This window comes from Coturnix japonica, chromosome Z, assembly GCF_054131305.1.
Source record: "Coturnix japonica strain WE chromosome Z, WE-NBRP24, whole genome shotgun sequence".
Lineage (NCBI taxonomy): Eukaryota > Metazoa > Chordata > Aves > Galliformes > Phasianidae > Coturnix > Coturnix japonica.
Genome location: NC_140702.1, coordinates 47587392 through 47729361, shown reverse-complemented (window position 1 = coordinate 47729361; position 141970 = coordinate 47587392). Strand labels below are relative to the sequence as shown.

Sequence of the window (141970 nt, the reverse complement as noted above, 5' to 3'; positions counted from 1 at the left end):
TACGGGGCACGGGTGCCCAGGTGCTGTTCCGGGACGCTGACGGTGGACTCCGAAAGGAAACCAGGACTGCCACAAGGCAGATGCAGTCGATTTGGTCTGGCTGCGGTGGCACTGCCACCGGGCAATGCTGAGCACAGCGCGCCAGCTGGAGGTGCCTTGGGGCGTGAATCCAGAGGGGAGGAGGAAGAGGAGAGCAGAAGCTGTCCGGCAGTGGGGAGAGAGGAAGGAAAAGTGCGAGATACAGCCCTGCTGAGACCAAGTGGAGCTGGAGGTGGACCGGGAGGAGTTTCCGAAGGAGGAGCAAGGGGATTGGCAAGAGGAGGGGCAGGCTGAGATGGGAAAAAGATGAGGAACGGGAGGAGGAGGAGACAGAGCGGGAGGAGCGGGAGGAGGTAGAGGTGCTCCAGAAGCAGGAGCAGAGCTTCCCCTGCAGCACAAGGTGGAGAGCATGCCAGAGTAGCTTGATGTGTCCCAAGGGAAGCAGCAGCCTGCCGTTTGCCCGCGAGGGAGCAGGGGAGCAGTGCTAGGAGGAAGGATCATCAGGGAGGAGCTGTGACGGACCGCCTGTGATGGCTGTGGGTCTCTAGGCATGTGTGGGGGGGTGAGGTCCGGGAGCTGAGTATCAAGGAGAGAAAGTGAGCCTGGGAAGTAGCCGCAGCGGGAGACTTGGGAAAATGATTATGTTCGGCGCTGTCCACAGCAGTTTGCAACTGGCAGTCGAGTAAAGCCACTCACTGCACGCTGAGATTGTTTTGCCTCTGAAGGTGACTGGTAAGCACGCTCCCTGTCTCAGCGTTATCGCTGCAGGTTTCCCATCTTATTCCCCACCCTATTCTGCTGAGGACAGAGAGTGAGAGAAGGGCTGTGCGGGGAACGGGCTGCAAGACAAGGTCGGGCCATAAAGCAGAAGTCACCCTCGTCAACGTCTAGAGAGCGCACAGGATACGTGCCAGTAAATCTCTTTCCTTTCCTTATAAGTAGGTGCTGCAGAGACTGTACGACACTCTGTCTGCAGTACTGCAGTACTGGTGTGATTGGGCCTGGCATAGAGTTCCTTGGCCTTGCAGAGTGTCACGGGTGCTGGTCATTGGAAGCTGTTCCTGAAAACAGGGGTGCTAACGCAGGCATGTTTTGAGCTGTTGCAGAGCATTGCTTGCACCGAGACAGGGACTCTTCTGCCTCGTCTGCCGTTCACCCAGTGAGGAGGCAGGGGACCGACCAGAAGCTGGGAGCAGCCCCAGCCAGGAGACAGAGCCACCGCGCCGGCCCAAACAAGCCGGGACGTCACGCTCAGCAATGAAAGCTGGTGTCAAGCATGTCAAGGAATGGGTGATGGTGGCATGGATGCTGTTGCCTTCCCAAGAGGCTGATTGTTAGCAGCAATGAGCTCACTGTTTCTGGATGTGGTTGAGCACCGGCCTGCCGACAGGAAGCAGCGAATGCGTTCCCTGTGTTCCCTGGCGAGTGGGCCTGCCTTTTGCTTTCCCTAGTGAAGTGTCTTGTCCTCAGCACCACGCTTTCTCGCACTGTTACCCTGCCTCCTTTGTCCCCCTTCCTGGACTGTGGCCTGCGGCCTGCGGCCTGCGGCCTGAGAGAGAGGGGTGTTTATCAGTCTTCCAGGTTGAAGCACCACAGTGCTAGGGAACAGACATACGCGTCTGACGGCAACAACACTGGATACTTGTACGTACTCCTAAAAGCGTGGACGTCAAAGGGGCAGTCCGTTCTTTCCAGACAAGCTTTTATGGAACTGCGTGAATTTGGTAAAGTAAGTAGGCACACGCAGCAAAGACGGCTTTGTTTGGAGGAGCTCCTGAGCAGCAGAACGCGCTGCCCCAGGTTACGTCTGCCCCAGCCTTTGTGCCGAATGCTCGGCTGACACCCGGCGTGTGCTTACAGCAAGCCGAGGGATTGCTGAAGGCCATCACTAAGCAGCCTGTGGACGGGATGAACACATGAGTGTTCAACCAGCTGAATTTGCTTTTGCAACAGCTGTGTTTTCTTGCCCGCTGTGTGACTTGGAAGGCAGAGCAAAGAAAACACCTGGACACAAGCACCACCGCAGTTCAAATCGCACAAACACAGGCAGGGTGCTCTGCTCACTTGTTCTCTCGCCTTGCCGGTGAAGAGCAGGAACGGCCCAGCCGGCCACCCAGAAAGGGGCCACCAACCACCTCCCCAGACACGCTGCTAGCCGTGGTCCCGCTCACCGACTTGACAGTTTCAGGCTCACCTGACTAGACACAAGGGGCAGCGCAGTGCCCTCTACCGCTTGGCCGGCAAGATGCCGAGCAGTGTGGAGCACGCAGCTGCTGCTGCTGGAGGTGGCGCTCTGCTGAGCGGCATCTCCGTCCTGCAGCTCTTCCCAGCTACCAGCTGGGGGCGCTGCGCAGAGTGCATGCCAGGGCACGGAATGTTTTGGGGCGTGGAGGGGAGGTCGCAGCGCTCCTGGGCCTGCCCAAAGGGAGGAGTGGCCAGGACAGGAAATCCCTCCCCTTTACCTACATAGGGGGGTGCCATTTTGTTTCAGTCTCCATTTCACAGTCAGCTGCCGCCATTTTGTGAAACTTCAGAGGCGCCATTTTCTTTCAGTCCACATTCCAGAGAGAGGAGCCTCCATTTTGTGACACTTTGTAAGCCACACGTTTTCGGAGTGCGCAGTGATTGGCTTAGCGGCCTTTGTTTTAGCAGCTGTCATTTGCTCCGATCTCTCTGGGACCGCTTGGCTGCTCCCTTTGGAGCAGGAGGTGCTCAGATCAGTGACAAGACACGTGTTCCTATAGATGTGTACGGGGCACGGGTGCCCAGGTGCTGTTCCGGGACGCTGACGGTGGACTCCGAAAGGAAACCAGGACTGCCACAAGGCAGATGAAGTCGATTTGGTCTGGCTGCGGTGGCACTGCCACCGGGCAATGCTGAGCACAGCGCGCCAGCTGGAGGTGCCTTGGGGCGTGAATCCAGAGGGGAGGAGGAAGAGGAGAGCAGAAGCTGTCCGGCAGTGGGGAGAGAGGAAGGAAAAGTGCGAGATACAGCCCTGCTGAGACCAAGTGGAGCTGGAGGTGGACCGGGAGGAGTTTCCGAAGGAGGAGCAAGGGGATTGGCAAGAGGAGGGGCAGGCTGAGATGGGAAAAAGATGAGGAACGGGAGGAGGAGGAGACAGAGCGGGAGGAGCGGGAGGAGGTAGAGGTGCTCCAGAAGCAGGAGCAGAGCTTCCCCTGCAGCACAAGGTGGAGAGCATGCCAGAGTAGCTTGATGTGTCCCAAGGGAAGCAGCAGCCTGCCGTTTGCCCGCGAGGGAGCAGGGGAGCAGTGCTAGGAGGAAGGATCATCAGGGAGGAGCTGTGACGGACCGCCTGTGATGGCTGTGGGTCTCTAGGCATGTGTGGGGGGATGAGGTCCGGGAGCTGAGTATCAAGGAGAGAAAGTGAGCCTGGGAAGTAGCCGCAGCGGGAGACTTGGGAAAATGATTATGTTCGGCGCTGTCCACAGCAGTTTGCAACTGGCAGTCGAGTAAAGCCACTCACTGCACGCTGAGATTGTTTTGCCTCTGAAGGTGACTGGTAAGCACGCTCCCTGTCTCAGCGTTATCGCTGCAGGTTTCCCATCTTATTCCCCACCCTATTCTGCTGAGGACAGAGAGTGAGAGAAGGGCTGTGCTGGGAACGGGCTGCAAGACAAGGTCGGGCCCATAAAGCAGAAGTCACCCTCGTCAACGTCTAGAGAGCGCACAGGTTACGTGCCAGTAAATCTCTTTCCTTTCCTTATAAGTAGGTGCTGCAGAGACTGTACGACACTCTGTCTGCAGTACTGCAGTACTGGTGTGATTGGGCCTGGCATAGAGTTCCTTGGCCTTGCAGAGTGTCACGGGTGCTGGTCATTGGAAGCTGTTCCTGAAAACAGGGGTGCTAACGCAGGCATGTTTTGAGCTGTTGCAGAGCATTGCTTGCACCGAGACAGGGACTCTTCTGCCTCGTCTGCCGTTCACCCAGTGAGGAGGCAGGGGACCGACCAGAAGCTGGGAGCAGCCCCAGCCAGGAGACAGAGCCACCGCACCGGCCCAAACAAGCCGGGACGTCACGCTCAGCAATGAAAGCTGGTGTCAAGCATGTCAAGGAATGGGTGATGGTGGCATGGATGCTGTTGCCTTCCCAAGAGGCTGATTGTTAGCAGCAATGAGCTCGCTGTTTCTGGATGTGGTTGAGCACCGGCCTGCCGACGGGAAGCAGCGAATGCGTTCCCTGTGTTCCCTGGCGTGTGGGCCTGCCTTTTGCTTTCCCTAGTGAAGTGTCTTGCCCTCAGCACCACGCTTTCTCGCACTGTTACCCTGCCTCCTTTGTCCCCCTTCCTGGACTGTGGCCTGTGGCCTGCGGCCTGCGGCCTGAGAGAGAGGGATGTTTATCAGTCTTCCAGGTTCAAGCACCACAGTGCTAGGGAACAGACATACGCGTCTGACGGCAACAACACTGGAGACTTGTACGTACTCCTAAAAGCGTGGACGTCAAAGGGGCAGTCCGTTCTTTCCAGACAAGCTTTTGTGGAACTGTGTGAATTTGGTAAAGTAAGTAGGCACACGCAGCAAAGACGGCTTTGTTTGGAGGAGCTCCTGAGCAGCAGAACGCGCTGCCCCAGGTTACGACTGCCCCAGCCTTTGTGCCGAATGCTCGGCTGACACCCGGCGTGTGCTTACAGCAAGCCGAGGGATTGCTGAAGGCCATCACTAAGCAGCCTGTGGACGGGATGAACACATGAGTGTTCAACCAGCTGAATTTGCTTTTGCAACAGCTGTGTTTTCTTGCCCGCTGTGTGACTTGGAAGGCAGAGCAAAGAAAACACCTGGACACAAGCACCACCGCAGTTCAAATCGCACAAACACAGGCAGGGTGCTCTGCTCACTTGTTCTCTCGCCTTGCCGGTGAAGAGCAGGAACGGCCCAGCCGGCCACCCAGAAAGGGGCCACCAACCACCTCCCCAGACACGCTGCTAGCCGTGGTCCCGCTCACCGACTTGACAGTTTCAGGCTCACCTGACTAGACACAAGGGGCAGCGCAGTGCCCTCTACCGCTTGGCCGGCAAGATGCCGAGCAGTGTGGAGCACGCAGCTGCTGCTGCTGGAGGTGGCGCTCTGCTGAGCGGCATCTCCGTCCTGCAGCTCTTCCCAGCTACCAGCTGGGGGCGCTGCGCAGAGTGCATGCCAGGGCACGGAATGTTTTGGGGCGTGGAGGGGAGGTCGCAGCGCTCCTGGGCCTGCCCAAAGGGAGGAGTGGCCAGGACAGGAAATCCCTCCCCTTTACCTACATAGGGGGGCGCCATTTTGTTTCAGTCTCCATTTCACAGTCAGCTGCCGCCATTTTGTGAAACTTCAGAGGCGCCATTTTCTTTCAGTCCACATTCCAGAGAGAGGAGCCTCCATTTTGTGACACCTTGTAAGCCACGCGTTTTCGGAGTGCGCAGTGATTGGCTTAGCGGCCTTTGTTTTAGCAGCTGTCATTTGCTCCGATCTCTCTGGGACCGCTTGGCTGCTCCCTTTGGAGCAGGAGGTGCTCAGATCAGTGACAAGACACGTGTTCCTATAGATGTGTACGGGGCACGGGTGCCCAGGTGCTGTTCCGGGACGCTGACGGTGGACTCCGAAAGGAAACCAGGACTGCCACAAGGCAGATGAAGTCGATTTGGTCTGGCTGCGGTGGCACTGCACCGGGCAATGCTGAGCACAGCGCGCCAGCTGGAGGTGCCTTGGGGCGTGAATCCAGAGGGGAGGAGGAAGAGGAGAGCAGAAGCTGTCCGGCAGTGGGGAGAGAGGAAGGAAAAGTGCGAGATACAGCCCTGCTGAGACCAAGTGGAGCAGGAGGTGGACCGGGAGGAGTTTCCGAAGGAGGAGCAAGGGGATTGGCAAGAGGAGGGGCAGGCTGAGATGGGAAAAAGATGAGGAACGGGAGGAGGAGGAGACAGAGCGGGAGGAGCGGGAGGAGGTAGAGGTGCTCCAGAAGCAGGAGCAGAGCTTCCCCTGCAGCACAAGGTGGAGAGCATGCCAGAGTAGCTTGATGTGTCCCAAGCGAAGCAGCAGCCTGCCGTTTGCCCGCGAGGGAGCAGGGGAGCAGTGCTAGGAGGAAGGATCATCAGGGAGGAGCTGTGACGGACCGCCTGTGATGGCTGTGGGTCTCTAGGCATGTGTGGGGGGGTGAGGTCCGGGAGCTGAGTATCAAGGAGAGAAAGTGAGCCTGGGAAGTAGCCGCAGCGGGAGACTTGGGAAAATGATTATGTTCGGCGCTGTCCACAGCAGTTTGCAACTGGCAGTCGAGTAAAGCCACTCACTGCACGCTGAGATTGTTTTGCCTCTGAAGGTGACTGGTAAGCACGCTCCCTGTCTCAGCGTTATCGCTGCAGGTTTCCCATCTTATTCCCCACCCTATTCTGCTGAGGACAGAGAGTGAGAGAAGGGCTGTGCGGGGAACGGGCTGCAAGACAAGGTCGGGCCCATAAAGCAGAAGTCACCCTCGTCAACGTCTAGAGAGCGCACAGGATACGTGCCAGTAAATCTCTTTCCTTTCCTTATAAGTAGGTGCTGCAGAGACTGTACGACACTCTGTCTGCAGTACTGCAGTACTGGTGTGATTGGGCCTGGCATAGAGTTCCTTGGCCTTGCAGAGTGTCACGGGTGCTGGTCATTGGAAGCTGTTCCTGAAAACAGGGGTGCTAACGCAGGCATGTTTTGAGCTGTTGCAGAGCATTGCTTGCACCGAGACGGGGACTCTTCTGCCTCGTCTGCCGTTCACCCAGTGAGGAGGCAGGGGACCGACCAGAAGCTGGGAGCAGCCCCAGCCAGGAGACAGAGCCACCGCGCCGGCCCAAACAAGCCGGGACGTCACACTCAGCAATGAAAGCTGGTGTCAAGCATGTCAAGGAATGGGTGATGGTGGCATGGATGCTGTTGCCTTCCCAAGAGGCTGATTGTTAGCAGCAATGAGCTCGCTGTTTCTGGATGTGGTTGAGCACCGGCCTGCCGACGGGAAGCAGCGAATCCGTTCCCTGTGTTCCCTGGCGTGTTGGCCTGCCTTTTGCTTTCCCTAGTGAAGTGTCTTGCCCTCAGCACCACGCTTTCTCGCACTGTTACCCTGCCTCCTTTGTCCCCCTTCCTGGACTGTGGCCCCCTTCCTGGACTGTGGCCTGCGGCCTGAGAGAGAGGGATGTTTATCAGTCTTCCAGGTTGAAGCACCACAGTGCTAGGGAACAGACATACGCGTCTGACGGCAACAACACTGGATACTTGTACGTACTCCTAAAAGCGTGGACGTCAAAGGGGCAGTCCGTTCTTTCCAGACAAGCTTTTGTGGAACTGCGTGAATTTGGTAAAGTAAGTAGGCACACGCAGCAAAGACGGCTTTGTTTGGAGGAGCTCCTGAGCAGCAGAACGCGCTGCCCCAGGTTACGTCTGCCCCAGCCTTTGTGCCGAATGCTCGGCTGACACCCGGCGTGTGCTTACAGCAAGCCGAGGGATTGCTGAAGGCCATCACTAAGCAGCCTGTGGACGGGATGAACACATGAGTGTTCAACCAGCTGAATTTGCTTTTGCAACAGCTGTGTTTTCTTGCCCGCTGTGTGACTTGGAAGGCAGAGCAAAGAAAACACCTGGACACAAGCACCACCGCAGTTCAAATCGCACAAACACAGGCAGGGTGCTCTGCTCACTTGTTCTCTCGCCTTGCCGGTGAAGAGCAGGAACGGCCCAGCCGGCCACCCAGAAAGGGGCCACCAACCACCTCCCCAGACACGCTGCTAGCCGTGGTCCTGCTCACCGACTTGACAGTTTCAGGCTCATCTGACTAGACACAAGGGGCAGCGCAGTGCCCTCTACCGCTTGGCCGGCAAGATGCCGAGCAGTGTGGAGCACGCAGCTGCTGCTGCTGGAGGTGGCGCTCTGCTGAGCGGCATCTCCGTCCTGCAGCTCTTCCCAGCTACCAGCTGGGGGCGCTGCGCAGAGTGCATGCCAGGGCACGGAATGTTTTGGGGCGTGGAGGGGAGGTCGCAGCGCTCCTGGGCCTGCCCAAAGGGAGGAGTGGCCAGGACAGGAAATCCCTCCCCTTTACCTACATAGGGGGGCGCCATTTTGTTTCAGTCTCCATTTCACAGTCAGCTGCCGCCATTTTGTGAAACTTCAGAGGCGCCATTTTCTTTCAGTCCACATTCCAGAGGGAGGAGCCTCCATTTTGTGACACTTTGTAAGCCACGCATTTTCGGAGTGCGCAGTGATTGGCTTAGCGGCCTTTGTTTTAGCAGCTGTCATTTGCTCCGATCTCTCTGGGACCGCTTGGCTGCTCCCTTTGGAGCAGGAGGTGCTCAGATCAGTGACAAGACACGTGTTCCTATAGATGTGTACGGGGCACGGGTGCCCAGGTGCTGTTCCGGGACGCTGACGGTGGACTCCGAAAGGAAACCAGGACTGCCACAAGGCAGATGCAGTCGATTTGGTCTGGCTGCGGTGGCACTGCCACCGGGCAATGCTGAGCACAGCGCGCCAGCTGGAGGTGCCTTGGGGCGTGAATCCAGAGGGGAGGAGGAAGAGGAGAGCAGAAGCTGTCCGGCAGTGGGGAGAGAGGAAGGAAAAGTGCGAGATACAGCCCTGCTGAGACCAAGTGGAGCAGGAGGTGGACCGGGAGGAGTTTCCGAAGGAGGAGCAAGGGGATTGGCAAGAGGAGGGGCAGGCTGAGATGGGAAAAAGATGAGGAACGGGAGGAGGAGGAGACAGAGCGGGAGGAGCGGGAGGAGGTAGAGGTGCTCCAGAAGCAGGAGCAGAGCTTCCCCTGCAGCACAAGGTGGAGAGCATGCCAGAGTAGCTTGATGTGTCCCAAGGGAAGCAGCAGCCTGCCGTTTGCCCGCGAGGGAGCAGGGGAGCAGTGCTAGGAGGAAGGATCATCAGGGAGGAGCTGTGACGGACCGCCTGTGATGGCTGTGGGTCTCTAGGCATGTGTGGGGGGGTGAGGTCCGGGAGCTGAGTATCAAGGAGAGAAAGTGAGCCTGGGAAGTAGCCGCAGCGGGAGACTTGGGAAAATGATTATGTTCGGCGCTGTCCACAGCAGTTTGCAACTGGCAGTCGAGTAAAGCCACTCACTGCACGCTGAGATTGTTTTGCCTCTGAAGGTGACTGGTAAGCACGCTCCCTGTCTCAGCGTTATCGCTGCAGGTTTCCCATCTTATTCCCCACCCTATTCTGCTGAGGACAGAGAGTGAGAGAAGGGCTGTGCGGGGAACGGGCTGCAAGACAAGGTCAGGCCATAAAGCAGAAGTCACCCTCGTCAACGTCTAGAGAGCGCACAGGATACGTGCCAGTAAATCTCTTTCCTTTCTTTATAAGTAGGTGCTGCAGAGACTGTACGACACTCTGTCTGCAGTACTGCAGTACTGGTGTGATTGGGCCTGGCATAGAGTTCCTTGGCCTTGCAGAGTGTCACGGGTGCTGGTCATTGGAAGCTGTTCCTGAAAACAGGGGTGCTAACGCAGGCATGTTTTGAGCTGTTGCAGAGCATTGCTTGCACCGAGACGGGGACTCTTCTGCCTCGTCTGCCGTTCACCCAGTGAGGAGGCAGGGGACCGACCAGAAGCTGGGAGCAGCCCCAGCCAGGAGACAGAGCCACCGCGCTGGCCCAAACAAGCCGGGACGTCACACTCAGCAATGAAAGCTGGTGTCAAGCATGTCAAGGAATGGGTGATGGTGGCATGGATGCTGTTGCCTTCCCAAGAGGCTGATTGTTAGCAGCAATGAGCTCGCTGTTTCTGGATGTGGTTGAGCACCGGCCTGCCGACGGGAAGCAGCGAATCCGTTCCCTGTGTTCCCTGGCGTGTTGGCCTGCCTTTTGCTTTCCCTAGTGAAGTGTCTTGCCCTCAGCACCACGCTTTCTCGCACTGTTACCCTGCCTCCTTTGTCCCCCTTCCTGGACTGTGGCCCCCTTCCTGGACTGTGGCCTGCGGCCTGCGGCCTGCGGCCTGAGAGAGAGGGGTGTTTATCAGTCTTCCAGGTTCAAGCACCACAGTGCTAGGGAACAGACATACGCGTCTGACGGCAACAACACTGGATACTTGTACGTACTCCTAAAAGCGTGGACGTCAAAGGGGCAGTCCGTTCTTTCCAGACAAGCTTTTGTGGAACTGCGTGAATTTGGTAAAGTAAGTAGGCACACGCAGCAAAGACGGCTTTGTTTGGAGGAGCTCCTGAGCAGCAGAACGCGCTGCCCCAGGTTACGTCTGCCCCAGCCTTTGTGCCGAATGCTCGGCTGACACCCGGCGTGTGCTTACAGCAAGCCGAGGGATTGCTGAAGGCCATCACTAAGCAGCCTGTGGACGGGATGAACACATGAGTGTTCAACCAGCTGAATTTGCTTTTGCAACAGCTGTGTTTTCTTGCCCGCTGTGTGACTTGGAAGGCAGAGCAAAGAAAACACCTGGACACAAGCACCACCGCAGTTCAAATCGCACAAACACAGGCAGGGTGCTCTGCTCACTTGTTCTCTCGCCTTGCCGGTGAAGAGCAGGAACGGCCCAGCCGGCCACCCAGAAAGGGGCCACCAACCACCTCCCCAGACACGCTGCTAGCCGTGGTCCCGCTCACCGACTTGACAGTTTCAGGCTCACCTGACTAGACACAAGGGGCAGCGCAGTGCCCTCTACCGCTTGGCCGGCAAGATGCCGAGCAGTGTGGAGCACGCAGCTGCTGCTGCTGGAGGTGGCGCTCTGCTGAGCGGCATCTCCGTCCTGCAGCTCTTCCCAGCTACCAGTTGGGGGCGCTGCGCAGAGTGCATGCCAGGGCACGGAATGTTTTGGGGCGTGGAGGGGAGGTCGCAGCGCTCCTGGGCCTGCCCAAAGGGAGGAGTGGCCAGGACAGGAAATCCCTCCCCTTTACCTACATAGGGGGGCGCCATTTTGTTTCAGTCTCCATTTCACAGTCAGCTGCCGCCATTTTGTGAAACTTCAGAGGCGCCATTTTCTTTCAGTCCACATTCCAGAGGGAGGAGCCTCCATTTTGTGACACTTTGTAAGCCACGCATTTTCGGAGTGCGCAGTGATTGGCTTAGCGGCCTTTGTTTTAGCAGCTGTCATTTGCTCCGATCTCTCTGGGACCCCTTGGCTGCTCCCTTTGGAGCAGGAGGTGCTCAGATCAGTGACAAGACACGTGTTCCTATAGATGTGTACGGGGCACGGGTGCCCAGGTGCTGTTCCGGGACGCTGACGGTGGACTCCAAAAGGAAACCAGGACTGCCACAAGGCAGATGCAGTCGATTTGGTCTGGCTGCGGTGGCACTGCCACCGGGCAATGCTGAGCACAGCGTGCCAGCTGGAGGTGCCTTGGGGCGTGAATCCAGAGGGGAGGAAGAAGAGGAGAGCAGAAGCTGTCCGGCAGTGGGGAGAGAGGAAGGAAAAGTGCGAGATACAGCCCTGCTGAGACCAAGTGGAGCAGGAGGTGGACCGGGAGGAGTTTCCGAAGGAGGAGCAAGGGGATTGGCAAGAGGAGGGGCAGGCTGAGATGGGAAAAAGATGAGGAACGGGAGGAGGAGGAGACAGAGCGGGAGGAGCGGGAGGAGGTAGAGGTGCTCCAGAAGCAGGAGCAGAGCTTCCCCTGCAGCACAAGGTGGAGAGCATGCCAGAGTAGCTTGATGTGTCCCAAGGGAAGCAGCAGCCTGCCGTTTGCCCGCGAGGGAGCAGGGGAGCAGTGCTAGGAGGAAGGATCATCAGGGAGGAGCTGTGACGGACCGCCTGTGATGGCTGTGGGTCTCTAGGCATGTGTGGGGGGGTGAGGTCCGGGAGCTGAGTATCAAGGAGAGAAAGTGAGTCTGGGAAGTAGCCGCAGCAGGAGACTTGGGAAAATGATTATGTTCGGCGCTGTCCACAGCAGTTTGCAACTGGCAGTCGAGTAAAGCCACTCACTGCACGCTGAGATTGTTTTGCCTCTGAAGGTGACTGGTAAGCACGCTCCCTGTCTCAGCGTTATCGCTGCAGGTTTCCCATCTTATTCCCCACCCTATTCTGCTGAGGACAGAGAGTGAGAGAAGGGCTGTGCGGGGAACGGGCTGCAAGACAAGGTCGGGCCATAAAGCAGAAGTCACCCTCGTCAACGTCTAGAGAGCGCACAGGATACGTGCCAGTAAATCTCTTTCCTTTCCTTATAAGTAGGTGCTGCAGAGACTGTACGACACTCTGTCTGCAGTACTGCAGTACTGGTGTGATTGGGCCTGGCATAGAGTTCCTTGGCCTTGCAGAGTGTCACGGGTGCTGGTCATTGGAAGCTGTTCCTGAAAACAGGGGTGCTAACGCAGGCATGTTTTGAGCTGTTGCAGAGCATTGCTTGCACCGAGACGGGGACTCTTCTGCCTCGTCTGCCGTTCACCCAGTGAGGAGGCAGGGGACCGACCAGAAGCTGGGAGCAGCCCCAGCCAGGAGACAGAGCCACCGCGCTGGCCCAAACAAGCCGGGACGTCACACTCAGCAATGAAAGCTGGTGTCAAGCATGTCAAGGAATGGGTGATGGTGGCATGGATGCTGTTGCCTTCCCAAGAGGCTGATTGTTAGCAGCAATGAGCTCGCTGTTTCTGGATGTGGTTGAGCACCGGCCTGCCGACGGGAAGCAGCGAATGCGTTCCCTGTGTTCCCTGGCGTGTTGGCCTGCCTTTTGCTTTCCCTAGTGAAGTGTCTTGCCCTCAGCACCACGCTATCTCGCACTGTTACCCTGCCTCCTTTGTCCCCCTTCCTGGACTGTGGCCCCCTTCCTGGACTGTGGCCTGCGGCCTGAGAGAGAGGGATGTTTATCAGTCTTCCAGGTTCAAGCACCACAGTGCTAGGGAACAGACATACGCGTCTGACGGCAACAACACTGGATACTTGTACATACTCCTAAAAGCGTGGACGTCAAAGGGGCAGTCCGTTCTTTCCAGACAAGCTTTTGTGGAACTGCGTGAATTTGGTAAAGTAAGTAGGCACACGCAGCAAAGACGGCTTTGTTTGGAGGAGCTCCTGAGCAGCAGAACGCGCTGCCCCAGGTTACGTCTGCCCCAGCCTTTGTGCCGAATGCTCGGCTGACACCCGGCGTGTGCTTACAGCAAGCCGAGGGATTGCTGAAGGCCATCACTAAGCAGCCTGTGGACGGGATGAACACATGAGTGTTCAACCAGCTGAATTTGCTTTTGCAACAGCTGTGTTTTCTTGCCCGCTGTGTGACTTGGAAGGCAGAGCAAAGAAAACACCTGGACACAAGCACCACCGCAGTTCAAATCGCACAAACACAGGCAGGGTGCTCTGCTCACTTGTTCTCTCGCCTTGCCGGTGAAGAGCAGGAACGGCCCAGCCGGCCACCCAGAAAGGGGCCACCAACCACCTCCCCAGACACGCTGCTAGCCGTGGTCCCGCTCACCGACTTGACAGTTTCAGGCTCACCTGACTAGACACAAGGGGCAGCGCAGTGCCCTCTACCGCTTGGCCGGCAAGATGCCGAGCAGTGTGGAGCACGCAGCTGCTGCTGCTGGAGGTGGCGCTCTGCTGAGCGGCATCTCCGTCCTGCAGCTCTTCCCAGCTACCAGTTGGGGGCGCTGCGCAGAGTGCATGCCAGGGCACGGAATGTTTTGGGGCGTGGAGGGGAGGTCGCAGCGCTCCTGGGCCTGCCCAAAGGGAGGAGTGGCCAGGACAGGAAATCCCTCCCCTTTACCTACATAGGGGGGCGCCATTTTGTTTCAGTCTCCATTTCACAGTCAGCTGCCACCATTTTGTGAAACTTCAGAGGCGCCATTTTCTTTCAGTCCACATTCCAGAGGGAGGAGCCTCCATTTTGTGACACTTTGTAAGCCACGCATTTTCGGAGTGCGCAGTGATTGGCTTAGCGGCCTTTGTTTTAGCAGCTGTCATTTGCTCCGATCTCTCTGGGACCCCTTGGCTGCTCCCTTTGGAGCAGGAGGTGCTCAGATCAGTGACAAGACACGTGTTCCTATAGATGTGTACGGGGCACGGGTGCCCAGGTGCTGTTCCGGGACGCTGACGGTGGACTCCAAAAGGAAACCAGGACTGCCACAAGGCAGATGCAGTCGATTTGGTCTGGCTGCGGTGGCACTGCCACCGGGCAATGCTGAGCACAGCGTGCCAGCTGGAGGTGCCTTGGGGCGTGAATCCAGAGGGGAGGAAGAAGAGGAGAGCAGAAGCTGTCCGGCAGTGGGGAGAGAGGAAGGAAAAGTGCGAGATACAGCCCTGCTGAGACCAAGTGGAGCAGGAGGTGGACCGGGAGGAGTTTCCGAAGGAGGAGCAAGGGGATTGGCAAGAGGAGGGGCAGGCTGAGATGGGAAAAAGATGAGGAACGGGAGGAGGAGGAGACAGAGCGGGAGGAGCGGGAGGAGGTAGAGGTGCTCCAGAAGCAGGAGCAGAGCTTCCCCTGCAGCACAAGGTGGAGAGCATGCCAGAGTAGCTTGATGTGTCCCAAGGGAAGCAGCAGCCTGCCGTTTGCCCGCGAGGGAGCAGGGGAGCAGTGCTAGGAGGAAGGATCATCAGGGAGGAGCTGTGACGGACCGCCTGTGATGGCTGTGGGTCTCTAGGCATGTGTGGGGGGGTGAGGTCCGGGAGCTGAGTATCAAGGAGAGAAAGTGAGTCTGGGAAGTAGCCGCAGCAGGAGACTTGGGAAAATGATTATGTTCGGCGCTGTCCACAGCAGTTTGCAACTGGCAGTCGAGTAAAGCCACTCACTGCACGCTGAGATTGTTTTGCCTCTGAAGGTGACTGGTAAGCACGCTCCCTGTCTCAGCGTTATCGCTGCAGGTTTCCCATCTTATTCCCCACCCTATTCTGCTGAGGACAGAGAGTGAGAGAAGGGCTGTGCGGGGAACGGGCTGCAAGACAAGGTCGGGCCATAAAGCAGAAGTCACCCTCGTCAACGTCTAGAGAGCGCACAGGATACGTGCCAGTAAATCTCTTTCCTTTCCTTATAAGTAGGTGCTGCAGAGACTGTACGACACTCTGTCTGCAGTACTGCAGTACTGGTGTGATTGGGCCTGGCATAGAGTTCCTTGGCCTTGCAGAGTGTCACGGGTGCTGGTCATTGGAAGCTGTTCCTGAAAACAGGGGTGCTAACGCAGGCATGTTTTGAGCTGTTGCAGAGCATTGCTTGCACCGAGACGGGGACTCTTCTGCCTCGTCTGCCGTTCACCCAGTGAGGAGGCAGGGGACCGACCAGAAGCTGGGAGCAGCCCCAGCCAGGAGACAGAGCCACCGCGCTGGCCCAAACAAGCCGGGACGTCACACTCAGCAATGAAAGCTGGTGTCAAGCATGTCAAGGAATGGGTGATGGTGGCATGGATGCTGTTGCCTTCCCAAGAGGCTGATTGTTAGCAGCAATGAGCTCGCTGTTTCTGGATGTGGTTGAGCACCGGCCTGCCGACGGGAAGCAGCGAATGCGTTCCCTGTGTTCCCTGGCGTGTTGGCCTGCCTTTTGCTTTCCCTAGTGAAGTGTCTTGCCCTCAGCACCACGCTATCTCGCACTGTTACCCTGCCTCCTTTGTCCCCCTTCCTGGACTGTGGCCCCCTTCCTGGACTGTGGCCTGCGGCCTGAGAGAGAGGGATGTTTATCAGTCTTCCAGGTTCAAGCACCACAGTGCTAGGGAACAGACATACGCGTCTGACGGCAACAACACTGGATACTTGTACGTACTCCTAAAAGCGTGGACGTCAAAGGGGCAGTCCGTTCTTTCCAGACAAGCTTTTGTGGAACTGCGTGAATTTGGTAAAGTAAGTAGGCACACGCAGCAAAGACGGCTTTGTTTGGAGGAGCTCCTGAGCAGCAGAACGCGCTGCCCCAGGTTACGTCTGCCCCAGCCTTTGTGCCGAATGCTCGGCTGACACCCGGCGTGTGCTTACAGCAAGCCGAGGGATTGCTGAAGGCCATCACTAAGCAGCCTGTGGACGGGATGAACACATGAGTGTTCAACCAGCTGAATTTGCTTTTGCAACAGCTGTGTTTTCTTGCCCGCTGTGTGACTTGGAAGGCAGAGCAAAGAAAACACCTGGACACAAGCACCACCGCAGTTCAAATCGCACAAACACAGGCAGGGTGCTCTGCTCACTTGTTCTCTCGCCTTGCCGGTGAAGAGCAGGAACGGCCCAGCCGGCCACCCAGAAAGGGGCCACCAACCACCTCCCCAGACACGCTGCTAGCCGTGGTCCCGCTCACCGACTTGACAGTTTCAGGCTCACCTGACTAGACACAAGGGGCAGCGCAGTGCCCTCTACCGCTTGGCCGGCAAGATGCCGAGCAGTGTGGAGCACGCAGCTGCTGCTGCTGGAGGTGGCGCTCTGCTGAGCGGCATCTCCGTCCTGCAGCTCTTCCCAGCTACCAGTTGGGGGCGCTGCGCAGAGTGCATGCCAGGGCACGGAATGTTTTGGGGCGTGGAGGGGAGGTCGCAGCGCTCCTGGGCCTGCCCAAAGGGAGGAGTGGCCAGGACAGGAAATCCCTCCCCTTTACCTACATAGGGGGGCGCCATTTTGTTTCAGTCTCCATTTCACAGTCAGCTGCCACCATTTTGTGAAACTTCAGAGGCGCCATTTTCTTTCAGTCCACATTCCAGAGGGAGGAGCCTCCATTTTGTGACACTTTGTAAGCCACGCATTTTCGGAGTGCGCAGTGATTGGCTTAGCGGCCTTTGTTTTAGCAGCTGTCATTTGCTCCGATCTCTCTGGGACCCCTTGGCTGCTCCCTTTGGAGCAGGAGGTGCTCAGATCAGTGACAAGACACGTGTTCCTATAGATGTGTACGGGGCACGGGTGCCCAGGTGCTGTTCCGGGACGCTGACGGTGGACTCCAAAAGGAAACCAGGACTGCCACAAGGCAGATGCAGTCGATTTGGTCTGGCTGCGGTGGCACTGCCACCGGGCAATGCTGAGCACAGCGTGCCAGCTGGAGGTGCCTTGGGGCGTGAATCCAGAGGGGAGGAAGAAGAGGAGAGCAGAAGCTGTCCGGCAGTGGGGAGAGAGGAAGGAAAAGTGCGAGATACAGCCCTGCTGAGACCAAGTGGAGCAGGAGGTGGACCGGGAGGAGTTTCCGAAGGAGGAGCAAGGGGATTGGCAAGAGGAGGGGCAGGCTGAGATGGGAAAAAGATGAGGAACGGGAGGAGGAGGAGACAGAGCGGGAGGAGCGGGAGGAGGTAGAGGTGCTCCAGAAGCAGGAGCAGAGCTTCCCCTGCAGCACAAGGTGGAGAGCATGCCAGAGTAGCTTGATGTGTCCCAAGGGAAGCAGCAGCCTGCCGTTTGCCCGCGAGGGAGCAGGGGAGCAGTGCTAGGAGGAAGGATCATCAGGGAGGAGCTGTGACGGACCGCCTGTGATGGCTGTGGGTCTCTAGGCATGTGTGGGGGGGTGAGGTCCGGGAGCTGAGTATCAAGGAGAGAAAGTGAGTCTGGGAAGTAGCCGCAGCAGGAGACTTGGGAAAATGATTATGTTCGGCGCTGTCCACAGCAGTTTGCAACTGGCAGTCGAGTAAAGCCACTCACTGCACGCTGAGATTGTTTTGCCTCTGAAGGTGACTGGTAAGCACGCTCCCTGTCTCAGCGTTATCGCTGCAGGTTTCCCATCTTATTCCCCACCCTATTCTGCTGAGGACAGAGAGTGAGAGAAGGGCTGTGCGGGGAACGGGCTGCAAGACAAGGTCGGGCCATAAAGCAGAAGTCACCCTCGTCAACGTCTAGAGAGCGCACAGGATACGTGCCAGTAAATCTCTTTCCTTTCCTTATAAGTAGGTGCTGCAGAGACTGTACGACACTCTGTCTGCAGTACTGCAGTACTGGTGTGATTGGGCCTGGCATAGAGTTCCTTGGCCTTGCAGAGTGTCACGGGTGCTGGTCATTGGAAGCTGTTCCTGAAAACAGGGGTGCTAACGCAGGCATGTTTTGAGCTGTTGCAGAGCATTGCTTGCACCGAGACGGGGACTCTTCTGCCTCGTCTGCCGTTCACCCAGTGAGGAGGCAGGGGACCGACCAGAAGCTGGGAGCAGCCCCAGCCAGGAGACAGAGCCACCGCGCTGGCCCAAACAAGCCGGGACGTCACACTCAGCAATGAAAGCTGGTGTCAAGCATGTCAAGGAATGGGTGATGGTGGCATGGATGCTGTTGCCTTCCCAAGAGGCTGATTGTTAGCAGCAATGAGCTCGCTGTTTCTGGATGTGGTTGAGCACCGGCCTGCCGACGGGAAGCAGCGAATGCGTTCCCTGTGTTCCCTGGCGTGTGGGCCTGCCTTTTGCTTTCCCTAGTGAAGTGTCTTGCCCTCAGCACCACGCTATCTCGCACTGTTACCCTGCCTCCTTTGTCCCCCTTCCTGGACTGTGGCCCCCTTCCTGGACTGTGGCCTGCGGCCTGAGAGAGAGGGATGTTTATCAGTCTTCCAGGTTCAAGCACCACAGTGCTAGGGAACAGACATACGCGTCTGACGGCAACAACACTGGATACTTGTACGTACTCCTAAAAGCGTGGACGTCAAAGGGGCAGTCCGTTCTTTCCAGACAAGCTTTTGTGGAACTGCGTGAATTTGGTAAAGTAAGTAGGCACACGCAGCAAAGACGGCTTTGTTTGGAGGAGCTCCTGAGCAGCAGAACGCGCTGCCCCAGGTTACGTCTGCCCCAGCCTTTGTGCCGAATGCTCGGCTGACACCCGGCGTGTGCTTACAGCAAGCCGAGGGATTGCTGAAGGCCATCACTAAGCAGCCTGTGGACGGGATGAACACATGAGTGTTCAACCAGCTGAATTTGCTTTTGCAACAGCTGTGTTTTCTTGCCCGCTGTGTGACTTGGAAGGCAGAGCAAAGAAAACACCTGGACACAAGCACCACCGCAGTTCAAATCACACAAACACAGGCAGGGTGCTCTGCTCACTTGTTCTCTCGCCTTGCCGGTGAAGAGCAGGAACGGCCCAGCCGGCCACCCAGAAAGGGGCCACCAACCACCTCCCCAGACACGCTGCTAGCCGTGGTCCCGCTCACCGACTTGACAGTTTCAGGCTCATCTGACTAGACACAAGGGGCAGCGCAGTGCCCTCTACCGCTTGGCCGGCAAGATGCCGAGCAGTGTGGAGCACGCAGCTGCTGCTGCTGGAGGTGGCGCTCTGCTGAGCGGCATCTCCGTCCTGCAGCTCTTCCCAGCTACCAGCTGGGGGCGCTGCGCAGAGTGCATGCCAGGGCACGGAATGTTTTGGGGCGTGGAGGGGAGGTCGCAGCGCTCCTGGGCCTGCCCAAAGGGAGGAGTGGCCAGGACAGGAAATCCCTCCCCTTTACCTACATAGGGGGGCGCCATTTTGTTTCAGTCTCCATTTCACAGTCAGCTGCCACCATTTTGTGAAACTTCAGAGGCGCCATTTTCTTTCAGTCCACATTCCAGAGGGAGGAGCCTCCATTTTGTGACACTTTGTAAGCCACGCATTTTCGGAGTGTGCAGTGATTGGCTTAGCGGCCTTTGTTTTAGCAGCTGTCATTTGCTCCGATCTCTCTGGGACCCCTTGGCTGCTCCCTTTGGAGCAGGAGGTGCTCAGATCAGTGACAAGACACGTGTTCCTATAGATGTGTACGGGGCACGGGTGCCCAGGTGCTGTTCCGGGACGCTGACGGTGGACTCCGAAAGGAAACCAGGACTGCCACAAGGCAGATGCAGTCGATTTGGTCTGGCTGCGGTGGCACTGCCACCGGGCAATGCTGAGCACAGCGTGCCAGCTGGAGGTGCCTTGGGGCGTGAATCCAGAGGGGAGGATGAAGAGGAGAGCAGAAGCTGTCCGGCAGTGGGGAGAGAGGAAGGAAAAGTGCGAGATACAGCCCTGCTGAGACCAAGTGGAGCAGGAGGTGGACCGGGAGGAGTTTCCGAAGGAGGAGCAAGGGGATTGGCAAGAGGAGGGGCAGGCTGAGATGGGAAAAAGATGAGGAACGGGAGGAGGAGGAGACAGAGCGGGAGGAGCGGGAGGAGGTAGAGGTGCTCCAGAAGCAGGAGCAGAGCTTCCCCTGCAGCACAAGGTGGAGAGCATGCCAGAGTAGCTTGATGTGTCCCAAGGGAAGCAGCAGCCTGCCGTTTGCCCGCGAGGGAGCAGGGGAGCAGTGCTAGGAGGAAGGATCATCAGGGAGGAGCTGTGACGGACCGCCTGTGATGGCTGTGGGTCTCTAGGCATGTGTGGGGGGGTGAGGTCCGGGAGCTGAGTATCAAGGAGAGAAAGTGAGCCTGGGAAGTAGCCGCAGCGGGAGACTTGGGAAAATGATTATGTTCGGCGCTGTCCACAGCAGTTTGCAACTGGCAGTCGAGTAAAGCCACTCACTGCACGCTGAGATTGTTTTGCCTCTGAAGGTGACTGGTAAGCACGCTCCCTGTCTCAGCGTTATCGCTGCAGGTTTCCCATCTTATTCCCCACCCTATTCTGCTGAGGACAGAGAGTGAGAGAAGGGCTGTGCGGGGAACGGGCTGCAAGACAAGGTCGGGCCATAAAGCAGAAGTCACCCTCGTCAACGTCTAGAGAGCGCACAGGATACGTGCCAGTAAATCTCTTTCCTTTCCTTATAAGTAGGTGCTGCAGAGACTGTACGACACTCTGTCTGCAGTACTGCAGTACTGGTGTGATTGGGCCTGGCATAGAGTTCCTTGGCCTTGCAGAGTGTCACGGGTGCTGGTCATTGGAAGCTGTTCCTGAAAACAGGGGTGCTAACGCAGGCATGTTTTGAACTGTTGCAGAGCATTGCTTGCACCAAGACGGGGACTCTTCTGCCTCGTCTGCCGTTCACCCAGTGAGGAGGCAGGGGACCGACCAGAAGCTGGGAGCAGCCCCAGCCAGGAGACAGAGCCACCGCGCCGGCCCAAACAAGCCGGGACGTCACACTCAGCAATGAAAGCTGGTGTCAAGCATGTCAAGGAATGGGTGATGGTGGCATGGATGCTGTTGCCTTCCCAAGAGGCTGATTGTTAGCAGCAATGAGCTCGCTGTTTCTGGATGTGGTTGAGCACCGGCCTGCCGACGGGAAGCAGCGAATGCGTTCCCTGTGTTCCCTGGCGTGTTGGCCTGCCTTTTGCTTTCCCTAGTGAAGTGTCTTGCCCTCAGCACCACGCTTTCTCGCACTGTTACCCTGCCTCCTTTGTCCCCCTTCCTGGACTGTGGCCCCCTTCCTGGACTGTGGCCTGCGGCCTGAGAGAGAGGGATGTTTATCAGTCTTCCAGGTTCAAGCACCACAGTGCTAGGGAACAGACATACGCGTCTGACGGCAACAACACTGGATACTTGTACGTACTCCTAAAAGCGTGGACGTCAAAGGGGCAGTCCGTTCTTTTCAGACAAGCTTTTGTGGAACTGCGTGAATTTGGTAAAGTAAGTAGGCACACGCAGCAAAGACGGCTTTGTTTGGAGGAGCTCCTGAGCAGCAGAACGCGCTGCCCCAGGTTACGTCTGCCCCAGCCTTTGTGCCGAATGCTCGGCTGACACCCGGCGTGTGCTTACAGCAAGCCGAGGGATTGCTGAAGGCCATCACTAAGCAGCCTGTGGACGGGATGAACACATGAGTGTTCAACCAGCTGAATTTGCTTTTGCAACAGCTGTGTTTTCTTGCCCGCTGTGTGACTTGGAAGGCAGAGCAAAGAAAACACCTGGACACAAGCACCACCGCAGTTCAAATTGCACAAACACAGGCAGGGTGCTCTGCTCACTTGTTCTCTCGCCTTGCTGGTGAAGAGCAGGAACGGCCCAGCCGGCCACCCAGAAAGGGGCCACCAACCACCTCCCCAGACACGCTGCTAGCCGTGGTCCCGCTCACCGACTTGACAGTTTCAGGATCACCTGACTAGACACAAGGGGCAGCGCAGTGCCCTCTACCGCTTGGCCGGCAAGATGCCGTGCAGTGTGGAGCACGCAGCTGCTGCTGCTGGAGGTGGCGCTCTGCTGAGCGGCATCTCCGTCCTGCATCTCTTCCCAGCTACCAGCTGGGGGCGCTGCGCAGAGTGCATGCCAGGGCACGGAATGTTTTGGGGCGTGGAGGGGAGGTCGCAGCGCTCCTGGGCCTGCCCAAAGGGAGGAGTGGCCAGGACAGGAAATCCCTCCCCTTTACCTACATAGGGGGGCGCCATTTTGTTTCAGTCTCCATTTCACAGTCAGCTGCCGCCATTTTGTGAAACTTCAGAGGCGCCATTTTCTTTCAGTCCACATTCCAGAGGGAGGAGCCTCCATTTTGTGACACTTTGTAAGCCACGCGTTTTCGGAGTGCGCAGTGATTGGCTTAGCGGCCTTTGTTTTAGCAGCTGTCATTTGCTCCGATCTCTCTGGGACCCCTTGGCTGCTCCCTTTGGAGCAGGAGGTGCTCAGATCAGTGACAAGACACGTGTTCCTATAGATGTGTACGGGGCACGGGTGCCCAGGTGCTGTTCCGGGACGCTGACGGTGGACTCCGAAAGGAAACCAGGACTGCCACAAGGCAGATGCAGTCGATTTGGTCTGGCTGCGGTGGCACTGCCACCGGGCAATGCTGAGCACAGCGTGCCAGCTGGAGGTGCCTTGGGGCGTGAATCCAGAGGGGAGGAAGAAGAGGAGAGCAGAAGCTGTCCGGCAGTGGGGAGAGAGGAAGGAAAAGTGCGAGATACAGCCCTGCTGAGACCAAGTGGAGCAGGAGGTGGACCGGGAGGAGTTTCCGAAGGAGGAGCAAGGGGATTGGCAAGAGGAGGGGCAGGCTGAGATGGGAAAAAGATGAGGAACGGGAGGAGGAGGAGACAGAGCGGGAGGAGCGGGAGGAGGTAGAGGTGCTCCAGAAGCAGGAGCAGAGCTTCCCCTGCAGCACAAGGTGGAGAGCATGCCAGAGTAGCTTGATGTGTCCCAAGGGAAGCAGCAGCCTGCCGTTTGCCCGCGAGGGAGCAGGGGAGCAGTGCTAGGAGGAAGGATCATCAGGGAGGAGCTGTGACGGACCGCCTGTGATGGCTGTGGGTCTCTAGGCATGTGTGGGGGGGTGAGGTCCGGGAGCTGAGTATCAAGGAGAGAAAGTGAGCCTGGGAAGTAGCCGCAGCGGGAGACTTGGGAAAATGATTATGTTCGGCGCTGTCCACAGCAGTTTGCAACTGGCAGTCGAGTAAAGCCACTCACTGCACGCTGAGATTGTTTTGCCTCTGAAGGTGACTGGTAAGCACGCTCCCTGTCTCAGCGTTATCGCTGCAGGTTTCCCATCTTATTCCCCACCCTATTCTGCTGAGGACAGAGAGTGAGAGAAGGGCTGTGCGGGGAACGGGCTGCAAGACAAGGTCGGGCCATAAAGCAGAAGTCACCCTCGTCAACGTCTAGAGAGCGCACAGGATACGTGCCAGTAAATCTCTTTCCTTTCCTTATAAGTAGGTGCTGCAGAGACTGTACGACACTCTGTCTGCAGTACTGCAGTACTGGTGTGATTGGGCCTGGCATAGAGTTCCTTGGCCTTGCAGAGTGTCACGGGTGCTGGTCATTGGAAGCTGTTCCTGAAAACAGGGGTGCTAACGCAGGCATGTTTTGAGCTGTTGCAGAGCATTGCTTGCACCGAGACAGGGACTCTTCTGCCTCGTCTGCCGTTCACCCAGTGAGGAGGCAGGGGACCGACCAGAAGCTGGGAGCAGCCCCAGCCAGGAGACAGAGCCACCGCGCCGGCCCAAACAAGCCGGGACGTCACGCTCAGCAATGAAAGCTGGTGTCAAGCATGTCAAGGAATGGGTGATGGTGGCATGGATGCTGTTGCCTTCCCAAGAGGCTGATTGTTAGCAGCAATGAGCTCGCTGTTTCTGGATGTGGATGAGCACCGGCCTGCCGACGGGAAGCAGCGAATGCGTTCCCTGTGTTCCCTGGCGTGTGGGCCTGCCTTTTGCTTTCCCTAGTGAAGTGTCTTGCCCTCAGCACCACGCTTTCTCGCACTGTTACCCTGCCTCCTTTGTCCCCCTTCCTGGCCTGTGGCCCCCTTCCTGGACTGTGGCCTGCGGCCTGAGAGAGAGGGATGTTTATCAGTCTTCCAGGTTGAAGCACCACAGTGCTAGGGAACAGACATACGCGTCTGACGGCAACAACACTGGATACTTGTACGTACTCCTAAAAGCGTGGACGTCAAAGGGGCAGTCCGTTCTTTCCAGACAAGCTTTTGTGGAACTGCGTGAATTTGGTAAAGTAAGTAGGCACACGCAGCAAAGACGGCTTTGTTTGGAGGAGCTCCTGAGCAGCAGAACGCGCTGCCCCAGGTTACGTCTGCCCCAGCCTTTGTGCCGAATGCTCGGCTGACACCCGGCGTGTGCTTACAGCAAGCCGAGGGATTGCTGAAGGCCATCACTAAGCAGCCTGTGGACGGGATGAACACATGAGTGTTCAACCAGCTGAATTTGCTTTTGCAACAGCTGTGTTTTCTTGCCCGCTGTGTGACTTGGAAGGCAGAGCAAAGAAAACACCTGGACACAAACACCACCGCAGTTCAAATCGCACAAACACAGGCAGGGTGCTCTGCTCACTTGTTCTCTCGCCTTGCCGGTGAAGAGCAGGAACGGCCCAGCCGGCCACCCAGAAAGGGGCCACCAACCACCTCCCCAGACACGCTGCTAGCCGTGGTCCCGCTCACCGACTTGACTGTTTCAGGCTCATCTGACTAGACACAAGGGGCAGCGCAGTGCCCTCTACCGCTTGGCCGGCAAGATGCCGAGCAGTGTGGAGCACGCAGCTGCTGCTGCTGGAGGTGGCGCTCTGCTGAGCGGCATCTCCGTCCTGCAGCTCTTCCCAGCTACCAGCTGGGGGCGCTGCGCAGAGTGCATGCCAGGGCACGGAATGTTTTGGGGCGTGGAGGGGAGGTCGCAGCGCTCCTGGGCCTGCCCAAAGGGAGGAGTGGCCAGGACAGGAAATCCCTCCCCTTTACCTACATAGGGGGGCGCCATTTTGTTTCAGTCTCCATTTCACAGTCAGCTGCCGCCATTTTGTGAAACTTCAGAGGCGCCATTTTCTTTCAGTCCACATTCCAGAGGGAGGAGCCTCCATTTTGTGACACTTTGTAAGCCACGCATTTTCGGAGTGCGCAGTGATTGGCTTAGCGGCCTTTGTTTTAGCAGCTGTCATTTGCTCCAATCTCTCTGGGACCCCTTGGCTGCTCCCTTTGGAGCAGGAGGTGCTCAGATCAGTGACAAGACACGTGTTCCTATAGATGTGTACGGGGCACGGGTGCCCAGGTGCTGTTCCGGGACGCTGACGGTGGACTCCGAAAGGAAACCAGGACTGCCACAAGGCAGATGCAGTCGATTTGGTCTGGCTGCGGTGGCACTGCCACCGGGCAATGCTGAGCACAGCGTGCCAGCTGGAGGTTCCTTGGGGCGTGAATCCAGAGGGGAGGAAGAAGAGGAGAGCAGAAGCTGTCTGGCAGTGGGGAGAGAGGAAGGAAAAGTGCGAGATACAGCCCTGCTGAGACCAAGTGGAGCAGGAGGTGGACCGGGAGGAGTTTCCAAAGGAGGAGCAAGGGGATTGGCAAGAGGAGGGGCAGGCTGAGATGGGAAAAAGATGAGGAACGGGAGGAGGAGGAGACAGAGCGGGAGGAGCGGGAGGAGGTAGAGGTGCTCCAGAAGCAGGAGCAGAGCTTCCCCTGCAGCACAAGGTGGAGAGCATGCCAGAGTAGCTTGATGTGTCCCAAGGGAAGCAGCAGCCTGCCGTTTGCCCGCGAGGGAGCAGGGGAGCAGTGCTAGGAGGAAGGATCATCAGGGAGGAGCTGTGACGGACCGCCTGTGATGGCTGTGGGTCTCTAGGCATGTGTGGGGGGGTGAGGTCCGGGAGCTGAGTATCAAGGAGAGAAAGTGAGCCTGGGAAGTAGCCGCAGCGGGAGACTTGGGAAAATGATTATGTTCGGCGCTGTCCACAGCAGTTTGCAACTGGCAGTTGAGTAAAGCCACTCACTGCACGCTGAGATTGTTTTGCCTCTGAAGGTGACTGGTAAGCACGCTCCCTGTCTCAGCGTTATCGCTGCAGGTTTCCCATCTTATTCCCCACCCTATTCTGCTGAGGACAGAGAGTGAGAGAAGGGCTGTGCGGGGAACGGGCTGCAAGACAAGGTCGGGCCCATAAAGCAGAAGTCACCCTCGTCAACGTCTAGAGAGCGCACAGGATACGTGCCAGTAAATCTCTTTCCTTTCCTTATAAGTAGGTGCTGCAGAGACTGTACGACACTCTGTCTGCAGTACTGCAGTACTGGTGTGATTGGGCCTGGCATAGAGTTCCTTGGCCTTGCAGAGTGTCACGGGTGCTGGTCATTGGAAGCTGTTCCTGAAAACAGGGGTGCTAACGCAGGCATGTTTTGAGCTGTTGCAGAGCATTGCTTGCACCGAGACAGGGACTCTTCTGCCTCGTCTGCCGTTCACCCAGTGAGGAGGCAGGGGACCGACCAGAAGCTGGGAGCAGCCCCAGCCAGGAGACAGAGCCACCGCGCCGGCCCAAACAAGCCGGGACGTCACGCTCAGCAATGAAAGCTGGTGTCAAGCATGTCAAGGAATGGGTGATGGTGGCATGGATGCTGTTGCCTTCCCAAGAGGCTGATTGTTAGCAGCAATGAGCTCGCTGTTTCTGGATGTGGTTGAGCACCGGCCTGCCGACGGGAAGCAGCGAATGCGTTCCCTGTGTTCCCTGGCGAGTGGGCCTGCCTTTTGCTTTCCCTAGTGAAGTGTCTTGCCCTCAGCACCACGCTTTCTCGCACTGTTACCCTGCCTCCTTTGTCCCCCTTCCTGGACTGTGGCCTGCGGCCTGCGGCCTGCGGCCTGAGAGAGAGGGATCTTTATCAGTCTTCCAGGTTCAAGCACCACAGTGCTAGGGAACAGACATACGCGTCTGACGGCAACAACACTGGAGACTTGTACGTACTCCTAAAAGCGTGGACGTCAAAGGGGCAGTCCGTTCTTTCCAGACAAGCTTTTGTGGAACTGCGTGAATTTGGTAAAGTAAGTAGGCACACGCAGCAAAGACGGCTTTGTTTGGAGGAGCTCCTGAGCAGCAGAACGCGCTGCCCCAGGTTACGTCTGCCCCAGCCTTTGTGCCGAATGCTCGGCTGACACCCGGCGTGTGCTTACAGCAAGCCGAGGGATTGCTGAAGGCCATCACTAAGCAGCCTGTGGACGGGATGAACACATGAGTGTTCAACCAGCTGAATTTGCTTTTGCAACAGCTGTGTTTTCTTGCCCGCTGTGTGACTTGGAAGGCAGAGCAAAGAAAACACCTGGACACAAGCACCACCGCAGTTCAAATCGCACAAACACAGGCAGGGTGCTCTGCTCACTTGTTCTCTCGCCTTGCCGGTGAAGAGCAGGAACGGCCCAGCCGGCCACCCAGAAAGGGGCCACCAACCACCTCCCCAGACACGCTGCTAGCCGTGGTCCCGCTCACCGACTTGACAGTTTCAGGCTCATCTGACTAGACACAAGGGGCAGCGCAGTGCCCTCTACCGCTTGGCCGGCAAGATGCCGAGCAGTGTGGAGCACGCAGCTGCTGCTGCTGGAGGTGGCGCTCTGCTGAGCGGCATCTCCGTCCTGCAGCTCTTCCCAGCTACCAGCTGGGGGCGCTGCGCAGAGTGCATGCCAGGGCACGGAATGTTTTGGGGCGTGGAGGGGAGGTCGCAGCGCTCCTGGGCCTGCCCAAAGGGAGGAGTGGCCAGGACAGGAAATCCCTCCCCTTTACCTACATAGGGGGGCGCCATTTTGTTTCAGTCTCCATTTCACAGTCAGCTGCCACCATTTTGTGAAACTTCAGAGGCGCCATTTTCTTTCAGTCCACATTCCAGAGGGAGGAGCCTCCATTTTGTGACACTTTGTAAGCCACGCATTTTCGGAGTGCGCAGTGATTGGCTTAGCGGCCTTTGTTTTAGCAGCTGTCATTTGCTCCGATCTCTCTGGGACCCCTTGGCTGCTCCCTTTGGAGCAGGAGGTGCTCAGATCAGTGACAAGACACGTGTTCCTATAGATGTGTACGGGGCACGGGTGCCCAGGTGCTGTTCCGGGACGCTGACGGTGGACTCCGAAAGGAAACCAGGACTGCCACAAGGCAGATGCAGTCGATTTGGTCTGGCTGCGGTGGCACTGCCACCGGGCAATGCTGAGCACAGCGTGCCAGCTGGAGGTGCCTTGGGGCGTGAATCCAGAGGGGAGGAAGAAGAGGAGAGCAGAAGCTGTCCGGCAGTGGGGAGAGAGGAAGGAAAAGTGCGAGATACAGCCCTGCTGAGACCAAGTGGAGCAGGAGGTGGACCGGGAGGAGTTTCCGAAGGAGGAGCAAGGGGATTGGCAAGAGGAGGGGCAGGCTGAGATGGGAAAAAGATGAGGAACGGGAGGAGGAGGAGACAGAGCGGGAGGAGCGGGAGGAGGTAGAGGTGCTCCAGAAGCAGGAGCAGAGCTTCCCCTGCAGCACAAGGTGGAGAGCATGCCAGAGTAGCTTGATGTGTCCCAAGGGAAGCAGCAGCCTGCCGTTTGCCCGCGAGGGAGCAGGGGAGCAGTGCTAGGAGGAAGGATCATCAGGGAGGAGCTGTGACGGACCGCCTGTGATGGCTGTGGGTCTCTAGGCATGTGTGGGGTGGTGAGGTCCGGGAGCTGAGTATCAAGGAGAGAAAGTGAGCCTGGGAAGTAGCCGCAGCGGGAGACTTGGGAAAATGATTATGTTCGGCGCTGTCCACAGCAGTTTGCAACTGGCAGTCGAGTAAAGCCACTCACTGCACGCTGAGATTGTTTTGCCTCTGAAGGTGACTGGTAAGCACGCTCCCTGTCTCAGCGTTATCGCTGCAGGTTTCCCATCTTATTCCCCACCCTATTCTGCTGAGGACAGAGAGTGAGAGAAGGGCTGTGCGGGGAACGGGCTGCAAGACAAGGTCGGGCCCATAAAGCAGAAGTCACCCTCGTCAACGTCTAGAGAGCGCACAGGATACGTGCCAGTAAATCTCTTTCCTTTCCTTATAAGTAGGTGCTGCAGAGACTGTACGACACTCTGTCTGCAGTACTGCAGTACTGGTGTGATTGGGCCTGGCATAGAGTTCCTTGGCCTTGCAGAGTGTCACGGGTGCTGGTCATTGGAAGCTGTTCCTGAAAACAGGGGTGCTAACGCAGGCATGTTTTGAGCTGTTGCAGAGCATTGCTTGCACCGAGACAGGGACTCTTCTGCCTCGTCTGCCGTTCACCCAGTGAGGAGGCAGGGGACCGACCAGAAGCTGGGAGCAGCCCCAGCCAGGAGACAGAGCCACCGCGCCGGCCCAAACAAGCCGGGACGTCACGCTCAGCAATGAAAGCTGGTGTCAAGCATGTCAAGGAATGGGTGATGGTGGCATGGATGCTGTTGCCTTCCCAAGAGGCTGATTGTTAGCAGCAATGAGCTCGCTGTTTCTGGATGTGGTTGAGCACCGGCCTGCCGACGGGAAGCAGCAAATGCGTTCCCTGTGTTCCCTGGCGAGTGGGCCTGCCTTTTGCTTTCCCTAGTGAAGTGTCTTGCCCTCAGCACCACGCTTTCTCGCACTGTTACCCTGCCTCCTTTGTCCCCCTTCCTGGACTGTGGCCTGCGGCCTGCGGCCTGCGGCCTGAGAGAGAGGGATCTTTATCAGTCTTCCAGGTTCAAGCACCACAGTGCTAGGGAACAGACATACGCGTCTGACGGCAACAACACTGGAGACTTGTACGTACTCCTAAAAGCGTGGACGTCAAAGGGGCAGTCCGTTCTTTCCAGAGAAGCTTTTGTGGAACTGCGTGAATTTGGTAAAGTAAGTAGGCACACGCAGCAAAGACGGCTTTGTTTGGAGGAGCTCCTGAGCAGCAGAACGCGCTGCCCCAGGTTACGTCTGCCCCAGCCTTTGTGCCGAATGCTCGGCTGACACCCGGCGTGTGCTTACAGCAAGCCGAGGGATTGCTGAAGGCCATCACTAAGCAGCCTGTGGACGGGATGAACACATGAGTGTTCAACCAGCTGAATTTGCTTTTGCAACAGCTGTGTTTTCTTGCCCGCTGTGTGACTTGGAAGGCAGAGCAAAGAAAACACCTGGACACAAGCACCACCGCAGTTCAAATCGCACAAACACAGGCAGGGTGCTCTGCTCACTTGTTCTCTCGCCTTGCCGGTGAAGAGCAGGAACGGCCCAGCCGGCCACCCAGAAAGGGGCCACCAACCACCTCCCCAGACACGCTGCTAGCCGTGGTCCCGCTCACCGACTTGACAGTTTCAGGCTCATCTGACTAGACACAAGGGGCAGCGCAGTGCCCTCTACCGCTTGGCCGGCAAGATGCCGAGCAGTGTGGAGCACGCAGCTGCTGCTGCTGGAGGTGGCGCTCTGCTGAGCGGCATCTCCGTCCTGCAGCTCTTCCCAGCTACCAGCTGGGGGCGCTGCGCAGAGTGCATGCCAGGGCACGGAATGTTTTGGGGCGTGGAGGGGAGGTCGCAGCGCTCCTGGGCCTGCCCAAAGGGAGGAGTGGCCAGGACAGGAAATCCCTCCCCTTTACCTACATAGGGGGGCGCCATTTTGTTTCAGTCTCCATTTCACAGTCAGCTGCCACCATTTTGTGAAACTTCAGAGGCGCCATTTTCTTTCAGTCCACATTCCAGAGGGAGGAGCCTCCATTTTGTGACACTTTGTAAGCCACGCATTTTCGGAGTGCGCAGTGATTGGCTTAGCGGCCTTTGTTTTAGCAGCTGTCATTTGCTCCGATCTCTCTGGGACCCCTTGGCTGCTCCCTTTGGAGCAGGAGGTGCTCAGATCAGTGACAAGACACGTGTTCCTATAGATGTGTACGGGGCACGGGTGCCCAGGTGCTGTTCCGGGACGCTGACGGTGGACTCCGAAAGGAAACCAGGACTGCCACAAGGCAGATGCAGTCGATTTGGTCTGGCTGCGGTGGCACTGCCACCGGGCAATGCTGAGCACAGCGTGCCAGCTGGAGGTGCCTTGGGGCGTGAATCCAGAGGGGAGGAAGAAGAGGAGAGCAGAAGCTGTCCGGCAGTGGGGAGAGAGGAAGGAAAAGTGCGAGATACAGCCCTGCTGAGACCAAGTGGAGCAGGAGGTGGACCGGGAGGAGTTTCCGAAGGAGGAGCAAGGGGATTGGCAAGAGGAGGGGCAGGCTGAGATGGGAAAAAGATGAGGAACGGGAGGAGGAGGAGACAGAGCGGGAGGAGCGGGAGGAGGTAGAGGTGCTCCAGAAGCAGGAGCAGAGCTTCCCCTGCAGCACAAGGTGGAGAGCATGCCAGAGTAGCTTGATGTGTCCCAAGGGAAGCAGCAGCCTGCCGTTTGCCCGCGAGGGAGCAGGGGAGCAGTGCTAGGAGGAAGGATCATCAGGGAGGAGCTGTGACGGACCGCCTGTGATGGCTGTGGGTCTCTAGGCATGTGTGGGGGGGTGAGGTCCGGGAGCTGAGTATCAAGGAGAGAAAGTGAGCCTGGGAAGTAGCCGCAGCGGGAGACTTGGGAAAATGATTATGTTCGGCGCTGTCCACAGCAGTTTGCAACTGGCAGTCGAGTAAAGCCACTCACTGCACGCTGAGATTGTTTTGCCTCTGAAGGTGACTGGTAAGCACGCTCCCTGTCTCAGCGTTATCGCTGCAGGTTTCCCATCTTATTCCCCACCCTATTCTGCTGAGGACAGAGAGTGAGAGAAGGGCTGTGCGGGGAACGGGCTGCAAGACAAGGTCGGGCCATAAAGCAGAAGTCACCCTCGTCAACGTCTAGAGAGCGCACAGGATACGTGCCAGTAAATCTCTTTCCTTTCCTTATAAGTAGGTGCTGCAGAGACTGTACGACACTCTGTCTGCAGTACTGCAGTACTGGTGTGATTGGGCCTGGCATAGAGTTCCTTGGCCTTGCAGAGTGTCACGGGTGCTGGTCATTGGAAGCTGTTCCTGAAAACAGGGGTGCTAACGCAGGCATGTTTTGAGCTGTTGCAGAGCATTGCTTGCACCGAGACAGGGACTCTTCTGCCTCGTCTGCCGTTCACCCAGTGAGGAGGCAGGGGACCGACCAGAAGCTGGGAGCAGCCCCAGCCAGGAGACAGAGCCACCGCGCCGGCCCAAACAAGCCGGGACGTCACGCTCAGCAATGAAAGCTGGTGTCAAGCATGTCAAGGAATGGGTGATGGTGGCATGGATGCTGTTGCCTTCCCAAGAGGCTGATTGTTAGCAGCAATGAGCTCGCTGTTTCTGGATGTGGATGAGCACCGGCCTGCCGACGGGAAGCAGCGAATGCGTTCCCTGTGTTCCCTGGCGTGTGGGCCTGCCTTTTGCTTTCCCTAGTGAAGTGTCTTGCCCTCAGCACCACGCTTTCTCGCACTGTTACCCTGCCTCCTTTGTCCCCCTTCCTGGCCTGTGGCCCCCTTCCTGGACTGTGGCCTGCGGCCTGAGAGAGAGGGATGTTTATCAGTCTTCCAGGTTGAAGCACCACAGTGCTAGGGAACAGACATACGCGTCTGACGGCAACAACACTGGAGACTTGTACGTACTCCTAAAAGCGTGGACGTCAAAGGGGCAGTCCGTTCTTTCCAGACAAGCTTTTGTGGAACTGCGTGAATTTGGTAAAGTAAGTAGGCACGCGCAGCAAAGACGGCTTTGTTTGGAGGAGCTCCTGAGCAGCAGAACGCGCTGCCCCAGGTTACGTCTGCCCCAGCCTTTGTGCCGAATGCTCGGCTGACACCCGGCATGTGCTTACAGCAAGCCGAGGGATTGCTGAAGGCCATCACTAAGCAGCCTGTGGACGGGATGAACACATGAGTGTTCAACCAGCTGAATTTGCTTTTGCAACAGCTGTGTTTTCTTGCCCGCTGTGTGACTTGGAAGGCAGAGCAAAGAAAACACCTGGACACAAACACCACCGCAGTTCAAATCGCACAAACACAGGCAGGGTGCTCTGCTCACTTGTTCTCTCGCCTTGCCGGTGAAGAGCAGGAACGGCCCAGCCGGCCACCCAGAAAGGGGCCACCAACCACCTCCCCAGACACGCTGCTAGCCGTGGTCCCGCTCACCGACTTGACAGTTTCAGGCTCATCTGACTAGACACAAGGGGCAGCGCAGTGCCCTCTACCGCTTGGCCGGCAAGATGCCGAGCAGTGTGGAGCACGCAGCTGCTGCTGCTGGAGGTGGCGCTCTGCTGAGCGGCATCTCCGTCCTGCAGCTCTTCCCAGCTACCAGCTGGGGGCGCTGCGCAGAGTGCATGCCAGGGCACGGAATGTTTTGGGGCGTGGAGGGGAGGTCGCAGCGCTCCTGGGCCTGCCCAAAGGGAGGAGTGGCCAGGACAGGAAATCCCTCCCCTTTACCTACATAGGGGGGCGCCATTTTGTTTCAGTCTCCATTTCACAGTCAGCTGCCACCATTTTGTGAAACTTCAGAGGCGCCATTTTCTTTCAGTCCACATTCCAGAGGGAGGAGCCTCCATTTTGTGACACTTTGTAAGCCACGCATTTTCGGAGTGCGCAGTGATTGGCTTAGCGGCCTTTGTTTTAGCAGCTGTCATTTGCTCCAATCTCTCTGGGACCCCTTGGCTGCTCCCTTTGGAGCAGGAGGTGCTCAGATCAGTGACAAGACACGTGTTCCTATAGATGTGTACGGGGCACGGGTGCCCAGGTGCTGTTCCGGGACGCTGACGGTGGACTCCGAAAGGAAACCAGGACTGCCACAAGGCAGATGCAGTCGATTTGGTCTGGCTGCGGTGGCACTGCCACCGGGCAATGCTGAGCACAGCGTGCCAGCTGGAGGTGCCTTGGGGCGTGAATCCAGAGGGGAGGAAGAAGAGGAGAGCAGAAGCTGTCTGGCAGTGGGGAGAGAGGAAGGAAAAGTGCGAGATACAGCCCTGCTGAGACCAAGTGGAGCAGGAGGTGGACCGGGAGGAGTTTCCAAAGGAGGAGCAAGGGGATTGGCAAGAGGAGGGGCAGGCTGAGATGGGAAAAAGATGAGGAACGGGAGGAGGAGGAGACAGAGCGGGAGGAGCGGGAGGAGGTAGAGGTGCTCCAGAAGCAGGAGCAGAGCTTCCCCTGCAGCACAAGGTGGAGAGCATGCCAGAGTAGCTTGATGTGTCCCAAGGGAAGCAGCAGCCTGCCGTTTGCCCGCGAGGGAGCAGGGGAGCAGTGCTAGGAGGAAGGATCATCAGGGAGGAGCTGTGACGGACCGCCTGTGATGGCTGTGGGTCTCTAGGCATGTGTGGGGGGGTGAGGTCCGGGAGCTGAGTATCAAGGAGAGAAAGTGAGCCTGGGAAGTAGCCGCAGCGGGAGACTTGGGAAAATGATTATGTTCGGCGCTGTCCACAGCAGTTTGCAACTGGCAGTCGAGTAAAGCCACTCACTGCACGCTGAGATTGTTTTGCCTCTGAAGGTGACTGGTAAGCACGCTCCCTGTCTCAGCGTTATCGCTGCAGGTTTCCCATCTTATTCCCCACCCTATTCTGCTGAGGACAGAGAGTGAGAGAAGGGCTGTGCGGGGAACGGGCTGCAAGACAAGGTCGGGCCCATAAAGCAGAAGTCACCCTCGTCAACGTCTAGAGAGCGCACAGGATACGTGCCAGTAAATCTCTTTCCTTTCCTTATAAGTAGGTGCTGCAGAGACTGTACGACACTCTGTCTGCAGTACTGCAGTACTGGTGTGATTGGGCCTGGCATAGAGTTCCTTGGCCTTGCAGAGTGTCACGGGTGCTGGTCATTGGAAGCTGTTCCTGAAAACAGGGGTGCTAACGCAGGCATGTTTTGAGCTGTTGCAGAGCATTGCTTGCACCGAGACAGGGACTCTTCTGCCTCGTCTGCCGTTCACCCAGTGAGGAGGCAGGGGACCGACCAGAAGCTGGGAGCAGCCCCAGCCAGGAGACAGAGCCACCGCGCCGGCCCAAACAAGCCGGGACGTCACGCTCAGCAATGAAAGCTGGTGTCAAGCATGTCAAGGAATGGGTGATGGTGGCATGGATGCTGTTGCCTTCCCAAGAAGCTGATTGTTTACAGCAATGAGCTCGCTGTTACTGGATGTGGTTGAGCACCGGCCTGCCGACGGGAAGCAGCGAATGCGTTCCCTGTGTTCCCTGGCGAGTGGGCCTGCCTTTTGCTTTCCCTAGTGAAGTGTCTTGCCCTCAGCACCACGCTTTCTCGCACTGTTACCCTGCCTCCTTTGTCCCCCTTCCTGGACTGTGGCCTGCGGCCTGCGGCCTGCGGCCTGAGAGAGAGGGATCTTTATCAGTCTTCCAGGTTCAAGCACCACAGTGCTAGGGAACAGACATACGCGTCTGACGGCAACAACACTGGAGACTTGTACGTACTCCTAAAAGCGTGGACGTCAAAGGGGCAGTCCGTTCTTTCCAGACAAGCTTTTGTGGAACTGCGTGAATTTGGTAAAGTAAGTAGGCACACGCAGCAAAGACGGCTTTGTTTGGAGGAGCTCCTGAGCAGCAGAACGCGCTGCCCCAGGTTACGTCTGCCCCAGCCTTTGTGCCGAATGCTCGGCTGACACCCGGCGTGTGCTTACAGCAAGCCGAGGGATTGCTGAAGGCCATCACTAAGCAGCCTGTGGACGGGATGAACACATGAGTGTTCAACCAGCTGAATTTGCTTTTGCAACAGCTGTGTTTTCTTGCCCGCTGTGTGACTTGGAAGGCAGAGCAAAGAAAACACCTGGACACATGCACCACCGCAGTTCAAATCGCACAAACACAGGCAGGGTGCTCTGCTCACTTGTTCTCTCGCCTTGCCGGTGAAGAGCAGGAACGGCCCAGCCGGCCACCCAGAAAGGGGCCACCAACCACCTCCCCAGACACGCTGCTAGCCGTGGTCCCGCTCACCGACTTGACAGTTTCAGGCTCACCTGACTAGACACAAGGGGCAGCGCAGTGCCCTCTACCGCTTGGCCGGCAAGATGCCGAGCAGTGTGGAGCACGCAGCTGCTGCTGCTGGAGGTGGCGCTCTGCTGAGCGGCATCTCCGTCCTGCAGCTCTTCCCAGCTACCAGCTGGGGGCGCTGCGCAGAGTGCATGCCAGGGCACGGAATGTTTTGGGGCGTGGAGGGGAGGTCGCAGCGCTCCTGGGCCTGCCCAAAGGGAGGAGTGGCCAGGACAGGAAATCCCTCCCCTTTACCTACATAGAGGGGCGCCATTTTGTTTCAGTCTCCATTTCACAGTCAGCTGCCGCCATTTTGTGAAACTTCAGAGGCGCCATTTTCTTTCAGTCCACATTCCAGAGGGAGGAGCCTCCATTTTGTGACACTTTGTAAGCCACGCATTTTCGGAGTGCGCAGTGATTGGCTTAGCGGCCTTTGTTTTAGCAGCTGTCATTTGCTCCGATCTCTCTGGGACCGCTTGGCTGCTCCCTTTGGAGCAGGAGGTGCTCAGATCAGTGACAAGACACGTGTTCCTATAGATGTGTACGGGGCACGGGTGCCCAGGTGCTGTTCCGGGACGCTGACGGTGGACTCCGAAAGGAAACCAGGACTGCCACAAGGCAGATGCAGTCGATTTGGTCTGGCTGCGGTGGCACTGCACCGGGCAATGCTGAGCACAGCGCGCCAGCTGGAGGTGCCTTGGGGCGTGAATCCAGAGGGGAGGAGGAAGAGGAGAGCAGAAGCTGTCCGGCAGTGGGGAGAGAGGAAGGAAAAGTGCGAGATACAGCCCTGCTGAGAACAAGTGGAGCAGGAGGTGGACCGGGAGGCGTTTCCGAAGGAGGAGCAAGGGGATTGGCAAGAGGAGGGGCAGGCTGAGATGGGAAAAAGATGAGGAACGGGAGGAGGAGGAGACAGAGCGGGAGGAGCGGGAGGAGGTAGAGGTGCTCCAGAAGCAGGAGCAGAGCTTCCCATGCAGCACAAGGTGCAGAGCATGCCAGAGTAGCTTGATGTGTTCCAAGGGATGCAGCAGCCTGCCGTTTGCCTGCGAGGGAGCAGGGGAGCAGTGCTAGGAGGAAGGATCATCAGGGAGGAGCTGTGACGGACCGCCTGTGATGGCTGTGGGTCTCTAGGCATGTGTGGGGGGGTGAGGTCCGGGAGCTGAGTATCAAGGAGAGAAAGTGAGCCTGGGAAGTAGCCGCAGCGGGAGACTTGGGAAAATGATTATGTTCGGCGCTGTCCACAGCAGTTTGCAACTGGCAGTCGAGTAAAGCCACTCACTGCACGCTGAGATTGTTTTGCCTCTGAAGGTGACTGGTAAGCACGCTCCCTGTCTCAGCGTTATCGCTGCAGGTTTCCCATCTTATTCCCCACCCTATTCTGCTGAGGACAGAGAGTGAGAGAAGGGCTGTGCGGGAAACGGGCTGCAAGACAAGGTCGGGCCCATAAAGCAGAAGTCACCCTCGTCAACGTCTAGAGAGCGCACAGGATACGTGCCAGTAAATCTCTTTCCTTTCCTTATAAGTAGGTGCTGCAGAGACTATACGACACTCTGTCTGCAGTACTGCAGTACTGGTGTGATTGGGCCTGGCATAGAGTTCCTTGGCCTTGCAGAGTGTCACGGGTGCTGGTCATTGGAAGCTGTTCCTGAAAACAGGGGTGCTAACGCAGGCATGTTTTGAGCTGTTGCAGAGCATTGCTTGCACCGAGACAGGGACTCTTCTGCCTCGTCTGCCGTTCACCCAGTGAGGAGGCAGGGGACCGACCAGAAGCTGGGAGCAGCCCCTGCCAGGAGACAGAGCCACCGCGCCGGCCCAAACAAGCCGGGACGTCACGCTCAGCAATGAAAGCTGGTGTCAAGCATGTCAAGGAATGGGTGATGGTGGCATGGATGCTGTTGCCTTCCCAAGAGGCTGATTGTTAGCAGCAATGAGCTCGCTGTTTCTGGATGTGGTTGAGCACCAGCCTGCCGACGGGAAGCAGCGAATGCGTTCCCTGTGTTCCCTGGCGTGTGGGCCTGCCTTTTGCTTTCCCTAGTGAAGTGTCTTGCCCTCAGCACCACGCTTTCTCGCACTGTTACCCTGCCTCCTTTGTCCCCCTTCCTGGACTGTGGCCTGCGGCCTGCGGCCTGCGGCCTGAGATAGAGGGATCTTTATCAGTCTTCCAGGTTCAAGCACCACAGTGCTAGGGAACAGACATACGCGTCTGACGGCAACAACACTGGAGACTTGTACGTACTCCTAAAAGCGTGGACGTCAAAGGGGCAGTCCGTTCTTTCCAGACAAGCTTTTGTGGAACTGCGTGAATTTGGTAAACTAAGTAGGCACACGCAGCAAAGACGGCTTTGTTTGGAGGAGCTCCTGAGCAGCAGAACGCGCTGCCCCAGGTTACGTCTGCCCCAGCCTTTGTGCCGAATGCTCGGCTGACACCCGGCGTGTGCTTACAGCAAGCCGAGGGATTGCTGAAGGCCATCACTAAGCAGCCTGTGGACGGGATGAACACATGAGTGTTCAACCAGCTGAATTTGCTTTTGCAACAGCTGTGTTTTCTTGCCCGCTGTGTGACTTGGAAGGCAGAGCAAAGAAAACACCTGGACACAAGCACCACCGCAGTTCAAATTGCACAAACACAGGCAGGGTGCTCTGCTCACTTGTTCTCTCGCCTTGCCGGTGAAGAGCAGGAAAGGCCCAGCCGGCCACCCAGAAAGGGGCCACCAACCACCTCCCCAGACACGCTGCTAGCCGTGGTCCCGCTCACCGACTTGACAGTTTCAGGCTCATCTGACTAGACACAAGGGGCAGCGCAGTGCCCTCTACCGCTTGGCCGGCAAGATGCCGAGCAGTGTGGAGCATGCAGCTGCTGCTGCTGGAGGTGGCGCTCTGCTGAGCGGCGTCTCCGTCCTGCAGCTCTTCCCAGCTACCAGCTGGGGGTGCTGCGCAGAGTGCATGCCAGGGCACGGAATGTTTTGGGGCGTGGAGGGGAGGTCGCAGCGCTCCTGGGCCTGCCCAAAGGGAGGAGTGGCCAGGACAGGAAATCCCTCCCCTTTACCTACATAGGGGGGCGCCATTTTGTTTCAGTCTCCATTTCATAGTCAGCTGCCGCCATTTTGTGAAACTTCAGAGGCGCCATTTTCGTTCAGTCCACATTCCAGAGGGAGGAGCCTCCATTTTGTGACACTTTGTAAGCCACGCGTTTTCGGAGTGCGCAGTGATTGGCTTAGCGGCCTTTGTTTTAGCAGCTGTCATTTGCTCCGATCTCTCTGGGACCGCTTGGCTGCTCCCTTTGGAGCAGGAGGTGCTCAGATCAGTGACAAGACACATGTTCCTATAGATGTGTACGGGGCACGGGTGCCCAGGTGCTGTTCCGGGACGCTGACGGTGGACTCCGAAAGGAAACCAGGACTGCCACAAGGCAGATGCAGTCGATTTGGTCTGGCTGCGGTGGCACTGCCACCGGGCAATGCTGAGCACAGCGCGCCAGCTGGAGGTGCCTTGGGGCCTGAATCCAGAGGGGAGGAGGAAGAGGAGAGCAGAAGCTGTCCGGCAGTGGGGAGAGAGGAAGGAAAAGTGCGAGATACAGCCCTGCTGAGACCAAGTGGAGCAGGAGGTGGACCGGGAGGAGTTTCCGAAGGAGGAGCAAGGGGATTGGCAAGAGGAGGGGCAGGCTGAGATGGGAAAAAGATGAGGAACGGGAGGAGGAAGAGACAGAGCGGGAGGAGCGGGAGGAGGTAGAGGTGCTCCAGAAGCAGGAGCAGAGCTTCCCCTGCAGCACAAGGTGGAGAGCATGCCAGAGTAGCTTGATGTGTCCCAAGGGAAGCAGCAGCCTGCCGTTTGCCTGCGGGGGAGCAGGGGAGCAGTGCTAGGAGGAAGGATCATCAGGGAGGAGCTGTGACGGACCGCCTGTGATGGCTGTGGGTCTCTAGGCATGTGTGGGGGGGTGAGGTCCGGGAGCTGAGTATCAAGGAGAGAAAGTGAGCCTGGGAAGTAGCCGCAGCAGGAGACTTGGGAAAATGATTATGTTCGGCGCTGTCCACAGCAGTTTGCAACTGGCAGTCGAGTAAAGCCACTCACTGCACGCTGAGATTGTTTTGCCTCTGAAGGTGACTGGTAAGCACGCTCCCTGTCTCAGCGTTATCGCTGCAGGTTTCCCATCTTATTCCCCACCCTATTCTGCTGAGGACAGAGAGTGAGAGAAGGGCTGTGCGGGGAACGGGCTGCAAGACAAGGTCGGGCCATAAAGCAGAAGTCACCCTCGTCAACGTCTAGAGAGCGCACAGGATACGTGCCAGTAAATCTCTTTCCTTTCCTTATAAGTAGGTGCTGCAGAGACTGTACGACACTCTGTCTGCAGTACTGCAGTACTGGTGTGATTGGGCCTGGCATAGAGTTCCTTGGCCTTGCAGAGTGTCACGGGTGCTGGTCATTGGAAGCTGTTCCTGAAAACAGGGGTGCTAACGCAGGCATGTTTTGAGCTGTTGCAGAGCATTGCTTGCACCGAGACAGGGACTCTTCTGCCTCGTCTGCCGTTCACCCAGTGAGGAGGCAGGGGACCGACCAGAAGCTGGGAGCAGCCCCAGCCAGGAGACAGAGCCACCGCGCCGGCCCAAACAAGCCGGGACGTCACACTCAGCAATGAAAGCTGGTGTCAAGCATGTCAAGGAATGGGTGACGGTGGCATGGATGCTGTTGCCTTCCCAAGAGGCTGATTGTTAGCAGCAATGAGCTCGCTGTTTCTGGATGTGGTTGAGCACCGGCCTGCCGACGGGAAGCAGTGAATGCGTTCCCTGTGTTCCCTGACGTGTGGGCCTGCCTTTTGCTTTCCCTAGTATCACAGAATCACAGAATTACCCAGGTTGGAAGGGACCACAAGGATCATGTTGTTCCAGCCTCCCTGCCTAGCAGGGCCACCAAACATACACCTGTGCATGTGTATGTGGCCAGGACAGGAAATCCCTCCCCTTTACCTACATAGGGGGGCGCCATTTTGTTTCAGTCTCCATTTCACAGTCAGCTGCCGCCATTTTGTGAAACTTCAGAGGTGCCATTTTCTTTCAGTCCACATTCCAGAGGGAGGAGCCTCCATTTTGTGACACTTTGTAAGCCTCGCGTTTTCGAAGTGCGCAGTGATTGGCTTAGCGGCCTTTGTTTTAGCAGCTGTCATTTTCTCCGATCTCGCACCTGCTACTGCAATAGCTGCTTCATCTGGTTTTGCACTCTTCTTCCATTTTCTTTACAGAGTAGCCCCTGAACAGATGCCCCTTTTGTTAGTCTACAGGATGGCTCTAATTTACATACACATGAGTTTATAACCAACCTTTCAGGCCACATGTTACTACTGATTTTAGGATGCATTTTCCTATTCGGTATTCTGAGTAGCTACATAGCTGTGGTATTTTGAAAGCACCTGCCAGGTTAAACCACAGCAGTGCAGAAGATGATGAGGGTAGGAGGAAATTTAGGGAGTAGGATCCCATTGAAGAGAGTTCAGTGTGTTAATTGCAAATTAAAAATATCTTAAAATTCAAGGAAAACCTCCTCCTGGGGAGAAGAAAAGAAGTTTCATGCATGGGAAATACTGGCAAATTGAATTTTTCTAAATTAACTCACGGTAATTAATATATATATATGTTAGCAATTGTTGATACTTTTTCTGGTTGGCGTGAAACTTATACATGTCAAAGCATCATGGCAAGAGAAGTAATTAAGATTTTGTTAAGAGAAATTATACTAAGATTTGAGAATACCAGGAGATAGAAGATGTTCAGAAAGAAAACCTCATTTCATTCCAGAAACAGCAAAGAAATGTCAAGATTTTTAAAAATTATGTACAATACAGGCTATGGTCTAGGGGAGATTAAGAAAAACAAGTGGGTAGAGGTTTTGCCTGAAGCTTTATTAAGAGTTAGAATAATATCTTAGTGTTAGAGAAGGAAATTGCTCATTTAAAATTTTGCATAGGAAACTTTACACTGTAAATATATCAGGAAAGGAAACAAATGCATCTTAAGGAATACCAGATTTTCAGTGATTACCTGGCATCTTTGCAGAGAATTCTTGCATGTCTCCAATGGTACATTCAACTGAAAGCTATTCAGCCTTTGATTACACTCATATCTCCAGTTAAGCCAGCAGGTCAGGTAGATCCTCCTGGGAAGAAAAGTTGCCGACATAAAGGTGGAAGGGAATTTACATTGTACTAATTAAAACAAACAAGGATTTCATATGACATCCAAAATGATTATACACCTCTGAAATTTGAAGAGACATGGAAATGACTGAGAATCTGATCCCCTCATTTAAGATTATACAAGGTCATAGCAGTTCCATTTCTAGTAAAATCAGCCATTGCCATTCTGAGAGTTACATTGCAGGGTTTATCTAAGTGTTGACCCAGGCTAACTAAAATTCAGAGAAAATGAGACTGATCAAAACATTTATAAAAGAGAAGCGTCCAGGTGAGAAAATGTGGGGGGAAAAAAAAAAAAAAAAAAAAAACTAAGATAAAAAAGTAGATAAAATAACATTAAAAAAACAAAACAAACAAACAAACAAACAAAGTACGAGCAACCTTAGCTGAACTCACCCCATAATAACACAAAAAAGCATGACCACGGCTCAAAAAAAATTTGAAAGTGTGAAGACATTGCCCCTAACATTACCAAGGGCACACCCTGCCAGAGGGCTCCACTCATCTCCATCCTAGCGTCTCATACAGCCATGCAAAAAGCACCCGTCACATTCGGGAGCTATCAGCACACCGCCCGTGACAGCAGAGCGCTGCAAGAACAAGGGCCTCCGTGATACTCAGCACCTTGTCATGCATAAGCAACTTCCAGGCTCTTGGGCACCGCTACTGAGCTAGGCACTCCTCAGCTTGAACAAAAAACTCACAGGATGCATATACAGCAGGCACTTCTGCTGCACCCCTCTGCTTCTCCGCCCATCCCAAGTCATCTCTTAACAAAGACCACAAGCTGTGCAGCAGACTTCAGGGCCTACAAAGGGCTCCCTACAAAACGCTCCTGGGCTTGAGCACGGCCCGTTGTTCCCTGCTCTCTTCACAGGCCTGCAGCGTGACTTACACCTTGACACAGCCCGTGCAATTCCTGCTTTGGGGGAAGCATTCCACCTTTCTTCTAGTACACGCAAAATGAAACTCTGCTCTCTCATTCCTGCTTCCACAGTGTGCTTTCTGGATGTTCCACAAATACCCAGCATCTGCACTGGCAAATAAAAACAACTGCAACTCACCATTTCTAAAGGGACTGAGCGCACCGACAGTAAGCGCTGGTTCAGAGCAACAGTGATCGTCCTGGCTGATGAGGCCCAGAGAAAGATCTCACTCCATATTGCTGCCAGTCATGCACAGCAAGAAAAGATGGCCTTAAAGAAGGAGCTGTTCACATCGGGAGTGATGGCAGCACATCATTTGCCCAGCAAGCTGTTACGCATGATAAGCCCTGCTTCCCCAGAGCAGCCAAGTGTCTATCTGCCTGCCCAGGGAGAGCAGCAAAAGAATTCCTTGCTTTGCACTGCTTAGGCATGCGGATTTTGCTTTACCTCCCCGAACGCTTTTATCTCACCATGCCACTTCTCTCCCGTAACCCACAAGGGCAGGCTAAGCATGCAGCTGCCTGCTCTTTAGCTGTCTGCCTGGTGAAATCGCAGCAGGGACACGTTTGTCAAGGTGCGGACATGAGACACGTGCGTACCCTCCTAAAAGCACACGCACGGAAGGGATAAGACATTCCCTAACTATACCCTTTGGGGCCCTTCAGACACCTTCTTAGATTGCTGGCTCCGCATTTCAGTGGCTGCAGAAAGCGCAGCAGGAGTGAACCCTGCATTTTCCGTTGCCGCTTTCAGACGTGGAAGGCAAGGTTAGAAACTCACGTGTCCCTGCTGAAACACCTGGGCACTTGTCCTTCACTCCAAATGCTGAAAACTGACTGAAGCAAGCGCCAGAGCCCATAAACACAGTCTCCCCGTACAGGTCACTTGTTCTCTATGCTTTTCTGCTGAGAGCGGAAAGCAACCGCCATGGGATTTCCGAGGGAGCAAAGAACTACCTACCAGATCTCTCCTTCTGTCTCTTTCCCGCTCCCTGAATTTACTCCTTCAAGCCCTTTGACTAAGCGTGCTGCGCAGCACAGCACTTCTGACCAACTGACCGCTCAAATGCTGATAACTCTGGCATGCAGATCTGACGCTGCTGCTACGGCTGCAGCTCCTCCGCAGACCTGCACCTCTGGCCAGCCGCTCTGTATGGGCACCAGCTGGTAGCACTGCATGGAATGCGTGCCGGGATGGAAAAAGTGCCACGGCAGAAGGAGAAGGACAAGGACCCGCTTCCAATTGGCTACCGCCTTGAAGTGGGTGGGGTCAGAACCGGAACTCCCTCCCACCTACCTACATAGGGAGGCGCCATTTTGTTGTACTCCACATTCCACTCTCAGGAGCCACCATTTCATGTTACTTCCGTACCTCCCACGTGGTTTTCTACTGCTTAGGGCTTGGCTCCCTGGCTTCTTCTTTAACTCTTTCATACTCTCACGCCTCCCTCTGAATACGTGCCCAATTCCCTTGGTGAGAGAAGCGCTCACAGGAAAAACACATTCACTCCTACACAACCGCACCGGGCAAACGTGTCCCGGTGCTGGCGCTGCGGGCTGCGTCTCTCATACGGGGGTTTCTGGAGACCAGCTCTACTACGTGCACTTTGGTCCCAGCTAACAGTTCTGCCCGCTCCGCTTCTCATTTGGCTGTTGCGACCCACTCGTCCCTCAAACATAAGCATCTGATGGGAAATCCCTCGCCCTTTAAGTGCGCCGCCTCTTGCCGTGTGCCGAGACACAGATGACCAAGGGCAGTCCCCGCCAGAGGGCTCCACTGATCTCCATCCTAGCGTTTCATACAGCCATGAAAAAAGCACCCGTCACATTTGGGAGCTATCAGCACGCCGCCCGTGACAGCAGAGTGCTGCAAGAACAAGGGCCTCCTTGATACTCAGCACCTTGTCATGCATAAGCAACTTCCAGGCTCTTGGGCACCGCTACTGAGCTAGGCACTCCTCTGCTTGAACAAACAATTCACAGGAGGCATAAGCAGGCTCTTCTGCTGCGCCCCTCTGCCTCTCCGCCCATCCCAAGTCGTCTCTTCACAGAGACCACAAGCTGTGCAGCAGACTTCAGGGCCTGCAAAGGGCTCCCTACAAAACGCTCCTGGGCTACTGAGCACGGCCCTTTGTTCCCTGCTCTCTTCACAGGCCGGCAGCGTGACTTACACCTTGACACAGCCCGTGAATTTCCTGCTTTGGGGAAAGGCACTCCGCCTTTCTTCTAGCACACGCAAAATGAAACTCTGCTCTCTCATTCCTGCTTCCACAGCGCGCTTTCTGGATGTTCCACAAATACCCAGCATCTGCACTGGCAAATAAAAACAACTGCAACTCACAATTTCTAAAGGGAATGAGCACACCGACAGTAAGCGCCGGTTCAGAGCAACTGTGATTGTCCTGGCTGATGACTTTAGTACGGCCAGAGAAAGATCCCACTCCATATTGCTGCCAGTCATGCACAGCAAGAAAAGATGGCCTTAAAGAAGGAGCTGTTCACATCGGGAGTGACGGCAGTACCTTCTCAGCAAGTTGTTACGCATGATAAGCCCTGCTTCCCCAGAGCAGCCGAGTGTCTATCTGCCTGCCCAGGGAGAGCAGCAAAAGAATTCCTTGCTTTGCACTGCTTAGGCATGCGGACTTTGCTTTACCTCCCCGAACGCCTTTATTTCACCACGGCACTTCTCTCCCGTAACCCACAAGGGCAGGCTGAGCATGCAGCTGCCTGCTCTTTAGCTGTCTGCCTGGTGAAATCGCAGCAGGGACACGTTTGTCAAGGTGCGGACATGAGACACGTGCGTACCCTCCTAAAAGCACACGCACGGAAGGGATAAGACATTCCCTAACTATACCCTTTGGGGCCCTTCAGACACCTTCTTAGATTGCTGGCTCCGCAATTTGGTGGCTGCAGAAGGCGCGGTTGGAGTGAACCCTGCATTTTCCGTTGCCGCTTTGAGACGTGGAAGGCAAGGTTAGAAACTCACGTGTCCCTGCTGAAACACCTGGGCACTTGTCCTTCACTCCAAATGCTGAAAACTGACAGAAGCACACGCCAGAGCCCATAAACACAGTCTCCCCGTGCAGTGTTCTCTATTCTTATTTTCTATGCTCCCCTGCTGAGAGCGGAAAGCACCCGCCGTGGGGTCTCCAATGGAGCAAAGAACTACACTCCAAAACTCTCTATCTGCCTCTTTCCCGCTCCCTGAATTTACTCCTTCATGCCCTTTGACTAAGCGTACTGCGCAGCACAGCGCTTCTGACCAACTGACCACTCAAATGCTGACAACTCTGGCATGCAGATCTGACGCTGCTGCTACGGCTGCAGCTCCTCCGCAGACCTGCACCTCTGGCCAGCCGCTCTGTATGGGCACCAGCTGGTAGCACTGCATGGAATGCGTGCCGGGATGGAAAAAGTGCCGCGGCAGAAGGAGAAGGACAAGGACCCGCTTCCAATTGGCTACCGCCCGGAAGTGGGTGTGGCCAGAACCGGAACTCCCTCCCACCTACCTACATAGGGAGGCGCCATTTTGTTGTACTCCACATTCCACTCTCAGGAGCCGCCATTTCATGTTACTTCCGTACCTCCCACGTGGTTTTCTACTGCTTAGGGCTTGGCTCCCTGGCTTCTTCTTTAACTCTTTCATACTCTCACGCCTCCCTCTGAATACGTGCCCAATTCCCTTGGTGAGAGAAGCGCTCACAGGAAAAACACATCCACTCCTACACAACCGCACCGGGCAAACGTGTCCCGGTGCTGGCGCTGCGGGCTGCGTCTCTCATACGGGGGTTTCTGGAGACCAGCTCTACTACGTGCACTTTGGTCCCAGCTAACAATTCTGCCCGCTCCGCTTCTCATTTGGCTGTTGCGACCCACTCGTCCCTCAAACATAAGCATCTGATGGGAAATCCCTCGCCCTTTAAGTGCGCCGCCTCTTGCCGTGTGCCGAGACACAGATGACCAAGGGCAGTCCCCGCCAGAGGGCTCCACTGATCTCCATCCTAGCGTTTCATACAGCCATGAAAAAAGCACCCGTCACATTTGGGAGCTATCAGCACGCCGCCCGTGACAGCAGAGTGCTGCAAGAACAAGGGCCTCCTTGATACTCAGCACCTTGTCATGCATAAGCAACTTCCAGGCTCTTGGGCACCGCTACTGAGCTAGGCACTCCTCTGCTTGAACAAACAATTCACAGGAGGCATAAGCAGGCTCTTCTGCTGCGCCCCTCTGCCTCTCCGCCCATCCCAAGTCGTCTCTTCACAGAGACCACAAGCTGTGCAGCAGACTTCAGGGCCTGCAAAGGGCTCCCTACAAAACGCTCCTGGGCTATTGAGCACGGCCCTTTGTTCCCTGCTCTCTTCACAGGCCGGCAGCGTGACTTACACCTTGACACAGCCCGTGAATTTCCTGCTTTGGGGAAAGGCACTCCGCCTTTCTTCTAGCACACGCAAAATGAAACTCTGCTCTCTCATTCCTGCTTCCACAGCGCGCTTTCTGGATGTTCCACAAATACCCAGCATCTGCACTGGCAAATAAAAACAACTGCAACTCACAATTTCTAAAGGGAATGAGCACACCGACAGTAAGCGCCGGTTCAGAGCAACTGTGATTGTCCTGGCTGATGACTTTAGTACGGCCAGAGAAAGATCCCACTCCATATTGCTGCCAGTCATGCACAGCAAGAAAAGATGGCCTTAAAGAAGGAGCTGTTCACATCGGGAGTGACGGCAGTACCTTCTCAGCAAGTTGTTACGCATGATAAGCCCTGCTTCCCCAGAGCAGCCGAGTGTCTATCTGCCTGCCCAGGGAGAGCAGCAAAAGAATTCCTTGCTTTGCACTGCTTAGGCATGCGGACTTTGCTTTACCTCCCCGAACGCCTTTATTTCACCACGGCACTTCTCTCCCGTAACCCACAAGGGCAGGCTGAGCATGCAGCTGCCTGCTCTTTAGCTGTCTGCCTGGTGAAATCGCAGCAGGGACACGTTTGTCAAGGTGCGGACATGAGACACGTGCGTACCCTCCTAAAAGCACACGCACGGAAGGGATAAGACATTCCCTAACTATACCCTTTGGGGCCCTTCAGACACCTTCTTAGATTGCTGGCTCCGCAATTTGGTGGCTGCAGAAGGCGCGGTTGGAGTGAACCCTGCATTTTCCGTTGCCGCTTTGAGACGTGGAAGGCAAGGTTAGAAACTCACGTGTCCCTGCTGAAACACCTGGGCACTTGTCCTTCACTCCAAATGCTGAAAACTGACAGAAGCACACGCCAGAGCCCATAAACACAGTCTCCCCGTGCAGTGTTCTCTATTCTTATTTTCTATGCTCCCCTGCTGAGAGCGGAAAGCACCCGCCGTGGGGTCTCCAATGGAGCAAAGAACTACACTCCAAAACTCTCTATCTGCCTCTTTCCCGCTCCCTGAATTTACTCCTTCATGCCCTTTGACTAAGCGTACTGCGCAGCACAGCGCTTCTGACCAACTGACCACTCAAATGCTGACAACTCTGGCATGCAGATCTGACGCTGCTGCTACGGCTGCAGCTCCTCCGCAGACCTGCACCTCTGGCCAGCCGCTCTGTATGGGCACCAGCTGGTAGCACTGCATGGAATGCGTGCCGGGATGGAAAAAGTGCCGCGGCAGAAGGAGAAGGACAAGGACCCGCTTCCAATTGGCTACCGCCCGGAAGTGGGTGTGGCCAGAACCGGAACTCCCTCCCACCTACCTACATAGGGAGGCGCCATTTTGTTGTACTCCACATTCCACTCTCAGGAGCCGCCATTTCATGTTACTTCCGTACCTCCCACGTGGTTTTCTACTGCTTAGGGCTTGGCTCCCTGGCTTCTTCTTTAACTCTTTCATACTCTCACGCCTCCCTCTGAATACGTGCCCAATTCCCTTGGTGAGAGAAGCGCTCACAGGAAAAACACATCCACTCCTACACAACCGCACCGGGCAAACGTGTCCCGGTGCTGGCGCTGCGGGCTGCGTCTCTCATACGGGGGTTTCTGGAGACCAGCTCTACTACGTGCACTTTGGTCCCAGCTAACAATTCTGCCCGCTCCGCTTCTCATTTGGCTGTTGCGACCCACTCGTCCCTCAAACATAAGCATCTGATGGGAAATCCCTCGCCCTTTAAGTGCGCCGCCTCTTGCCGTGTGCCGAGACACAGATGACCAAGGGCAGTCCCCGCCAGAGGGCTCCACTGATCTCCATCCTAGCGTTTCATACAGCCATGAAAAAAGCACCCGTCACATTCGGGAGCTATCAGCACGTTGCCCGTGACAGCAGAGTGCTGCAAGAACAAGGGCCTCCTTGATACTCAGCACCTTGTCATGCATAAGCAACTTCCAGGCTCTTGGGCACCGCTACTGAGCTAGGCACTCCTCTGCTTGAACAAACAATTCACAGGAGGCATAAGCAGGCTCTTCTGCTGCGCCCCTCTGCCTCTCCGCCCATCCCAAGTCGTCTCTTCACAGAGACCACAAGCTGTGCAGCATACTTCAGGGCCTGCAAAGGGCTCCCTACAAAACGCTCCTGGGCTATTGAGCACGGCCCTTTGTTCCCTGCTCTCTTCACAGGCCGGCAGCGTGACTTACACCTTGACACAGCCCGTGAATTTCCTGCTTTGGGGAAAGGCACTCCGCCTTTCTTCTAGCACACGCAAAATGAAACTCTGCTCTCTCATTCCTGCTTCCACAGCGCGCTTTCTGGATGTTCCACAAATACCCAGCATCTGCACTGGCAAATAAAAACAACTGCAACTCACAATTTCTAAAGGGAATGAGCACACCGACAGTAAGCGCCGGTTCAGAGCAACTGTGATTGTCCTGGCTGATGACTTTAGTACGGCCAGAGAAAGATCCCACTCCATATTGCTGCCAGTCATGCACAGCAAGAAAAGATGGCCTTAAAGAAGGAGCTGTTCACATCGGGAGTGACGGCAGTACCTTCCCAGCAAGTTGTTACGCATGATAAGCCCTGCTTCCCCAGAGCAGCCGAGTGTCTATCTGCCTGCCCAGGGAGAGCAGCAAAAGAATTCCTTGCTTTGCACTGCTTAGGCATGCGGACTTTGCTTTACCTCCCCGAACGCCTTTATTTCACCACGGCACTTCTCTCCCGTAACCCACAAGGGCAGGCTGAGCATGCAGCTGCCTGCTCTTTAGCTGTCTGCCTGGTGAAATTGCAACAGGGACACGTTTGTCAAGGTGCGGACTTGAGACACGTGCGTATCCTCCTAAAAGCACACGCACGGAAGGGATAAGACATTCCCTAACTATACCCTTTGGGGCCCTTCAGACACCTTCTTAGATTGCTGGCTCCGCAATTCGGTGGCTGCAGAAGGCGCGGTTGGAGTGAACCCTGCATTTTCCGTTGCCGCTTTGAGACGTGGAAGGCAAGGTTAGAAACTCACGTGTCCCTGCTGAAACACCTGGGCACTTGTCCTTCACTCCAAATGCTGAAAACTGACAGAAGCACACGCCAGAGCCCATAAACACAGTCTCCCCGTGCACTGTTTTCTATTCTTATTTTCTATGCTCCCCTGCTGAGAGCGGAAAGCACCCGCCGTGGGGTCTCCAAGGGAGCAAGGAACTACACTCCAAAACTCTCTATCTGCCTCTTTCCCGCTCCCTGAATTTACTCCTTCATGCCCTTTGACTAAGCGTACTGCGCAGCACAGCGCTTCTGACCAACTGACTGCTCAAATGCTGACAACTCTGGCATGCAGATCTGACGCTGCTGCTACGGCTGCAGCTCCTCCGCAGACCTGCACCTCTGGCCAGCCGCTCTGTATGGGCACCAGCTTTTAGCACTGCATGGAATGCGTGCCGGGATGGAAAAAGTGCCGCGGCAGAAGGAGAAGGACAAGGACCCGCTTCCAATTGGCTACCGCCCGGAAGTGGGTGTGGCCAGAACCGGAACTCCCTCCCACCTACCTACATAGGGAGGCGCCATTTTGTTGTACTCCACATTCCACTCTCAGGAGCCGCCATTTCATGTTACTTCCGTACCTCCCACGTGGTTTTCTACTGCTTAGGGCTTGGCTCCCTGGCTTCTTCTTTAACTCTTTCATACTCTCACGCCTCCCTCTGAATACGTGCCCAATTCCCTTGGTGCGAGAAGCGCTCACAGGAAAAACACATCCACTCCTACACAAGCGCACCGGGCAAAGGCGTCCCGGTGCTAGCGCTGCAGGCTGCGTCTCTTACACAGGGGTTTCTGGAGACCATCTCTACTACGTGCACTTTGGTCCCAGCTAACAGTTCTGCCCGCTCCGCTTCTCATTTGGTTGTTGCAACCCACTCATCCCTTACACATAAGCATCTGATGGGAAATCCCTCGCCCTTTAAGTGCGCCGCCTCTTGCCGTGTGCTGAGACACAGATGACCAAGGGCAGTCCCCACCAGAGGGCTCCACTCATTTCCATCCTAGCGTTTCATACAGCCATGGAAAAAGCACCCGTCACATTCGGGAGCTATCAGCACGCCGCCCGTGACAGCAGAGCGCTGCAAGAACAAGGGCCTCCTTGATACTCAACACCTTGTCATGCATAAGCAACTTCCAGGCTCTTGGGCACCACTACTGAGCTAGGCACTCCTCTGCTTGAACAAACAACTCACAGGAGGCATAAGCAGGCTCTTCTGCTGCGCCCCTCTGCCGCTCCGCCCATCCCAAGTCGTCTCTTCACAAAGACCACCAGCTGTGCAGCAGACTTCAGGGCCTGCAAAGAGCTCCCTACAAAACGCTCCTGCGCTATTGAGCACGGCCCTGCTCTCTTCACAGGCCGGCAGCGTGACTTACACCTTGACACAGCCCGTGAATTTCCTGCTTTGAGGGAGGCACTCCGCCTTTCTTCTAGTACACACAAAATGAAAGTCTGCTCTCTCATTCCTGCTTCTACAGCGCGCTTTCTGGATGTTCCACAAATACCCAGCATCTGCACTGGCAAATAAAAACAACCACACCTCAACATTGCTGAAGGGACTGAGTGCACCAACAGGAAGCACCAGTTCAGAGCAACTGTGATTGTCCTGGCTGATGACTTTAGTACGGCTTGAGAAAGATCCCACTCCATATTGCTGCCTGTCATGCACAGCAAGGAAAGATGGCCTTAAAGAAGGAGCTGTTCACGTCGGGAGTGACGGCACCACCTTCCCAGCAAGCCGTTACACATGATAAGCCTTGCTTCCCCAGAGCAGCCGAGTGTCTATCTGCCTGCCTAGGGAGAGCAGCAAAAGAATTCCTTGCTTTGCGCTGCTTAGGCGTGCGGATTTTGTTTTACCTCCCCGAACATCTTGATATTTATTGAATCCTCCAGTAACAGTGATTTATTCACCTTCCTTGGCAGCCTGTTCCAATGCCTGACCTCTCTTTTCATGCACCTCTATGAGTTACATGTATCACTTTGAACTATTCTATAACTTAAACAATTATTTCACACAAACCTGTTATAGCTGTACCTAAAAAAGTTGTTATAACGAGTAATTCAGTGTAACAGAATCCACCCTGTGATATTTTAAAACTACTTTGGCAAAATTTTGTGCTTAGGAAAACATTGTACAGAGATAATGCAATTGTAACAGAAATAAAATATTACTAATGTTAAGGACTGCTCTTCTTCCAGTTAGTATACATATTTCTGATTGCTCCAACCCAAGTGCAGAATTTTTCTAATTTTGCCTGACTGTATCACAGGTCAAGCAAGTCAGTGGTTGGTATAGATTTTTGATAACTTGTATATTGCATCTGGGAAGACTGCAGATTTTCACCCGTTTTCAGAAGAGTGGTTTTCAAAGACAAGCTGCATTAGACAGAGGTACAGCAGACAGAAACATATTTTGGTTTTCATAATAAAATAGAGAAGAGTATCATACTTGTTGGCTATTCTGCAGATGGATCTAATTAGGGCAGGCATGGAGTAACAACGCATTACCTCAGATAGATGCAGTATTTAAAGGGCAGTTTTGTTTCCCTCAATATACTAGACATGACGGGAACACATATTTCCACCCACAACCACATGCACCTCTATTCGAATACTTATACAGACACAACAAAATATTTTTTCCATTATGTAAGGCTTTTTTTTTTTTTTTTTTTTTTTAAAAATTGTTACTCCTTGAGACTTCTCTCCAGCACTGAAACATAGGAAAACTGAATTTCTATATGGTAAAACTACACTAAGACTCAGGGGACTCATTTCAGGAAGTGCTTAGTGAACTTCACAGTAGTAGATCCTTGATCAAGGATGATCATTAGAAATTAGGGCTGATGTGGAAATTAGTAGAGTGACAGCTTATCTAGATGGGGCTGTCTTTTCTGACTTAGTGAAATCTCTCTTCAGCATCAGCAGGTATAATTTTCATGCTAATTTTATATACATACCTATTCTTTTATAAAAGAAAATCTAGAGGAATAATTAAGATGGTCTTTTTTTTTTCTTTCTGAATAGGGGAGCTTTTTTGTTTTAAGAGTGATGCTGAAAGAAAGAGAGAAAGAAAGAGAGAAAGAAAGAGAGAAAGAAAGAGAGGAAGAAAGAGAGAAAGAGCGAAAGAAAGAGCGAAAGAAAGAGCGAAAGAAAGAGCGAAAGAGCGAAAGAGCGAAAGAAAGAAAGAGCGAAAGAGCGAAAGAAAGAGCGAAAGAAAGAGCGAAAGAAAGAGCGAAAGAGCGAAAGAAAGAAAGAAAGAAAGAAAGAAAGAAAGAAAGAAAGAAAGAAAGAAAGAAAGAAAGAAAGAAAGAAAGAAAGAAAAGGAAGAAAGAAAGAAAACAGAACAAAAAGCAGAAGCACTGTGGCTACACAAACATATTTTATCCAGGTTGATTTAATACAGAAATTGTCTTTTTCAGGTGTCAGTAAATAAATTCTTCTGCCTTTCCACAGACTGATTTCTAATCCTCAATAAATTCATTCTATTTCTCTCAATTGCATGCACGCTATTGCTAGACTGCAAGATGATGCTAGTATCAGAGCAGAACTGGAAGTACATATTACTCATAAGGGACCAATACCTGTTCTGCATACAATATGCTAGTTTAGCACTTTGCAGATTTGCTTTGGTAATATGAAGATCCAAGGCCACAGTGAGTGAGGAATTGCTCAGAAGCAACAGCAGTGGATGCAGAAATAAGGAAAAGAAGCTGCTTACCTCCAGAAGGTCTGTGAAGTTTTCAGATAGGCAGGGATCTCCAAATGATATATCTTTGCCTTTGCTGGCAACCTTTGAATGAGGTCTGGGAAAGAAAGGATTCCTGGCTCAACCACTTCTAGTAACACAGGTGCCTTTACACATGCCTGAGCTCCCCTGGGTTGGCTCTGCCTTCCTAGCAGGTGCTCAATCATTGCTTCAAGCCATAGCCTAGCATTTCCACTACAGCTCTGTAGGACTGTCTTCTGTCACAGGCATTCAAAAACACTGATTTTTTTTTTCCACACAGTGAAATCTGGTGAGAGGAAAATCATTCATCTTTCTCTCAGCTAGGTATTTAGGCAAAGCAAGCAGGAAAGCAGGTGAGGGATTCAGGTGCTAAACACAATACTTAAATGCATTTTGAGGTGCTCTGGGTTATCCTGTAAGGGTTGCTGCTGCATTTTCACAAAAACATGGGTCTACTGCTGGTCTAAACCCTGACCTTGCCTGTTTATATTGATTCTCATGACAGTTAAAGTCTTAGGCAGCCTTTATGTCCAGACTGCACAGAAGCTATGGCAGTAGTACTATATATGCTTTGAGTTGTCTAGCAAACATGTCTGTCTTGTCTTTATACAAAGGTACAGATGCTGCAGTTTGTTTAAGAGGGTAGGACTGCTGGAGTGGAAGGCCTGTATTTTTCCCATCTGACTCTTGCTTTGAGCAAGGGATGTTAGTAGGAAAAGTGAAGATGGAAAGAGAGTGTCAAAGGAGAGAGAAGAAGCCAAGACAGCAGGGTGAGGGAGAACCTTCAATGAATTCTATGTGGGGAAACTGAATATTGGAAGAAAGAAGATGGTAAAGAAGAATCAGTGTACAGGGAAGTGAGCACTAAATTGAGAGAAAGGGTTTTGAGGGCGGTGGTGGAAAAGGAGCTGAAAATTAAGAATGAGATGCTCTGTTGAGAGTATAAAACTTAAAGAAAATGCTAAGAGAAAATAAGAAGCTAGAAGGAGATAAGAGCAAAAGAAAATTCAAGGCAGCTGACATAAGGTGGCTGAAGGGATATTCCATACCAAATGACATCATGCAGGAGCTTTGAAGGGGGTGGGAGTTAATCTCAAGCTAGATGGGCTTCAGTCAGGAGGTGATAAGTAATTTCTTGTGCATCACTTGTTATATACATTCATACATGTATATGTATTGTCATAACCATTATCCATTTCCTTTTCTCTGTTTTAGTAAATACATTTATCTCAACCCATGAGTTATACTGTTTTTTCCCAATTCTCTTCTCTCACCCCACTGGGAAATGGGAGAGAGAATATGGTGCTTAGCCACCTACTTGGTTAAATTGCAGCAATACCCAGGGCTGCTCTTTCCCAGATGTAGAATCCAGCACTTCCTCTTGCTAAACTTTGTGTAGCTGGCACCTATTCAGCTCTCCAATTTGTCTAGATCCCTCTTCAAAGACTTTCCAATTTTGATGAAGACAACAACTCCTTCCAACTTAGTATCATCAGCAAACTTGCTCAAAGCAGACAGATCATTTATGAAAACATTAAAAAGAGCTGCCCCTAAAATGGAGCCCTGGAGAACCCCTTTAGTGACTGGCTAGAAGCCTCATGTAACCTCATTATTATAAACCTAGCTCACCCACAACATGATGTTTTATCTAGTTGTATGCTGGACACGTTGTCCAAAATAATATTGTGAGAAATAGTATCAAAATATTCCTGAAATCCAAAAAGATAACAACTGGGTTTCCTTGATTAACTAGATGAATGACCTTGTCATAAAAGGAAATCATCAGTTAAGCAGGACCTTTCCCTCATGAACCCATGTTGGATGTGACCAATTACCTCATTGTCTTTTAGGTGTTTTCCACTAATTTCAGCATAATTTGCTCCATAATTTTACCAGGCAGTAAATTTAGACTGACAGGTGTGTCATTACTAGGGACTTCTTTCTTGCCATTCTTGGAACAATTGGAACAACATTTGCCAGCTTCCAGTCAACTGAGACCTCCTCAGATTCCCAAGACTATTGAAAAATAATTGAGAAAGACCCTGCAAAAACATCATCCAGCTCCCCAAGTACCCTGGGATGAATCCCATCAGGTTCTATGGACTTACATGCATCCAGGTAGAGCAAAAAATCCTGCATAATTTCAGGTTTGGCTGGGAATTGATGGTTACCTCAGTCACATTCATTCAACTCAGTGCACCTGAAGTGCCACTACTCATCATCAGTGTTGAAGACACAGACAAGGAAGCATTAAAAGTCCCTGTTTTGCCTATGTCCCACTTTATAAGAAGACCATTCTCATCAAGTCTGATGTTCTCTCTGGTCCTCCTTTTATTTTTAACATATTATAAAAAGCCCTTTATGTTTCTCCCCACAACATCAGACAGGTTCAGCTGAGTGTTGGCTGTATGAATTTTCTCTGTACAGAGGTGAACAGCATCCCTGTAATCTTCCCATGTCACCTGACCTTGCTTTCAGTGGCCATACATTTTTTTTTCCACCTAAACTCAAGGAGATCCCTGCTCGGTTAAGCTGGCCTTCAGCTCCACCTAGTGACTTCCCACATTTTGAAACTGCATGATCCTGTGCTCTCAAGAGGTGATACTTTAAAAGTGACCAGCACTGATGGACACCAACATGTTCAAAAACAGTTTCTCAGGGGACCTTACTGTTTCATTCATTGAACAGCCTAGAATCTGCTCTCCCCATAATCAGAATTAAGGCTTTGGTAGCAGTTTTCCTCCTCTTACCAAAGATTTTAAATTCAATTACTTTAAGGTCACTATGGCCATAATGTTCACCAATTGCCACTTTACTCACAAGACCTTCTCTGTTCACAACAAACAGGTCAACGAGGTCACCTTTCTTTGTTGGTTTCCTCAGTACCTGTGCCAAGAAGTTGTCCTTGAGGTGTCTTAGGAATCTTCTGGACCTGGTTGTATATGTGGTGTTCCCTGTTAATGTCTGGCAAGTCGATGTCCCCATAAGGTCAAAGGCGTTTGATCTAGATGTCTCCCTTAGTTTCTTAAAGGATAATTCATTGGTGTCATCATCCTGGTCAGGTGGTCAATAGTAGACCCCAAAGTGATAACCCCTTTATTTGCTTCTCCCTAAATCCTTACATAGAGGTTCTCAACTGCTTTGTGTATACTGTCCAGCTGCTCCATTACATGCAATGCTACTCCCTGCCTCTCCTGCTCAGCCTGTCTCTTCTGAAAAGACTGTAGCCATTCAACAGAACACACTAGTTACAGGATCCTACCCATCAGGTTTCACTTATACCAATGATGTTGTAGCTCTGGGACTAAGCCAAAGATTTCAGATCTTCTTGCCTGTATGTTATGCTGCATGCACTGCTGTATAAGTATTTCAGATGTGACTCATTGTGCTCAGCACCTCACAGAGCAGACTGGAAGATCTTGCTCTCACAAAGCCCCTTGGATTGTGGCATGCCATCCGACAGTTTGTCACCAACAATGTAGGTGCACTTCAGCTGGCCTATCAGTCTTACTTCCAGCCTAAAGTAATAATAGTTGGTATAAGAAGACAGTGCCTTTCCCTACAATGCATGTGTTTTGTTTTCTGTTTTCCAGAAAAGCTACTGTTTAACAGAGACATATAGAGGACTGTTTCTATCTGTCCCTGACTTCTATTTCAGTGACAGCAATTCCAAGACAGAATTATTTATTTCATATTCAAGGAAGGTGTATAAATCCAATACATTGAAACTTGAGATATTCATTTCACACTAAAGGAAAAGCTACAGTTCAATTCACTGACAGTCCCTTTTTTCCCATAAAAGCTATGAAAAGGAATTGTTCACCTCAGATGGCAAAGAATGACACAATTCAAAGAATCAAAAAATCATAAAATCCTCGGAGTTGAAAGGAGCCTCTAAAGGTCATGTAGTCCAACTCCCCTGCAATGAACAGAGATACACACACAACTAGGTAAGGTTCCTCAGAGCATGGTCCAGCCTGGCCTTGTAAGCCTCTAAGGACAGAGCATCACCAAATCTCTGGGCACCCTGTTCCAGTGCCTCACCACTCTCACTGTAAAATACTTTTTCCACATATCCAAAATAAATCTGCCCTCTTTTAGCTTGAAACCATTTGCCCTTGTCCTGTCACCACTGATCCTACTAAAGATTCTGTTCCTTTCTTTCCCGTGGCTCCCCTTTACTGAAAGGCCACTATAAGGCCACCTCAGAGCCTTCTCTTCTTCAGGCTGAACAGCCCCAGCTTTCTAAGCCTGTCCTCATAGGAGAGATGTTCCATCCCTTGAATCATCTCTGTAGACCTCCAGTGGACAAGCTCCAACAGGTCCATGTCTCTTCTGCACTGATCACTCCTGGAAGCAGTACCCCTGGTGAGGCATCATCGGCACAGAGTCTAGAGGCAGGATGACCTCTCTCAACCTGCTGGCCGCGCTTCTTTTAATGCAGCCCATGATACAGTTGGCTTTCATCCAGAAGGGTGCCCCTTGCTGGCTCATGTTCAGTATGCCATTCACCAGTACGCCCAGGTAATTTTGGCAGGGCTCAATCCTTTCATTCCCCAGTTTGTACTGATAATGGAGGTGGCATCAATCTAGGTGCAAGACCTTGCACTTGGCTTTGTTGAATTTCATGAAGTTCTCTGTCAGTGGTTTATGGGCTGGTTTGGCCCAGATCAGTGACTCGTGGAGCAGAGGGATTCACAAATCTGCTCCTCCAGAAAGGGGAAGCAGGGGACCTTGAATAATTAAAAACAGCAGCACTGACCTGGGGAGAAACTAATTTACTAAATATGATATCAGAATGCAAGATAACACACTATAATACAATATAATTGGAATTGAAGCTAATAAATCAAATATAATGAGAGAAAGAGCATCCAAAAACTGAAAGGCCTCACACTAATGCTGAGGTGATGTGCGCAGTTGGGACAAGCAGCAGGGAAGAAAACCAAAAAAGGGAAAAGAGCATGCCAGGTGACCTACCAAGGCCTTATATCTGTTCCCCCTGAGCAGAAATGATAACAGAACAACAAACAGTCTTCTGGGGAATGTAGTAGTAATTCTCTTCTGGGACAGGTTCCCAGACCTGGAGCATTAACTCTTTAACTCCAAGTGCACTACATTATGTTATGATGTGGAATACTGATTACCAAAAATCATAAAACAATGACATTCTCCTGGGCCTTCTGCTCAAGCCTGCTTAGGTCCCTCTGGATGGCATTCAACCCCTTGAGTGGAGAGCTGGGCAGGGAGAAAGCTAACAAAACATAACAAGGGCAATTGTAGAGTCTTGCATCTGGGCAAGAACAACTCCAGGTACCAGCACAAGCTGGGGACTAACCTGCTGGGGAGCAGCACAGGGGCAGGAGAACTAGGGGTCCTGGTGGACACAGCAGGATGACCATAAGCCAGCACTTTGTCTTTGTGGTCAAGAAGGTCAATGGCATTCTGGGGTGTATTAGAAGGGGTGTGGTAAGCAGGTTGAAAGAGGCTCTCCTCCCTCTCTACTCTGCCCCTGTAAGATTGCGTCTGGAATATAGAGTCCATTTCTGGGCTCCCGAGTTCAATAAAGACAGGGAACTGCTTGAGAAAGTCCAGCACAGAGCTACAATGATGATTAAGGGAGTGTTACATCTCCATTATGAGGAAAGGCTGAGGGAGCTGGGTCTCTTTAGCTTGGAGGAGACTGAGGCATGACTTTATTAATACTTTTAAATATACAAAGAGTGAGTGCCAGGAAAATGGAGCCAGGCTCTTCTCAGTGACATCAAATGAGAGGACTAGGGGCAATAAGCGCAAGCTGGCACATAGGAGGTTCCACATAAATAGGGTAATAAAATTCTTCACAGAAAAGATAATAGAACACTGAAACAGGAGACTGCCCAGAAAGGCTGTGGGGTCTCCTTCTCTGCAGACATTCAAAACCAGCCTGGACATGTTGCTGTGTGATCTAATCTAGGTGTTCCTGCTCTGGCAGGGGAATTGGAGTAGACGGTCTTTCAACGTCCCTTCCAATTTCTGACATTCTGTGATTCTATGATGCTGTAGTTCTGTGAGTGTATTGATCACCACACAGCTTGGTCCATGAATTTTCTGAGAATGTACTCAACTGTAATATCAATGTAATTGGTGAAGATATTAAAGGGTACCAGTCCCAGCATTGTCCCATGAGGGACACCACTTGTCACTGATCTCCATTCAGACTTGAAGCCATTGACCATTACTCTGTTGATCTGATCCTGCAGATTCTTCATCTATCGAACAGTCCACCCATCAAATTCATCAAATTCATATTTTTCCAATTTGTAGAGAAAGATGTTATGGTGTCAAAGGCCTTAATGAAGTCCAGATAGATGACATCATAGAATCATAGAATATCCTGAGTTGGAAGGGACCACAAGGATCATCAAGTCCAACTGCTGGCTCTACAAAGGACCACCCAAATTTAAACCCTGTGTCTGAGAGCGGTGTCCCCAGTGCTCCTTGAGCTGCAGCATCTTGGGGCTGTGCCCACTACCATGGGCAGCCTCCTCTATGCCCACTGCCCTCTGGTGCATACCCTTTCCTTAACCCCCACCTGACCCTCCCTTGACACCAGCAGTTCTTCTCCCTTATCCATTGATGCAGTTACTCCATCATGGAAGGCCACTAGGTTGGTCAAGCAGGACTTGCCACTGGTAAAGCCACGCTGCTTCTCCTCTATCACCTCCCTGTCTTCTGTGTTCTTCCAGGAGGGCCTGCCCATGATCCTTTCCAGTACAGATGTGACACTAACACATTGGTCACCCTTTCTACTCCTTGTAAAAATTGGATGTTGCTTTTTTTTCCAGTTAGCAGGGACTTCATCTGACTGCCATGACTTTTCAAATATCATTGAGAATAATTTGGTGACGACATAGTTTGGTGCCTTCATTTTCCTGACCTTGTGCCTACGCAACCTAGCAGCCTCCTTATTCTCTTCCCATGGTAACTGTCCCTATTTCCACTGCCTGTGCATTTTCTTCTTGCTCTCAAGTTTGACCAGTAGCTCCCAGTTCACCTATGTCAGTCCCTTGCCTTCCTTTCCTGACCTGCTACACCTGGGGATGGAGAGCTCTTGAACCCTGAGGAAAGCCTCCTTGAAGATCTGCCAGCTCTGCTCTGCAGCCTTGCCCATGAGGACAGTTTCTTAGGGTGTTTTGTAGACTAACCCTTTGAAGAACTGGAAATAAACTTCCCTATAATTTTGCACCCTAATTTTACTCTTTGACTGTCTCACATCTCTCAGGATTGTGAACACCACCACAGCATAGTAATAAAGACAGACAAATAATTAATGCATTCTATTTATCCTCTAAAATCACCACTAGGTTAAAAAAGAAAAAGAAACAAAGAAAAAAAAAAAAAAGCGAAACCCTCATGTCACCAATCGTGGCCTAAAAACACTGAAGAACAACAATTAGCTGTTATATAGAAAAGCCCACAAAATGCAAAGTAACCATTCAGCTTCATATTGAAACTAACTTCACATTTCATAGACGCTGAGAATATATTTACATTAATCCATAAATTTCAAAAGCAAATCCAGAGAAGCAGTAAAAATTGTCTTAGTTGTTTATGGAGTGGCGCAGTTTTTTTGTGTGTAATGTTTTTTATTTAAAAAAAAAAATAAATACAAGCACAGTTTTTAAGTGAATTTTATCTATAAACGACTTTTCTTATAGTTTAAAGCAAATAAATTCTTTTCCACAAATGGATTTTTATTCCTCATTAAACACATTTTGTTGCTGTTGCAACTATTATAGCTCACTCTCTCCTTCTTCCACACTGGCTATGAATGTGAATTACCCAGGCAGCAGAAGTGACAAAATTGATTTATTTTCCAACATCTCTTATTGCGGGACAACATAAATGAGAATAATCTAATGGCTAATAATTCTCTAGGATTTAGTTACCAAGAGTCAGGCTTTCAGAATGAGAGCCCTCATTTCACTGAGAATTTCAATTTACTCGGCTAATTGGTAGCATCTCTTCATTGTTCGGAATTACACAAACATCTGGAGTCTCGGTTAACCTAACAGATCCAAGCAAACAAATAAAGGAAACATATAAAAGGGAATAAATGAATTACTGTTGCTAGCCCAGGACAAGACAAAGAATTCAAATTAGACTCTTATTTGACTCTCTAGTTCTAGATTGTCTTATTCAATACACCTGACAGTTGCTGTATAAAGGCAGGTTGCTCACTGCCCCCTATTGCTTAAAAGTTTAAAGTGCTGACAAGAGTAAGTTCAGATGCTTCAGCTAGGTCCATTTACATCACCAGAAAACTCGCCGTCAGATGACATTTCCCACTAGATTTGCCTGTGTTAATCTGATATTTACCACTAAATCTATCTGCAACAGGTTAGAACTAAATGATCTGTAAAGTCTTTTTCAATCCTAACCATTCTTTGACTCTACGATTATTTCTTGTTGTGTGTGAAATTTGAGCACATAATAATCACTTGATTTGTTGGCATTTCACTGTCTCCTTTCTTGCTGATAATGGTTTGTCTACTTTTTACAAACTTCTGCTTGGTGAATTCATGCTTCCTTCATTTACCACTGCATCCTTTGATCCAGACTGTATTAACCAGTTAGCTCTCCCAGCAGAAAGTGCTTTGTGTACATTCTTTATTGATTATCTAATAGGTTATTTATTAGATAACATTGCACAGGGACAAAATTCTATCCTTTCCACTTGAACAAAGCAATAACAGGAAGTAGAATACTTTTCCTTGAGGAACACCTGCTGAATGTGATTTCCATAATTCGTCTCTTGATCTGAGATACTTAGAGAGTATAGCTTAATGGCCTCCCTGTGCAACCCATGGTAGAGAACCTGCTTGAGAAGAAGAGCTGGACTCGATGATCTCTAGAGGTCCTTTCCAACCCCAACAATTCTGTGATTATGTAATTCCATGGGACCCCATTCTGACTCCTTTCCATTCCTTTATTTTATCAGATTCCAGCACAGCATGACACATTCCTCCTGGTTTTTTTTTGGGGGGGGTTTTTTTTTCCTTTTTTTTTTTTTTCCTTTTTTTTTTAATGTCTGAAATTTCAAATTCTGGTGGTTTTTTGGTCAATTACTACTGAACTAGTTTCTGTTTAGTGCTTAGTCTTCTTTGCAGAGGGCTGCAAATGGCCTCTACCTGATCTTATTTAAGTATTAGTACAATCATAAATTTCTTTGTCAGAGTGAAAACAGAAAAGCAATCAAAGATCTGCACTGTTTCATCAACATGAAGAAGCAGATCACAATGTAAGACATCAGAGAAGAGGGACAAAAGCTACAAATGCATACAAGCTTGTTAAAATCATCAGCTTATTCACCAAACACTAGAGATCACTTCAGTAAAATTTGTGGTGAAAATAAGTAGCTTTCCAGACCAAGCATGGGTTCTGCTGAGTCCAAATCAGAAAATAAGAGCAGATCACCACTTCTAGTTAGACATGTATGTGCCCTTGTCCTGTTCTTACATTGTACATCCCCATTCCAGCATCCATGTCTTTTACTAGTCCTGTATTTGAAAGTCATACTTAAGTCATATATATTTTAAATGTTTCCACAAATACTTTATTTTAACCTGCGACACGTAACATTTTTTAGAATCCAGCCTTGCATGAGAATCATAAAGTCATTCAGCTTAAACATCTGGAGGTGGTCTAGTCCAATCCTCACTCAAAGCAGGTGCAATTAAATTTCTTAAGACCATGTGTGTTAAGCTGTGAATATTTTCAAGTACAGAGATTTCATAGTGTCTCAGTGCTGACTGTCATCATAGTAAAAGACATATTCTTTTTACCTAATTAGAACTTAATAATGTGGGGTTCTTTTGCCTTCTCAGTAGGCAACTTTGAGAAGAGGTCTGCTCAATCTTCTTTGCCTCTTCCCATTATATAGAGACACATTAATATCTTAGAATCGCAGAATCATTTCGTTAGAAGGCACTTCTTGAGATTACATTCTCCCTGCTAAAGTAGGATCACCTAGAGCAGGTTGCCTGGATCATGTCCTGTTGAATGCAGAATATCTGCATGGATGGAGACTCCCATGTATCATTTGGCAACCTCTTTGATCAACGTCACAGTAAAATGACATTTTCTTGTTTTCAGACAGATTTTTTTTTCTTTGTTTTTTCTCTAAGTACCACTGATGCTAAACTGTTAGTTCTTGTCACTTTGTCCAGCAGGACCATATCTTTCTCTGCAGTGCTGTTTGCCAGACAGTTGGGTGGCAATATGTTCTGGTGCCTGGCATTATTATTTCTACATCTCCTTGTTGATGTTCATGTGTGTTTTCTTGGATGAATTCTCCAGTCTGTCAAAGTTCCTCTGACTGAAGATACAACCATCTAATAAAACTAATGTGTTTTGTCTCTGTACTTGATGAGGTTGCACTTTGTGGCACTGATGAAGATGTAAACAATATTAGACTCAGTATTGATCCCTGGGCTACGCCACTAGTGATCTGCCTTTAACTGATATTTGTGCCAAGCTGTTCAGTGTCTTTCATTTCACTCCTCTTTACGCAAGCCTGCACTTTGTCAGCTATTCTATAAAGATATTACAAGAGACAGTGTCAAAAGCCTTGCTAAAGTCAAGGCAAACAATATCCATTGTTTTTAACTCATCCACCAAATTCATAAATCCATGCTCACTACTTCTGAACAACATCTTATCCTTCATGTATTTGCTATCCAAGAGTAGTTGCTCTGTCACACTCTCGGGGATTGTGGTGAAGCTTAATATCTTGCAGCTCCTTGGATTTTTCTTCTTTTTCTTGGCAGTAGGAGAAAAAAATATTTTCTTCCAGTTTCCAGGATCCTCTCCCATTTTTGGTGGAGAATGCGGGCAACAGCTTCTGCTTTTTAGCTTTTAGAACAAATCTCTCTTTGCACTTAGAGAGCTCTGTTAGCTTCATAAGTGGAGTGTTATCTTTTCGTAGCTGCTCACTGAGAACGTGACTTTGAAAGTCCAGGTGGACTGTCAACATTCAGGGGTAGCTGTAAACTCTGACCATTGTTATCTTGCTTTTGTAAAGAAAACAAAGGGATTTCTTTCTCGGACTCTCGGAGAGTGGGAAGCATCCCAGCCGTGTCACCTAGAGCTCACAGTAGGCCTCTCGGTTTTTGGGGACTCTCTCTCTCTGTTTTGTTCAATTTATTAGCCTCTTGCAAAGACATCAGCCATCTCCCTCAGTACTTGCAGGGACAATCTCTCAGACCCCATGAATTAGATATTTTCAGTTTGTCTGTATTCTCTCTAATCTGGTCTTTCTCCATGGAAAGTAAGTCTTCTTTGTTCCCGTCTTTCCCTTTGGTTCCTTGGCCCTTGGATTTCTGAAGTTCAGTTTTGCTGGTGAAAACCAACACAAAGAAGGTATTGAGTATTTCAACCATTTCCATGTCCTTTGTTACCAGTGCCTTGCTCCATTTTGCAAGGCTCACATTTTTTGCAGTCTTTTTTCTGCTATTTATGTATTTTTAGAGTCCTTTCTTGTTACACTTTACATCCAGAAATCTTGGAAGTAAACTCCAAGTGAGCCTTGGCTTTTCAAATCATATCCCTGCAAGACTGGAAAAAATTCTACACCTCTCCCAAGTAACTTGTTCCAGATTCTACCCCTTACATACTTTTCTATGTTCAAGTACAGTTAGGAACTCATTGCTCACTTACAGAGGATTTCTAATGCCTTTTCCTGCTTCTTGAGATGGGCCTTCCTCAGTCTTGGTATGATCCCTGAATTGATCCAGCTCTCACCAATTCTCTCCAGGTCTATATTCCTGTTTCTTTTTCTTTTTTCTTTTCTTTTTTTTTTTTCTTTTTTTTTCCCCCCCCCAAGCAGATTGCTGAAGAGAAAATATCTGCTCCTGAAATTCAGGCCTTTGGTCTTTGTTTTTGCTTGGATCCCTACTCTTCAGTCTCAGAACATACTTTCAGAATCCCTTCATATTGCCCTTCTCACCACTTGCTCATTTTAGAGATTTGGGTTTTCTGATGCCATTCTTGCAAGTCCAAGAAATATTGTTGTCTTCTTTCCAGTTGACCAATCACTGCTTCCACTGTCTATGCATCAACCATTCATGTTTATCTCAGTTAAGGGCTCCCTGTTTTTCCATGCTAATGACCCAAACATGTCAGCATTCCATGTCCTTGATGAAATATTCACACAATATTTAGTAACAAAACAATCTCATAATCTCACTGACATGCACTTTTTTTTCACATTCTTTGCCACTGTACTGCCAAGTATGTTAAACAATGAGAACTGCTGAAGTCACATGCAAGCTTGTTATGGTTTAAACAACATCTACTTGCGTCCGTGACAGGGGGCTGTGGACCCCGCAGGGACCCTAGGCCAAAAGGAAAAGTTAAGTAGGGAAAGAAAACAGCGGCAACAATCTAAGGAGACACACTTATTTACTAAATACTATATTGAAATACAGGATAACACAATATAATATAATACAGTTGAAATTAAGCTAACGAATCAAGCAAAACAGGAGAGAGAATGAGTCCCGAAACCGAGAGGCCTACTGTGAATCTAGGCGAAACGGTGAAGGCTCCCACACACTCCCCTGAACGCCAGAACTCGAAAGACGTCAGTCTAGCCTGTGACAGAGATAATATAGTGTCCAGGTCCCATGACCCATCGCTGACCGTGTTGTTCTCTGGGAGATGTAGTCTTCTTCTGTAAGTTGCAGATTCAGTAAAATTATTCATGCTTTATATGATGTTATGATGTGGAATACTGATAGTAAAATTACAAAATTATTAAACCATGACAAAGCTCCAGCCTGCATCTGGCATTCAGTAACCCCACTAATAACTTGAGGGTGTACACATCTGAGCATTTAAAACAATGAAAATAGTAAATGACTATCAGAACTATTGATCTTGCATTCAGTGTTTGGAGTAGGGAAATAAGACTTCTCCCTCCAAAGGAGTAGGTATCAAGTCAACAGAAATTATAAGCCAAGGATATATTTGTCCAAAAAAGAAAGAACATATACCTCACCATAACAGTTCTGATTGTTTCTTTTATAGCAGCATTTCTACTTCATAGTGTGCCACTTTATGTCCTAAAATCTGTGTATATTTCTTTCTGCACATTTTGCCCTGAAACTTTCTGTTTTGAGGGAAGTATCTACTTATGAAGTTAAACTCAAAAAGCAGGGGAAATTACTCTTAGAGGATGTGATTTTACAAAAACAAATATTTGCATTATGCTATGTAAATACTACTACACTTCGAGGGAAAAAGAAAAATGGAACTACAAGTGGGAAAACGAGTGAATTTATTATCATTTGTGAAGAAAATGCTTTTCACTCAGTCAGGTCCTTGTGTGTTAAGAACTGCACCTTCCTATTACTTCTTTGTTTTCAGGTGGACAGATCAAAATCATTCAGTGAAATAATCTCACCAATACTTCACCACAATGCAAAATTAAGCATGAGATTGAGAACATATTCTCCTAAATTCTGTGTGAAATGAGGCATTTACAATCTACTGCTTAGAATTAAGCTAATGCCACTGTTGATATTACCACCTGTCTCAAATAAATCCTTTTTAAAATATATGCAAATTTTTTTAATTATTATTATTTTATTTTTCCAGTTCAGATGAACTGTTTACAAAAGAAAGTACTGTTCAGGACAGACAAGTAGCAATACCTGGCTAAAAGTGGTAGAACATATGTTCCAACTTATAGCTCATGGATCACATACAGATGCAGACAGCGATTAATTCAGACCCACAAGTTCATAAACTTTTAACATTATTGTGTAATTGTTAATGACATTTTTGATAAGCTGATTGCACCCAGCTAGAGCACAAACTATGTAGGCAACAGCAGAATGCTGTGGAGGGAAGGGCACAGTACAGTCCTAGCTCTGCCTCCTGCACCTGCCACGCACTGTCAGTCAAATCAAAACCAGCATTTATTGCGCATTACATGCGCTTGTACCACTTGGAGAGTAAAATGCTGTGATTGCCAATAATAACATTTCATCCTGCCAACACATGCTTGTGCCTGTGAAGAACTGAAACAGGCTGCCTAAAGAAACTGTGGATGCTCCATCCCTGAAAATGCTCAAGGCCAGGTTCAATGAAAAGCAGAGAAATGAGCTCTCCATCTGTGGGGAAAGAAGGTGTCAACATATTATTAGAGAATCAGGTGATTTGGAGGCAGCATCAGACTGGCCTGGAGCCAGCTATAATAATTAGCTGATGCTGTCATTTCTCTGGCTGGATCCAAGCTATTCTGAAGTTCTAAATCACCTTACCTTTACCATTACATCCTGACCTTCTTTCCCTTCAGACAGCTTTTAAGGATCAAATTTTAAAAATCTCACAATGTAATATCTGATTAACCAGAACACATATTTCTAGATTTCTGTTCTAAATGCATTTGAAGAATTTTTGTATTAGGCAAAAATGTCTAACAGTTAATTTGTCTTAAATCTCATACTTTTTAACTTGCATTTTATGAAGAAAATAGTAACAACACCACAAAAAAATTAGTTCTTTATTTGAAATAATGACAACCCTAATTTGTAGGGTAATTACAAGAACTTTCTGAATATAAATGAATGCAAAATTGAATCTGCAAAAAGGACACTCATCTCTGTCCAGGTCTGTTCCAAAATGCACTGCACTCAGATTAAAAAAAATACACAAAACAAGTCAGTTTCATTGCTTCTTTTGCATAATAACGCAGTGAGACGGATGTAAATACAGTCATTATTAGACTGCAATTGCAGATTTGGGAAACCATGAGCCCTAGCAAGAACAGACACTAGAAGAATTTATAAAGATATGAAAATGAAACAGATGAGTGAGAACACAAGGACTGTATATGAAAAGACAAAAACGGACAGCTGTTATCCTTGAATACTTGACTGAAAATTTTACAATCACCTGATCTTTTCAAATGTTCTGAAACAAAGGTATATAAATGAGCATGAAATATTGATACTAGGTTTACTATTCTGCATATTATACTTACTGTGACTTACAGATGTAGTTGTTATGACAGCATATAACCATGCATTCTCTGAAGCATTTCCATTTTCGAAAGAACAGATGAACATCTACATCTACTCAAAAAGCCCAAAGGTAAAACTCGAGTCCCAATAAAGTTTCAGGTAAGTAGCTGAATTCCTTCCTAATTTAGACACAATAGATATCACTTGCAGGCAACACATGGGAAATTAGGAGACTTTTACATCTGTAATTCACTGTTCACACCAGAGTATGCAGGAGTCATCTTGCTCTCTGGGAACATAAATTTTAGTATATTTTCTTCATAACACACAAGGTCATTTCCTGCTAAAAATAATAGGGAAAAAAAAATCAAAAAGGAGAAAGGAAAAGCCATACAGAATTTTCATGAAGAATCAGTTATGCAATAATAACTAAAACATCCGTGTCCTTGACAGAATTCTGTTAATCTTGTTCATAAAAAACACTGTCCGTAATAGGTAATTGCTGAGACATTAGTGAGCCTATGAAGAGGGGTACAAGAATGGTTCATATGTTAGTACAATCTGAAATTATTCAGTGTTTAGAGTACTTAAGACATTAGCCCTCTTTTAGCCTGCTGTTCTCCTCTGTATCATGAAACCTTTCAGTTTGCATTCTTGATGGGCATTCCAAGCAAGACTACTTAATCAGAACACACACACACACACACACACTTATTTCTGTAATTATATTATTAAAAAAAAAAAAAAAAGATATAGAAACATCAGATTTTTTGGTCTCCAACACTTTGACTGCTTCTAATTATGCTGTCCTTTGAACTCGAGGAAGCAAAAGGATGAGAAACCACATATGTATTTATTAGTTTTGAAAGACCTGGCTTAGCAGAACTGGAGTCTGATGTTGCCATTAACTTTCCAACTGCTACATGTGTCCCAGAATATTTTGAGGATGAAGACAACTGCAAGGCTTAAATGCAGATTACTTAGTTAAATCAAAGAAAGATTCCAAAGCTGTGACAGGTTATGGCAGGCATGTCCAGCCTGCAGCCCATGGGACACATGCAGCTCAGTACAGCTCACAAAGCTGCCCACCCCTTCCAAGCAATTTAATTCAGCACCTCTTCCCCACAGAGCAGTAAGGGGGACACTCCCATCACTTTGCAACACCCAAATTGTCAGCGTGCTATTAACACTGTGTTACCTGAAAGCAGGGCACAGGGATGGCAGTGTTGATGACTCAGTTGATGGCAAATAACTATATGCATTTTGACACACTGGCTAAACACAGGGCCATGATCCAGTGCAAGACCTTGAACTTTGCTTTGTTGAACATCACGAGTTTCTCCTGGGCCCACTGCTTCAAAATTGTGTAGGCCCCTATGGATGGTATCCTGTCTTTTGGGCATGTTGACCACACCTCACGGTCTGGGGTTTCAAGACTGACAAAAAAATCCTTTTTTCAGTTGATATGAATACATGACTGGTAAATTTTCAAATGGAATGCATAGAGTTTTAATCAGATATTCAACCCAAAAAATCTGATCATGTCTCCCTGTCAGATTTTCATAATCCATGTGGTCAAATATCCCACTAGCTTTATATCTTTATGCCTTTCTTTTTTAATGTTTTAAGAAAAATATTTAAAATTAAAATCTTTTGTTACTTATATATTAACAAGAGTGTATATTTAGTAAGGGCTGCTCTGAAAGTAATGCCTCCTGTTTTATTTTGTTGGCCCATAGCATCAAAAGTGTATAGTGGTGTTATGACAACAGTAGCTGAACCTTTCCACCAATTTCTGTTATATTTTGTTGCTGAGTGACAGATAGCAGTAGAGTGGTGTCTGACTTGGAAGTGTATGTGAAGTAAACAAGCATCATCAAATTCCTCTACATGGAACCCACTGACATTCACCAATGCATACCAAATGTTTATGGAAACCAAACAGTGAATGTATAGTCTCCACAGTGCACAGTGAGGTGGTAGGTGATGTGTTTCAGTTGTGGTGACAGTGGGTCACTTCCTCTAGTGCAGATTTTTACAGGTGCAGAATGCAGGCAATCATTCGCTGCGGGTGAAAATGCATAGCTAATGGTAGTGCCTACATTGAAAGATGTTTTGTAGATGTAATCTGCTCTATCAAAATATTATTGTGCTTTTAGCATCAATTGTAGTTTCTATGGAAAAAAATAAATAAATAGGAGGCATTACTTTTGGAGCACCCAATGTATGGCCAAAGACCATTTCTATTCACTAAATGCAGCCCAGGTGAGTGGGTAAAAGGAAAATTCAGAAATATAAATAAATAAATAAATAATAATGACAATTAATACTTTTGATCCTTCATATAGTTTGACCTTTTCTAGGCATATCACATTTAAGTACTGTTTTTCTAGATGGTCCCAGCTTGGTAATGATCAGGAAAAAAAATATTTTGTGAGCTTCTGACACTACATGTCTTTTTTTCCCAGATGCTTCTGATGTAATTAGGCACTGGTTCTTCTAATGAGGAATGTATTTACTTTTGCTGAATATTTTTTTTTAATTTAGAAAGTAGAAAGAGGAAAACACATGCCCACAGTACAAAACAAAACAAAACAACAACACACACACACACACAAAAAAAAAAACAAACAAAAAAAAACACCTCGAAGAAGCATGTTTTTGCAGAGCCAAGAAATCAACAATAGTAAAAGGGAAAATGTCTGAGTCATTCTATGTTGAGTTGTATTGTGTCTCATCATCTTTGACTTGAAGTCATGAAAAGAACTTGGGTATTATGCAGAATAAAGAAGTGTTCTATTGGGGAAGATAATTCTAAGAAGACTATTAAATCTTTGTCAACAGTTTATGGGCTGGTATGGCCCAGTTCTGTGACTAGTGGGGCAAGAGGATCCATGGACCTGCACCCCCTGAAAAGGGAAAAGGGGAAAAAGGGGGAAAGGGTAGAGAGAAACAAAACAGTGGCAATGATTTGAAGAGAAACAACCTGATTTTCTAAGTAAGATATCAGAATGCAAGATAATGCACTATAATACAATATAATATAATTAGAATTGAAAGACCTTACTCTAATGCCAAGGCAAGACAACCAACGGAGCACACACGTTGCCAAGATCAAAAGTGGCAGATCAAGAGATGTGAATAACTTATATCTTCTCCCTCTAAGCAGAAATGGTAACAGAACAGCAAACAGTCCTCTGGGGGATGTACTTCTTCTTCTCGTCAGGGACAGGTATCAGAAACTGGAGCATTAACTCTTTAACTCCCAGTGTTAACTATGAACATGATGTTATGATGTGGAATACCAATAATCAAAAATCATGAAACCATGACAATCATTTAGTCCTTTTTCACAGAATCATAGAATTGCTCAGGTTGGAAAAGACCTTAAAGATCAAGTCCAACTGCATCCCAGTCATACTACCCTAACTCTAACAACCTTCTGCTAAATCATGTCCCTGAGCATCACATCCAAACAGTTTTTAAACACATTCTGGGATGGTGATTCAACCACCTCCCTGGAGATCCTATTCCAGTGCTTAACAACTCTTTATGTAAAATTCTTCCTGGTATCTAACCTAAACCTCCCATGGTGCAACTTGAGGCCATTTCTTCTTGTCCTGTCACCTGTCACCAGTGAGAAACACAGTCCTGAAACAGTCTTCTGCCTTTCAGAACTATTGCTGAACAAACTTTCTGTACTAATGTGTACAGTCTGCTATGCACAAGGGACAGCTAAGCACATTATGTACCCAGACACACGAGAGCACGGTTTCAACAAATATTGCATGGAGAAATGAACAGTCACCAAACTAAGACAGATTAGACTTTTTTTCTGAGCTTTCTTAGACTTTTGTATAGAGATCTACTCAAGTATTTTTAAAACTATACTTTCAAGCACCTCAATTCCCACATCAGAATCTATTGCACATTCACATATCTTCAGGAGAACTGCATAAAATAAACAAATTAACTATAACACCAATCAGTTCAACAATGTAGCATTTACAGGAACACACTATGCCTTTCCAGAATAGTTCCCCTATTCTTAGTCATGCTGCCATTAAGCAAAATCAAACTTAATACTGTATATTGATGTATCTATGTATTTATCTGTATACATTTGTAAATTGTCATTTACAAAGTTATTTTATATTTTTGGGGGAGGTGGGTGAGGAATATCTGAAATTACACATTAATCAGTGTCTGCATCAACTTCAGAATGGTCTGCACTCTGTAGGAAAAAATCCCATGTTTGTAGTACCATACATGTAATTCTACAAGCTGTTAAACAGCAGAAGCATAGATACAACTAGGAAACATATCTTTGGAAGACGTTTGAATTCCTGGCCAATTCTACAGAACACATTCCAAAATGAAAAAATAAAAGCCCTATCTGCAATCTTCTTAAAGTACTGGTTATCTCCTATAGGGACTATGGACAAATGAGAATGTGTGAGGAAGTCTTCCTATACATTACTATGCATTATGTAAAGATTGTCCAAGTACATTAGAAAAGCAATGAAATAAGATTCCAAGTATGAAATAAACATAAAAAAACATAAATGCTTTTTCCTCTATTTACTCCTTGCCTATTCAGCTACAGCAAATTGTTGCTTATTCAGTTTGTAAGAACGATGTCCAGCAGTGCACCTCTCCTCATTGGCTCCCCCATGACCTGCATCAGAAAGTTATCTTCAGTGTACTGCAGGAACCTTCTGGACTGTCTGTGCCTAGCGGTGTTGCTTTCACAGCTAATACCAGAGCTAGTAAACACCCAAAGTTGTGTCAAATATATTAGGCTGCCCCTAAATTCTCACTTCTTCATTCATTCATCATTTATCCATTGGTGGAGATGGAAACATTCCTGTTGCTTTTTTGTAAGAAGAGCAACTCTACCACTTCATCTTGCTGGCCTTTCTTTCCTAAAAAGAGCACACATATCCATGACAGCATTCCAGTCATGCAAGCCAGGTCTCCATGATCTCAATAAGATTATGGCCCTATAACAGCACACAGATCTCCAGCCCTTCCTGTTTATTCCCTACACTGCATGCACTGGTATAGAGGTATTTTAAAGAAGAAAAGGCTGCATAGAATGCAGGTTTCCCTAGAGAGAGGCAAGACGATTGCCCATAGCTATACTTACATACCCTTGAGATGACTGGCTTTCTGATTCATGTCATGGGAGGCAGCTATAGAACATCTGTCACTGTTCTGCTTGGCCTGGCTTATTCCCCAGGCACTTGCAATGGCATGAGCATTGCCATTTTGGACACTACATTAGAAGTCCTTCAATTTAAAACCAACCTAAGTTAGCCAGCCTGCTGCCTAGAGATAGTTCTGCCTCTTCTAGACAGGAAGATCTCATCTGGCCACAATAGATTGCAATCCTTATAGAAAGTCCAGTTGTCATAAAAAAACCTGCCTTTTAATGGAGAGACATTCACTATAAAGTATTGGCATTTCTTTTTATGGCATTCACTGCAAACTGCCAGTATGTTTTCTACTTGCAGATCTTGGTCATGAGTGTCTATATCTGCAAGAGCTTCATATCTGCTCTTGGTAGTAAAGCAGGAAGGTGAGGACTGAAGTGAAGCCTTGCTTTTGTGCCCTGCCAGGAAATAAAGTGTCTCCTTCTCAGTATTATCCACTACTGGAGTATGATTGTTAAACATGCTATCTTTCTCTCTCTCTCAGTACCTCTAACACTATGCAGCCTTTTAACTTCTTCCTTCAACTCAGCCACTTGTCACAAAATATCATCTACCTGTGCACACCTTGGGCATGTACTTACCTTAACACTAGAATAAGGTTCAAAGCACTCAGTACAAACAACCACCTGAACCAAATTCTCCTTTCTCACCAACTCTGGCTGGATGGATGTATTTGACATAGAATGATAGAATGATAGAATCACAGGACGAGGGGAAATGGCCTCAAGTTGCGCCATGGTAAGTTTAGGTTGGACGTTAGGAAACACTTCATACAGAAGGGGTAGTTAAACACTAGAATAGGCTCCCCAGGGAGGTGGTTGAGTCACTGTCCCTGGATGCGTTTAAGAGCTGTTTGGATGTGTTGCTCAGAGATACTATTTAGCAGAAGATTATTAGAGTTAGGGTACTATGGTTAGGCTGTGGTTGGACTTGATGATCTTTGAGATCTTTTCCAACCTGGGTATGATTCAGAGAATCATAGAATCATAGAATGATAGAATCAATGAATCATAGAATTGTAGAATCACGGAATCACAGAACAGCTTGGGTTGGAAGGAACCTCAAGCATCATCAAGTTCCAATACCCCTGCAGGCAGGGTTAACAACTGTTATGTCAAGTACAAGATCAGAATGCCCAGAGCCCCATCCAACCTGCGCAAACACCTCACTGGGCAGCCAGTGCCAGCACCTCACCACTCTCTTAGTAAAAAACTCCCCTCTGACATCTAATCTAAACCTCCTCTCCTTAATTTTAAACCATTTCCCCTTCTCCTATCAGTATCTACCACGTAAAAAAGTTGATTTCTCTCATGTTTATAAACTCCCTTTAAATACTTGAAGACCACTATGAGGTCTCCCCCGTAGCCTTACTCTCTTCCAGTTTGACCAAACACAGTTTCTTCAGCCTGTTTTAACAGGAGAGATGCTCCAGCCCTTGGATCATCTTCATGGCCCTCCCCTGGACTCTCCCCAAAAGCTCCACATCTTTCCAGTGTTAGGGCCCCAGACCTGGACACAATAATCCAGCTGGGGTCTCACAAGGGTAGAAGAGAGGTGGACAATCATCTCCTTCATCCTGCTGGCCACCCATCTTCTGCTGGAACCCAGAATAGCAATGGCTTTCTGGGCTACAAGTGCACACTGTTGGCTCATGATAAGCTTTTCATCAACTAGCACCCCAAAGTCCTTCTGGGCAGGATGACTCTCAAGTATTTCTTCTCCCAGTTTGTATACACATCTGGGATTACCTCAACCCAAGTGAACCTCTTTGAAGATTTTCCTGTAGGGGCAGTGGTTTTAGCCCTCAGGAGAGTGCCCACCTCAGTAACAACAGAGATCAGGAATGCTTCACTAGTTATGAACCTGCAAGCAAGATACAGAGCCCTGTTGGCACAAAGTGCTGCAAAAAAACTGCTGCCTTGTGGTCTCACTGCCATGCCATGCCCTGTTTGCCTGTCCTGGTCGCTCATGCTCCCTAGGGGCTGCCTGTGTATGAGTGCAGGTGGCCACTGCTGGTCCTGGCCCTGCCCACGCCTTGTCAGCTGCTCTCTCTTGTGAGGGCAGGGGGCTTCTGGCAGCTCTGGGTGGCTCTTCTCACCTTGGGGTCTCCATAATTTCAGGACCCCCCTCACACACCACTATGCGCTACTCTGCTGCAAAACACACCTGCACAGAGCTCATCTCAGAGCTGATCGCTGCCTGGAACTGGTTGTCCTCATATAAGCTGATGCTTCTTCTGAGACTATGTAAGAACTGTGCACATGAGAGATGATGTGTTATAACCATTACCATCACAGCTTCAGATCACAAAATCTTCTGTAAATGTTTAAATCTATTCTTTTCCAGGAAAGAGCCTAACACTTAATTGTACCTTAGTGAAACACACACCAAACAAGAATTGCCTATCAGTTGTAAGCAAAAATAGGTTTATCCATGAATTACATCTAATTCAAGGCTTGAGACATGAGACCAGGCTTGTCTAATTCACAGCCCACAGGCCACATGCAGCCCAGCCCAACGTGCCTCCCTAATGCCTTCAAAAAAGGAATGTTCATTTAAAAACAGACAGGTTAATACTTTTTCTTTTTTTTTTTTTTTTTTTGGTCATGATAAATATTATAGTACTACTCCTAGCTTGTAAAAAAAAAAAAAAAGAAAAAAGTCAGTTTTCAGAAATTACAATTTGAAAAGATATCATGTACAAAAATATGTTGCCAATGTTGATGCATCCTAAAGAAAGTTTTGTAAAGACAAATAGTAGAACTGAAAAAAAATCTGTCACTTCAACCATTTTTTTAGTTGTTTTAAAGTAAAAATGTGGACTCTGTTATAAAAGCTAGTCATGTGTTACCAAATCTGATCGCACAAAAAAAAAAAAAAAATTAAAAATAAAATAAAATATAATAAAATAAAATAAAATAAAATAAAATAAAATAAAATAAAATAAAATAAAATTCACTGATGGTTTTGCACTGACAGTGAAGCAGTGGATAGAAAGTACGGCAGATACAACTTGTCCTGATAAAAATAATGGATTTCTCTAAAATCAGTTTGTCTCACCAGACTATAGCCAGATGCACTGAAGAAACAGGAAAATCCATCAGAAGAAATCTGGAGAGTAAAAATGCTAGTTTCAAATTTTACGCTATGGCAGCTGATGAAATGATGCTACAGATATAGCTTACCTAGCCACTGTTATTACAAATACTGCTAATTAATTAACTGTCACTGAAGAAATAGCTATGAAAAGACAGAACCAAATATCTTGATTTGTATGAAGTGGTAAAATTACATTAAAGTGTTTTTCTTTAACCTGTCAACATATCTGGTATAGCTACTGAAGGCATCCCAGAGATGGCTGGTAAAAAGAAGGTACTTATAAAAGTAACAGAAGATGTGTATGCAATTTGCTGCTGGCAGTTCTCATTAGATGAAATATCATGGCATTATGCATCAAGAAAACCTACATGTAAAAGCTTTAAAAACTGATCTTTTTGTGCAATTCATCACCAAAGCTGTGAATTTCATGAAGTCCCAAGGGCTGAATCATCACCAATTCCAAGAATTCTTTAAAAATATGGGTGTTGATTATGGGGGCATTACTTACTTTACTAAATTAAGGTGGCTAAGTCAGGGTAAAATGGTAAAAATATTTATGGTTTGCCAAATATTAATAATACCACCCGGATTCAATGTGAGAACCAAGTTGTTATAAAACAGAGAGCTTCCCAGGAGCTCCAAGAACTGCACAAGCACCACTGATGTCAGCGCACGTCATTAATACATATAGGCATATGTCTACAATGGCTTCTCTGAAAGTAATGCAACCTATTTTATTATGTTGGCCCAAGATGTGAGAGGTGGATGCCGGCAGTATGGCAGCAGAGGTTGAGCCCTTCTGCCAATTATTCCTTTAACATTTTGCTGATGTGCAACAGATGGCAGCAGAGGGGCAGAATGACAGAATCACAGAATTGTAGGGGTTGGAAGGGACCTCTAGAGATCATCGAGTCCAACCCCATGCCAAAGCAGGCTCCCTACACCATGTCACACAGGTAGGCATCCAGGCGGGTCTTGAATATCTCCAGAGAAGGAGACTCCAAGAATGGTGTTGCCTGTTGTGGAAGAGTGTATGAAGTTGAAAAAATAATTATAATAATAATGAAATACATGGCACCCATTGACAGACATACCCACTGAATCTTACAGGGATGTGAGCGGTGCTGCATGTCAGAAGTGGTGACAGCAATAACCCAGCTCCACCATGGCAGACTTCTACAAGGCACACACTTGCTCACTGCTGCTGTTAACGCAGGTAACAGCGGTGGCCGTGCTGAAACACGGTGCACAGCAGCACACCCCGCACCCCGCACACCCTACAGCCGTTCCAACGCGCCCTGCTACAGCCCCGCCCGCCGTGCTGTGGGGCGGCCGCTGAGCGGCGGCTATTGCCGGAAGTGCTTTGCGGCCTCGCTTCCGCTGAGCGATCGAGCGGCCGGGGGCGGCGATCGGCGGTTCCCGCGGGCAGGATGGCTGTGTGGCTGCCGCCGCACCGGGACGGCAGCGCCTCGCTCGAGGAGGACGAGCAGCGGGAGCTGTCTCCGGGCTCCCGGCAGCGCCTGCAGGTACGCACCGAGCTGCCGGCCCCGCTCACCGCGGTGGCGCAATCCCCCGGCCGGCGTGGGGCGCCTTTGAGCCGCCAGCCCCGCCGCCCCGCCCGGCTCCGGTCCGGCCTGCCGAGGAGAGGCGGCCTGAAGGCCGGGGGACGCCGTGTGTTGGGTCGGGCAGGCGGAGGGTGGGGGCTGGAAGCAGTTCCACGTCGGGCAAGTGGTGTGAGCAGAGCAGAGCCGCGCCGCAGCGATGCCCGATCGCCGGGTGTGTGGCCCGTGTGCTTTCCTGCAAGCCGGCCTCTGTAAGTTCATTGCCGTGAGTTTTGTGTGTCAGCAGCCCCCATCACGTGTAGCTGCCGTCAGCGAGCTCTCCGAGCTGTGCGGTTTTCATCTCCGTTTGAGGAGGGAAATGCTCCGGTGAGTTGGCACAGAACTTTGAGGTAGATGAGACCTCCCCCCGTGTGTGCTTCCACGGTCTGTGCTGGCCCTCGTGTCCCTGAGCCGGGCGCTTTCAGCATAGCGGGTTTCATAAGGTGGCCCCCCGAGGGCTGAAGAATGAATATGTGTGGGTAGGGGCGGGAAGCACAACGGGGGGACGCACACCCGAGCGCTCTGATTTCTGAGCAGGAATTCCCAGCATACATCTGGAAGCAATATAAATGCTGGTGCTGAAGAGGTCGTTCTCTCCTAGCTACAAGTCATGATGCCTTTGATAGATTTGATCAAAAGGAGTATGCTTGTACTGGGCCTCTGCCACTCCGTAACTTACATTCTGTTTTCACTTGTCAGTTTAAAGAAAGATGTTGACCATCTGTTGAACTGCTCCACGTTGGAATGCAGGCAGTTCCTTTGTTATCTTACATCACAAAACTGATACTTCTCTGAAGTATGAGTTCAGAGTACATGTTTAAATATATAGTATATTTCTATCTCATACTTGTCTGTTGCTAGCATTCCAGCCAGAGGGAGATCACAGGAGGACCTTTCAGCTGTGTTGGAAGTGGTCTTCAGAGTGTATAAATATTATTGATAGTGTTGCTTGATTCAAGATTTTGCTAATGCACTTATAAAATTAATATAGCTTGAGGAAGACAAGTCATCCTAAAATCCCACCTGCACTAAATCACACTTAATCACTCCTGCAGATAGAATGCTGCTTCTGAGATGCCTTCCAGGTCAGCCTCATCTTTAGCCTTTGAGCATGTCTGCTCCTATGCAATTTGTGAACTTGTTGGTTTTCCCTCCATAAAGAGCGTGTCTGATTTTCCTCACAGACCTATAGCCAAGAGATTGAATTAGCCTGCCAGAAAGAGAAAGAGTTTGTGAAGCACTCCGTAGAATGCACATGGAATCTTGCAGAAGCCCAGCAAAAACTTGGTACCTTAGCACTGCATAACTCAGAATCCTTTGATCAAGAACTCGCTCAAGCAAAGACTGAAGTTGCGGAAATGAGATGGAGAGAGGAGGAATGGCGAAGAAAAGAAGAAGCACTAAACCAAGGGGAAAGACAGGACCTATGGAACACAGATCTTGTTAGTAAGGAGGTATTTAATAAGGTATGGACCACTTCATTGTGTGTGAAAATGTACATTACCCTCATTTTTCATTACACTTGTTACTTTTGAGTGTAAAATCACAAGGTGTGTTAAATGTTTTCTTGTTTACTTTTGCCTTATGGAAAACAATAAGCTTCACATATACTGCACTCCTGGATTACATTTCTTTACCAGAAGTGGAAATTAGAACTTGCGTGGTCATAAAGTACATATGTTACCAAACTGGGCCAAACAATTGCTTCTTCACACCAAGAGTCGCTTCTCTGGTGTGCAAGACTCTCAATTATAATACAGTTAGATTTTAATACTGAGTACTATAATGCAGGTTATTCAGCACAAACTCTTTTCTAGTAGAATATTTGCATTGTTTTCACAACTTAATTTGAAATAAGAACAACAAGCATATCTCATAATTTCACTGATTGAGCTGCATCAGGGTTGCAGGGTATGTTATTCTTGTGCAAAGATCAGTGTGTTCCTTCCCGAGTATGCAATTTTAGCTGATTTTTATTTTTTTTGGCTACTCAATTATAATTGACCATAATTTCCAATATTAGGTAATGTGCTTGTTTTAAAGAAAATCTTCTTAAGCATGCAATGTGGCTCTTAAACATCTTCCTTCAGAGGGTAACGTGATGACATGTAATAGTCTTGTATTTTGCAAAAAGGAGTGTTTGAAAATTTCTGTGGTAGTTACAGTCTTTGTCTTCCTCAGAGTTTTATTAATCAGAAAAGAAAAGAAACAGAAGATGAAGATGCGGCTGAATCATTTATGAAAAAGCATGAACAAAAGATTAGACACTTTGGTAAGTGTGCTTTTTCCAACATTTTCCAGTTCAAATTCCTATGAACTTCTTGAAGGTTTACTCATTATTGAACAGAACAAATGCTAACAAATGAGGCACCTGACTAGCAGACTGTCCAGCTTTATTTTATTAGGACAGATGACCATTTCAAACTGAAGTCGTAAACCATTTGTTAGCACCTGTGATCACTAGGACTGTCAGCTAAAAACAAATACTTAGATAAGCCTAGATGTTAAACCTGGAGTTTCAGTAACTATGTTTTTTTCTTTGGCTGTTCATTAGAGAAGTTAGGAATATACATGAAAACGTAAGTCCTGTATAGAAATGTGCTTGGGATTGTCCAAAGCTGTCTCCTTTTAAGAAGTGGCCTTCTGGTGGCTATTAAGCTGCAGAGGGAATAATTGTTAAAGGTAAACATTTGCAAACATACACTGTGAGCATATGTGCACAGAATTTTGTGTTTGTTAAAATTATATTTATCTATCCACTAGGTGTCACTGTAGCTCCATTGTAATTGTTGAACCTCTAAGCTGAGCCGGTTTTGTAAAGTAATCTGAAAATGTGGTGGTCCTGCTAAGTACTTCCCGTTTTTTGTTGCAGGCTGTTTACCAACTATGATGTAGTATAGCCATGTGTCAAATTTCAGGAACAATCAAGAATTGTACTGAGTTGGCAAAATATAGCTGGTTGTATGAGCTGAGAGGTTGTATGAGCTGAGTTTTACTAAACTGGCTTTTAGGGATCTCCAGTTGAGGCACAACACTGTCATGAGTATGTAGATAGTAGAGGGCATACACTGTCAATTACCTGAACTGCTGAGTGTAGTGATGACATAATCAGAAAATGTCTTCTCTGCTGTGAATTTCAGCAGAACAAACTGGCTCTGTTGCAGTTCTGATAAAAAAAATGGGCAAAGTTGCTTTGTTTAATTTCAGATATAAGCAGTTATAAAAACAATCTTCCTAAAGAATGTTATCTTTTCTTTTGCCTCTTTAATTCAAATCACGTTGTTTTAATTCAAAATACTTAAATTCCTAGTAAGAAGGATGTTACGTATCAGTGCTTTTTCAAATTTCTTCATTCTGTGCTTGCTGCTGCCAAGGGGTGGCATAGACTTCACTAGCCGTATAGTCCAAATTCCTTTTCTGGATCCTGCTCTGCCTTTTATGTAATAAAGAACTTATACAGAACATCTCTGACACTGAGAAAGCCAAAAGAAGCGTCCATCATTGGTTTCCCTCAGATATTTATTCATCAGAATTAAGATTAGCTTAGGTCATCTTTAGCAAAGTTATAATTATGTGCTGAGAGATGAGTTAAGCTGTATATGGTTGCCAGTAAATTATTTGACTAGTAGTGGTTTATGAAGAACAGCGTGAAGTTGCGTCAGGGGAGGCTCAAGATGGGAATTGGGTAATGGTTCTTGACCAAAAGCATGATCAGGGAACCTTGATGCAATGGTCGCAGCCACAATCTGCCAGAGTTCAAGAAGCCTTTGGACAGCACTCTCAGACATAAGGTCTGAATTTTGGATGATCCTACTTGTAACCGGGGGCTGGACTTGTTGATCCTTGGGGGACGCAACTGTGATTCTCTACAGGGGTATAAATGCAAGTAGCTTACTTGAAACTCACTGGAAGCTTGATTTCAGAGAAGCCGAATTCCAGCTCTTCAGGGAGTTAGTCAACAAATCCACCCAGGAATCTGTCCTCAAGGACAAGGGAGCAGAGCAGGGATGACAAGTATTTAAGGAAGCTTTTCTTTAGGCCACAAGAGCTCTCCGTTCCCAGGTGCAGCAAATCAGGAAAGGTAAGCAGGAGACAGGCGTGGCTGAACTGAGACCTGGTGGTCAAACCGGAGAGCAAGAAGACAGTGCACAGGCAGTGAAAGCAGGGACAGCTAACCTGGGAGGAGTATAGGGGCGCTGCTGGGCTGTGTAGGGGTGGAATCAGGAAGGCCAAGGCCCAATTGGAACTGGACTTGGCAAGGGGCACAAAGAAAGATAAGAAAGGCTTCTATAGATACATCAAACAGAAAAGTAAAGTCCAGGAGGGTATTAATTCCCTAGTGAACAACACAGGCAGGCTAGTAAGAACAGACAAGAAGAAAGCTGATGTACTGAATATCTTTGCTTCAGTTTTCACTAGTGTCTGCTCTACACACAGCTCTTGTGTGGATGGTTCAGTAGGTGGTGACTGGGGGAGTGATGCCCCTGCTGCCATACATGAAGATCAGTTTTGTGACCAGCTGAGAAACCTGAACATCCATAACTATATGGGTCTTGATGAGATGCTTCAGTCCTGAGGGAATTGGCTGGCCTGGTCACCAAGTCACTCTCAATGATATTTGATACCTCGTGGCAGTTAGGTGAAGTCTGCAGTGTCTGGAAAGGAAGTAACGTTGTATCCATTTTTAAGAAAGGTAGAAAGCACGACCCAGAGAAGTACTGACCTGTTAGTCTCAGCTTATTGCTGGGGAAGATGATGGAGCTTGTCCTCTTGGAAGGTGTGCTGAAGCATGTGAGAGGGAGGGAAGTGATATGAGACAACCAGTCCTGCCTGATCAACCTCGTTGCTTTTTTTGATGCTGTAACTGCATCAGATGTGGAGCCTCAGATGTCATCTGTCTGGGCTTCAGTAAGGCCTTTGACAGTGTTCCCCATAACACCCTTCTCTCCAAACTGGAAAGATACGATGGATGAATTGCTCAGTGGTCAAGTCAGTGGCTATGAGATCATAGTGGTCAGTTGCTCAGTGTCATTATGGGAGACCAGGAACAAGTGGTGCCCCTCAGGGATCAGTACTGGAGCTGGTGATCTTTAACATCTTCATCAATGACATCAACGGTGGGATTGAATGCACCATCAGAAAGTTTGCAGGTGATACTAAGCTGTTTAGTATAGTTAACGTGTCCGAGGAATGGGATGCCATTCAGAGAGACCTAAACAGGCTCAAGCAGTGGACCCAGCTGAACCTCATGAGGTTCAACAAATCCAAGGTGTTACTCCTGTGTCATGGTAACACTCACAATCTCTACAGGCTGTGGAGTGTAAGGATAGAGCACAGCCCTGCTGAAAAGAACTTTGGGGTACTGATGAGTGCCAAGATGGAGTTGAGCCAGTAATGTGCCCTCACATCCCAGAAAGCAAACTGTATTATGGGTTGCACCAGAAGTGTGGCCAGCAGGTTGAGGGAGGTGATCCTGCTCCACTGCTCTGCGCTCATGAGACCTTAACCCTGAAGTACTGCATCTGGATGTGCAGTCCTCAGTACAGGAGAGTCATAGACTTGTTGGAAAGCACCCAGAGAAAAGCCAGAGAAATTATCTAAGGGATGGAATGCCTCCCCTATGGGGACAGGTTGAGATAGCTGGGGCTGTTCAGCCTGGAGAAGAAAAGGCTCTGAGGTGACCTGTTAGCAGCCTTTCAGTATATAAAGGGGGGCTATAAGAAAGGGGCAGACTCCTTAGCAGGTTCTGTGGTGACAGGACAAGGGGAAATGGTTTCAAACTAAAGGAGGAGAGATTTGGATTGCACATAAGAAGTTGTTTAAAATAGGGTTGTGAGGCACTGGAACGAGTTGCCCAGAGATGTGGTGGAAGACCCATCCCTGAAGACATTCAAGGCCAGGCTGGGCCAGGCTCTGAGCAAACTGATTCAGATGTTGATGTCCCGATTCATTGCAGCTGAGCTGCACTTGATAACCCTCAAGGATTCCTTCCAATTCAAAAGATTGTTTGATTTGCTGCATTATATCATGTGTGTATATATGTTATGTGAATATATATTTCAAGTATCTTGATTTATGTTTCTCTAATTAGGTATGATGAGAAGATGGGATGATAGTCAGAGATTTCTGTCTGACCACCCGTATCTTGTAAGTGAAGAAACATCTAAATATCTCATGTTATGGTGCTTTCATCTAGAAGCTGAACAGGTATGAAGATCTTTAAGTTGTTTGTAAGTATACAGCTTCCCACTTGCACTTTGGAAAAGCTGTCCAGCTTCATTAGCTGTTCAACTGTTCGCCTTTTGCTTATGCTAATTGGAAAAAATAAAGAACACACTACATAAAATGTTGTTGCATTAGGTCTAGTTTCAGTGAAGTAACAGTCCCCTTACTTCTGTGGCCCTCAGTTCTTATCTCTTTAGCTAATAAAATGAGCTTATGCTGAATTGTATAAAAATAGTTACAGGAAATACATTTAAATTGTAACTTCTAGCCTTTTTTTATTTTTTTTCCAGAAAAGAGCTCTAATGGAACAAGTAGCACATCAAGCAGTAGTAATGCAGTTTATTATAGAAATTGCTAAAAACTGCAATGTGGATCCAAGGGGCTGTTTTCGTCTCTTCTTCCAGAAAGCCAAAGTAAGTCACTCTGTATAATGATAGTAGAAACTTTTAACTCTCTACAGGGAACCGGTGTTTTAGAGCAGGTTTCTTCCTAGCTGGAAGATGCAAGTATTTTATTGACTTAGTATTATGGGGACGTATTTCGTTAGCAGTTCTTCATAGATATTTTGTTGTAACTCCCTTCTTGAAAGCACAGAAGAATGTGGAAAGACTCAGTTTGCGGTAGACTGTATTCAGTTATTCATGACTGATGGATCATAATATCACATTAATAGGAGCTCAGTTAACTCCTTTAAGAAATTCTGATGACTGAGTGAGTCAACTTGTGCTTTTCTTATGGCCAGAATGTTAGAACTAGCACCTGCTTTTCTAAAGTTAATAAAGGAAGGGCTAAAATGAGATTTCTTTTTACATGTCTTTAAATAAATAAATGACTGCTCTTATGTGTAAGTGCTACAGATAGTCTAAATGAAAATTTAGGAAGATTCCTTTTTTGTTTGTTTGTTTTTCTTTTTCTTTTTGACTGACATTGTTCATTACTTTTTCAGTAACCAAAAGGTTTACAATTCATAAGCTAATCTGTTTGAAGTGAGAATACTTCATTTTTTTTTCTCTTTGCAGACAGGAGAAGGCTATTTTGAGGCATTTAAAAGTGAACTTGAGGCATTCAAGACACGAGTGAGAATCTGGTCACAATCAGATAGCTCTCAGACTGTCTTACTGTATAATCCCACTATCAATCCTAGTCTTGTAGAACAGCTGACATCTTTGTCACAGGTAAGTTTATTACTTCCAGAAATTAATCTGACTAAATTGGGATTAGGTCCTTTGTTGAGACGCTGTACTTTTCTGGAATTAAAGAGGATTATTCCTAGAACAAAGTGCTCAGGATATAACTTCCAGTATTATCAGTATGCAAGGCATATGTATGTTTTCCTTTCACCTGCTAGAACTTGTCTGGAGGAGGCTCAGGGCTCAGCTCTCAACAACCACCTGAAAGGGAGGTTGTGGTGAGGTGGAGGTCAGTGTCTTCTTTTGCATAACTGATGAATAGGACTAGAGGGAATGGCCTCGGGTCACACCAGGGAAGGTTCAAGTTGGATATTAGGAGAAGTGTTGGTGGTAGGTGGACAGCTGGACTAGATGATCTTGTGGAGATCTTTTCCAGCCTTGGTGATTCTATGAACTCAGCATCAGGAGGAGGTCAAAAGCAAACGTTCAATACCTTTCCATTTTTGTTGAAAAAGGAATGCTGCATCATAAAGCTGATACAGTGATAGAATTCTACTCACACCTTACTACAGTGGAAGAGACTTCTAGGTTAAAACAATAAATGCAATTCATAGGTTCCTTCAGCTAAGCGAAGCTTGAAGATGTCCTGTTGTCACAGAAGAAAACTTAAGGTCGCTTTCATCTTTTGTTAGACTACTAGTGGTGATGGCCATATCCTGGAATGAAAAAGCAACTAGAAAGATTTTCAAAAAATAGATGTTAAAGGAGGAGGTGCAGTTGAAAATAATTAACTTGAAATAATTTGATTACAGTACCTTTCAGGTAAGATCCACAGTTGAATTCTAGTTAATGTACAGTCAACTGCTAGAAATACTGACACCAAACACAATCTATGCTAGTTAAATAATTTAAAAAAGGCATTTTAACACAGTGCAGTAGTACTGGGTAATGAATTTTTATAAGCTTTTTTTATTAGTACTGCATATTTGTCTTGTCTTAAAATAGACAACATGAAGAGTCTACCTTCAAGCTAAAAGCTCTCCCTCCAGTTGTGGAGAATTAAGCTGTCAATTTTTCATCTGTTGCAGAACACAGGTGATCTACAAGGTTCCATAAACACAAATGTCTGCAGTTTAAGCTCTGTGATACAAAGAGATGAAGAAGAATCCAAAATGATGGACACAGTATAGCATTGTTAAGACTGAGGCCAAGTACCTTTTTTTTTCTTAACAAAGGAAAGAACATGGCTATTTTCTTGACACTTATTTTTCTGGGTACTGCACTTTATTTTTGGTGTCAGATTTGTTGTTGTTTTTTGTTGGAGGGTGGGTTAAAGGGGGGTGGGTAATTCAGGAAAACTTGTATTATTGTTTGAAAATGTGCTGCTAGGTTTTTGGTTGTCCTTGAAGAGCAGGGTTCTCATATTGCTGAATGTGAAACTGGATGTGTTTTCTGCTACTAACCTTGCCTTTCATAACTTTAGAAATCAAAGTATGATAAAAGAATCTGCACAAATACAATGTTTACAAGAAGCAGTAGATTCTTGTTAGAATCTGCTATTGTCTTACTACAGATGTGGATGTCTTACTCTGAATTGGAGATCACAACTGTATTTACGCTACCTTGTTCACATTATAAGCTCTCAAATTCGGTTATCACTAATAGCAATAAATCAATATCTGGTATCAGTATTTCATATCTGGATGGATTAGGTTCAAACACTGGGTTTCTACCTCTACGAAGGGGATTTAAATGTCACATTGTGCTTCATTAAAAAGTTGGTTTTGTCCTAAAACATAATCCACACTTGTCTATGTATGAGTGCCAAGTCGTGTGACCTCAGGTTCTGATTCTCATTTTTCTAATTATAACTTAAAATATTTTTTTTAAAGCCAAGGCTCTGCATGGGGAGAAGTATTTGATGAAGGGACAGAGGGAACTTTATGTACAAGGATCAGGAAAATATGTAGGTTACTCCAAAAGTAATGCCTCATACTTATTTCTGTGGAAATTGGAACAGATACAAGAGCACAGTAACACTGTTTGGAAGAACACATTCTTAGACACAAAATAGCTACAGAACACTATTTTTCAACAGTCACGACCATTTGGTATGCATTTTCACTAGCCATGGACAAGAGCCTGCTTGTAGTCCTTTTAAATATCTGTACCAGTGAAGGTGATCCACAGTTAACATAGCTGAAAAGTGCCACTTGCTGTACTTGCATCCACTGTTTGCTCTCCATAAATGTTCTACAAGTGCTGATGATTATCAGTGCGTACAGCTACACGTGCACTTCTAAGCCATTCTGTCAGACTGCCCCTCTGCTGCCATTTGTCATACAGCAACAATCAGTAATGGAATATTGGTGGGAAGGTCCACCTTCTATTGTTCTGCTGCCATCTGCCTCTGACATTAGAGGTCAACATAGTAGGGTAGGAGGCATTACTTTCAGAGCAGTCTTCATATTTCAGTAGAAAGCTATGTCATGGTAATGTGTCTTTCAGGATTTCAAAGGTAATTCATGTGGTACTAGAGTGTGTTAACAAAACTGTTTGCTTAGGCAGTTAAAGTTTATTAAATGCTTTGTTTTAGGAGCTGGAAATCTAAAACCTGTTTTAAGATGTTTCACAGAACCTCAGCAATCCAGAATTCTACCTGGCTTTACTACTGCATTAGCAGTTCTACATATAATAATCTTATACTGTAGTTAAAATATACCAGTGAAAATGGCTTACATTTCAAATAGTGCTATAGGTTTCCAGGTACTTCACCCGAACTGACCTAACGGTAAGGTAGGGAAAGTATCTAGATTCCTAGTAACTTGACCAGTGTACTTTAAGTTGATTCAGACAGATACAAGCTAAAGCTATTCTGAGATTTGTTTTCAGCTGTGGGCTGAAAATAGAGCAAAATCTTAAGTTTACAGTATATACTGCATTATTAGTATAATTGCAGTAGGAAAAACAGGAACTTCAGCTCAGTTGGAAGTACCTTTTCCTAGTGTTTGTTCCCTACCAATTCCTCTGCTGAGAAAACTGAGGATGAAGGAGCAGGAGATCTGTCACAGATGGAAATCACTGCTGAAGATAGTTACAAGTGTATTAAGCGTGTATGAAATCTGACTGTCACTTCAGAGTGGAAAAAGTAAACACTGCCTCCTAACCCAATAATTAAGGGAAACTAGTAGCTTGAGATTGTTCCTTAATTGAGTTCTCATTATATACAAGTGTAATAAAGATAATGTACAGTGCGCAGTGATTTGTAATTGCTACCACTAGCAGTAGAACCACATTTATTTAGCAACCTGTAATACGCTGAAAGTTATTTTTGTTATGTCTAATTAAAATTGCTTGACTTGTGGAGGGAATGTCTCCAACTATATGGAGGGCAAGAAAGGAAGCATCATTTCTTTTTGTAGCAACAAGCAGAAACATAATGGGAAGACTTTACAAACTCTACAGCATCCACCTTCTTTTAGACTTGCTCAGTACTGACAGTAGTAAAGCTACATGTGAATACACAGTCCAAGGTATGACAGTTAATAAGAGTCAGTGAAAAAGGAGACAGACCTGCGTTAGCAAGACAAGGCAGCTACCTCAGACATTGCCTAGACACAGTTGTTTCATCCTCAGGTTTTGCTTACCTTGAAACAATCAGATTGGTAAATATATATATTTTTATATATATATATCCATTGACGAACAGCAACATCTGCATTATCTGGACTATTAAAAGTATACTACATAGAGGTTTGTGAATCCAGTTACCTTGTGAATAAATTAATAAAAGAGCTGGTCAGAGGCATGAATTAGCAGCATGAAGTCATTAAAACTATGCTTACTAAAATAAAATCTGTTCCAGTGAATAGACTAATTTGAGAATGGGAAATCTTGTCACAGGCATGTGGGAAGAGAAGTTCTTTCAAAGACAAAGGGGAAGACAGGCAGTCTTGACGAGTGTATCTCACTACAGTCTTACCAAATTACACAAACTGCTTAGTGTCCTCTTTCTTTTTACTAATGAAGCCTTGCACAGCTGCTCAAAGACAGAGGCTTTTACCAAATGAATTTGTAAGTCATTAAAATTTTTGCCTGACAGTAATATAGCTGAAGGGAGAAACAGAATGGCAATAGGACAAATCATCTAAATCAAAACCAGTAAAGCTAAGGAATGTTATCATTTTATGTGATGAAGCTACAGCTGTAAAGGAAAATTTTTTTTTCACAAAGAGAATGGTGAGCGACTGAAAGAGGTTGCCAAGGAAGCCATGTTCAACATCAGGGTGAGCAGAGCTTTAAGCAGCCTGATAAAGTGTGAGATGTCCTTGCCTGTGGTAGAGAGCTTGAACTAAATGACTGCTAAAAGATCCCTTTCACCCCAAACTGTTGTGTGCCAGTCTGGGGCTAAAAGCACTTCTTGCAGGCTGGCAGCCATGGTCCCTCGCAGCTTCTGGCTGGCCGCAAGTCGTGCACTCAAGAAACTTCCTTCCATACCTATATCACTGCTTCACACTGCAGTTATTGATGAAGTCAGCAAAAATTCTCTGTAATTAAGCTGTACTCTGAAGTTTATTTCCTTCACTGTTATTAGCAAACATGATTATTTTCTGATTAACAGAGACACAAGAGTATCTGCTTTTGTTAAAGTCAATTACTATATTATAAAAATCAGGCATATTTAATATTAAAAACAAATACAGTTTTAAAAAGAGAACTGCCACAGAAGACACAGTGTTATCATAGTGTAAGTTAGGGACAACAATAGACTTTAATTATTGATCAGTCTGGTAGACTACTTAAGAGTAATACTTGATCGCTGAATCTTGTGTAATCATGTGTGTGCTATGACCAGTGAGCAGAAATTGGACCTAGTTTCACCTGGGAGTGGCAGCATCTTTCTGGCTCACATCTGGCAACTTGGTTTGGAGGAAAGTATAGATATGTGGCCAGATTTTATTAGTTTCTGTTCCAGAGAAGGATTTCAACAGCCCTTTTTTCCTGAGGAAGAAAAAGAAAAAAAATATTATAGAAGTCAAATTGTCTGAGCCTTCCAGGATCCCTACCTCTCTTTCAGATTGCCCTGGACAAAGTATACTAATATATATATGATTTAATGCGAAGATCAACAAGAACATTGTGAATGCAGCTCTACACGCATTAGTGTGTTCTTCAGACAGTGTACTATTGGCCACATCAGTTCAAGAAGCTGGTAACTGTCTACAGGACAATTGATAAGAAGTTATTTGAGGTAAAACGTAAGAAGCAGTCAAGCCATACAGCACATCCTACATGGCAGTCATCCAATTAACTGAATTTTAAAGTCAGATCTGAAAAATCTAACCAAGCACAATCAGAATGTTTTTAATTAATTCTAATAGCTAGTTTTACCTGCAGTATATTGTTAGGCCTGTGCCTACAGGCTTGTAAACTTCAGAAAACTACCAGTCAAGAAAAGTTTTCTCAGTCCGGAAGAAATTCTTAAGTCTAAAACTGAATCAATCCAAAGATAGAGTTCACTCCTAGTTTTCTATTAAGCAGTTTTCCTAGAGCATAATGAAGGCTGGTAGATATGAAGAGATAAAGGAAGGGACAATTACTTCAGGATGTTCTTAGAAAAAGTCTGTTTATCTAGGTGAGGTAAGACAACAAACCTCTATACAATGATCATGTATTAACCTATGTATTACTAACGTAGATAAAGCAATGTAAATAAAGCAGAGCAGACCCGCTTAACACAAAGAGAGACTATATACAGTTCTCCCCTTCCATGGTGCAAATGGTAGTATTCTCAAACACCTGGTTGTTCTAAGAGTGCTGCTAGCTTTGTATGTAACAATCCTATTCTTAGAACAGACACTTCTTAATTCTCATTAACAATTTTTGTTTATCGGTTTCTTGACCCCTTGTGTATTACAAGGGCTTCTATACATGCAGAAAAATACTGTCAAAATTTCCAAGGGCACTGTCTCTGTTACTCTATTAAATAGACCGACATCGATCAGATCACAAATATAATGCACTGAATAATGCCTAGCATTATGTGTAAAGCGAAATATGGCTGCAATGAAGGGCTCTTGTGCTAAGCTGGCTTCATTTCATGCAGCAGGTTTCATGCAACAGTCAAAATCATACTAATTTTACAACTATTATTTCTTACAAAGGTGGCGAAGATACACTGCTACTCATACCACGTTCATTGTTCTAAGAACTCTATAACTGGATTTTTTCCTTGCTTTGCTAATGTGGAAGAAGCATAGCATTTTACTACTTACCGATAATATTCTAGAACAGGTTTTGTTTGTGCATCATAAGCCTGCAGCCTCTTGGTAACCGTCTCTGGCTTATCATCATCTCGTTGAACAAGTGGCTCTCCAGTAATGTCATCAATGCCCTAATCATGGTTAAAAGCAAACAGTGATGTATATTTCTGTTTATTTTGTGTATTTTTATGTTTAAATCATGATCAGATTCCGATTAGTCCAAGTGTAGGTTTCTGCTTATAAAGAGAAGAGCTACCATCTCTGTCTTACCTGGAACATAAGAAGTCGACTTTCAAGTAAGACATTCAATTACTATAAAAATACTTAAATGGTATTTACAGTGAACATGAGATTGTAGTTATTTGACTGATTAGGTCTCTGGAACATTTGCTGAATACTGAAATATGTAGACAACGCCTTCTGATATGGTTTTGGCTGGGACAGAGCAAATTTTCTTCACAAAAGCTCATGTGATGCTGTGTTTTGGATTTAAGAGGAAGAAGAAGATGGCTGGCAATATGTTCATGCATAAGAGCAAGCAAGCAAGAAGTTAATTTGACCTTAGTTTGATGATAGTGAAATGGAAAATGGAATTCACCATCTTTTTAAGTCACACTGCAGAAGACTTAATATTTAGCAACAGATAAATATTACAGCAAAATATGACATGGAAGCCAACAGAAACGATTCTACAATTCAGTGAGCAGAGGCAGGGGCTTACTTTGTGATAATTCCTTCTCTTGTACACATTTCACCACCAGTTTCATGAAGGGCTTGAAGTGGTTAGTGTGCTTGTAAGTCTTGAAGCAAGCAGTGATCAAGGAAATCATTGGGCACTGGCATAATGGAAGATACAGGAACCTCACTGAGGATTAAGTTGTGGCTTTAAATGTAACTCCGTAGGTGCACTGAGTTATGCACCTAGTTAGAGAGTAACTCACAGTACAGACATAGGGGACTCTTTGCCCATTTATATATACTAATTAAATCCTTAATGATTTTCATTTTTCCTAAAGGCAAATTTAATCTGACATTTGAAGTGGAAATATTAGTGATCTTCTAAATACAAAGTCTGTTAGGCAACAGAAATGTTCCTTCTTCCTGCTTGTTTGTTGGCAGTCGGTTTCAAGAAACAGTGATAAATGTCAATGTTGAGTAAGCTGCTCTGTTCATGAAGGTGTGAAGAAAACTTGCTCCAGAACATGTCTGATATGAGAGATAGATTTACATGGCCGAATTTGCCTTCTTTATATTATACAATAATTTAAAATATTCAAGGGTTTCTATCTAACATCTGGGCAGGCAACCAAAATAATGCCTTAGTTGCACCTGTTAAGTATTGACTGCAATTTTGTATGAACTCTGAAGCCACAGTCTTTTTGTTCTGATGAGCAATTAAGCAGCTGAAATTGTTTCAGAACTGCCAGACAACACAGACAACTGCATTTCATGTGTTCAGCATCATTCCTCAAACTACTTCAAAATGTGATGGTATGCTTCCTTCTCTAGTTACGTGATGGGGAAAGTGGAGCATATAGGAGAGATGTTACAGCTGCAACCCACTCTGCTATATTTGGTAATTCTCTGTTGCTGCTTGCCTGTGTTCTTTTGCATTTAAAAATAACCATAATTTAAACTCCAGGTTTTAAACTATACTTAAGTGTTTGCAATTGCTCACTTCAAGCGTTTACCTGGTTTTTCAGCAGGCCTCTTTTCCCACAACACTGTAATCTCAAAAGTACAAAGCCTGTCATACTTATAATGCAACTTAATAGAACCTCCAGATAAAGTGGGATGATGAAACAGGTAAGTTTTTTTAGAGTTAAGGATGAAACACAACTAAGTACTTAAAAAAAATTAGGGTAATGATGTATATCCATTATTTTAGCTTATTATTCTTGTTTTATGACACCTCAAGCTTTAAGCTCTTTGTTCTGTGGAGAAGCATCTCATACTACCAAGTTCCTACATCTGATTTTGCAATATGACAAATGTTCCTCTGAAAATACTCATCATAATTAAATGGTAACACAGGAAAAGCATTAAGTGTATAGCTATGACTGGTAATAGTACATTACTTAATGTGCACCCTAGGTACAAAGAATGAGTCCTCTGGAGGATGGGAGACAGCATTTCAGAATGCACAGTTAGCAACTGCAAAGCAGGCTAAGAATATGCCAGCTCATGTGAAGGTGCACAGGTCTTCCACATCAGTGAATAACAGTAGCTTACAAAACACTATGAGGATCTGGCAGCATGGTGTTTCATTCTGCAGAGCACAAGGATATTGCCCATGAGCTTGAGTTTCTACCAGGGCATACTCCAAGAGACAGTCTTAGCAGAGAGTTTCAATGCTGTTAAGAGATAAAATGAAGCTTTTTCTTCTGAGCTACTCTATTTTGTAATAACATACATAAATATTTTACTACAATTACCAAATGCAGTGCAACATTTATTTAGCACTAGTATCAGTGTATGTATTGCTTACCTGCACTTTGGGAGGACTGAATTCAAGGTTGTAGACTCTGCCACTAGTAGGGTGGATCCACCGTGCAGTGAGACGACATTTTATGGTTTCGAATGGTACATCTAGGTCAATCACAGTGTCTATTTGACACTCTTTATCCAGGGCTTCTGCCTGAGCAACTGTTCTAGGGAAACCTTTGTAAAGGAAAGAACTCAATAAGTATCCAGAGTTAGGAGAATTTGATGGATTTCAACATAAGAGAAACTGCTGGTCAGATAGAAAAAGTATATTATCATACTGTAAGGGCTGAAGAGACATCAGATTTTACTGATAGATCTTTTCAACACGTTTTTCAGTTTCATGGCACTCTTTAACTTGTTGAATGTCCTCCAGCTTCTGTTTCTTCAGTTCTTTTAGGCATCTTCCCAGAAGTGTAACAAACAGAAGCAAAAATACCCTATATTCACATGTACTGTGCACCAATTTACTCACAAAAACCCCACACTATATGTATGTTTCAAACAATAAAAGCCATAAGCAGTTCGTTCTGAGAGGTACAGAACAATCCACAAACATTTGGGACAGCTCTTATTCCCAGGAAAAGTCTGTCATAAGCAGCTGGTCATAACCTCCCTTGCCTTAAAAACAATGTATCCAGGCAAGAGGGCTGTGAGTACACTGGGGACACAGAAATCTGTCCACTTACCACTGCCTTTTGCTCATGAATTCTGTGGCTCTAGTGGACTGCATTCAAAGACTCATGTTATTAGTAAATAATGTAATTTAAGGAGAGGGAAAAATTGAGAATAAAAAAAGCTAAACTTGCTACGAAGTCTTTAAGATGAAAAACTAGCCACAAGTTTGATGTTCAAAGCTTCCATAGAACATGCTGTTAAATCACAGATTCACTGGAATAACACCTCTACCCCCCAGACTCTTGAACAGTCCCATGCTCTTTAGTTGCTTATAACTTTCATCATACTATACAAGTAATTTTCTCTATGAAGTAAAGTTCTGAAAAGATACAAAGTTAAGAAACTCTTCTTTCCATAATATTGGTTAATGACACCATTGTCCAAATAAGGAATTAGTCAAGAATTAGCCCAAAAAAGAAGGGGGAGGGGTGGCTGCAGGTAGGTGTAAAAAATAATCACTTATGGTCTTAAGGCTTATGTGTCTTGTCTACCATAACTTCACAAAGAGAAATTATTTACTCAAGTCAAGCTTTTGCTTATGCCTTAAGGCTGACAGACCTGGTTTGTATCACTGTCATCAACTACCCTCATCCTGTTTCTCTCATGTTCACATAAGCAAATAGAAGTGCTTCTGAATGTTTAAAGCAGAGAGAGAATGGAGACTCCAGCACTGCTCTTATTCCACACTACAGACAAGCTATTCAGCCACTATATATCTTAGTCGTACCACTGGAAATTGAGTCACCCTGAGACTCTGTACTAAGAATCTTCTTCAAGAAATCGAAGAGCTTTTACAAATATATTTCATTGGAATTGGCAGTTGCTGTGTGCAGCATTTCCTCAAAAAACAGAAAATAATCTACAATTTATGATAAATTGTGAACAACCTAGAAACACAGAGAAAGGTGCTAATTATTGAGCAGATAAATCTGCGAAGTCCATACCAACATGCACGTGACTCAGACTGTTCCATCTCCTCTGATTTTAGAAGCCATCAGGCTATCATTAGGCAATGGAAATGTATATCTGGCTAACATGCATACAAGCTGCTCACCAATTCTATTTAGTTTGACTTGGGTGACCTCAGCTGTTTGTTCTGAGCTGCAGTTAGCAAACTAAAGACTCTGATTAGCAAACTTCAACAGAATACTGTTGATCCAACAGAGCTGTTTATGTCAAAGCTATAGAGCTATCCATTAGTGTAATTCACCAAGCCTCCATATAGAAACAAACGAAAGTTCTGCAGAAGTTTAAAGAAGGCATTAACATTCAGGAGAAATATGTTTATTCTCTCATGCTGTCCACATCATTTTACTAAGTCTTACTTGTTAATTGTCACCAGCATGGCCAGCTATACAGCTATGTATGCAGATCCACATGGCTGGAACTACATATACAAAGCACCAGGAGCTAAAGGAAAACATCTGCAGTACATTAGTGGATTAGGTTTCACTGCACTCTTCACTGGAGCGATTAAGCCCTTCTCTTCTCTAGGGTGAAGCATAACTAAGAGCAAAGCAAACCAAACAGAAAAGAGAATCCATCCAAAGGGCCCCATCCAAGCCAGCACTGAACACCTCCAGGGATGGGGCATCCACAGCTTCTCAAAGCAAACTATTTCAGCACCTCAACATTCTACAAGTAAGACATTTCCCCCTAATCTCTAAATTTCTTCTCTTTCATTAATACCATTCCCCTCTGTCATATCATTGTCAGACAGTATGAAAAGTCAGTCTCCATCTTCTTATAAGCCCTCTTAAGTACTGAAAGGCTGCAATGAGGTCTCCCCCAAGCCTCCTCTGTACTGAATGAGCCTAGTTTCCTCAGCCTTTCTTCAAAGGACAAGTGCTCCAGCCTTCTGATCAGCCTTCCTCTATATCTGCTTCAACAGTTCCACATCTTTGTTGTACATGGGTGCAGTACTCCAGATCAGGCCTCACAAGAGCAGGGTATAGGGAGACAGTCACCCTCTTAATCTGACAGCCAAGCCTCTCAATGGAGCCCAGGATACAATTGGCCTTCCAGACTGCAAGTCCACAATGCTGACTCATCATGCTACTCATCCACTGGAACCCCAAAGTCCTCCAGTCCCCATATTCATGTGTGGGAGCGTCCCAAACCAAGTGGGCTAGCCCACTTAGTGTATTTGGCCTTGTTAAGCTTAATTCAGTTAATGGGGACTCACTTTTCAAGCTTATCCACGTTCTTCTTGATAGCATCTCTTCTGCAAAACTCTAAGTTTAGTGTCACCTGCAAACTTGCTGACAGTGCACTTTATTCCACTATTGAGGTCGATGATAAAGATGTTAAAGAGCACTGGTTCCAAGACACTGAAGGATCCCACCTGTGCCCAGCCTCTACTTGGACACTGACCAGAACCACTAACCACAGCGCTATGGCTGTGACCATCCAACCTATTTCATACTGTATTGTCCATCCTTCAAATTCCTGTCTCTCCAATTAAGAGATAAGGATGTGGTACTGACCACCTCACAGGCCTTCCAGAAGTCCAGGTAGGCTACACCAGTTGCCCTTCTTTGATCCACCAATGCTGTCACTTCATTAAGAAGGCTGCTGGACTGGTCAGGCATGATCTGCCCTTAGTGAAGCCATGCTGGCTGTCCAGGATGATCTCTTCATCTCGCATGTGCCTTAACATAGCTTCCACAAGGGTCTGCTCCATTATCTTTCCAGACATAAAGCTCACAGACCTAGCACCCCAGGTCTTCCTCTCTCCCATTTTTAAAAATGAGAGTGGCTTGACAACCACATCAGCCAGTACACTGGGATGCATGTTATTAGACCCCATAGGCTTGTACATATTCAGTCTCATCAGGTGGTCTCAGACTTTCTTCTCTTACAGTGGAAGGGATTTTACTCCCCAGACCTCAACTGGAGGTTCAGGAACATAAGAAAACATGGGAAGCCTGATGGCCAGCAAAGACCAAGGCAAAGACTACGCTGACTACCTCAGCCTCCTCTTTGCTCTTGCCAGTTCTCTCATTTACTACAGGGAGTATACACTCTCCTTTGTCTAACTCTTCTGAAACAATGTTCTTGTAAAATCCGTTATTTTTCACATCCCTTGTCAAGTTCAGTTTCACCTTCTGCCTTGGCTTTACAGATCCTATTTCTGCATGTCCAAACAACATCCTTGTATTCTTTCCAGGCTTTATGTCTCTTCTTCCATTACACATACATTTCTTATATGTATTCCTATCCCTCAGTTTGATCAGTAAGTCTCCACTCAGCCACGCAAGTTTCCTGCCTCTCCCACATGATTGCATGTGCTGGGGGATGGAGATCTCTTGTGCTCTCCTTAAACAGGGGCAAGCTGTACTCTGTTCCTTTGTCCCTAAGGACAGCTTCCCAGGGAATCTCATGCAATAGTTCATTAAACAGATGGAATTTCACTCTTCTAAAGTTCAGGATCCTGACTTTGCTTTTTGCCAGGCCCATATTCCTCTAGATCATGAGCCCAACCCAGGCACAGTCTCTACAGCCCAGGCTGCCTCCAGTCTTAACCTCTTTAATGATGTCATTGGCATTGATGAGTCTATTAACATGTCTCTAATTTGTCTGTCTAATGTCTGAACCAGGAAGTTGTTCCCAACAGGCTACAGGAGCCTTCCGGATTGCTTGCACCCCTCCATGTTGCCTTCCTAGCAGATATTCCAGTGCTTGAAATACCCCATCAGGATGAGAGCCTGCAACACAATGCTTCTTGTAGTTAAAGCAAGAAGGCCTCATCAGCAGGCTCCCTTTGATCGGGCAGCCTATGGTAAACCCCAGATACACAATACCCTTTACTGGTATTTATATTTAACCCACAATCTCTCAACATGTTCATGGCTGTTTCTAAGGGACAGCTCTGCACAATCTCAGTTTCATAACGTAGAGGGCAATTCCCCCACCCCTCTTCCTTCCCTGCACGTTTCTTCTGAAAAGCATGTAGCCCTCAATTATACTGTTCAAGTTGTGTGATTCATCCCACCACATTTCCATGCCAGCAATGAAATCACAGTTTTCTAACTGCACCATGGTTTCCAGCTCCTCCTGCTTAGTTTGCATGCTGCATGTTAATTACATCCTGCATGTCAGCAGGAGCAGAGAGGTGATTGTCCCCCTGTACTCAGCACTGGTGAGGCTACATCTCAATTACTGAGTCCAGTTTTGTGCCCCTCACTGCAAGAAAGACATTGAGGCCCTGGAACACGTTCAAAGGAGGGCAACAAAGCTGGTGAGGGGTCTGGAGCACAGGCCTTACGAGGAGAGGCTGAAGGAGCTGGGAATGTTGAGCCTGGAGAAGAGGAGGCTCAGGGGAGACATTATTGCTCTCTGTAACTTCCTGAAGGGAGGTTGTAGTGAGCTGGGGATTGGCCTCTTTTCTCGTGTCATTGCCAGTCACCCCTATGTTTACAGGAGGTTCTCCTCCACTATCATAATGGGCACACAGGTGAGGCTGTAGTTCCCCAGGTCTTCTATTCCTCCCCCACCCACCAACCCTTTTTCTATTTTCTCCTTAAACTAGGGGTTCTGTTTCCCTTTTTCCAGTCAGGGAGAACTTAACCAGATTGCCATGACTTATCAAATATGATGGACTGTGGATTAGCAGCTTCATTCACCAGTTTCCTCAAGACTACAGGATACATATCATGAACCTATGAACCTTCAGATTCCTTAGATGGTCTAAAAACTGATCTTCTATGGTACATCCACTGTTCCTCATTCTCCCTGACCTTGCTTTTGCCTTCTGTGAATTAGGCAGTGTAGATGGAGCACTCTCCAGTGAAGACAGGCAAAAAACTGAGTATCTCAGCCTTCATAGCATAGGTCATCTGATCTCCAGTTTCCTTCCAGAGAGGGCCCACATTTTCCTCGATCTTCCTTTTATTACTAACACAGAGTAATGTGGATGTTTCACTCCCTGTAAGCCAAAAGCCACACCAAGAACTTTTTAGTTTTATCAACTGAGACAAGTTGTGGTTAGAATGTGAAAACACACACATCCACCCTAGACTCTATCTTTGTGATGCACAACCAACTGTACTACCAGGGGCCGGTGTAGCAAGAACCAGTCAGTCCTTGATACTGTGGAAAACGCTATAAGCTTACACTGAAAAATTACCAAACAATTTGGTCTAAGGGAGGCCTTTAAGAACAATGATTTGTTCCTAAGCAATGGTTTTGTTAGTGATTTATTACACATGGCACTGCTGCAGTGCTCCCTTATGCACACTTGGCTTACTGCTGTTTCACATGTTTGACTACTTTTCTATTTACGTAACTACATAGACCCTTTCTTCAAATGTGTTCCACTCTCCAGGGACTGTTTAAAAAAACAGTTCTCAGTCCATATTTTAAAAAACACCTCTGTTATTGGAGGGAAAATAAGACTTAATAGAATTACCAGTTTTGAAATGCTATTTTTCAGTAAAGGGCCTTTTCAACATATATTAATGCCCTTTTAACACTCTGAAGGCCGCATGCATCCTGTGCTCTTTGCAGCCGAAGGAAGTGGGGCTACCAAATGTTTCAACAGAAGCTGGCAACATACAGTGTAAAACACCATGCCTCAAAGTGGCTACCAAAGGCCAGGTATCCACTAGTGAATCAAGCAAACCAAGCTTTATCGTGCTGATTTCCTCTCCTTACATAGTAATATCCGATATGCTAACTTACCATCCAGCAGCCAGTTGTGCTGATCTAGACCTTTTAGCTCATTCAGCATCAGCCGTGTCATGATGTCATCCGGAATAAGCCTTCCTTGATCTATGTAGGACTTGGCAAGGATTCCAACTTCTGTGAAAGTAAGAGGGAGGAGTCATGTCACAGTACCTGTGACCCCCAGCAAGTGAAAAAATGCCAACAACCCTGCAAAAACTTGGCTTTGATCAGGATGGCACAAAGAGTAAAGTTATTAACCAGACAGACCATGTGTTTGCTGAACTTCAAAAACACGATTTTCCAAATATGTATCAGATTAATTTGTTTGGGCTGTGGCTTCACAAATAGCAACAGGGCATTCAGCTTACTTCTAACTCCACAGCCCAAAAATAATTTTACCACTGAGTATTTGAAAAATGCAGATCCAAAAACTAGAATGAGTCCTCAAAACAAGAATGAAGAAACGTAAAGCAACTGCACTCTGTAATGATGCCAGCCCTCAGATTTCCTGCCGAGGAATTTATTCTTTCAGTTTAACGTCTAGTTATTATCCAGTAACTCCACTGGTATTTAAGAGAGCAGCATGCAATGGGACACATATGCCAGAACAAATTTTTATGATTACTAGAGTTACAAGATGTTTATAGACATTGTAAGCTATTTTATTTATGGGAGTGCACATCCACTAGTACTCTGCCATGACACTGACTACCCTTTAATAACAGCTGCTTAGCCCACTGGCTTGCTAAGATGCCACCTACACATCACAGATAGAGATATCACACTCTTATTTCACATGCTTTAGCATGCAGCAGGTCATGTAAGTCATGGGTACAGCCAGGAAGAAATCCATTTTCCTTGGCTCTATACTGAGCACAAAGTCTTTGTGGCCTTAACTTATAAAGCAAATACCTAATTTCATGAGTCATAACAATAGCACTTAAATTGTTTATTTTTTATTGTGGATCTGCTTAAGTGTTTATTAATGGACAATTCAGATGTAGTTACAGTACGCTAAACAAGAGGATAGGATGGACTGTTATTACTGATACATGATAAGACCACTTCCAGCAGGAAACAGTAAGAAATGCCAACCTCATCACCTCATGCAGTATTGAAAGGTGTATAGAGTACAATGGCCTTTCTACTGATAAGGTCAATGAATAGATATCCTCAAGTAATGCAAACAGTACCTCTGGGAAAAAAAGAAAGAAAAAAAAAAAAAAAAGAAAACAGGAAAAAGGAGAGGAAAGAAAAAAGGAATAGAAGGAAAATTTCCCTTTACTATGAGTCCATATCTACAGATTGTCTCTGAGAAGTCTGAAAGTAGTTCAAAAACAGGCATGATGCGCTGCAGTCAGGCTCCAAATAATCCTCACAGTGTGGGATCTCAGACATCTGGAGACCCACAGCATGCACACTGGAAAGAGGATGACAGCCAGTCTGGGTACAAAATATCTGTTCTTTTCCATGTGTTACCTCTTAGTAATATCTTTTCTATTATCCCAGTGCACTTAGAACTATGTACTCTGCAAAATGGGTTGGAAAGAAGAATAAATTACATCTAAATAGCTTAATGTGCACTTTATGCCCAAATCTGCTAGATTCAAGACACAGTATTGTTCTAGCCATAATGATCTAAAAATAGTATATGCAAGGTAAGCTCAGTAGAAAATGGCTATACCAGCATACTTCATAGATACAGATGAGCATTTGGGTGCAGATAGGTGAAGCATGTGGCAAGTTGTAAGGCACACAGGTCTTATTATTTGAACACTGGAAGAGGAAACACTGCCTCTAACTACAAGGTCCTGATCTTCTAGAGTCAACTATTGCAGGAGGAAAAAATAATCACAGAGTCATAAAATCGACATGGTTGGAAAAGACCTCCAAGATCATCCTGTCCAATGGTCCACCTACCACCAATATTTCCCCACTAAACCATCTTAGTATAACATTTAAATGTTCTTGAACACCTCCAGGGACCTCAACCACCTCCCTGTGCAGCCTGTTACAGTGTGTAACCACTCTTCCAGAGAAGAATTTTTTCCTAATATCCAGCCCGAATCATGACTATTAACCTAAGACTTTAATAGTCATGTTATGTGGGATGGAAAGGGTTAGTGATGATTTGTTGGCTTGGTTTGATTTGGTTTAAGCTTGGGTCTGAAACTATTATTGGCATGGCAGTCTTTGGCATTGAAAGGCAACACAGTTTTCTTAGTCGTCTAGGCAAAAAACAGGTATTTCTCCTTAAAAGTTTTGCAGAAGATTGAGCTTGTCCTAACTGCATACAGCAAACAGACTTCAGCCATTCTCACCCTGCAGGCGGCTTAGCACTGCAGAAACTGTCAGCAACTCTCCACTCTCCAACACAGCATCGACCACAGACTGCTGAGGACACTTATGCTTAAAAGGTCTTTCCAACAAAGACTTCTATCAAAAGACAGCAAATGCTAATAACTGCACCATACAGCAACTGGTAATTACATCTTATTTTCCAAATATTTTAACTGTCCAATTTAACCTTACAGTTCCTAAATAACTGAGTGCTGTAAGACTCCTGCATTATCACCAAAACTCTTTTCTTCTTTCCCTCAGCTCCATTCATCCAGGCTCTCTGAACTGCCTCTCATTCCAGCTTAACCCTTTCAGCATCCTCCCCACTTCCTCTGTCTCAATATTCAACTCAAATGTTTGGAAACTGTTAATGCAAATAGCAGCTTACTTTCAATAAAATTAAGACAGAGCTTCATCTGCACATGAATATGAACACTCTAAGTCATGAATGGAAAAGGCTGTAGTAGATTCCTTTAAGCTCTGTTATGTAAGTCAGTGAATTTCAGCACCTCTTGCATCCTCCCCTGGCTTCTCACAACACATTCTGACATTTCCACAGTCCTTAAGAACCTTTAATCTCTCCTGTCCACTGAGATCATTTTTGCTGAATCACTTTTCTTTCCATTGCTCCAGCACACCTTTGTCATATCAAGCAATGGGTATTTATTCTTCTCATACTCCCCTCCGCTCAACTCTGTTTACATTCTTTGATCTTGCTTCCAAAGTACAATACTTTCCACGAGAACAAAACTATTTCATGGACAGTGTGTTTTCTTTCTCTTCTGGAAAGTCTTCCATTCTCACTGGATCTTACTTAACCTGAAGGTTCATAGCGGTAACAATTTTGGTTCTGTGAACCTCTGTAGAGAACTTACTCTACAAACACACAAAAGTCTGTATGTGATCAGATATGCGTACAGAGGTGCTGCTCCTAGCAAATGTTTAACTCAGAGATACCAACCACAGTGAGGTCAGTCAACCAAGCTAAGGCCATTACACTTGCAGAGCAAACATGGTTTGTGTGAAGATATGTGGAAATCAAAACCAGCTAACTGAATTCATAATAACACATCATTTTTCATTTCCAAGGATGTTCACAAATTTTCAAAACCAGTAGTGACAGTTATGTAACCGTGCTACTGCTCTATGGCTGCAAATGAAGGTGGTCCTTCACAACTTCCAGGTGCTGGCACTGACACCCTCACTTTACCACATGCAGCTGCAAGTGGTTCCTGCAAGATTTTCAGCCCCACCATGAATAAAGGCAGACCTGCAAGCCAGAGGGCGACCTGTCATCAGTAAAAAAACAAAAACAAGAGAGAGTTGCGCTGGAAAGGAGCCAGAGATCGAGGCAGGACAACACAGTACGTGTATTAAGGCAAACAGCTTGAACACTTTGCCCGTCCTTTTCGGAACCCCCCGCACTGCACACACTTCTGCCCACTTCGGGACAAGCTCTTCCGATGGAGGAACAGCGAGGAGCTCCGCGGGCCCACAGCCCACGGACAGGCCCCGTGTGGAGCTCCAGGAAGCGTCCGCGGGAGGGAGGCCGGTGCAGAGCTTCTTGTCTCCAGCGGGCCCTGGGAGAGCCCGGGGCTGCCGGCGGAGCCACCCCCCACCGCTCACCTGTCTTCTTCTGCATGTTGTCCCTCAGCAGATCTCCGCTGGAGAGGTGCTTCATGCCGAAGTGCTTGATGATCCGTGCCGAGATCGTGCCCTTGCCGGAGCCCGGCGGGCCCATGATGACGGCGCGCAGCAGCGGCGGCGGCGCCATCCCGCAGCTGCCGCCGGGCCCCGCTCGTTGCCGCCGCCGCTGCCGCTTGCAGCTCCCGCGGCCTAGGCCGGGCGGGGCGGGCGGCGGCGAGAGGGAGAGCGGCCTGCGGCGGGACCGCCTTCCCCCGGGCGGTGCCTCGTGCCCGAGCTGGGCTGAGGGCGGCAGGAGGCCGCGGAGTGACGGAGACCGTTCTGCCGGTGACGGTTCTGCTGGTGAAGCAGCTGTCAGCACGGGGGATAGAAGGGAAAGATTTTTATAGGAAGGCACAAAAATAAACCCCATAATATTGATACCCGAGCAAACAGCATTCAAAAGAGAATCTTCAGAGAGCCCTTAGGACAAGCACTGTGACAAAGTAACTTCTCCCTTTCCATCCTATCCCCACCCCTAAAAAGCAGCCGCGTTAAGGAATTACAAGCACTGATGCTTATTACTACCCCCATCGCACCACATTCATACTTATCAAGAAGCCCGTAGGAGAGCATCAGCCCTCCTCCCCCTTCCCCCTTCTTCCCCTCTCCCCTCCAGGACCTCCCTCAGCCTGCCCATGCTTCAGGAGAACCACTGCAGCTCCCCCTCACCAAGCCCCCAGCCCCTGTCCTGACCATAGGAGTACCTCTTCCCAACCCTCACCTTGCACTGTTTGAATTTCCCAGATTAGCCTTGAACATGGCTTATTATCTGGCTGTCACCTGGTGATCGTTGGACTGTTGACACATACTGCTGTTATCACTATCCTGCTCTGCTTGCCCCTGCTCAGGTGCCATAAGGTTGTACTATAGTCACTTCAGCTGCTGGCTCGCCCAACCTCTTTCAGCAGCTCTGCTCTTGCTGATCTCTGTAAAACTACTCCAACAGTATGATAGCAGGTAGCCACATTTTTAAAAAGCTGGGGCTGAGCTTTGTTTAAGGTAGTTGAATGTGAACTGCTGCCAGTTGGTCTTCGTTTGAGCACTGCTGTTCCAATGACATCCAGAGGCCTCTTCCCACAAACACAATTCAGTGATTCTCAGCAGTACGCAACACTTTCACTGACACAAACAATTGTACCACTAGTTGAGTTTTCACTGTCACACCTGCAGCAAGAACAAGCATTCCCGCTAAAGATTATGGAGATATTGCTACTGGATGTCAGCCACCATGAGCATGGAGAGCAGCAGTGAAAAGCAACAGAAAGCAGAACCAGAGACAAAACGCATGTTAATGAAATCCAGCTTTCCTTTTTACAACCTTGTTTAATTCCAATGGTTGTAGAAGTCTTCTGAAATAGCAACAGAAAAACCTTCAGATGGGCATGTGGTATTTAGCAACAGTATAAACAGAACCCAAAAAACTGTCTAGTAAACAAGATGAATAGCCTTAATGTTTAAGTATGAAAGCACTGGCTGAGCACTTAAAAGTATAAGCATCGAGTAAGCCCCATAACCAAACCTGTTATTACCTCTCTTTATTCTACAACGCAGCAGGACAGGAAAAGCAAAACATTCGAAGCTTTACGAGAGTTCCCCGGGAAACATTATAGCCTGCCAATGCAGTAGTTGTATTCACAGGCTGAAACACAATTTGGCAATATAAATGTTAGAAACCATGCTACTTAGTTGCAGTTAAGCGTTTCATATAAAACTCATGAAAAGCAGACAATTTTTGAGCATTTTTAATACAAATTTGTGGGGAAAGGGAAGCTCTTGAATGAAATAAAGAGATGACAAACACTAGATTTGTCAGTGAGATCACTAAACTTTATCTCCAAAATCACCGTGTATAAAAAAAAAAAAAAAGAAAGAAATAATTTATCTATTTGTTAACGAAGGAGCCTGAGGGTCAACTTCCCTGCAGGCACTACTGGACAGTTCAAAGAAAAGGCTCAGAAGACAGCTAAAATAATCACAGTATCAAAAACCATGTAAAAACATGCCTAGATTTCAGAAAGCGTAAGCAAAGAATGGATGGTGGTGGATTGAAAGCCACTTCACACACACAGTCTATTACTAGCATATAGTCTTTGCAGAACAATATGTGGGTAACTACATTATCGAATGTTCATAGTAAAATGAATTATTGTTCCCTTCTCAGCTATCTTTGCCAGAGTACAGCCCTCATCCTAGTGGTTTTATGCCACACTTGTCGCATACTGAGAAAAGCAAAAGTGAATAAACAACAGGAGGATCTGTAGCAGTGGGATAGATAATAATTGGTTCGCTAGTTCTTCAGTGCAGTCCTTTAGTTAAAAAAAAAAACAAACATGCACATGATTTTATTCTGCATAATTTTAACATTCAGACCATGTCATTTGTTTATATTGATTCAGACTAAACTATTCATATCTTAACACAGCAACCAATGCTCAATTAATACAGCCTGCATTGTATTCTGTATTAACCTTTTTCTGCTTACAAATCAGACGCTTTATTCACACGTGTGGTTTAAACATTTAAGTCCAGACTATATGTCCTTGTGCCCTTAAGTCCTGATTACTGAAGTTTCCCATTTAACTATCACAAGGGATAAAAAGGTATAATCTATCTGCATTTCCTAGTACACAGGAACTCTGACTGCTACACAGCAACACTGAATAAGCTGAAAGCTTAAACTTCCATAATCAGGCCAGGGAAGAAGACACCTTTCTTTGGCAGTATGATAGTGTCAGACCTAGTACCAGTTTGATGACCATGAAGCACATTCCCAGTCTTGGTTATACCACAGCCACTGTACAGTGGCATATAGAAGCATTACTTTTGAAATGACCTACATAAAATACCATCCCCTTAATATTTTACTTAATATGAAAGATATAGAAATGGAAAAGGAATGAAATTATGTGAGTGTTGTACAACACAATACCCTGAAAAAGCAAGAACAAATAGGGTTAAGCCAATCATGGGTCTTCCAACACTTGCGCATATACTGTATTCACCAAAACTATCGCAGGTGACTCTTAACTACCTTCTTTTTGTATATGAACCCTTAGTGGATTCAGACAAAACACCAACAAATTTCTCACTTTAAGCCACCCTTCTCACAGCCTGGACACAGGCTTGAACATGACATGCAGTAATACTTTCGGTCACTAGATGTCAATAAAGCCACGTCTAAAGATACCGCTGCTCCACCTGGACACCCACTTCTTTTCATTCTGGCAGTGCAAGTACTCATGTTGTAGTACCTTGTTTCCCAGCCTACATTGTTATATCTGAGCTGCATGTGCACCCTATGCTCTTCACTCTGTTTAAAACAGCTAACACTGTACACTACTTGATAAAGTGTGGGAAAATTCAATTCCACAATGACTTGCCTTGCAGTATTTTCATATCTTCTCTATACCTTTCAATGCATCACACATATCAATGGATCAATGCCATCTGCTCATGGTTTCAAAAAACACGATCACTAATAATGTATGTTCCCATTCACTTTTAAATGAACTATTTAGAGCACATAAAATTGGATCACACTGGTCTCGTGTCAGTTAACTCATGATCAAGGCTCTTCATACAGGTCACTAAGCTGAAAGGCCAACAAATGCTGAGACTCTTTTCTTGTCCACGTAACACACACTCTTTAACCTTAGATTGCCTGGCTGTGAATCCAACAACCAAACAGATGCATGCAATAAATTACCAGACATTAGCAAGTAGGTCAAAGGGCCTGGCATTAAAAAGGAGATCACTGAGAGAATATCAGTTTTAAAAGAATCTAATAACAGCTGTATTAAGAAAGGAACCAAGAACAGGGCAACTAAGTAAGGAACAAATTGTTATGAATTCAAGAAAAGAAAAAAGTAAAGCTTTGCAAAGAAAAAAAAAAAGTCAGGAAAGCAGATTTAAGATTAATTTCAGACTAAAAGACAATTTCAAAGTAGATTTTGAGTGTAAGTTTTTTGTTGTTTTTTTTCCCCAAGTGTTGAAGATACTCTGTAACAACCGCCCTCATGCATTGATTGCTGGTTTGGTTTTGTTCTGGGAGGGGGGGGTGGCTCAGATCTTGAAATTATTTCTAAGTATTTGCTGTAGTCCAAATCAAGGAAGTACACATTCCATTTATTTGTGTACCAGTGGCTCTCTTCCAAAGACTGCCAATGGGAATTTAAGAAGCATACCTTCGCCAGCTATTTCCCAAGCTCTATCAGAAACAGTTTATTTGACCTGCCCAGGCACTATGAAGTACCTCCATTCAGGTTAAGTTGAAATCTTTTAGATGAGTCATTCTCATTGGTGTTCACTTGTTTGCCCTGTCAGTTTTAGAATTGGCCACAAACTCATCTTTCTCAGAATGTAGGAATTCACAAGGTAAAATTCTACTTGATAACCTACTTGTTCAACTGCAAGGCAGGGAATCAAAATTACAATAGAGAATTCTTTATCATCACACGTTTGGCAGCCTCTAATCTTGAGTAGCTTCACATATGCACAGAATGAGGAAGCCTCTGCCTTCTTCACCTAGCTCCCTAAGGAAAGAGATCGACCTTAGATTCCCTTAACCACGCACTGCCTATCCATTAGGCAAAGTAAAGCAATGATTTTCAAACTAGGAACTCTTCAGTTTTTAAAATACCTTGAAAATATTGTTGAGAAAATACAGAAAGACAATGAAGACCTTTGTGATTAAATCTTTTCAGGGCTAATGGCTACATTTCTGCTGTAGGGGCTAAAAACAGAACACAGGTGTACCTGATGGGACCAGCTGCCTCAGTCAGATAGCTCACAAGAGAGGTGGTCTCACTATCTACTCGACCAAATGGGCTACTGGCTTAACCTGCTGCTCAGTTCATCTTATGAAAGCAAAAATATTACTCAAAAATTATAAAAAGGAATGGGACGAATGAGAATCAGAACAAACAAAAGGGATGGATGAGATCAGCAGGCTGGATGAAGAGTAGGATCATTATCTTCAGCAACTGCATTTGTCTGTCTGGATGTTTTGCCTACATCCTCAGTAAAAGATAAGCCAACAGGAAACAAGAACAGGAGAATTACACTTCTTGCATTTACCTTTAGGACATGGCTTCCCAGTAGGAAAAGATCATAATGAATATTAGATTGGCTTGTTCATGCTTCTTTCTCATTTCAGAGTAGATCAGTTCCATTACTGACTTTGCAATACAGTTGTAGAAACAGCTGTATGGAAGATGGGGATAGTAAGAGGCCATGGCAAACACACCTCAAACTAGCAATGCCATATTATACTGTGAAACATTGCCTGATTTTAAGCCTACACCAGAAAATGACAAAGCACACTAAACTTCAGAGAAGGCACTTGCAGCAAAATGTAAAACAACCCTTCAATTGCTTTGCTCTGAGTTCTTTGGACTCAAGTGTTGCTCCACAGAGGTTTATAACACTAAGTCCCACCTTTCTTCCTAAATCCATCAATCCATCTCTGTTTTCTTTCTTTAACTGGCAGGTCACAAGAAGCTTTGTCATAGAGTTGATCCAACAAAACACTAATTCATCAAGGCAACTTTCAGCCACCACAGCTCCCTGAACTGTGCTGCAGATACGTCAAGCAGAAGAAAGGGTATGTGGCAGCCAGATTTCAGATAGCTGAACAATATTATTCTACAACAGCTGTTAGCACATGTGAAAAAATAAATAAATAAGAAGTTCAGTAAGGATCCCAGATACCAGGAGTAATTTGTACACTGCAATCCCGAACTAAATATTATTACTAGAATTGCACCTAGTATTATTGTTCAGACACAGATATCACAGCTATACAAATAGCTTACAGAGATCTTCTGCATTGAAAAGTGTACTATGTACATTCATACCTGTACTGATGCAGACAGGTAGGGCAAGCATTCTGGATACCATATATTATATATATTATGTGTAATTGAGCTTTGCAGATGCAGAACAGGGACATGTTCACAGGTGTAAATTTACTGATTTTCTTCTATCATTTCCTCATGCCATTGTCAAATACCTGGACTCCTGGTAGACACCACTCCTCAAAGGCAGGATGTGCTGATGAAGTCAGCAGTGCTGGGAGGCCTACGTTCCTTTTTGCTTAGCAATCCTGCTCTGCAGCCCAGAAGGCTGTCTGAACAACTGAAGCCATTTCTTTTCTAGCTAGGGCCATGTCCCTAGCTGGCTGGACCTTCAGTTCTCACCACCATTGGTACTGACTTTTTTGGCAGAGAAAGTCTTCAACTTGTAACAATTCGAATATAAAAAATAATTACTGACAAAGCCATACCTCAGGTTCCTACCTTTATGCTATTGTGAATTTAGTAAGAATTATATTTTTCCCAGATATTTTAAAACTAGAGTTAAGTAGTTCTTAGAAGGAATGCTTCATAAGCTTATCATAGACATGAGAAAGACCAAGACAATTTAGTGCTTCGGAATGGGAATTACACATATTCTCTGGGATTATCAACTTACATTTTGGTGAATTTGACTTATACATTAAACTTAAGTTGCCAGTAGATAGCTTACATAGAGCATATCCTAGTTGAAAACAAACTGGTACATCCTCCTTTGCATAGACAAGTGTTTTCACACATCATTCTGAATTTCCTGCTGACCAGGATTCCGTTCCTTTTTACTTCCCAAGACTTCATTCTGTTAGTACATGAGCTCATATTCTAAGGTGTTCCTCCACAGACCGCACAGCAATGCTATACATGACAGTACTCCAGGCAAACTGCACTAAGATACTTCATTTTTTCTTTTAGTTAAACTCTCTAAAACTGTTACACTATTCCTCCCTTACATTATAGTAATTTTAAACAACTGACTAAAATTCCTACGTAAAATTTTCCCCATATTCTCAAAAAATCATTTAATTTGCTTTACAACAAGCATAATTTACTAGTTATTTCAAACGTCAGCTACTGAACAGCTAGTTTTAACTACCAGTGTCACACCAATCAAACTACAAAGGACTGAACTTAAAGGAGAGTACCTGCAACAAACCTCTATATAAAACACACAATCTTATTTTCTTGTATTTCAAATCTACTCCAAGATTGAAGTACTGTGTTAGCAGTTGTTTTCTGAACTGTCAACCTTATCACTACTAACCTCCCTTTACAAGACTTCTATAAGATAACAACAGGCTTTTCCTCTCTCTTACAGCTCCTTTTAATGAAGCCGTGACTTATTTACAGAAGGTGATAACTAACACAAAGAATAAACAGTTTCTGTGCAGTATTGCTAGTTCTTCGCTGCTTATAGAGATGAATGAAGAACGGGAAAATATACTGTAGATAGTAAAACCACCAGCACTTCAAGGCACATTAAGGAAAAAAAATAAAAAAAATAAAAAAATCTGAGAAACATGATAATTACAAAAAAACAGGCTATCATTTAGATAGCACAGATCTATTTGAAACAGATTTCATCTTTGTAAATAATAGTTGATCCTAAAATCTCTTGACCTGGACAGCAATACTTAAAGAGAATTAAAACGAAAAAAAAAAAAGAATTTCTAAATGATGTTAAAGTACTGCAGCTTCCTAATGAAGTCAGAATGGCTCAATTTTGAACCTACAAGGTCTGATCACTACAAGCAATTGACTTTTTTCCATGAGCCTCTTCAAAATGATAAATGCATCTCAGGTTTCTGTTTATTCTGTTTTTAACTAGCATTCCAGCATTGAACAATTTGCTTTAGCTAGAGATTTTAAGGCTTTCAGAATGACTGTATTTTCAACATAAGAGAACTGACACATCCTACAAGGAGGGGCTGAGTGAGCTTTGACTGTTCAGCTTGGAGAAGGCTCAGTGGGGATCTCATTAATGTACATAAATACCTGAAGGAAGGGTGCAAAACAGATGTAGCCAGGCTCTTTTCAGCGGTGCCCAGCCTCAGTACAAGAGGTAACAGGCAAAAACTGGAACACACGAGGCTCCACTGGAAATATCAAGATGCACTTCTTTACTGTGCAGGTGACTGAGTTCTCCCCCAGGAAGATCTTCAGAGGCCACCTGGACATGGTCCTGGGCATCATGCTCTAGAGTCCCTGCTTGTGCAGGGATTGGACCAGATGGACCCAGAGGTCCTTTCCATCCTCATCCATTCTGTGAAAGTATGAAAAATAAATGCAAATGTACAATAAAAAACAAAAAAAAAAAACCCACATTTGTAGGCTTAGAAGTAGAATAAGTCACAGAGCTGAATGTTAAAATATGGGAGTTATATAATACAATAATATATATTACATTTATATATAACATATTGTATATTATATTTCTTTTTTGTATGTATGTATACATAGTTTAAAATTATTTCATACAGAAACAAATATATGATTTGGGATACAAGCTTACTGCAAGATTCAGTAATAATCCAAATCTAACCATATAAAATTGTCCATTTCACAACATGAAACTCCACAGGTAGATCACTGCAATGCAATTTCCATTTTCTTCTGTGTTAACCCAAGTAGGCAGCCAGAAACCACACATTCACTTGCTTACTCCCTCTGTCTGGTGAAAGGAAAAAGATAATCAGGAAGGTAAAAGTGAGAAAATTTGTGGCTTGAGATAAAGACAAATTTATAGATAAAGTAAAAGCCAGACATGCAAGCAAAGCAAAACAAGGATTTAATTCACCAGTTCCCATTGACAGGTAGATGTTCAGACACAATCCAGAAATGCAGGGCTTCATCACATCTGAAAGTTATTTGGAAAGACAAAAACCACAACTCTGAAAGTCCCTCCTTTCTCCCTCTCCCCAGTTTTTACTGCTGAGGATGATGCTACACAGTACGAAATACCTCTTTGGTCAACGGGGGTCAGCTGCTCTGTCTGTATCACCTCCCAGCCCATCATGCACCCCCATAAATAACATAAATAACAGAAAATACTCTGACTTTGTGCAAGTGCTCCTCAGTAATATCCAGAACATCACTGCATTATCAAGAATGTTTTGGTCACAAATCCAAAATACAGCACTACATGAGCTATTCTATCCAAGCCAAAAACAGAACAGCTACCACTAAAACCAGATTTCTATTTTGAGGACTGTAAGTAGCCAAACTGTGATAGATTGTTATAAGTAGCTTGCAGGTCAGTTTATCTAAATAACAAATGAGCTTTATACCCACTGATAAAAAAAGCTGAGGTATTACCAAGCAGCAAATAAAAGGATGTATTTCTTGCAAAGTGTCCCGATAGTGGCAAAAAAAAAAAAAAAAAAAAAAAAAAAAGTAAATAAATGCTTCTGTCTCTGGAAAGCAGCTCATTCAGAAGATATCGAAGTGTTATTGGTTTGTATGGAAAACATTCAGATCATTTCTGTTTGTAGTCATATATACTCATGGTACGTGGTCCATCACTGGAAGGACATCCAGAACAAAACAGGATTTCATTTTTCTCTAGACCTCCTGTGTCTCTGCACTCACAAAGCTGCTTCAGTTTAGCTCAGGGGCTATTTCATCTTAATTCACCCAAATATCAGGTAGTAATACTAAGTTTAAACTCCACTTTTGCCATCTTTCTAGGTGTATCTTTTGAGCTGCTGTATACTCCTAGAGGGTGTTCAAGGCACAGACAAAAACTGGAACACATCTATTGAGTACAGAAATATGTCAATATTTTCTCTAGGAGAAGGTCTACACTGAGAACACACATGAAAATCAGAAACAGCATTGCTTCCTACAGCCCATGTTTCTCACTGGGGGGTCCTATGTTCGTCAACAGGCATTAATGGTCCTCAGCATCTCCACCAGCAGGCTCCCACTCACTTGGCTCCCGTTAAGCTCAGGTCCTGAGGGCTTTTGTTCCTTGCCTCTACTACACTGTAGGTTTAAATACGTCCAGATGCATTCCCTGAGGGGATACCAGTCCTGTCCCATCTCCTGGATGGGCCCCTCAGACCTCGGGTACAGGTTTATCTTTAGCCCCATCCACTGCTCTTCATAACTGGATCTGCTAGATGGATCCCAGGTCTGACAGATGGCTGTCAATGGACCCCACCCCTGTTCTGTGCTCTGGTCAGTGAGAGCACGACCTGCCTGTGCAGCTCCTGGAAGCCCTCAGCTGCTCCCTGTAACAGTTTGACTTTGCCCACAGCAAAGCACAAACTGTATTAACCAGGGATGAGAGCTAACATGAGTTTTGGCACATGAGGAGACACAAAGCAGAACACATTCACGGAAAACACCCTCTCTTGTGGGCCTCCTCCAGCTCAGGATATGAGATCACTCTTGTGTGTTTTTAGCTCCCTGCCTCAACACAAGAAACTTCTTCCTCCATAGACATGAATGTATCCCAGCAATCAGCCCTGTTACCCACACTGTAACCTGCACTTCTCTCAAACACAGCCTGAAAGCTTTGCTCAGCCTCCTGTGTGAGACCAGCTGGTCCCAGTCGGTGTAGTTAGAAGATCAGGAATCTCAAGCGGTTCTTTCATTAATTCTTAAGACAGACAGCAATAAGTTACTTATAAATAAATAAATAAATTGAATGAACACACTGCCAGAAGGTAATTCGTTCTTATCTGAGAAACACATCCCAATCCCCAAGGCACGCTCCACTCCAGGATTTAATTCTTCACGTGTCAGATAACGGGGATTCAGGCACCCCGCAGAAGCTGAGACTGCAGACACAAAGCAGTGCCAGAAGCAGACAAACACCACCCTGCAATAAAAAACACACGCCCGACGAACAGAAAGCCGTAACAATTACCGGCTCTCGAGCCGCATCTCCCCGCACACACAGCCCCGCAGGCAGGACCGCATCCCATCGCACCCGGCAGCCCCGCGCCATAGCTCATCATCCCATGCGAGGCGGAGCAAGGCGGGGCGGCCCCGGGCTTCCCCTGCATCTCCCCGTCCCCGCTCCCACCCCCGCCCCGCCTCCTGCCCTTTGCCCCCCGCTGTCCCAGCGCTTCCTGTTCCCAACCACGTGTGCTCGCCGTGGGGCAGGCGGCGGCATGGCGGGTGGCGGCGGGCAGAGCCTCAGCTTCGCGGGGTGCAACTTCCTCCGGCAGCGGCTGGTGCTGTCCACGCTCAGCGGGAGGCCGCTCAAAATACGCAAGATCCGCGACAAGGAGGAGGACCCCGGTCTCCGCGGTGAGCGAGGCGCCGGCGGGGTCCCGAGGGATGCGGGGGGGGGAGAGTGGCCGAAGCCGGGCGCTGTCACGGAGAGCGGCCCCCACCCGCAGCCCGGCCCCAACCCGCAGCCCGGCCCGCCGGTGTCGGGTGTCGGCCACGGGATGTGGCTGCTCCGTGCCCGAGCGGGGTCACCTGGGGACCCGGCGGAGGCTCCCTGTGTTGGGAGCCCTTCGCCTTTGCTCCATGCGGAGCCGTTGTCCCCAGAACTCTGTGCTGGCCGATGAGGGAGGCGGTGCGCGGGTCCACGGCTTCGGTGTGGATTGCATTTGGGTTTGAGTTCAGCTGTGGGCGTTGCTCTTTGGTAGGTGTGTCAGCGTTTGTTTGTTGGTAATCCAACGTGCAGTTCGCTCAGCTTGTTGTGACCGGAGCGTTTGCAGTGTGAGCCTTCTGCGGGAGCCGAGTGTAAGGAAAAGGTCCCGTTGCTGCTGTGTGAACTTTCCCTCCGTGGTAACGGAGAGCAGAACCAGCACTGTGGGACTGAGGTACCAGCAAGTGCTGAGCAGATACTGACACGCTGCAGGTTCTGTAGATTGCTCTTTCCTTTGCTTACTGTATCCAAACAGCTTGTACAGAGAGAAAACAGGTCATTCCTTGGGAAGGAGCAGAGTGTTATTGATCAGGAAGACCCGCCACCCTCTGGCTGTTGGGCATGTGCACTTGGTCCTTGAAACTGACAGGGTTCTGAACTCTGCATAAATTCATGTTAAGCCTACGCCAGCCTTGGAATCTTGGAATACTTCAGTGCAAGCACTTACTTAAAAAATGCTTGTTCTTTCTTATGTCCGTCAGCAGGAACCCACACACACAGGAGAAACCAGCTAGTACCTCACAAACTTCTGTAATAAGGACTGTAGGCAAAAAGAGAAGTGGTGGGAAGACTTAAATTTTTGTAGCCTTGGCAGTGCCATTGATGGTTTTGAAAATGGAAAACTGTCCTGTCTCCAGGTATATCATGGTGCCCATGCTTCAGTAGCACTTCACATCTGAACAACAGTTCTAAGCTATGATGTTACATACAGTAGTGGGAAGCTATCCTTAGCTTGTTGTACTTGGGGTTTTACGTGGGGTTCTGTTGGCTAGAATCTGTATGTGCGTGCAAACATAATCATGAGCAAAATATAACTTGTTAACAGCTTTATCCTGGACTTAAGTGATCAGATGGACTAGTTTCTGTCATTTGTTCTCCCATTGCTTTATGCAAAGAAAAATGTTTTGTATGCTGAAGTTTCTTGCTGTTTTCGGGAGTAAATTTAAGTATAAGGTTATTTCTTTGTTCTACTCTATAGACTTTGAAGCATGTTTTATTCGCCTTCTTGACAAAGTGACGAATGGCTCTAGGATCGAGATAAACCAAACAGGTGAGATCTGTTTTCTCTTCTTCCCCTGTTGCAGTATTCCAGGTTTTATCACTTGAAGCAAAGATTGCAGCTTGGGAGGTAGGCGTTTGGATGGCTTTGACTCTATAGATTAGGTGCTATTAAGCACAGAAGCTTTATAGGAGAGGTCTACATGAAAGATCATGCTCCTCCAAAGCAAAGTGCATTGCTCGAGACTAAAGAGTAATATTTTGTTTAATGTGTAGGATCTCCTAGCAGAGGAAGGTCACTGAACCAGGCAAGGTTTGTACTTGCCAAGTCATGTTCCAAGAGGAGTTATGAGCAAGAAGCATCCCATGTTGGAATCTCAGCTGTCTCTCTCTATTACATGTAGATTTTAAGGACTAGTTTGTCAGTAAAGTAGAAGATATGCCACTGGATATACTGAGGGGTTTTCAACAGAGCATAATTTCATTCTGTCTTATGTAAAAGATGGTAGGTGTTTGTTTCAGCATTTTGGGAATAGCTTAGTGTCTCAGTTTTAGAGGACAGCAGGAAGGAGGACAAATGATGTGCAAGACAGACAGACATTTGCCTTGCCCCACTTACTTACTGTGGTCATTGAAGCAATGTGGTGGTAGTGCTGCCCATCTTCTATAAAATCTGCTGTCCCTGGTTGCAAAGTGTCTTTATCCTGTAGTAATGCTTTGATTTTCTTTTTTTCCCCACACTGACTTCTTTCTCAGGCACTACCTTGTATTATCAGCCTGGTCTACTATATGGGGGCTCACTGGAACATGATTGCAGCCCTAGCCGCAGTATTGGCTACTACTTGGAAGGTCTACTTTGTTTGGCACCTTTCATGAAACATCCACTGAAGATTGTCCTGAGGGGAGTAACAAATGATCAAGTAGATCCTTCGGTAAGTAATAAAATGTAAGTACTGAAGGAGAATTCTTTCTTTCTAAGTAAAGATTAGGGAAAAGTCTATAAACTATACTGTGTTATTTTGTAATCTTTCATGTTATGCAGTATTACTGCATCTGCCAGCAAGCTGTCTAAGATAAAACAAGCATCTACTGAACTGTTCCTTCTTTTGCTCTCCAAATTACATTTGTTATTCCACCCCTTGGCTTTCTATGCTGTACTGCTTCTGTTTTGTCATCTGAAAACTCTCTAATTGTCATGAGAGGCCCTTCCACTAATTCACTTCTCCCACATTTAGGACTGTTTCTGCCCCATTACATAGTCACGTGCTGTAAAAAGAAGAAATTGGCTATGACAAAGAAGGAATCTTTGATTCTTTTAGAATCACAGAATGGCTTAGATTAGAAGGGATCTTAAAGATTATCTGATTCTAATCCCCCTGCCATGGGCAGGATTTCCACCTACATCCAGCCTGGTCTTGAAAACCTCCAGAGAGGGAGCATCCACAGCCTCTCTGGGAAGCCTCTCTTCAGTGCCTCATCACCCTCTTAAGTAAAGCATTTCTTCCTAACATCTAACCTAAATCTACCCTCCTGCAGTTAAAGCCATTCCACATTGTCCTATTGCTGTATCAGACAGTGTAAAAAGTTTGTCTGCCTCTTTCTTATAAGGTCCCTTTAAGCACTGGAAAGCTGCAGTGAGGTCTCTCTGCAGCCTTCTCTACTCCAGGCTGAACAAACCTAACTTCCTCAGCCTTTCTTCATAGCTCCAGCCCTTTGATCGTCCTCATGCAACTCCTTCTGACCCTCTCCACATCCCTCCTGTACTGGGGGCACTGGGCTTGAACACAGGACTCCAGGTGGGGCCTCACCAGTGCAGCACAGAAGTGCAGGATCATCTCCCACTCTCTGCTTGGCCACCCCTCTCTTGATGAAGCCCCGGGTGTTATTGGTCTGCTGAGCTGCAAGTACATGCAGCTGGTGCACACCTAGCTTTTTGTCCACCAGGACCCCCAAGTCCTCTGCAGAGCTGCTCTCAGTGAGTTCTTCTCTCAGTCTGTACTCATATCTGGGAATGTTTCAACTCAAGTGCAACATTTTGCACTTGGCCTTGTTAAACCTCAGTAGATTCTCACATGCCCACTTTTTAAGAATGTGTAGACCCCTCTGGATGGCATTCCTCCCTTCTGTCATGTCAGCTGCACCACTCAGGTTTGTGTTGTCTGCAGACTTGCTGAGAATGCGTTTAATCCCACTGTCTGTGTCACTGATAAAGGTGCTGTAGAGTGCTGGGCCCAAGACAGACCACGGAGGACATCACTTCTGAACAGGTTCTACCTGGACACAGAGCTATTGATAACAATCCTCTGGCTATGACCATCCAACCAATTCTTTATTCACTAGTAGTCCAGCCTTCAAATCCACCTCTCTCCAATTTAGAGATAAGAATGTGGTGTGGGTCCATGTCAAAGGTCCAGATAGATGGCATCAGTTGCCCTTCCTTGGTCCATCAATGTTACTACTCCATTTAGAAAACCACCAGTGATTAGTGAGGCTGTTAGGTTGACTGCATCTGTTTCACTGTAGTGAAGAGATTTCCTTTCCTGAAAAAGTCAGAAAGGAAGAGCAATCCAATCAGAACATTGATTTCAATTAGGTTTGGATGCCCATCTAAGTAGCTGAGTCCTGATTCTGGTAATTAACCCTTTTTTGGTCCCAAGCACACTGGCCAACAGAGGTTAAACAGTCTTACTTGAAAGGGGTGTCAAAATCAGAGCCAGTTAGTTTGTGCTTAAAAGGGGCTTACACCTGCCTATGCTCAGGCCAAGAACGATGTTGCTAAATTGCATTGATTCACTGTGTGTAGCAAGTGTAAAAATGCAGAGTTGTGTGCTAATGCATTGTATCTTAACGTTTGTCATGTTGCAGAGCAAAACTAGTTACTGTGACTCAGCTGATGAATAGCAGTAACTTGCTAAACAGTGATAACTTGATAGTGGTTCCTAAGACTGATTTAAATCTGGCTTATGTCCATTTAAATTGCCTGAATAAATTTCAAACTGGGTGCACGTTTGGCCTGGTTTCAGCTAGGATGGAGTTAATTGTCTTTGTTGTGGCTAATATGGTGCTCTATGTTGGATGCTGGAGAAAAATAACATTCATAAGTCATCAGTGTGTTAGCTGTTGCAGAGCAGTGCTTACACAGAGCCAAGGATTCTTCTGCTTCTTGTGCTGCTCAGCCAGTCAGGAGGCAGGCAATGCACCAACAGTTGGGAGGGAACAAATCCCAGACAGCTGGCACAAACTGACCGTTCTATGGGTATTCTATGCTACAAGATGAGAAATAAAACATGGGGGAGTTGGGCATTGGCTGGCAGGTGGTGAGCAGTTGTGTTATATATCGCTTATTTTACATATCCTTTTATCATTTTTCTTTCCTTGTCTGTCCTATTAAATTCTATCTCAGAGCAGTGAAGTACTGGAACATGCTGCCCAGAGAGATGGTGGATGCTCCATCCCTGGAGACATTCAAGGTCAGGCTGGATGGGATGCTGAGCAACCGGATCCAGCTGTAGATGTCCCTGTTCATTGCAAGGGTGGTGGACTAGATTACCATTAAAGGTCCCAGCTTAAATGATTCTGTGATTCTGTGCTTCAACTCATGAGATTTACTTTTTTTTTTTTACATGATTTTCTCCCTCATCCCACTGAGGGAAAATGAGCAAATGGCTTCGTGGTGCTGCTTGCTGGGTAAAACAACACCGATGTAAAGTCTTTTTGCAGTATATTGTGTACCTCACACATCTTTGTAGGTTGCTGAAACTAAACACAATTTTAAGTGGTATCCTAAATGATTTTGGTGCTTAAGTAACTGGATACTTGATTTTTAAATTAATTTGGGCTTTTTATTGTTCAGTAGGTAGAAGGTGCTTAGCAACTGGGTGAAAATGTACTTACGCTTTCCTGAAAAGATGCTCAGAATGGTCTATCCATCTGCACCCTTTCTGCCTGTCCAAGGGGAAGAAAGAAAGGAAAACCAGTGTTAATATCTTGTGTTTAGTTTAAAATGAACAGAGCATTTTTGCTGTTATTCTTCTTGCAAGTGCCTCTCTAGTTCAAGTTCATAGATAGAAAAAGCAAGGCACCTGCTCACCTGTGTTGGAGGTTATGTTGTCTACTCAGTTGGGTTTTGAAGTTTAGCTTAGTTTGTAAGAAGGACACAGTATCTTCTTAACATGTGTCTGTATTTAGGAGTTAGGTTAACTCTGTAAGAAGTCGCCTTATGTGAGTGTGTTCTGTATCTGTCATCTGCAGGTGAATGTACAAATTCACATCTGCATGTATCTCCTGTTGAAGGGAGTGGAAGTGGTCGAGGCAAGGGGAAAGGTATTTCTGAAGAATCAGGCTGGTTGTTGGGATATAAATATAGATTTGTTTGTTTATGTACACTAATAGGCTACCCATGCCATGCAATGAAAAGCTCTTTGACAACTGGTGTCTGTAGTGATAATCACTATTCAGTACAAACAGTAATCAGAAGGATACTGTGGCTTCTGGAATACAGGATAATGTGCATTGTACAGGTTGGGCAGTGGCAACATTAGTGTGATACATCCCAAATGAGTGAGAGGGATAATACGTTGTTCACACTTGTAAGGAAGTGCCTTCAGAACACTTGCGCCTTCAGAACACTAGCTTGAACCATTTACTGGCAACTTGTGTTTAAATTATGTTTTCTTCTGTGACCACAGGTGAGACTTGAGCCTGAATAGCTTGTGGGACCAACTGTATGGGGATGACATACATAGCTGATGTAGTTTCGATTTTCTCTATATAGACAATACAGGGAGGGTGGGGGAGATGTCTTTGTAAAGCCCATTTTTGAAAGGGGTGGAAGTAACATGCAACTCATTGCTCCTGTATTTCCCTTTCTCTCTCTGTTGTTACTCTGACAGATAGACAGTGCTACAGTTGGGTTTTCTGTAACTGTTCTTAATGGTCGAGTTTGCAAACATTATGCCATGGAACCTTCCACAGAAATGACTTTTCTGATGGCTTGACACTAGCAAGTAGAGGTTAATGAGTGTGTGGCAGGGGAAAATGCTGTTCTGTGCAGAGCTAATAACTACATAGGAAGGGAACAAGCACGTACCAATATGTCTTTGTTTTTAGCACCTTTTGCTAGCTGTGGGATTCTGCATATCACTGGAAGTTTTTTAAAGATTTTTTTTTCTCTTAGTTACTGTTGACTTCTTTAAAGGAGAAGGTTCACAAATGAGTGAACAAGCAATCTGGACACAGCAATTTGTTGGTGTTTGTGGTGTGGTATGCCCTCAGTTGTATGATGCTTTTCTTGTGGTACACATTGGTATTATGTTGTTTGCTCTTGAGGTGGAATAACATCCTTCCAAGGGAAATAGAAAGGTGGTTTTATGATTGAGTGATAGGGAAGATCCTGGGAAAACAGGGGTTTGAGTCTCAGTTGTGCTACTGTCTTCACTTACGGTGAAGTAATTACCACTCCTGCGTGAATTCACCCTTTTCTTAATCAGAATAGCCTTGTCAAAGGTTTACAGGCTGGTTCATCCTGGTTCTGTGAGTAGCGAGGTGGAGGGATCCACAGATCTGTGCCTCTGCAAAGGGGAAATGGGACTCTAAATTATTAAAAACTGTGGCAACGATCTGAGGAGAAACAAACTTAATTTACTAAATATGGTATTGGAATGCAAGATAACACACTGCAGTACAATATAATTAGAAGTGAAGCTAATAAATAACAATGAGAGAGTGTCCGAACAAGCTGAAGGCCTTACACTCATAGCGTGTGGTCAGATCAAGCAGCAGCAAGAGAGCCTGACTACTGAAAAGAGGGACATCAGGGGACCAATCGAGGCCTTCTGTGTGTTCCCCCTGAGCAGGAATGGTTACAGAACAGAGGAATTCTACATTCTGGGGAATGTAGTTCTTCTCTTCCATACAGATGCCCGGAACTGGAGCATTAACTCACTCTTTAACTCCTGGTGCACAACACGATGTTATGATGTGGAATACCAATAACCAAAAGTAATAAAACCGTGACAGCATTTTCCACCATTCATATACTGCCAGTTACCTCCTCTGCTCAGGCTGTAAATCTGGAACAGAGACAGTCTGTTACTGTGTATCTGTACTTGATGGGTGTCATGTCTGCACTTCTCTGCAACTAAACGCTGTTAACAAGTCTCAAAACTTTTGGAAACAATCAAACCAGATTGAACCAGCTTCCAGCATTGCCTTAATAGTCTTTTTGGAGGCAGTTTTTAATCCAAAGAATTGCAGAAGTGGATATGGAGGAGAGGAAGGGTGTTTACACCCTCTACAGTGAAGCTTTTCTTTTTTCAGTGATATGTGCTTTTTCAGAAGAAAAAGGGAGAAGTGTTTTTTAACCTTACTATAGTAAATTTTGCGAGTAGTGAGATCTTGTGATAATAGAGTAGTTGAAGCTCTCTGCCTTCTTATGTCTGCCCATAGAGTGCCCACTGCAGAAAAGCTTCATCCTTGTTAGGCATCTCATATGACATTTAAATCACTGACTTATGTACCTTTCAATAAAAGGTCTGCTTTTAAAACTGTGTGTTCTGTAGGTTGATGTCCTTAAGGCAACAGCTCTACCACTGCTGAAAAAATTTGGAATTGATGGTGAAAGTCTGGAAATCAAGGTAAGAGAGTACGTTTCTTTCTTTCTAAACACACGTGAGAACAGTGCTTTCAGCTGCTTCACAGGACTATATACCTATTTCCATTTTCTGTCACTAGCAGATATCTGATACTATCTAAATAATATATAGTATTATTTAATTGTATTTGTCTTGTTCATGGCGTGTCTCAGGCAGCATAGTACCCATACAGTGGTTGAAGGTCTGTAGTAGAATAGAGATGCAAAGGTTGTACACGTAGAGGAGATGACAAATGCAAGTGACCTTTCTGAATCTTGGGAATCTTTGCAAATTAAGAAACCTTTCTGTTTTCTTGTTCCTCTTCACTTAATGTAATTTCTTCTTCTTTACTGCTGTTCTTCTTGCCCTGTGCTTAGGTCTAGAAAGTAAAAATTCAATCTTTTGTCTCTTTTTCCAGCAGAGGTACTGGGTCTGTATTTGGTTAAGATTAACTTCCCAGTTGAAATATGTAGTGTATAGTAAATAAACTTTTCTCTAAAGACTACTTTTCACAGACATGATAAATTTGTATGTAGAACAGGCTCAAGTATAAAGTATAGTGTTCCTAACTATGAAAGACTTATTTTGAATGTATGGAGGCCTAGAATCCACCCTCAGTTTTTGCTTGCTCTTCTGTGACTTCACAGTTTCTCCCCTCATCCTGCCAATGGCCCACAATCTGTTGCAGCATCACTGACACCATCATGCTTCGCTTTGGTGGTGCTGCAGCAGTCCTGGTCTCCAGTTCCCCACTGTCATGCCTATCTAATCTCTCTGTCTATGGGTGTTCCTGGTGCACAGGGTTGGGACTGCCCCCTGGCCTGCACTGCTTCCTGGCTGGAATGGTGGGATCAGCATAGGCCAGCAAGGCCTTCAAAAAAGAATGGAATTTATTCATTTTGATTGACACGTAAGCATGTTAAGCATCAAAAAGATAACACTTTCTTCAGCAGCAAGATGTGTCTGATCACTTTGTGTTCCTTGCAACTTGTTTTGTTATTTTCAGATCAACCGGAGAGGAATGCCTCCAAAAGGAGGTGGAGAGATATTATTTTCTTGTCCAGTAAGAAAGGTCTTGCAGCCTATTCAGTTCACTGACCCAGGCAAAATCAAGCGCATCAGAGGAACTGCGTATCCTTCCCTCACATTCTTTTTTAAATTAGTTTGCTTTTAAGGTAAGGTAAGGTAAAAAAGCAAGTCTCCTAACTTGAGGTCCCAACTACATTTCTTTGTTGCAGAGTGCACATGCAGATAACACAGGGCCACTTTTCATGGAGTGAGAACACAGATTCCACTTTCTTTTTTCCCACAGCTTTACTGTGTGCATGAGCTGTGGAATATGAAAGGATACAGCTCAGTGTGCTTGTGGTGGCTGTTTTCATGATTTTCCGTAAGAAAGTAATTTTATTTTGACCTCTCCAGCTCTGTAATAAGTAGTTCTGTCCTCTGTTTCTATGTGAAAAGGGAAGCAGTGGCTTTAGTGACATCTTTCTAGCTTGACTTAAAGCACAATACTAGTGCTACTATACTAGTATAGTATATATAGTATATACAGTATATATACAGTATATATGCTATATATACAGTATATATAGTATATATAGTATATGCTAGTAAAACACCGTACTGTGCTACTTTCAGTGGATTTGGTTGATGTATGTGAACAACAAGATTTTTTTCTCAGATGTAAAAGTTTGCCCAGTAAGCCAAGTGTAAAGGACCAACAGAAAGCATTTTCTGACCTTCTAGAGAGTGCTATCAGCAAGTATGATATCCTGTCCTCTCAACGGGATAGTCCTGCTTCACTGACATACTAGTCTGCTCATCCTGCTTTATTGCAGACTTGCTTATGAGCTTGAGCCAGTGCACCTGTAAACCTAGCAGGAATAAAAGAAAGCCTGAAAGGGACCCCCAGTATGTCATTGTTGTCACTGGTTTCTCACTTCCTGCCGTTCACTATTTTGAGACTTAGACCTCCAGACAAGTGCATTCACCTCCCTCCATCCCTTCTCCAGTACTGTGGGCTGACCCTGGAAGTCCTCAAAACAGACTTCTGAAATAGATTGGAAATAGAATCTTTTTCCCATCTGTTTTCCTGACTCTCATTCTTTCTCCATTTTCCTCAGTTTTCTTTTTTTGTTCTCTTTATGTCATAAAATTATTAAGTAACTTCAAGACCTATTTCACTTTCTGAAAAGCCATATCTCTCATAAAGTTTTTCAGTAATTGTGAGGCTTATTTCTCTTCTTTAAGGTCATACAGTTTAATTGCATATTTTAAGATAGAATCTTAAGTGTTAGACCCCCAGTATCTGGGGGATAATTATGGTATATAGATTCTCATTAAAACTGATGATTGAGTGTGGACCTCTGCATATCATTTTACCTTAATGTAATCAAGGAGTATTCATGAAACTGGTCACTCATTTCCTCTCCTTCCAGGGAGGATATGACACCAAGTGAGAAGTCATCCTATTTTAGCTTGATCACTAAGTGATCATTCAAGCCAGTAGAAAACAAAATGTTTCAGACACATAAGTCCTCAGATCTTTCATGTGTGTGTTTTTGATTGTTCAAGATGCTGGTGAACAAATGAGTTTACTTACAGCTGCAGATCTTGTATTGCAGTAACTTTTTGTAGTCATCTAAAACGTTGAGTGCACCAACTTCAGAATAATCAGTTCTCTTTATTATTGTTTACCAGTTTCACCCTTCAGATCTTACAGAGTTTTTCATCTGCCTACACAAGAGCAGACAATAGAAATTTGTAGAAAAGGAAGTTTCCCTCAGCCAGCAGGAGAGTGATGGTGTGTCGCCAGGTTGGAAGTATAAGCAGGCGGCTCCTTAAGTGCAGAGCATGAGTCTGTATTAGTTGAGAGGGAATTTTGAGTAGAAACATTTTATATGTTTGAATATCTGTTGAGAATACTACTGAAGTAGCACCTAAATAAAAGGACACAAAGGGTCTGCAGAAAGATTTCTTCCCCAGAACAGCTATCTTTGAATGCTGAGTGGCTGGAGCACCAGTGACTTTAAATGTATCAAAGCATTGCAAAAGAGCAGGAGGCAACAAAGTTTTAGCCTTCTAATTTTCTTTTTTTCTTTCAAAAAAACATTTGTTTTATTTTCTACTCTCCAATTTCTCCCAATTTAAGGTGGCAGGAAAGGATTTCTTGCTATTAATTCAGAATAGCTTTCCCACCAACATCTTTTCCTAGGACAAAACTACATTTTTTTGAAAGAATGCATTGGGACCTCTTGACTGTTTTTCCCAGTCTCTTAATTATTTTTCATTGTCACGGTTCCTTAGCACAGAAATACAGGTATTCTGTCAGAGTGTCTCCACAGATGGCAAACAGAATGGTGGAATCTGCAAGGAGTATCCTGAATAAATTCCTCCCAGATATTTATATCTACACAGACCATATGAAAGGGATCAGCTCTGGAAAGTGAGTATCTGGTATTCTATTTATTTATTTATTTATTGCTAGCGTATTTTAATCTGTAATTTTACTGAGCCATTATTTTCTAATTCTGACATGAAATAAATATTCATTATAGGGGGAAAAAAGGGAATGAACACTTGTTTTACTCAATACTGTGATAGAAATACTGTTTTCTTAAACAATGTAATGCATCATTACTGCTGCTAAGGGTAATTTGAGCTCTGTTCACTTTTAAGGCTGTTCACAGAATCATGGAAGTGAATGCCGAGTGCAATGATATGATATTGATATGTAAACTAATGTGTGAAGTTTACTCAGGACCATCTGATGGACGTGGTAATACTAAGGATGAAACCTGAATGTTTTCTAAAGCTCTGCAGAGAGGGACCTGGGCGTCCTGGTGGACGACAGATTGGCCATGAGCCAGCAGTGTGCCCTTGTAGCCAAAAAAGCCAATGGCATACTGGGGTGTATTAAAAAGAGCGTGTCCAGCAGGTCAAAGGAGGTGATCCTCCCCCTCTACTCTGCCCTGGTGAGGCCTCATCTGGAATATTGTGTCCAGTTCTGGGCTCCCCAGTACAAAAAAGACAGGGATCTCTTGGAAAGAGTCCAGCGGAGGGCCACAAAGATGGTGAAGGGCCTGGAGCACCTCCCCTATGAAGAAAGGCTGAGTGAACTGGGTCTGTTTAGCCTTGAGAAAAGAAGACTGAGAGGGGACCTGATCCAGGTCTATAAATATCTGAGGTGTGGGGGGCAAAGTGGCGAGGCCAGGCTCTTTTCGGCAGTGTGTGGAGACAGGACAAGGGGAAACAGCCAGAAACTGGAGCACAGGAAGTTCTGCACGGATGTGCTCAAGAACTTCTTTACGGTGAGGGTGACGGAGCACTGGAACAGGCTGCCCAGGAGGCTTATGGGGTCTCCTTCTCTGGAGATACTCAAGACCTGCCTGGACGCCTACCTGTGCGACCTGGTGTAGGGAACCTGCTTTGGCAGGGGCGTTGGACTCGATGATCTGTGGAGGTCCCTTCCAACCCCTACAATTCTGTGATTCTGTAAATGATTTGGGCTGTGTGTGTTATTCTTTGCTTTGCCTTGACATTAATAACTGAAATGGTTTTCTCCCAAGAGCAAATTACTGTTTCAAATTTCCTTAGAGATATACTTGCCAGCAGAACAGAGAAGTGATGCTCATGATTCAGACAATTTCACTGACGTCTATCAGTAGTGCTACCTGCTTGTCACTTGTTTGCAGTTGGAGATTGGGATAATTAATTTGTATGTCATTTTCCCATATATTCAGTTCAAGGCGTGCATGCTTTTTTCATTGCTTCTGTTCTTGCAAATACTGTCATTGAGATAACTTGTTGACTTCGTAAGTCTGAACACCTGAAAATTGCTAACTAATCCTAAAGTCTCTTTCCTCTTTTCCGATTTCTCTGTTATATTTAATGTTCCATGTTAGTAAGTGTTGTGGCTGCAGATATTTAACAATAATGAAAATTTTGAAACATTTTTTTCTGATGGTTGTGAGTTTTTGGTGGTGTTGTTGTTTGGGGTTTCTGTGATCGTTTTTTTTCATGCCTACCACTAATGTAGAAAATGCAAATGAATTAAGGCAGCACCCTTATGTTTTCTACTTGCATGATTAGCCCATGTAGGAGAATGAATAATGACATGGGAAGAAAAGACGAGTTCCCCTTTCCACATTGGCGATGCATGTCAATCTCATATTCAGCATAAGTATGGTGCCAGCACTGTCCCATTTCAGCAAAGCATTTTGTGTTACTAGGTTCCTGTTGCTTCTCTATGTGTAGACAGGACGAGGAAAGAAAACAGTGCATCTCATTCCCATTGCTGTCTCTGTTCACTGAAGACTTAGAACAGCAAGGACTATCTCAGCACACCTGTGCCCAGCCTAGACAAAGCCCTGATTTCAGAATGTAGTGTGTTGCGCTCTGTCCCTCGCACAATACCAAAAGCTTCAGGAAGTAGATGTGAGCATTTTCTGCCACCTGTGGTGCCTCTCCAAACAAAGGCTTCTTCTGGATTTACAGCAGGATGTTCATCTTTGCAGATGTTTCCTAACACTGGTTGCACACTGATGAGACACTAGATGATTTTGTTTTGCCAGTTTGTCGCATGCTACTGAATTCTAGCAAAATCTGTCACAGGATGTAGTTATCATTATTGTCCAAATTGTAGCCCCTAAGAAGCAACATCTTTTGACTCCTGCTGTCTGGATCTTTCTCTCAGGGGAAAGGAGGAAGGGAAAAACATCTTTAGCATAACTTCTGTGTTGCTGAGCAAGTACCAGTTCTTAAATATGGCTGGGAACCACCAGTATCTGTTAATTCCCTCCCTACTTAAATGTCTTTGGCAGAATTGTTCTTTTATGACACTGCGGCAATTTGTCTGTGCTGGTATTTAGGCTTTATTTTTGTAGTTTGCTGGTGTTGTTCCTTACTGTTTTGGGTGCGAGTTTTTTTTAATTTAAAAGTTTGGGTATTGGAGGCCATATGAGTCCATAACTATGGGAAATGCTGTAGGTAGAGAAAGTCAGCCTTACTTTGAATGGCTGGCTGTTGGTGCTCTTCTAGAATGTAAAAGCACAAGGGTCTTTTGATTTTTTTAATTTTTTTTTCTAGTTACAACTCTGACTTCTCAGCAAGCTGTAGTCTACCATCTGTTACTTTCTTTTAGCAAAAGTATTTTTTAACACCGATAAAAGCATTTTTTTTTTTTTTAGGATGCTAAGCTCTTGAGAAAAATGTATAGGTTGCTCCAAAGTGATGCCTAAAGATTCAAAGAGCACAATAGCACTATTTGACAGAGCAGATTTTCAACTACAAAACAGTATTTTTCAACACAGTCACCGCCATTAACCAGCTCACGCAGATGATTTGATCAGCGCACTTCATTTTGTTGCGTGACAGCTGTGCACGGCCGTCCAGAATGTGGCTGTTATTCACAACGATGTCGCCACTGCTAGTTGGAACTGGATGACATATAAGATCCATTCAAACCAAGCAATTCTGTGATTCTATGAAATGTAACTAGTGTAAATCAGAAGTTTTGGTTTTTATTGACCTGCTTGTTACTGTGGCTCACCCTGTTATTTATTGAAGCTTCCATGCAAAAAGGTGGATCCCTAAAGAAAGTTAGTTTTGTACTTGAATGTGACAGAGAAGAAATTCAAGGTACTTATGTAAATTTCAAAAATTAATCAGTAAACGTGTTTTGTTGTGTTTTTTGTTTGTTTTTTTTGTTTGTTCCGTTTTGTTTTCAATAGAAAATGCTATTTCTGGGAGTTGATTGGTTTTAATTTTTTAAGAGTTTGGTCCAGAAATATCCAGCACAGCATGTCTGGGACTAGTGATGCTGGCTCTAGCTTTTAGATAATGTTTCTTCCAGGACAGATGAAAAGTCTAGAATGGAAATTTTGTTGGCAAGTCCGGATTCCCCACAAGGTCCAATGAGTGGAGCTCTTTGCAGCTTGCAGACAAGCTTGATATTTCTTCTTGGTTTGTTATTTAATTTTGTTCTATCCAATGTGTTTTTCTTTCAGATCTCCAGGTTTCGGCATATGCCTTATTGCGGAAACCATCAATGGCACTATGCTCAGTGCTGAGTTAGCCTCAAACCCTCAGGGCCAGGGAGCAGCTGTGCTTCCTGAGGAACTTGGCCAGAATTGTGCTAAGCTGTTGCTTGAGGAGATATACAGGGTAAGTGGCCAATATGTTTTGTATGTACAGCTGAAGAGGAAGAGGGTGATGATACACTGGTGAAGGAAAAGGTGATCTGAGGATGCAGTCTGGCTGAGATCCAGACACAAAAATTACCCAGTGCTGCCAATGTATTCTTGATACAAGTTGGGGGTGTTTTATAAATGGTTCATTTAATGATATAATGACTTACTCTGCCATGTTATTTCTAGTGTTTCTGCCATGTTATTTTACTATGTCAGAAAAAAAATGTTTGTTTTCACTGCCTTCTGTTTGCAACAGAATTCAGTTTGCTTCATGTGTTGTTTTTTTTTCACTTTTAGCCACAGGAGAGAGCAGTAAGAGAGTTAATGAGATTGAGCTGGTGGTGGAATCGGGGCATTGTGAGTGGGAGAAAGTGTGAGGAAGAGGAAGAAAAGGGGGGGAAGAAAAAGCAGCTGTTTTCAGTGCTGGCCATTTTATTTCAGCAATAACAGAGTTCAAATGTCCTGAGGTTTGTCTGTGATATAAGGAACTGAATGGTTTATCGGAGAGGAGCTCAGACAAGATTCCTAAGCAAACATTGTCTGCATCACAGTTTCCCGCAGCATGATTTTTTTATTAAAATGCTAGTTTTCATCTGTGGTGAGACTTCTAGTGGACAACAGGCTCCCAGTCAGATTTAGCAAGTAGTGAGTTTCTTATCTAATAAAGAACATATCTACTTTAGTTGTGTATGATGTCAAAGTAAGCAGCTGTTAGTACTGACAAGCCAGATTTGGTCTTTAGGAGGCAGCCATCTACAAATGGTACTAAAAAAAAGCAATGTAACTGCTCTGAACTGGAATGAGGTGATAGGGCCTTGCAGTGTTAAAAATGCCATTAGTGTGATTCTGTTTTAGTTCATGTAGTCAATTAGGAAAAGGGTCAGGCAGGTCTTTGCATGGGGAAGTGATAGGGCATGAGGTTTCAAGCATCCTTGAAAATCAGAATCTCAGTGAATGAGATTGTTCACAGTGGCCTGCTATGGAACAATTGGCATTCTGGAAGGCTCTATGATGTGTGGGCCATTCCAAGAGTAAGTGGCAACTGCTGAGAAGCGTGTGGACTGTTTGTAGGCCTCCACTGCAGCACCTCAAGGTGAAAAATTTCTCATTTCTTATCTTTTGAGGGCTACTGTACTGCTTATCTACTGCCTGTTTTGTTTTGCCTACATAGTGTGTAGTGAAACAGTAAAGTTGGGAGGAGAATGCATGGGAGAACAGGCTGCTGTGAACAAGCAGTCCTTAAGTCCCATTCTCTTTAGACATGGTAATCTCTGAATGCTCAAGGGAGAATTGCTCTCTCTCTCTTTGCTTAGATTGCACATGAGCAGGATTAGACTGTTTCTCCATCTGTGTCTTTGCCTGTAGTTACTCTGGGGGCCAGAAGGCTTATCAGAAAAGGGCATCCTGGCAGCATCGAAAATGATCCTCTGCAGAGGATTTCAGTTGTCAGAATCGCCCACAAAACTGTTGGAATTTGTTCCTATTTAAAAGGGCTCGGAGGGAACTCTTTAAGTGCTTGCTTAGTGCTTGCTATTATGTGAACTTTACCATGTAGGAAATTTGAGACTTGCTATGTGAAGTGCTAAATTGCTCTTTTTGCTAGGCATCAAAAAAGAAGTTGAAAAGGGCATATATGATTCTTGCTTTTGTAATATACCTTTGTAGCTGAAGCAAAAAGGCCTCATTCACAGGCTCCCATTGATCAAGTTGTGTGTAGTAGATCCGGACCCCAGGTGCCCTTTATTGGTCCAGTCCCTGACTTTAAACTACAAACTCTCAATCTGTTCATGACTGTTTGTCAAGGGCAGCTCTTAACAGTCTTTGCACTTCTTAACATCATAACTCTTCCACCTCTCCTGCCTCATCCATCCCTTCTGAAAAGCTCATAGCCCTCAGTTGTGGTATTCCAGGTACGTGTGCTATGCCATGCTTCAGTGATAGCAATAAGATAGTAGTTTTCCAATTGCACCATGGTTTTCATCTCCACCTGTTTATTTCCCATGCTGCATGTCTTGGTATAGGGGCTTTTCAGCTGGGCAGTCAGCCTCATTACCTTCCTGGAAGAGCCCTCCTAAATTCCCTTAGGAAAAATCTGAGGTTTTTGCCTGCTACTTCCTAAAGTGTTTCCTGATTATTCTCTGTTCCTCAGAAGCACAGTCTCCCCCACCCCCAGTCAAATCTAGTGATGAGGCCTGCCAACTTGCTGCCTAGTACATGTACAGCAGGTTGAGTGTCTCCACTAGCACCTTTTTTCTAACTTAGCTGTGCTATTCCACATCTTTTCATGGGCAAGTTCACCATTACCCCCTTCTCTCTTTAAATCACATTTAAAGCCCTGCACATAAGCCCAGACAGACCCTGGGCCAGAATTTTTTTCCTCTTGACTTAGATGGACATCATCAGGAGCCATCAGGCCAGATGCAGAGTAAACCACCTTATGGTCAAAAAAAGCCAAAATTCCTGTGGTGGTACCAGCTTCTCAGCCATATATTTATCAGCTGGATTTTCCCAGTCCTGTCACTTTCCTCCTTGCACCTGAAGGGTTAGAGGAAGATACATACCACCTGTACTCCCACTCTTAGTCCACTAACTGCCTCAGTCCCCTGAAGTCACTTTTGATAGCTTTCAGGCTCTCAGTGGCTTCATTATTGCCAGCTTGAACTATCAGTAAGGAATAATAATCAGTAGGGAGTCTGTCTCCTGCTCATACTCCCTGATGCTCTTCAATCTCTCCACCTCTGCCTTGAGCTGTCCCTATGCTGAGCAGATCATCCATAGGCTCACAACTCATGCGGGTGTATCTGCCATCCTGCGGGGGCAGCAGCAGGTTCAGACACTCCCTGCAACCAAGAGACTGAAACAGCCCTATTTCTGGGCAGGCACTCAGTCTGGGTAGCTGCATTCTTTTAGCCAAGAGCTTTCTGCCTAGTGGAGACCACGGCTAGACTTGTTGTCTGCAAGGCAGCTGATAGGTAAGCCAATCCCCGGACTGGGGAAGGATAATCTGTCCTGCCTGTGCCAGCTGCTGCACCATGCTCTGTTTGCCCACTGTTTTCAGCACTGCTGGGAGCTGTGCTCCCCACAGGCTGCTTTTCTAATTTCAGGGTGTGATGCTGCTGCTCTTGGCCCTGCCCCCACCATGTCAGAGCTGCTGCCACATGGAAGGCAGTTGTGTCTGGCAGCTTCTCGCTGACAGGAATTCAGTTGTCCTGAATAGGCACAGTCAATTCCTTGCTTTAGTGTGGAATGCAGCTGCACCAGAGCTGTCTGCCTGCAGAGAGAAATATGAGCTAGTAGTGTGCACGGGTGTCCAAGAAAGCCAGTGGCAGGGAGAATGGCTTTAAAATAAGAGAGATTTAGGTTAGATGTTAGGAGGAGATTCTTCACTCAAGAGGGTGGTGCGGCACTGCCACAGGCTGCCCTAAGAAGCTGTGGATGCCTCATTCCTAAAGGCATTCAAGACTAGGCTGTATAGGGCTCTAGGCAACCTGATCTGATGGGTAGCAGCCCTGTCCATCACAATAGGTTGGAACTAAGAGATCTTGAAGGTCCCTTCCAACCAAAGGCATTGGGGTCACAGGACTGTTCCCTTGGACACAGCACAGGGGAGACAGAGCCACTAGTTCCTTGTTTGGTTTGGGGTCCTTCATTAAAAGAAGGATGTCAGGTCATTGGAATGCATTCAGAGAAAGATAACTAAGCTGGTGCAGAGACTAGAAAAAAAGATATATTAGAGGCGGCTGATGAAACTGGAGTTGTTGAGTTTGGAGATGAAGAGGCCGGGGGGGGACTTTATCCCTCTCTACATCTAACTGAGAGGGCTGCTGTGAAGTTGGTGGTGGTCTCTTTTCTTGGTTGACAACTAATAGAACATAAGGGTTGCAGCAAGTTGCAGCAGTTGCAGCAGTGGAGGTAGCTTTAGCTTAGATATAAGGAAGATCTTAAAGGCCTTTCTTATAGCGACAACTGTATGATTCAGGGTGTTGAATTTATATTTCCAAGGAACAGTGAGACTTGTCACGCTGAAGTAAAACCGTCTTGAAAATTACTATCAGTATCTCTCACTAAAATAGTCATTTTTTCTGCCTATTCACTGAGTGAATGTGGTCAAATTGTCACATCACTGTGTTTTCTTAGTCTATCCCAAAATTTATTTGGAATTCCAAATTTCAAAAAATTTGCTTTTATGAATAATTATATTTCTTAAAATGTTAAGTTTGTGCTTTGCCCACAAAGCTAACTTCCAGTTAGCAGCCTCTATAGTTTTGATTTCTTCAGACAGCATGTTCAGTGGGCTTATGATTTGTTTTAATTCAGCAGGAAACTATTGACAGACTACACTGTGGCTTTGGATCTGCAACCAATGAAATGCAGAATTTCATGTCATCCTTTTGCTTAAAAGTTGTTTATTAAAGTTCAGAAACACTTCCATGCTTCAGTTTTGTAATGCTTGAACAGAACAGGAAGAGATGAGAGTACTTTGTTTTGACATTATTCATGGGTTTTGGTTTAGTTCTTTCCCAACCTGCTAGGTGAAATGAATTTGTCACTGTTACAAAATCAAGATTTTTATCTTTTTGGCCCTTGAAAACTGAGAGCAGTAATTCAACCTTTTAAATGTATCTTTCTTCTCCATTACTCTCCTCCCATCTCAATTTCTGGTTTGTACAGAGATTAATTATTAAAACATTATGGTTTACAGGGAGGTTGTGTTGATTCAACAAACCAGAGCCTTGCTCTGCTGCTCATGACCCTTGGACAACAGGATGTTTCCAAAGTCCTGTTAGGACCTCTGTCTCCATACACGTAAGTTGTTTTTTTATTTTTATTTTTTTTTTCTTTTCATTTTAATTACTTAGTCTTGTTTAATTCTCTATCACACAGCTATTTGTTCTATATGAAATATGTTGTCTGTGGCTGTGAGTAGAACAACTTGTCTCATTTTAAGACAGATATGGGTAGTGTAAGTTACTTAGTGTTTATTTTTACACGTTAAAATATTATTTCCTTACCACTGTGTATTCTTTCTGATTCTGAAGCAATTAAAATTGCAGAGATAAGGTTTATTGTGGATTCTTGGTCTTGTATTGTATGTGTATGTCAGTTAGCTTTTTGTTGCCTAGGATATACTACCTTGTTTTCCTAGTGATTTCCCTATACCTGGGGCATCAAATGGCCTATTTTGAATGGCTTGCCAAATGCTAAAGCTGTAACTGCCTAAAGGAAACACGTTAAAAATTCAATTTCCAGAGCTATGTGCAGCCCTAAAGCTTTAGACCTGTCAGGTAGTTGACTTCTGTGATGCCCTTTAATCTTGAATTGTATTAAAGGTTTGTCTGTCACTAGTAATGATTCAGAGGAAACAAAAGGAATAAATTTCTCACAATTAGTTGAAACACACAGGGCAGGTAAAAGACATCCAATATCAAAAATTTCACTTATTCTATAAGACTGACTAGGTCATAGCTATTCATAGAGAGTGGGCAGTTTTCCCTTAAGCAAGATGGGAGAAGGGTAGCTTGTTTGACAATGGCATCAAAAAATAAGACTATGAACTGTCCTTTTTCGGTTATCATGGTACCGGTGCTGTATACGTGAAAGGTACAGTACTGTGATAACTGAAGAATGGTGGTGCCATCACATGAGATCTAGAAATTGCCTAACTTCAATTTCAATCCCTTATACCTGGTAACAACATTCATCAGATTTTTTTTGGGGGGAGGGAGCAGGTAATCCTCCCTTTGCACAGGAGTGAGGTAATTCTGTGTGAAGTAAGTCTCCAAGTGAAAGACATCAAAGAAGTGCACAATTAAGCATGTGAAACAAAGCTGTGTCATTCAGTCTTTTCTCCTTGATACTACACAAGTTGTGTGAGCACAGCACTTCACTTTGTAAGCAGACTGATTTCAAATGGGCGGGTTGTCTTTTCTGGCAGGCTAGGAGTGCAGGTCAGGAGCAGGCATTCTGGAGCATCATGTGCCACAAGAAATCATACAACTCTGTCTGGAGCACCCTCATGCCCTCACTAAGGCAGCTGGTAAAGGGTTGGGAAACTTGTCCCTCCAGCAGCTCATCAAATGCACAAGTTTTTGAATTGAATTCTGATACTGTCATCATAATCCGTTCTCCCCTTTGTCAGAGCTATGGTGTCTCTGCATTTAACACTTTCACCCTGCAGACTCCAAAGCTATTTATAAGACATATATATTAGACTGAGTTCTCTGTCTAGCACAATGTAGCCTAAATGTGACAGTTCAGCTGATGGATTAAAGCTCTGTGAGGGGGATATGATGCACTGGAATACACCCATCAGAACAAGGAGATATCTTCCACGTTTGTGTATTTCCCTCAGAGCCATCCTTTGCCCTGCTAATGTGGAAGCAGTGCTAGGAATAGGGCTGCCCTGAGGAGGAACACCAGCCTCTTGGGTTATGTTGCAGATTTCACAGTGCTTTTCTGTTGAGCTGCTCATAATTCTGTGTGTTCGTTGTGCTGCCACCTCACCAAGGGTGCGTGGCAACAGATCCTAAATCTGGCATGAGATGAGGACCTTGTGGTTTGAATCTGCTTGAACCAGGGGCACACAGAGGACAGCAATGTGGGAAAGCACTGCTGCCAGCTTGAAAGGCTTCGGAGAGGAAAAAGGCGCATGTGATTCAGAGTGAAAGTCCCCAGAAACTGCATATAGAAACTGCTCACGAGTTGTGGTGTGCAGGGCACCAAAATGGCAGGGGAAAACCTGACAGGGCCGAACACAGGCAGCGAGGAAGGGGAAGAAGGCAGCCGCGGCCCAAGGGGGGGCTTGCTGCCTTAGGCAGGCGACAGCCACCTCGCCCTGCAGCTCCTCGGCCAGGCTGGGCCCGCTGCCCGTCACCGCCTTGAGTTGCTCCAGAGCTGCCGGCGCGGCGCAATGCGACCGTCAGCGGGACGGGAAGGGGCGGTGCGGGCCGGGACCAGCCGCTCCGAGCGGGCGGGGAGGCCGCGGGTCGGGCAGGCCCGGCGGGGAGCGCTGTGTGTGAGCCGCGCAGTGTGCTCCTCTGTGTTTGGGGTACAGGAACAGAGCAGGCCTTGTTGGCAGCCAGGTCTTCTCAAGTGGTGATTAACGAGCCGGTCGCTTTGCCCTGTCAGCAAGCTAGAACATGCGAAGTGAGTATGCTGCTCAGTAGGCTTCTGCAAAAAATAGGCAAAAATCTGCAAACTTTTATACACATATATGTATATATATGTAGTTGTAGTACAGTGATTGTTAATTCCAAGGAATCTGGCACTGAGGAGGATTGCTGGTGTGGTTCAGTTAACTGTCATTCAGCTCAATGGAATAAAAAGAGAAAAAACGACAAAGATTCCAGCAGCTCCCACTGTCACTCCCCCATTTGGCTCGTGCATGTTTGATGCAGCTGCCTATTTGGGATGCAGACCTGCCCACACCTTTATCAGCCTCAAGCTAATAGCAGCCCAGTTTCTGCTTCATTTTGTCATCTGTCTCTTCTCTTTATCTCCTGTTTCCAGAGTACTTACTTCATGTTTCCTACTGCTCACAAATTCTCCTTCCTGATCCCCATGCAGCCTCTCCCTCTCCCATTCCTTTACACCTGTCTTATTTATTAATGTCCTTTTGCTTTTTCACATTATCTGAAAGTAGAGGCAGAGCAGCAACAGTCTACAAACATATGAAGAGAAGTACAGGCAGAGACAAGCCCATGGACAGTGCACAGCTTGCTGATCAGTTTTTAGGTTTTTTCCCCTAAACCTCTGGTTCTGTGCTGCCTTTGGCACTTAGACAGTTTGTTCTGTATCCTCGCCGTTCAGTGCTGTGTTCCTGCTGTTTTGGACTTGTCTGTTTGCTTGTCACACTGCCAGAGCTCTGGGAAGGCACCCAGCTAGCAAGGAGGCTGATATAGAGCTTGTTGCCTGCCAGCTTTACTGAAGCATTTGTGCCAGCATAAGCCCATTTGCCTACTTACAGCCTCCCCTTGGAGCTGAGGAGGCATGGAAGAAAAGACGGTCTTCGTTTCTTCCTTATAACTGTTAACACTTTCAGGAGACATGAGAGCTGATACTTGTGTGCAGGCTGGTCACTCGCCCAGCAAGATAGGGGGGAAAGTTGTACATAGCAGGGATATCCACATGCCCACACTCACCCTACAGAGGTGTTCAGCTGACTGCTCCAGAGGCAAATCTCCAAGCATAGACCAGTGTCAGTGACAGTAGCCTCTGTTTGCCTGGCTTCTGCTATTTCTCCTCTCCCCTCAAAGTGCAGGAGCAGAGTTCAAGTGGGTAACAGAGTTACTGGTTCTGCAGCATCCACTGTGCTCTGTGTTTAGAATGTCCTGTGTTTCTGTGTCTAGAAGGTGCTGGGAGCTTTGTGATGTTGCTCTGGGGATTGTCCTCTGCCCTTGGTCTCCTGCTTCCCATTTTGTGGGTACTTCTTGATTTGATGTCACGTGTGGTTAGCTTGTGCTTATGCTGTTAGCATGCAAAGCAGAAGCTTTTTGCAGTTTGCCAACTGTATAAATGCATGGACTGGATGTGCACATTCTTTTTCTTCAAGGGTTAAACTTAGTCTAAAAAGAGCACGTATTAATTGGTGTAGAAGATTAAATATTAGGTTACAACTGCAGTCTTGCTTCTGAGTGGAAGAGAACAATTATGTCATAAGCAGTTATGAATTTTACATTTGTAGCATTTTGGTGTAATTGTATGTTCCCTGTTTTGGGGAAGCCAGCAGGAATGTTTTCTTGGATTTTTATTTTGTTTGGTTCAGTTAGGTTTTGTTCTGTCGTTTTTTTTTCTTAAGAGTTTTGCTGTTGGTTTTTGGGTTTTTTTTTTCAGACCCTCTCCATTGTGAGAGAAAAAAAATCTAAACTGCACCTATTTAGTCTCTTTGTGTCTCTCATTCAGAAATTGCAGGAAATTGCTTCCTGCTCTTGAAAATCAGGAGAAAATAGGATAGATTAGTTCAGTTGGAAGGGACTCGGAGATCATCAGGTCCAACTGCCTGATCGCTTCAGGGCAAACCTAAAGTGAAAGGGTATTATCTAAATGCTTCTTGGAACATCAACAGGCGTGGAGCATCAGTCACCTCAATAGGAAGCCTAGAAGTATGCCCCCAAGGCCAGACTCTTGGCTATCTCTGTTTAACCTTTTGTTTCCACCTTAAACTTCCGGAGTTGGAGAGGTACTGTACTTACAGGGTGGTACAGGGTTCTTATGATTTATGATACCCTTATGATTCTCTAGTGGAGAATCAGGATCGTGACTAAGTGACCATGCCTGGCTACAGCTCTTCTTTCTCCTCCCATTTTTCTTCCTTTGCATTTTGTCTTGCTGTTACCAGGCATTCCATCGCACGCTGCTTATACAGAGTACATGGTGTTTTCAGTAGGGGTCACTATCAGCAGTGCAAGTGAGGAAAAATTTTGGAGGCTTGCTTCTCTGTACTAAGCAATCTTCTCATGTTTATTGTGCTCACTGTACTTATCACTGGAATTGATGCTAGTAGGTACTGCTGTTGTGCTTTTAGTTTTGTTTCTTAAATTCTGTTGTTTTCTGTCCCTCAGAATTGAGTTTCTGCGACACCTGAGAAGCTTCTTCCAGATCATGTTTAAAATTGAAATGAAGTCCCCTGAAGAAGAACATAAGGGTGGGGAGAAAGTCTTAATGACATGCGTTGGCATTGGATTTTCCAACCTTAGTAAAACAATAAGATAAGAAACTTATCTGCAGACTTTGCAATGCTTTTTGACATTCCATTTTGTAAAAATCTTATTAAAAAGTGTTTTCCCCTGGCACCAGGAAAACCACTGTGGAGGTACTTACTGCATGTAAACAATAAAATTACTTCAGGCTGTTTAGACCTGTGTTCTTTTTGAAGATGCATTACTGCTATGCATGGAATGACACGTTTTGTGCAGCTGCATCATTTTAAAAGAGGGGTTGTAGTGGATGACCGCTGTTTGGATTGACAGGTGCTGGAAGTTCCTATCAGGATATAAATTCTTACCACCAAAAAAAAGGTTTTGGCAGATTCAGTGCATACCTGATGAAGTTAATGGTCAGCTCCTGACAGAAGGAAAGAGTTTTATTCTTGATGTCATATTACACTCAGTGTGGAATAAAACAAAACAGTGTTAGAAGTTGGTATACTTATAGAGCAAGTACCAGCAACTGTGTTATAATGGTCTTACAAATGCTATCCACTGTGAAGTTGGTGTGACCTCTGTAATGTGAAAAATTTTCATTGATCTGAATGAGAACTTTGATTATTTTTG

General features: G+C 46.7%; 3 protein-coding genes and 2 long non-coding RNA genes across 18 annotated transcripts; 2 read left to right on the top strand and 3 right to left on the bottom strand.

Annotated features, from left to right (window-relative positions):
• Positions 1-40737: 40737 nt before the first annotated feature.
• On the bottom strand, positions 40738-52461 carry LOC107306102 (uncharacterized). Of its 5 annotated transcripts, XR_014939556.1 has the most exons (3): positions 43006-43138; positions 41787-41901; positions 40738-40998 (listed from the first exon to the last, which is right to left on the bottom strand). It is a non-coding gene; the product is annotated as an uncharacterized LOC107306102 (long non-coding RNA). The 5 variants fall into 5 exon arrangements; XR_014939555.1 differs by lacking the exons at positions 40738-40998; positions 43006-43138 and adding an exon at positions 44164-52461 and having other exon boundaries at positions 41627-41901; XR_014939553.1 differs by lacking the exons at positions 40738-40998; positions 43006-43138 and adding an exon at positions 43648-44114 and having other exon boundaries at positions 41627-41901.
• Positions 52462-78717: 26256 nt separating this feature from the next.
• CDC37L1 (cell division cycle 37 like 1, HSP90 cochaperone) lies at positions 78718-112660 on the top strand. Of its 9 annotated transcripts, XR_014939215.1 has the most exons (9): positions 78718-78870; positions 80130-80411; positions 81127-81217; positions 85037-85152; positions 85461-85583; positions 86190-86345; positions 103721-103874; positions 110907-111020; positions 112586-112660. XR_014939215.1 is itself a non-coding variant. In XM_015848908.3 (8 exons), the coding sequence occupies exons 1-7, from the start codon at positions 78775-78777 to the stop codon at positions 110985-110987; spliced, it is 945 nt and encodes a 314-aa protein (XP_015704394.2). In that variant the 5' UTR covers positions 78718-78774; the 3' UTR covers positions 110988-111020; positions 112586-112660. The 9 variants fall into 9 exon arrangements, 7 of the variants coding, with proteins under 7 accessions (XP_015704394.2, XP_032297034.2, XP_085384551.1 ...); XR_001551976.3 differs by lacking the exons at positions 110907-111020; positions 112586-112660 and adding an exon at positions 103994-104155; XM_015848908.3 differs by lacking the exon at positions 103721-103874.
• AK3 (adenylate kinase 3) lies at positions 90854-105575 on the bottom strand. The gene is made up of 5 exons (XM_015848906.3): positions 105359-105575; positions 101408-101527; positions 95052-95224; positions 92576-92694; positions 90854-91301 (listed from the first exon to the last, which is right to left on the bottom strand). Exons 1-5 carry the CDS (start codon positions 105504-105506, stop codon positions 91178-91180), a joined length of 684 nt encoding a protein of 227 aa, XP_015704392.2. The 5' UTR covers positions 105507-105575; the 3' UTR covers positions 90854-91177.
• Positions 105595-110602, bottom strand: LOC146753965 (uncharacterized). The gene is made up of 3 exons (XR_014939216.1): positions 110495-110602; positions 106948-107057; positions 105595-105727 (listed from the first exon to the last, which is right to left on the bottom strand). It is a non-coding gene; the product is annotated as an uncharacterized LOC146753965 (long non-coding RNA).
• Positions 112661-116372: 3712 nt separating the features above from the next.
• RCL1 (RNA terminal phosphate cyclase like 1) lies at positions 116373-141553 on the top strand. Of its 2 annotated transcripts, none has more exons than XM_015848905.3 (9): positions 116373-116526; positions 117855-117926; positions 118631-118806; positions 124435-124509; positions 125513-125637; positions 127829-127954; positions 131517-131673; positions 136402-136505; positions 141260-141553. In XM_015848905.3, exons 1-9 carry the CDS (start codon positions 116388-116390, stop codon positions 141408-141410), a joined length of 1125 nt encoding a protein of 374 aa, XP_015704391.1. In that variant the 5' UTR covers positions 116373-116387; the 3' UTR covers positions 141411-141553. The 2 variants fall into 2 exon arrangements, with proteins under 2 accessions (XP_015704391.1, XP_085384550.1); XM_085528424.1 differs by having other exon boundaries at positions 118631-118820.
• The last annotated feature ends 417 nt before the right edge of the window (positions 141554-141970 follow it).

Coding starts and splice junctions, on each gene's coding strand:
- CDC37L1 (XM_015848907.3), top strand. CDS start 78,775: ATGGCTGTGTGGCTGCCGCCGCACCGGGACGGCAGCGCCTCGCTCGAG. Junction 78,871..80,129: donor GCTCCCGGCAGCGCCTGCAG/GTACGCACCGAG, acceptor TTTTCCTCACAG/ACCTATAGCCAAGAGATTGA. Junction 85,153..85,460: donor TTCATCTAGAAGCTGAACAG/GTATGAAGATCT, acceptor TTTTTTTTCCAG/AAAAGAGCTCTAATGGAACA.
- AK3 (XM_015848906.3), bottom strand. CDS start 105,506: ATGGCGCCGCCGCCGCTGCTGCGCGCCGTCATCATGGGCCCGCCGGGC. Junction 92,695..95,051: donor TCAGTCCTCCCAAAGTGCAG/GTAAGCAATACA, acceptor AACCATGATTAG/GGCATTGATGACATTACTGG. Junction 91,302..92,575: donor CCTGTTCTAGAATATTATCG/GTAAGTAGTAAA, acceptor TTTCTTCCTCAG/GAAAAAAGGGCTGTTGAAAT.
- RCL1 (XM_015848905.3), top strand. CDS start 116,388: ATGGCGGGTGGCGGCGGGCAGAGCCTCAGCTTCGCGGGGTGCAACTTC. Junction 118,807..124,434: donor ATGATCAAGTAGATCCTTCG/GTAAGTAATAAA, acceptor TGTGTTCTGTAG/GTTGATGTCCTTAAGGCAAC. Junction 125,638..127,828: donor AAGCGCATCAGAGGAACTGC/GTATCCTTCCCT, acceptor ACAGAAATACAG/GTATTCTGTCAGAGTGTCTC.